This window comes from Acipenser ruthenus, chromosome 4 (genome assembly GCF_902713425.1).
Source record: "Acipenser ruthenus chromosome 4, fAciRut3.2 maternal haplotype, whole genome shotgun sequence".
Classification (NCBI taxonomy): domain Eukaryota; kingdom Metazoa; phylum Chordata; class Actinopteri; order Acipenseriformes; family Acipenseridae; genus Acipenser; species Acipenser ruthenus.
In genome coordinates this window covers 15138369-15282547 of record NC_081192.1, presented here as the reverse complement: position 1 = coordinate 15282547, position 144179 = coordinate 15138369, and the positions used below count along the sequence as shown (strand labels likewise).

At 38.3% G+C, this 144179-nt stretch overlaps 1 protein-coding gene across 5 annotated transcripts; it reads right to left on the bottom strand.

The window, feature by feature from the left end:
* Positions 1 to 38397: 38397 nt before the first annotated feature.
* Positions 38398 to 143639, bottom strand: LOC117400183 (E3 ubiquitin-protein ligase MIB1). 5 transcript variants are annotated; one of them, XM_033999689.3, is made up of 22 exons: positions 143623 to 143639; positions 137176 to 137390; positions 133597 to 133768; positions 129981 to 130110; positions 123996 to 124100; positions 121359 to 121425; positions 118470 to 118674; positions 112101 to 112284; positions 111505 to 111649; positions 110867 to 111000; positions 103810 to 103917; positions 102286 to 102483; positions 100327 to 100478; positions 62312 to 62444; positions 60861 to 60947; positions 58828 to 58989; positions 58121 to 58302; positions 55100 to 55292; positions 54863 to 54941; positions 48809 to 48922; positions 42932 to 43032; positions 38398 to 42185 (listed from the first exon to the last, which is right to left on the bottom strand). In XM_033999689.3, the coding sequence occupies exons 2-22, from the start codon at positions 137375 to 137377 to the stop codon at positions 42045 to 42047; spliced, it is 2994 nt and encodes a 997-aa protein (XP_033855580.1). In that variant the 5' UTR covers positions 137378 to 137390; positions 143623 to 143639; the 3' UTR covers positions 38398 to 42044. The 5 variants fall into 5 exon arrangements, with proteins under 5 accessions (XP_033855580.1, XP_058878043.1, XP_058878042.1 ...); XM_059022060.1 differs by lacking the exon at positions 143623 to 143639 and adding an exon at positions 141243 to 141407; XM_059022059.1 differs by lacking the exon at positions 143623 to 143639 and adding an exon at positions 138344 to 138572.
* Positions 143640 to 144179: the final 540 nt, after the last annotated feature.

The following is a 144179-nucleotide window of genomic DNA, read 5'->3' as shown; positions in this document are numbered from 1 at the left end:
TGAAAAAAGTAACTTATTATTCGTTACTTGTTTCTTCAGAAAAAATAATATAATGTCCTTACTTAATAAAAAAAAAGTAGGGCGTTATATAGTATTATTTGTTTATTTAGCAGACGCCTATATCCAAGGCGACTTACAGAGACTAGGGTGTGTGAACTATGCATCAGCTGCAGAGTCACTTACAACTACGTCTCACCCGAAAGACAGAGCACAAGGAGGTTAAGTGACTTGCTCAGGGTCACACAATGAGTCAGTGGCTGAGGTGGGATTTAAACCGGGGACCACCTGGTTACAAGCCCTTTTCTTTAACCACTGGACCACACAGCCTACTACTTGTTATATTACTCATTATATTTCTTTCTCTTGTCTTGTCCTGCGAAACAGTTGTGGCTTGTTTAACTATGTCTAATTCATGTATTAAATATATCAGGCAGGTTTTTAAAATGTCTGCAGTATAACAAACAAACAACTCTTAATAATCTACTGGATATAGCAAATAGTAAATTGTAATCATTACAATACATGCGACTTTGCGCAAGTCATAAAGAGTGAAAAGAAAACGGCAACACGTTACATAAAGACTTATAAGAGAATAGCGATGACAATGGTATATAAAACACTGTTACATAACTTACTTAACGTAATGTAATAGAGACACACATGTATTTTGTAGATACGTATTAAGGTTGGTTCATACTTCAGACTCTGACATCATTCCTGGTCGGAGTTGAGGGTTATCCACACTCTTGCGACGTGTGTCTTTTTGGAAAGGCTTTTGTCATGAGGCCGCGACCTGAAATCACATAGGTTTGGATAATGTTGAAAAATGTGAACATTTTCTGCATGGTCGGAGTGAAGCTGCACAGCATTTATAGCTGCTGCGCCTGACATATCATATTAATCTCTGACGAAGTATGAACCAACCCTTATGTATCTATGCATCAATTATAGTGTAGTATTTTTTGTAGGCATGCAAAAGCGTACATTCAGTCAAACTAATTAAAATGTTTTGTTTATAATACAGAGATGCCAAGGGTTGACTATCCCAAAGAGTGAGACTTCCAGAAGCAAGGAGTGAGATTTCCAGGCCAAAGAGTGAGACTTTCCAGCTGGTGTGCTCTCGTTAAGGCAGGGCCTCATCTCTGGTCCTTGGTGACACCCAACAGGCCAGGTTTTTAATCTAATCAGCACTTAATAGTTTATTTTTAAATGTACACTGCTTAATATTGCATATGAAACAAATGTAATAATATTTTCACATCCATGTTATTAATATGATACAAATAACTACTACTACGACTACAAATAATAATAATTATTAAAAAAAAAAAAAAAAAAGAAATGGCACATTAAATCTTTTCACCGGGAACTGGCAAAACAGTAAATAAACCAGCCAGATGGCAACCCTAGCAGTATACCGGATTCAAACGTACTATTACTTGCCAATATACAGTTGTTAAAATATAGATTCAGTCAAACTAATTAACTCACCACTGAGCGCATGTGCATAGGCCTTCTTGTAAGACTGTACACCTTTGGAAACATGCTTTTGTCCAGAGTTCTTAGATTTGGTTTTAATGTAAGTTTCCACTTTTGAAAATGTTAATTCTGGCATAAAAGAAAGATCATGGTTGCTGTAACTAACGTTAGCTGCCACAATTGTTTTGATTTTAACCCTATTAGCCTCGTTTTGGATTGGCTCATGAATATTCATGAGACAAAATTAAGAGTGGCGTATGCCTGTTCTTTTCAATGAGGCCCCGGATATTTTGCTGTCTCTTGCAACGCCTGAGTAAAAATATTTAAAATCTTTGTAATATATTTTTTTACTCAATGCGTGAGATAAGCTTAAGAATGCATGAGAGAGTGAGATAACATGCTAATGCATTAGTCTCATGTCTGCTAATAATCCTTGTTGAATCGCATCAAAAGTGGGTTACTGAAGAAGAAAGCCCAGGAAGGAACATGAGAGAAATAATATATATTTCGTGGTCACAAGATAGTAGCACATGTGCAATAGATATGTATTGTTTTCTTCCATGTCCCCTCCCGGGGTCCATAGTTTATGTACATGTCGAGATTTCAGTTATGACTTTATTAAGCTCTGTACTCAAGCCAGTTAATCCATGAAAGCGTGCAGGGTTTATGTGTTCAAGGAAAATAGCAGTTACGTCTTCAAGGACTGCCGTAAGCCGAGTTATTATTGTTTTTGGTTTGACGGCGTGTCGTGATGACTGAAACTACAATACAGAGCAGTTAACATTTACGGTTATAACGGAACTGAACTGTACTTTGGCTTTAAAAAAATACCACCAATGTAGGCGTGCAGAGGAAAGATAACGAGACATTTTATTTTCTGCATAAACTAATATATTACTCCCATCAAAAACCGAATGCGTTATACCTTGTTATTGACAAAAGTAATATAACTCTGCCTGTATTTATATGTTTGAATCTTTCTCCCTCTGTAGGTATGATACTGCACAAGTAAATAATAGTGTATTTGACACGCTCCCTAAGCAATTAAAAACCAAAAAAGAAATGTCCAAAAATGCAAATGAAGAAACAGTATTGTATTCCTTATTGATCGCCTCGCTATAGCAATATAAAGCATGCTGACTCTCAGTTAACAAAGACATGGAACTCCAGGTTTGTGTCTGCGGCTGGAGCAAGGCAACAACGGTCAGGGGTTTGAAGATTCATCAAGGGAGAATGAAATGCTTGAGGGAGAAGGGACAAGGGCCTCGCATTGATCAGTACTTCTTACAAAGTCAGTCAAGTCAGTCGAATGAAATCCAGCGACAGGAAGCAAACCGCAGGATATCAGCACCCCTGTCATAGATGTGAGGAGGACTTGCATGGACACAGTTAGTGATGAACCTAATGATCCTTGTGAACCCGGTCAGACAAACCAGCATAAGAGAGAAAAGAACCTCAACGGGCACAAGCCTGGAGTTAAATGGCCAAGAGCTTGTGAGAAAACTGCATGGGACACAGTAAACACAGATCTCTGCGTTGCATTGGAAAGATTAAGTGGAACAGTTGAAAAGAAGCTGGATAAATTTGGGGACATCATCTACGCATATGGAAGTGAGAGGTTTGGAGTTGAAAAAAGGTACAAACTATTCCTGGAAAGTCTAGACGGCAGCAGGAGATTGAACGCTTAGTTAGAGAAAGGAGACAGCTGAGGAACCAATGGAGAAGAGCAGAACAAAGTCAGAAGGAGGGACTCAATCTCTTACAAAGGGTCATAAAAGATAAGCTTGCAACATTGCGCAGAGCTGAGCGCCTACGGAAACGCTACAAAAAGAAGGAGCGTGCGAGAGCAAACTTTTATAAAGACCCATTCAAATTTGTAAAGAAGTTATTCACCAGTGAGAAGAATGGCACACTAAAAGCATCTAAGGTTGAGCTGGAGAGATATTTGGAGGAAACACATACAGATTCAAAAAGGCAGGAGCCTATGTCAGTCCCGTCAGACATCCCACCTATCAATCCACCAGAATACCAAATGGAGGACTGTGCACCTAAGTGGAAAGAAATAGAGCAAGCTGTGAAAAAAGCAAGGGCTTCATCATCTCCAGGGCCTAATAGAGTTCCGTACAGAGTGTACAAGAGTGCTTCAGGAGTTCTACGAATTCTGTGGAAATTGATGAAAGTGGCATGGGAAAAACAGGTTGTACCAAGAGCATGGCGCCGAGCAGGTGGAGTCTTTATACCTAAAGAAAAAGATTCTACAAGCATCAGTCAGTTTCGTCCCATTTCCCTATTAAACGTAGAAGGCAAGATTTTCTTCAGCATTATTGCTCAGAGATTGTCAGCTTACCTATTAAAGAACTGCTTCATTGACACTTCAATACAAAAAGCGGGCATTCCAGGTTTCCCAGGTTGCTTAGAACACATCAATGTGATCTGGCAACAAATTCAATCAGCTAAAAAGGAGAGGAAGGAGCTCCATGTGACATTCCTGGATTTGGCTCATGCATATGGTTCAGTGCCACATGAACTACTTTGGGCAGCATTTGATTTTTTCAGTGTACCGATGACAATAACAAATTTAGTGAAAGCCTATTTTGGAGATTTGCAATTCAGTTTTTCAACTTCAGAATTCAGCACTACATGGCAATGCCTAGAGGTTGGAATAATGGCAGGATGCACCATTTCTCCACTGGCTTTTACCATGGCAATGGAAGTAATCATTAGGGCATCAAAATGGGTAGTAGGAGGAGAGCGCTTGGCTTCTGGAATGCGACTACCACCAATTCGAGCATACATGGATGACATGACAACCATGACTACAACAGTAGCCTGCACTAATCGATTATTGGGCAAATTAACCAATAACATTGAATGGGCACGAATGCAATTCAAGCCCACTAAATCAAGGAGCATCTCTATAATTAAAGGCAAAGTAGTAGATAAAACATTCTTCATTAATGGTGAGGCAATACCAACAGTGTCTGAGAAGCCAGTGAAGAGTCTTGGGAGATGGTACGACGGGGATCTAAAGGACACAGTTCGTGTGGGAGAAGTTAGACAACAAGCAGTGGAAGGGTTGAAGAGCATAGACAGCTGCGCTCTACCAGGTAAACTAAAACTCTGGTGCTTTCAGTTTGGTCTACTGCCGAGGGTGCTGTGGCCACTGACTGTGTACGAGGTTTCTTTGACAACAGTAGAGAAGCTGGAAGCTTTAATCAGTTCATACATCAGGAAATGGTTGGGAGTTCCACGCTGCCTCAGCAGAGTGGGACTTTATGGTAAAGGAATACTGCAGCTACCAGTCTCTGCTCTAACCGAGGAGTTTAAGTGCGCCAAGGTCAGACTGGAAATGACATTAGTAGAGTCACGCGATAAATGCGTAAGGGAGGCAGCACCTGTGTTGAAAACTGGAAGAAAGTGGGCGGCAAAGAAAGCTGTGGAAGATGCAAAGGCTGCCCTTTGAATTGGTGATATCATGGGGCAAGTTCAGCATGGAAGAGGGGGTCTTGGTTTCAGTTCAACTCCTCCTACATGGCACAAGGCGGCCCCAGCTCAAAGGAGGAAGCTGGTAGTCAACGAGGTGCAAAAGCAGGAGGAGAGGATGAGGTGTATAAAGGCCATTTCCCAGGCCAAACAGGGAGAATGGATGAGATGGGAGAGTGTGGAACAACGCAAGATTGGCTGGCAAGACCTATGGTCAATGGAACAGAGCAGGATCAGTTTCCTCATCAGGTCAACATATGATGTTCTCCCATCACCACAGAACCTAAACCTCTGGGTAGGAGAGGATCCCTCATGTCCTTTGTGTTCATCACCTGCAACATTAAGGCACATTTTGACAGGATGTAAGGTGGCTCTTAGCCAAGGACGGTTTACTTGGCGCCATGACCAGGTGCTGCGATGTTTGGCCTTAGCATTGGAAGACAAGCGTAACATGACCAATAAGTTGCCACCTGTTCCATCAAAACATTACACACAAAAGACAACATTCCTCCGCCCAGGAGAGCAACCACCAAGAAAAGGTGTTAAAACCAATCCTCGCCCAGGACAACTGGAAGCTGCTAGAGACTGGAAAATGCTGGCAGATGTTGGTCAACGGCTTATTTTTCCACCTGAGATTGCCACCACTAACCTTCGACCAGATATTGTCTTGTGGTCTGGATCAGCACGCCTTGTTCACCTGGTAGAGTTAACAGTGCCATGGGAGGATGCTGTAGATGAGGCGTATGAGAGGAAGAAACTGCGGTATGCTCAACTAGCCACTGAAGCGGAACAGCGAGGATGGAGAGTTCGGGTTTACCCAGTGGAAGTGGGTTGTCGAGGATTTGTGGCACACTCTACAACCCGGTTTCTCAGAGACGTCGGATTCAGTGGCCAAGAGTTGCGTTGCACAGTGAAGAACTTATCTGAAGCAGCAGAGAGGAGCAGCAACTGGCTGTGGTTGAGACAGAAAGATTCTGGCTGGGGACAGGTAAGTAAGCTGGGCTGAGTTGAGTGGGGGACGGAGGGGGGTGATGCTGGGACGCCAGAATCACCGTCGAGCCCTCTTGAGGTGTCGTGGGCTAGTCGACGAAACACTGAGGATGGAAGGTGCCCACTTGAAAACCCCAGAGATGTACCCTACTTAGCTCAATCCAGACGGTTGTCATGCTGATGCGCTGGGGAGGCCGCACTTTGGTTGATCCCCGGAGCCAGCATCGCAGCCGTTGTGTGTGCTGATGCGCCAGGGAGGCAAAATAAGCTGATCCCTGGAGCCAGCATTACACTTCAGCCATTAACACCAGACAGAAGGATATCTACAAAATCATATGGAAGGAAACGTAAATGGAGGGAGACACATATGGATCACATTAGTTTACTGTAAAGCTACGTCTTAGTTGGTGCTTATCTTGGCGAGAGCCGAGTTCAAATCAGCATGAAGTTTTAACATCTACTCTCGTGTAATGGAAATCTTAAACACAGAATATTGTATTTATGGTATAGATTTACCTTCCAAAATTTCAGTTGACAGATAGCTAAATTGCTAGGTTAGGTTGAGGGGAATTAACACTGCACTGGCAAATCCTAAGGGTCAAGAACCAGTTACTTATTCACCGGTAACAAACATTCTTGCAAGTGAGTGGGTTCAACCAGTATCACATCCACAGATGTATTGGACCTTGCTGTGTTGTTTTCTTATTTTCCTGGATCACTTGATATAACTTCCAGTACTTTTTCAGAATTATGAACTACTTTGTTTACATCGTTGGCTGCAATCCTGGAGTTAGCATCTTCTTTCTTTATGGTCAGCTAGAACCATGGTGCACAGCGATTAAAACTGGATGTACCGATCATTATTCTCACTCGAGAGTTCCCCACAGCTAACTTTTAACTGCAGCTGTGCAGCAGTCTGTCGGGCATCACATGCAGCATTGTATGCTATGGATATATTCTCCTGTGATACCAATTGCAATACAAACTCTTGCTGGCAACTGATGAATGAGCTCACTGGCCTATCAGTTTTTATTTTAGATTTTTAGACAAATAAAAAGTGATTTTAATTTTTTGGTAACATTTCTTATGGAACGGTGTGGCAGGGCGATTGCCCTGCACAGGTGGGAATTAGTGTTGGTATCATTTGTATGGGGAAATGGGTTTATTGTGTGTCTTTTTGGAGTTGATTTGTGTGATTAAATTATTGTTTACAGACGGGCGCTCGATTGAGACTTGCTGCCTGCTAGGCTTGGTTGAGGGGAAGGGCAGCAAGTGATTGGCTGTGCTGGTCCTCAATCAGCAGGTGGGCGGGTCTTGACCCAGTGTCCGTCAGTTAAAAAACATCCGGTGGAGGTTGCTCGGGCGACTGCAACGCCATGCCAGAGGGGAGCGGTGTATACACGGGAGGAGAGGGACCGTTCTGCAGGAACGACAGCTATGCAACCCTGAGATTGTGAAGGCAATGCCCAGCCAAGGTCATATGAAGCAGCTGGAGTCATATGAATACCGGCTCATCAGTAGGTTAGTTTAGGGGATTGTGATCCCATGTGATGTATAACGAGGGTTACGTAGTGTAGCCAGTTCCTGGAGCAGGACGCATCGTTTATAAGTCTAGCGCTCGCCCTCGGGGCACCTTTTATTTGTAGTTTTTGTACTGTGTTTTATTTTGTCTTTTGTACAGCTTGCTGTATGTGTCCTCTGTGCGTTACCATCGCTGGTAATGTCACATGACTCCTTTATTTACTTTCTGTTTGTATTAATAAATCCTGCGCGCCTGTGCTGGCGTTTCAACTCCACCTCCCATGTCTCCCTGTATTGCTTAAGCAGTGGTTACCCACACACGTGACATGAGCACCCTGTCGCAAACAGTAATTGTTTACAGTAAATTAAATACAAAGACTACTCTGGTTGTGAGCCATGTTCATAACCAGAAGCCTGGTCATTTGAACTGGCTTTCTTGCATTCTGAGTATAGGCTAGCTAGAAACACAGCCCTAAAGTATCTTTCTGTATATTGTGGTAGCAAAAAATAAAACAGAACAGCATTTCATTTCTTTTTTTATGCATTGTTTTTATTAGTAGTATTATTAGGGCTACAATATGATACTTTGACTAGCATATGTGTACACTAGACGTTATCTTTTACATTTTATTTTACCTATGTTTATCCGTTTATTCTCAACCATGGATATTGAAAAACCACAAATATGAAAATGTTTATAACAAACATGATTTATGATTCAGTAATTAAATCATCATTTTTTTTTTTAATTTGTATTGACTTGCAGCTAGGAATCCACAGTTTGCAGTTGAATTGGAAAATTATTCAATTAAAAGACCAAATGATGACATCCTAGAAATGTTGGATAACTGATCTTTACTACAGTGCTCACTTGTATCTCAAGTACACATAACAAAAACATGAAATATTAAGGGCAGTGAATTAGTAATGGGTCCTCAACACTACCGTCAACATGGCCTAACCAAGGAATAACCACATTTGAATATTATAAATATGAATACCATGCACTGTATGCTTCTAAAAGAGGGATTACCAAGACTAATCATTGGGAGTAGCTGGTTCACCTTGCCCAAGAATGGTGTCACAATTCAGGACTTGAGCAGATAGTGATACCATGTCTGTGAAGAACCCAGGGACAGGGATGACATGGTAAGAGAAGAGGGAGCCAGAGGGCAAGGACCTTCTCAGAGAGGACAAGCACTTCAGCTCCAACAACAGGTCTTTAATGTCCTGTGGAAGTCGCAAAAGGGCTATATATTTGCTTTTATATTAATCTATGTCTTGATTTCAAAGGAGTTTTTAAAAGCTTTCTGATTAAAAACAACACTTATCCAAGTCTGTCTGTTGTGGGCATGGATGAGTTCTATTGACGATGCTGGAGAGCTGTTTTTTTACCAAAAACTTTGACAAAGAAGACTTAGAAGTTAAATACTATGTAAACCTTGTTAGTCTAATGTGTCTGTTTCTTTGTTATATAGATCAGTCTACTAATAAAAGTTCATGCATACAATTTCCATACATTAAAGATCTAATAAAGAATCCTGCCTAAGTAACATGTAGTTTGAACACTACTTTACTATGATACATACACACGGTAATTTTACAATTTACAATTTCTGCAACATGTCTAGGAGTTCTATGGCTGCATGTGCTTTAGCGAACCATGTGGTACACAATGCAACACTTTGCTATGTTTTTATCATGATACACTTCAGTAAACTTCTTTTTTATACACTCTATTGAGGCTTACAACCTTGCAATATTTACACAGTCCTCTACAGCACATTGCCTATCTGCCAACAAAGCCAATTTGACTGTAATGTTTCCAAAAACACACACAGCAGTTAAGGCCCATGTCAAAAGAAGGACAAGACTAGTAATGTAATTTAAATATTATTTATTTCTTAGCAGACGCTCTTATCCAGGGCGACTTAAAATTGTTACAAGATATCACATTATTTTTACATACAATTACCCATTTATACAGTAGGGTTTTTACTGGAGCAATCTAGGTAAAGTAACTTGCTCAAGGGTACAGCAGTCGGGTCCCCCACCTGGGATTGAACCCACAACCCTCCGGTCCAGAGCCCTAACCACTACTCCACACTGCTTTTCTATGTAAAATAGAAAAATGAATGTGTAATCAAAATTTTAATGTTAAATTGGTTCCTTCACAGATAATTGCTTTTTGCTTTGCTAAGTGCATTTTTGGAAAGGTACCTTTGCACGCTGGCAGTTTAAATATTAATCTTCATTAGGCACAGAAATAAGCTAATTTGAAGTAACCGCCCCACTAAAAACTGCTCATAAAAGATAATCTTTAACACCACAGCACCTTGCAACAGGAAGGTTTCTCAATCCAGGATTGGATATGCTACTTCTGAACCATATATTGTTCTGGTTTATGTCAGCCAAATGTTGGCACGGAAGAACAGTAACACTTAATATGCTTGTGTTGCTGTTTGTGGAAAAGGAAAGGGAGGGAAATACTTGAGCCTATTACCATTTGGCTGTTGCGAGATACAGTAAGTTAAAGGGTTAACATTGAGTCCAATATAATTAACCAGTTTGTATACAACTTTTTTATTTTATTTTTTATTTAGTGTGCCCATTTAATTTACTCCCAATTTTGTACCCACTTTGGAATGTCCAATAATGTTTCCCCTCACTGCAGCAATTCCCCACACAGCTCAGGAGACCTGAAGATTCAGTCCTCCGATCCCACGACCGAGGCATCTTCCTCTTTTACACCCAGGAACTCGAGAGCGGATGTCAGCGAGCTACAGGCCGCTGGGAGGACAAAGGCCAACCCTGCAGGTGCCCGCTTTTGAGCTCACTGGGCACCTGGCCAGCAGGTTTGCTGTAGTGCGATGAGGTGAAACAGCCACTGCTGGTTCTGCCTCCCCAACCCACAGGAGCTCCAGAGCCAATGTGATACTCCCTTTGGAATCCCCAGTGAAGAAAGGACACTTTGCACAGCCAGGACGCAAACATGGCACACTACAACATTTATACATTAAACAACTGATGCATCTCATCTATTTTTGATCATTTGTTTAACTGTAATCTAATCTGTAATCTCTTTTTTTATAATATTACACATTGGACTGTTATTTTTCATGCCTGTGTGGCATCATCTTAGTGTGAAAAGGCACATGAATGAAATTCACTTGCTTAAATGTTTTTATGGCATGACCAATCTGAAATATTCTCCTCAATTTCGATACATTTATACTTGCTTGAGCAGCAGGGGGATAGTCCTGGAAGATAAATTGGCACATGCAATGTTTACCATGGCTGTCAGTCGCTAATCTTGTCAGAACAGGGAGCACAGTCAGTGACCGCAGTGAGGTGATAACCAAAAAGAAAAAACAGCAATGTACTTTGCACGTTTACAATGGAGTCTTCAAAATGACTTGTTAGCAAATGAAAATTTTTATTTTGCATACATTAAAAAAAAAATAAAGATGCCCTTACTTGAACTTGAATTCAAATATTTCTTTTTTTTTTCAGTTCCGTATTGTTTTTGTATGGCTCAGATCATTATTAGTGTGTACAGCTCCTGTCTCCAAAAGTTAAAGCTGTGTGAGTAGGCCCCAGTGTTTTTAATCACACAGATGGAGGTGATACAGGCTTTCATTTTCTCCAAAGAAAAGTGAAAAAGTAAATTTCAAGCTAGATCCCTGATAGACTTCCCCCAACACAGTGGTTGTTTTAAAAGCCTTAGGTATGCAATGTGAGTGCCAATAAAAGTCTGCTCAGTACCAGTGCAGAAAAAACAGTTTCAGAAAAGAACAGCTAAGGTGAAAATAAGCCCAAAGTTTTCTTTCTGTCCTGCATTTTCTCAGTTGTTCAGTAGGATTTCTTTTTCCAATTCCAGTCCTTCCAAAAGCTTCCTCAGAAACAGTCTGGTAACATTCCAGTCTCTCCTTGACCTCGACCCTAGGCCCTAACGGCTGCACAAGTGTTTCTGGAAATGTGGCTGGCCTTCCTTCAGAAAAGAATGTGTGTTTTAAATACCAAACAGTGGCTTAGAACGTTAGGTTACTTACCGTAACCCTGGTTCCCTGAAAGAGAAGACGACCACCAACCAATACTTTTGGGATATGCCTGCCTTAGGAAGGTATTCGCTGAGCATTTTATATCAGAGCTGCCGATAGGCCCCTCCATGGAGTGACATCCTTGGTCCCGCCTGCCGAGGGAATAAGTAGTCTCTCCGCGGAGCTCACTTCCTCTTTTGCATCGAACCCGCAAATGCAAGTGATGCGACCTCACAAGGTTTGGTGGTCGTCTTCTCTTTCAGGGAACCAGGGTTATGGTAAAACATGATCACATTACCCCCAGTCTTGCCCAGCTGCATTGGCTACCTGTAAAGTTCAGGATTACTTTCAAAATTCTCCTGCTTGCCTACAAGACCCTTCATCACACAGGTCCTGAGTACCTCTTCAACCTGCTGACCCGCAATGTCCCTGCACACAAGCCACAAGGTCCTCTGACTCTGGCTTGTTTCTTATACCCAAGCAAAAGTGCACCACACTCGGAGAGCACTCTTTTAGCTCCATGGCCCCGACTCTCTGGAACTCAACTTGTTCTCTCTTGCTTTCAATGCTCTTTAAGCCTGATATCTGTTATTAGACGCTGTCTAAATTGCTATTTCAGGTTTTTCACTCCATCTTATTCATATGATTCTGTATGACACACGCATCTGCAATGATTAGAATTCACATCCTAGCCTTGTATTTAATGTATTATTGCCTGTATTTAATGTATTTGCATTGTTTATTTTATTGTTTGTACTATGCCCTGTATTTCACTGTATTTAATGTATTATGCATTGTTCCTCACTATCTTGTAAAGCGCTTTGTGATGGTGATCCACTATGAAAGACGCTATATAAAATAAATATTGATTGATTGAGGGAGCATGAGCGGATAGCATATGAGGGATGGCCTCGCTACCACCAACTAGTGTTGGTGGTGTGCGCGTACAACCTCAAGGACCCTTGTGCCTAATGAAGGCTTAGAGAGATCTACCACATTAAGTCGGTAGAACCTGGTGAATGTATGCGGCATAGCCCAGCTAGCTGCATTACAAATGTCAGTCAATGAGGCACCTCGAAAGAGAGCCCATGACGCAGCCACACCTCTGGTAGAGTACGCGGCCACCCTCCTAGTTGGGGGTAGGCCGGCATTATTGTATGCAGTCAATACTGTGTCCACAATCCAGTGGGCCAGTCGCTGCTTCGAGAGGGCTTGACCCAGGGTCCTTTCACCGTAGCAAACGAAGAGCTGGTCAGACTGACGCAGTGCTCTTGTCCTATCCACATAACCTCTCAATGCCCTCACTGGGCAGAGGGAATTCAGTTTGCTATCCTCCTCTAAATCAAAGGGAGGGGGATGGAAGGCCTCTAGTTCCAACGATTGGTTCCAGTGGAAAGCCGTAATCACCTTAGGTAGGAATGCATTGTTCGTGCACAACGATGTTTCCATTATCTCAAACACGCATACAGGAACTTTGCACAGGCAGAGCTCACTGACCCGCTTAGTGGAGGTGATAGAGAGACATTTCAGCTATATGGAATGTATAGGCTCAAACAGGACTTAGTGAGACCCTCCAATACCACGTCCAGACTCCAGGATGTCCTTTCTAGGAGGTCACAGCTGCCAAGCACCCTTTAGAAAACGGGTCGCCAGAATATGGGCGCCTGGGGATACTGAGTCTATGGGGACGTGGCATGCAGATATAGCTGCCAGGTACACTTTCAGCGTAGAGGGGGACCTGCCCGCCTCTAGCAAATCTTGCAGAAACTGTAAAATAATTGCTATGATGGGGAAAAGATGGGTCATGACCTCTGGCCATACACCACTTTGAAAATACCTCCACTTGTAAGCATATAGTGCTCTTGTGGGGGAAGCCCTATCGTTCTGCAGTGTACTAACAGCTGCATCTGAAAGCAGATGCACTGAGCACCGTGCGCACGGAGTGCCGTGCATACTGAGTGCACCGAGCACCGGGTGCACCGAGCACCACATGCACTGAGCACTGTGAGGTAGCAAAGCACTGAGGGGCAGCTAATACAGCGGCGCCTACCCAACCGTATTTAGTCAGCCACCTGGTCAGTGCGCAGCATGCACCAGGGCAAACACACAGGCTGAAGCCGCGGTTGGCGTGTGTGCACCAAGCACCGTGTGCAGCTAATGCAGTGGTGCTTACCCAACCGCGTGTAGTCAGACACCTGGTCAGTGTGCAGCATGCACCAGGGGAGACACACAGGCTGAAACTGCGGCAGGCAAGAGCTCAGTTAGTTGAAAAAGAACAGAGCAGAAGGACCAATGCACCGAGGTGAGTGGGTGGGCTGAGGCAGCCGGCGAGGTCTACTCGACAGTGGGGCAGGCTAAGCACAACCCTGATGGAGTAACACACGGAGCTGCACGAATGACAGCCGGCAGAGTCACTCAACGACGGGGCAGCAAGCCGAGTCCTGGCGGAGGAACGGTGTTCTCCCTGAAGGTGTAGGTTGAAAGAAAATGGAGCCGCTGATTCCACAAGAGCGGCAAGCCAGCTCTCAGCACGAATGCAAGTGAACTGCAGTCGACTCAGAGGAGCTCTTTCAAAACACACTCAGGTTAGTGACACAGATAACTTACCTTACCATCATGAGAGGCAAAAGAGGAAGTGAGCTCCGCACAGAGACTACTTATTCCCTCGGCAGGCGGGACCGAGGACGTCACTCCACGGAGGGGCCTATCAGCAGCTCTGATATAAAATGCTCAGCAAATACCTACCTAAGGCAGGCATATCCCAGAAGTATTGGTTGGTGGTCATCTTCGAATTGAAAGGGAACTGATTTTTTCTAAAAATGGTCTGGGTGGGAGTCTATTAAAAAAAAGTACGAACTGTCTAGACAGAAATAAACTTATATTCTGTAATGAAGGAGGCACTAGTCAAAATGTTTGCCTACTTGACTTTGATATTGGTTGGTAAAGCTGGGGTAAAATTGTGACTTCTTAACCAATCAATATTTCATTTAAATTATTTTAAACTATACAGTACATCACCTTTTCCAAATATTTTCTGTTTACCCCAAGTGTTTTACTGTACATTGAGAAGGGTATCAATGGACATAAACCATGACATGCAAAACACAGAGTACTATGCAGATAAAACCTACACATATTACAACAAATAGGAAATACATGTACAATTCCTGTTTGTCTCTAAACTCTTTAATATCCCATGATCTGATTGGTGGAGAGGTTCTCTATGCAGTACACTAGATTGTTGTTCACTGGACAGAAGGACTGCACATCTCATCTCATGTGGTATTTGAAAGCACCAGGGAAAGACCCTCTGCAAAACCCTAATGCTATGATGCTGGTTGCGTGTTAATAATGTTTCTGGGCGGCAGATCCACAGTATCAGTGTAACACAAAACAAACAAAGGAAAATTATTATTATATATAGAGCGCATGTTATGGAACTATCACAAAGCATGAAGCAAACACAATAAAGTAGAACAGTTCAGATAAAGGCCTTGGTGCATGAACAAGGAGCAAAGTCCCAAAGCTGATAAGCAGCACTGGGTTATGATTTCCAATCTGTTTCTGTGAGGTAGCTGGTTTCATAGATGGAAAAGGCAAGTCTGCCTGACGAGAACTTGCACCACAAAATATACATATTACTAAATGTGAGGCTCACACTTCTATGAAGGATTTCTGGGCTATTTATTTACGTATTTATGTATTTACATAGTGTTAGTCCTTTGAGACTTCTCATTCAATGAAACAATCACACTTGAGAACACATGTTATTGTTAACAACACTTACCAACTTTGTTAAATGAATAAAACATTTGCATTTTATCCAAGGCTTTTAAAGATTGTTTTGATAAATTCGTTTATTTATCTGAAATTATTTTACTGGTTAAAATCCAGCAGCCTTTTGCATTATTCCTGAAGTAAATTTAAACTGCAGGAACCCCATTTTTTGTTAACTGTCCCTTTACTTTCCTATGATATTCATAGTATATTTTGATATAGGAAGCAGTGTGGTCCAGTGGATAAAGTCGAGGGCTTGTAACCAGAAGGTCACTGGTTCAAATCCCACCTCTGCCACTAACTGACTCACAGTGTGACCCTGAGTAAGTCACTTAACCTCCTTGTGCTCCATCCTGTGGATGAGATGTTAAATCAATGTCCTATTGCATGTGGCTCTGCATATAATGTACAGTTCACAGCCTACCTCTGTAAAACGCTTTGTGGTGGTGGTCCACTATAAAAGGCGCTATATAAATATATTATTGTTATTATTATAGTCTGATATAGCTGACTTCAGAGCTGGCTGTTCAGTTGTAACCACCTTTCTTTATATTTTTTGTTCTTTTGATAATAAATGTTACAACAACTAGTACAAATGGATAATCATAAGAAGTATGACTTTTTTTTTTGAGTAAAAGTAATACATAAGTCATTTTTCTGTTACTCATTATTCGGAGAAAATAAAGCGTGTAAAACATGTATTGAATCAGCTCCTGGCTCCAGGCCAGATATGATTGTCAACCTCAAGTCTACAGATAGAGAACCAATTGGGGGGGGGGGGGGGGGGGGGGTTGGGACCGTCATCACAGCACTCTTTGGGCTACACCTCAGTCTTCTACTGTTTTATTATACATAAAATAGTAGACTATTACTAAGAAAATAAATAGTATATCATTCTGTAAGAGGACAGAACTTTTTATCTTAAAGGTAAGACAATATTTCAAGTTGCTTGTGATGTTAAAAAAAAAAAAGTTTTTTTCTTTTTTTCTTGTACCATGATGTCTTCCCTTTCCTTATTAAAATAATCTTTAGCATTAGAAAAATATAACCATTGTTAAGGAGGAGTTTTTCATGGCAGGATTATTTTTCATTTGATGTCATCCAAGTCTGTTTCAAAGCCCTTTTCAAAATGTCCGCTCTAGTGCACTGATAGTGTAAGGATTATTGCCCACATTGTCAAACAGGTAACACAGCAATAACGATCCATGATGTGCTACGGAACAGAAAAGCCAGAGCACCTGTTTTTTTTAATTTTAATTAATTAATTAATTAATTAATTAATTAATTAATTAATTAATTTTTAATCGCGACATGATTTAGAGGACAATTCTCAAACCCAATGCACTAGAGCGGACATTTTGAAAAGAGCTCTGAAACACTTTAAAGTTATAAGTGTAAAAAGCTGTCAGAATGTTAACAATGAAAAGAAAAATTACAGGTACGTTAGCAACACGTGGGGGCAAATAACGCTATATTTTTCAGAACCCCGCTACTTACTCTTTAAATGGGAGGTTGAGAAAATCTTCACCTTATCCAGAGAGATGCAACCTTACAATAATTTTCTTTCTATGTCATTTAGAACTGTATGTCTATTTATGAATTAAGGATTTAAAAGGGTTGGTAACAGTAATTTAATCTGTCGTACAATGATATTATATAAATCATTACATTTTTTGTTGTTGTTTTTTTTAGATTACTTTTAAGGCCTAGTTTTAGAAATGAATTACCGGTAATCCCTACCCACTAGACTAATTATTTTCAAATATTTAGAAGGAAAAACAAGTCTGATCTCTGCCTAGCTATAGTATAAATCCATTCAGTACAGCAACAGCCTACACAACACTTCAAAGCATTGTCACCCCATGGACAATGGGCTTACAACACTAGTCTTGTGTATGCCTTAATGTTTGCATATACTTGGTAGAGTATTCAGAGGTGATCCCTTGGTGAGTCAGGATTTGTTTAATAAGGTTATCTTGACTGAGGCCAGATAAAACATTCATTCAGTCCAGTACATTTCAGAGAGGTGGGAAAGAGGAGATGTTTTACCTGGAGTGGGAATGCCAGTTGATTAACCAGCTACAATAACAAACTGGCTGAAGCAGAGACGGCAACCTGCTCTCAATACATACACACAAGCAGAGATATCATCAGGTTGTTCAAACGGTAATCTGCATTGCTGTGTAGAGCTTGCAGAATGGAACATCATTAATAATATCATCTATTGCTTTATAGGCCCTCCACTGTTACTGTCTACAGAATGCTCCACTGCCTCTCACTCCAGGGTGAGGGTGAAGTTCATCTCCCAGCAGGTAAGGGGGAAACACGTGCTACAACATTTGGGGGAGTCCGTCCGTCCGTCCCCCCCCCCCCCCCCCCCCCCCCCCCAATACCACATATAATTTAGGCAACAGTTTTGTGATTAATGACCAAGTTTTTAAAGTATAGTAATTAAGAACTAGATTGCACATCTGGATGCAGGCGCAAACCCAGGTAGCTAGCAACCATTTTAATCTGTGTATTGGATGCCTCCTTTACTATAATAGAATGGTCCTCATCTGTGTCTCTTGCAATCCATTCTACTGCAGAGCCTTGTTTCAACCATTTCCTTCATTTTTTAATTGACCCAGAGTGATGTACCAACTTAGCCTTTCAATGGTTTATTTGAACCACAGTGCTCAATTAAGTAATTAAAGACATAGTTGGAATTGACTGAAACAGCCTAAATTGAGGGCGACTACTCTAAAATAATTCAACTAGTTGGTTCTGGGATAGCGAATGTTCAATTTTCTATACAAAAATATGATTCTATGGTAAATGTTCTTTCATGGATTTATCAGAAACAAGACCTTTTTCCAGTTTGTTTACAGTCCCTGAAGCTGGAGCAGGCAACTTTGGCTCTTCCATAGCATCCCATTGGAAAACTTTTTTTTACAGCCATTTCCTTAATTATTGTATTGACCCTGCTGAATGAAATAATTAAAGACCAGAAGGTGATTCTCAATGAAATGCAGGAGCCACTGTTGCCCGTCCCTACCTTACAGGTATGTTCCTGGCTGCAGGAACACAACCATCTTCCATCCCTCAGCCTTTGTGGCACAAATAGAGTAGCCTACTATATAATAACAGAATGATTACACTGTGTAACACATTTTTTTTTTTTTTTTGTTCCTGGGTAGTAAGTGTTATTTCCTAATTGCTTATGCCTCAAAAGTATAGAAAATGGCTATTATTCCCCACAAACTCTGGTTTTGTGACCAGGACAGTGATATTTTGAAATTTACCTATTTTCCAGAACATTCCAGATAGATTCAGTGCTGAGTAAACTTGGAGTAACTTCTAGAACTTTCTAGAACTTTCCAGTAATATAAATAGTAGTATAAATACAGGGGCCTTAAGCCCACCAGTTCAGTTTAGTTCCAGCTGCCAAAGTGGATACATATCTGCATTTTTCTGAGATGGCATCAAGGTCATAGGAGACTTCAAAATGGTGGCATTCCTGATGGGTCTCCAAGGCAGTTTTACCAAGTTTCCCTGCTATCTTTGCCTTTGGGACAGCAGGGACACCAAGGCGCACTACCACAGGTGGGACTGGCCACAGCGGACCGAGTTCTCTGTGGGGAGGAACAACGTCAAGTGGGAGCCACTGGTGGACCCCCGGAAGGTGCTGATGCCACCACTGCACATCAAATTGGGCCTTATGAAACAATTTGTCAGAGCTCTAGATAAGGAGTCGGCAGCCTTCAAGTACCTTCAAGACTTCTTCCCTAAGCTGTCTGAGGCAAAGGTCAAAGCCGGTGTCTTCGTCGGACCACAGATAAAGAAGATCCTGGAGTGCAATGAATTCCCCAAGAAGCTCACTAGTAAGGAGAAAGCGGCTTGGAACAGCTTTGTCGCAGTGGTTCGGGGCTTCCTGGGCAATCACAAGGCCGAAAACTATGTGGAGCTGGTTGAGACTCTGGTGAAGAACTACGGCACAATGGGCTGTAGGATGTCCCTCAAAGTCCATATCCTTGATGTTCATCTTGATAAATTCAAGGAGAACATGGGAGCGTACTCGGAGGAGCAAGGCGAGCGCTTCCACCAGGATATACTGGACTTTGAACGCCGCTACCAAGGACAGTATAACGAGAACATGATGGGAGACTACATTTGGGGGCTGATTTGTGAAAGTGATTTACAGTATAATCATAAATCTCGAAAAACTACTCACTTCTAAATCTTTTGTAGTCATTTTTCTATTACTTTAGTATAAATACATGTTAATTTGGATTCATATGTTGTTTTTTTCTGACTTTATGTGAACGAAGAGACACAAATTTGCCCATTTTCTCATTGGAAATAGGTAAATTTCAAAATATCACTGTCCTGGTCACAAAAGCAAAGTTTGTGGGGAATAACAGTCATTGTCTATACTTTTGAGGCATAAGCAATTAGGAAATAACACTTACTACCCAGGAACAAAAATTGTGTTACATAGTGTTAAGTAAGGGAAAAAAGCATTACAACCTTTAGTAGGCTTAATAGGTCATTTATTGCATCATGTTTTCTTCCCCCCTAATATGAATAATAAAAAAAAGATCTACAGGCATGTTATTCGTCTTATTTTAAGTTCTTGAAACCACCTGTGTTGTACAATGTTAAAGAAAACTAGCCTTTACAGCACCAATGAATGGGCTAGTATATGTCTGGGTAGCAGTGTGGAGTAGTGGTTAGGGCTCTGGACTCTTGACCGGAGGGTTGTGGGTTCAATCCCAGGTAGGGGACACTGTTGCTGTACCCTTGAGCAAGGTAGTTTACCTAGATTGCTCCAGTAAAAACCCAACTGTATAAATGGGTAATTGTATGTAAAAATAATATGATATCTTGTAACAATTGTAAGTCGCCCTGGATAAGGGCGTCTGCTAAGAAATTAATAATAATGTCTAAATACATACACATCTGAACGAGATGCTTCAATTAATAAATTATGAAAGTCAGATACATCCTTGTTTTCTTTACTTTTGTCACTGCTGAGCTCCTAACGCAGATGTTTGTGTGTTTCCAGCCTGTTCTTTTATTTCAATAAAAGTTGGTTCTATTTGTGGAAATTGTACGTTTAATCCCCCTTCAAAAAGTAAAATATCCCTACATTACATTTCCCCTCCATTTTGCAGTGCCCTAGATTACAGGAAATCACAGAAACCGCAAACTGGAAAGCCATGCTATTCCTGCAGCTTCATAGAATGCACGCGCAACCTTGGTTTTAGATTTAATCTGCCCACAGGTCTTTATTTAAATCGAACAGTCAAAAGCCTCCCTCTAACCACGTAATTGTTACTTGACCCAAGATGGTAATTAAAAAAAAAAAAAAACTTAAGTTATGACTTAATTTTACAGAACAGGCGTGTGATGTTGTTTTTCTGAAAGCTGAGATGGCTTCCTGTCCCGTCACACATTTGAATAGGCAAGTGAGCAATAAAACCAAAGCAGTTTTTACACACCCTTAAGAGGAAAAGAGCTTTTACTTTTCATCATTCAAACCATTGCCACTCAATTACAGTACAGGAAGTCTGTCAGACATACTCGGCAGGAGAAATGAGTAAACTGAGGTAGGGAGATTTGAAATGTTCAGGAACGGTCATAACAATTTAGTTTAACGGCATTAACACTTGCACAGTGCAGCTCATTTCTAGAATCTACAAACATCTTTAGCATAGAAACATCTGCTGACCCGAGTTGCCCACATGGCCTGTTCAGGACATTACATTTCCCCTTCTCTTCCCTCCTGTTTTTACAGTAATAAAGGTTTATGCATAGTGCTGCTTCCCTGTTTTAACTAAGGACATTGTCTTTACAACCCCACACTGAGGAGGGCCTACTTTTCCCAAACACCTTCGCTGCCAGTACGACTGAGTATCCCAGAACCCTCTCTCAGAGCTGGGTAAACACAACCTAGAAATTCAAACTCAGGTTAACCTGACCCCCGTATGACCTCCCGCCCAGTCTGACCCAAGTCTCTCGGTTGCTCTCACCAGCAGGTTTGTTTGTCTATCAGCCGGGGTGATCCCAATCTAAAAAATGAAGTCAGTCTATTTCTTTCCCTTTTCAACCGAAGAAGACTTAACAGAGCTGGCTGCCTGTCACTGAAGCCTGAGTGCTTTCTTTTCTAGTGATGCTGTCATCAGAAAAGGGTTTATTTTATACTATAAATGCTATTTTATACAGAAAAAAAAGCTTGTTTTCAGTTGAAATGCTTACTTTTTTTTTTTTTTTTTAATATACCGATGTTATTTATTAAACCCTATTCATTCGGTCCACTTTACCGGAAAATCAATTAAGCCACCTAGCAGGTAGTTTTATTTCAGAACAATTGTTGTTCACAGTAGACGTGCTTGAATACTTCAAGCCAATTCTCATTTTGTACAGTATTTTAAAAAAAAAACAACATTATTTATTAATTTTTTGAAAAAAAAGAAAAAAAAGAATGACCTGGACAGGAGTTTGATAAGGTCTGTTGTTTTAGTTTTGAGGTATGTGACACAAGATTTAATTATAAATATAACATAACAAAATTGCCAGATGGATATGTGTTTACAATATACACACATTCTAGTCTGCCTAAAAAAAAAAAAAAACCCTGAAAAGGGTCTGACAGCTAATGTTGATATTTATTAAATCATTGTTTATCATGGGATTAGCCATGCCACTATACTGTATCCAGCTCAATGGAAACCAATGGACACAAAGCCAGTCTATTACTCCTTAGCTGTGGGGGGGGGGGGGGGGGGGGGGGTATTAAAAAATAAAAAACAATCAAGTGAATCAATAATTTCACAAAGCATATGCAAAAAAAAAAAAAAACCCTTTTCCATTTTGGATCTTATTATAGTCCTGAAACTATAATAAGATCCAAAATGGAAAATTACCTATATGGTAACAATATCCTGGGAGACAGTCAGCATGGTTTTAGGAAAGGGAGATCATGTCTAACTAACCTACTTGACTTTTTTGAGGATGCAACATTGAAAATGGATATCTGCAAAGCATACAACATGTTTTTTTTAGATTTCCAGAAAGCTTTTGACAAAGTCCCGCATAAAAGATTCATTCTCAAACTGAACGCAGTAGGGATTCAAGGAAATGCATGCACATGAATTAGGGAGTGGTTAACATGTAGAAAACAGAAAGTACTGATTAGAGGAGAAACCTCAAAATGGAGCAAGGTAACCAGTGGTGTACCACAGGGATCAGTATTAGGTCATCTGCTATTCCTAATCTACATTAATGACAGCAGTGTGGAGTAGTGGTTAGGGCTTTGGACTCTTGACCGGAGGGTTGTGGGTTCAATCCCCAGTGGGGGACACTGCTGTTGTACCCTTGAGCAAGGTACTTTACCTAGTTTGCTCCAGTAAAAACCCAACTGTATAAATGGGTAATTGTATGTAAAAATAATGTGATATCTTGTAACAATTGTAAGTCGCCCTGGATAAGGGCGTCTGCTAAGAAATAATTAATAATAATAATAATAATAATAATAATAATAATAATAATAGATTCTGGTATAGTAAGCAAACTCGTTAAATTTGCAGATGACACAAAAATAGGAGGAATGGCAAACACTGTTCAAGCAGCAAAGGTCATTCAAAATGATCTAGACAGCATTCAGAATTGGGCAGACACTGGCAAATGAAATTTAATAGAGAAAAGTGTAAAGTATTGCATGCAGGCAATCAAAATGTGCATTATAAATATCATATGGGAGATGCTGAAATTGAAGAAGGGAACTATGAAAAAGACCTAGGAGTTTATGTTGACTTAGAAATGTCTTCATCTAGACAATGTGGGAGATAGCTATAAAAAAGGCCAACAAGATGCTCGAATATATTGTGAGAAGTGTTGAATTTAAATCAAGGGAAGTAATGTTAAAACTCTACAATGCATTAGTAAGACCTCACCTAGAATATTGTGTTCAGTTCTGGTCACCTCGTTACAAAAAGGCTATTGCTGCTCTAGAAAGAGTGCAAAGAAGAGCAACCAGAATTATCCCGGGTTTAAAAGGCATGTCGTATGCAGACAGGCTAAAAGAATAGAATCTATTCAATCTTGAACAAAGAAGACTACGCGGCGATCTAATTCAAACATTCAAAATCCTAAAAGGTATAGACAATGTCAACCCAGGGGACTTCTTTGACCTGAAAAAAGAAACAAGGACCAGGGGTCACAAATGGAGATTAGATAAAGGGGCATTCAGAACAGAAAATAGGAGGCACTTTTTTACACAGAGAATTGTGAGGGTCTGGAACCAACTCCCCAGTAATGTTGTTGAAGCTGACACCCTGGGATCCTTCAAGAAGCTGCTTGATGAGATTCTGGGATCAATAAGCTACTAACAACCAAACGAGCAAGATGGACTGAATGGCCTCCTCTCGTTTGTAAACTTTCTTATGTTCTTATGTTCTTAACAATGTCATAGTTATGATATGGCAGCTTGTGCTTAGATACATGATATGATATTTGGCCAAAAGGCTGCCACTGTTATTTGACACTCGTTTGAAAAATATTGTAAGCATGTAATGTGTTTGGCTGTATGCCCCCAGTAGATTAATGAGAATACTAAATACCGGTACCAAAACAAATTCAGCGATATACTCTTTTTAGGTTTGGTGTACTTTTTCATGAAAAAATACGAATAACATTATTAATTTGTCACAGTCAAATGTACTAGTCATGGCTTAATGTATCCCTTGGATGAAAACACTCTTGAAAAGATATAGGTGCTACCATGGCTGTAACTAACTATGAGGACACCAAAGTCCTGTCCTCGGTCGGTTTTTTGCATCATCAATGCTGATGCTCATGTAAAAATTCTGGCAAAGTACAAAAGACTCCTTCATTTTCTCTGTTGATTTGCTGTGTCACATAGATTTGGAGGTTGAATAGTAAATACCAAGCAGTCATAATATAAATACTGCCAGCTATAGCTTGAAACCTTGTAGAATGTCTGCTCTGTAGAATGTCAGCTCTGGTCACGATGCTGAGTGCTATTTCAATAGCCTTATCATTTGGTGACTTTTTAGTGGTGACCAATAATGTACTTTGCAGCACCTTTAGCCCTTTTGTTTATTACTAGGCTGGTTAAGAAAGCATGTCTGACAACAATTTGTGCATAATTTATACAGGTTATCTTGTAATATTTGATGCTTGACCACGTGGTCAACAAATATTATTTAAAATATACCATACATGGTATATAAGTAAACAAATAAATAAATACATTTCCTTCACAGTGCATAATGTCAGAAGAATCAGTCATAAATTGTGTCAGTACATAGTTTTACTAGGGTTAAAAAATAAATGTTGCTTGTGAAAACTGGGTGTACTCACTCAAGCAACAGATTTGATTTGATAGTTTTTTGTTTGGGAAGCCAAGGTACTTCAAATATGGATGACATTATGAAACATTTGTAAAGGCGAGGTGAAAAAAAAAAACTGATGGCTGTTGTCAGCCTAAGAAGAACCTGGCGAGGGGCTGTTTATCACACACCCCCTATTCCTGACAAGCCAAAGGTGTTCGGGGAGCTGGCTGGAACAGCAAACCTGAGATTCCCAAACAATTAGCAGATGCAGCCTTAAATATACTTTATTCTAGATAGAGAGGAGTGACCCCCCCATGACCCCCCATGGTGTTAGTCACTGCCACCTTTTCAAAGAGACAAGAGAGATGGCAGCTCCTGATCATTAACCAGTAATGGTGTGCTTTGCATTAAGGGCCAAATCAAACACTAGGTGAGGCTAAGCAAGATTATAGCCTAGACATTGATCAGCTAACTAAATCCATTTCTCTTGGGTTGTCAAACATTAATCATCATGCATGCTGCATACAGGCATTTCATCACGTATATTCATTTTGGTGTTACTGTCTCTGAGCAGCTGCATTCCATTTGGCATCGACTAAAGGACAAAGGGTAATTTGAATTAAACACAAGCAGACAAGCCATAGTTTACTATAATACCTGTTTAAATTTATTTTCACTGGCAACTACATTGAACCAGCAATTAATTACACTTTTTATACTTGGGAAATGGAAAAATAACTCAAAATAACTAAATCATCATCAGTTTGAATGACCTGCTGTCATACAGGTGCATGCTAAATTATCACCATAATAATTCTGAGCAGAATAACTTAACTCACTAACATGGGTTGTGTTTCACATTCTGTACCAGGGTTTTTCTTTGTTAAGGAAGTGGTGCAAGTGCAGAATGCTGCTAAAAGGTCCAAAGGATTGGGGGGAGCTTTAAATGGGATGATTAAACTGTAATGAAAGCAAATGCAAAGTGCTCACCATCCAGACAAGAACATGATTCCCCAACATGGAATTATGAGAAAGCTAACATTGCAGAGGAGGGGTATAGGTATTCCAGAACTGAACTGTGCCTGAAACCGAGCATGGCAGAGAGTGGAACTGAACAGAGGCATACCAAGCTGTACGGGGGGGGGGGGGGGGATTAAACTGAACAGAACCCTTACTGTCAGACCTTGCTGGGAGCTGTAGGAGTGCCCAGTACCTTGGATGCTATCCCATCTCCAAGCGCTATGATAAATAAGATTGAGAAGACCCAGAGCTTGTTTTACTGGCTTTCGTGGTGCTACTGGAATTACAGGGTAGCTTACTATAAAATAAACGATGCAAATTGAGGGAGTACTTTTTTTTTTTTTTTTTTTTTTTTAAAGACGTTTGTGAAGTCCAAAACTAAACATAATAGACATGTCTCTGCCTCACTGCTCTGTACACCGCTGATTTAACAGCAGTACTAACACAACAGTTTCTAGTGAAACTTAAAAAAAAAAAAAAAAGCTTTTCTTTCCCAGGTTAGTATGCATATTGACCCATTGGAAAAAATAAGCATGCTCAGAATAGGTCACCTGTGCAAACATCTTGAGCTGAAATAGCCAAATTAGAGTGGACAACAGGTGTACATTTCTCAGTTTAGCATGGGTGACCTATTTACTTATATCTTTTTTTTTGTTTGTTTATCTTACCGGTATAGTTCCATGAAGAGTATTATCTCTTTTTCAAGGATGTCAGGGAAGTAATCAGTTCACAGTCATAAATCCCAGTACAAAACCACAACAAATAAGTATGAATATAAGGCAAGAGATTTGTAGTCAGATATTAGGTAACACTTTTGAGAGGCATAAGTTTAGTTGCATGTTAATTAACAGCCAATAGATATGCCATGTATAAAATAGATACATACATAGGAAACATGGTACAATTATGCCCACGGTGACTGAAGACGATATATATATATATATATATATATATATATATATATATATATATATATATATATATAACATGGATTCTGAGACCCCCTACTCTAGAGGTCTACCTTAAAACTTGATTTTGCAAAATAGTCAAATATTAGAAGCATCACATCATCCTCTGGTAGGTTCAACTGAATTTTCCAGGTGGGATTTGGTCAGATGGCACTATTTGGTAGTCGTCCCCCCCCCCCCCCACACCATGGCGGTGGAAAAAATAAATAAAAGAATGAACAGCAGGGCCAACCTGCCCCTCTCACTGCAGCTATTAACCTTGAAGAGACTTCATTATACAGTTGCCACATCATCTGGAGAAAAACACGTCAATGAGTTCCTTTCGACAAAAAAGAAAAAATCAATAATCCAGAGTCCTTCATTAGCGTTCCTTTTATCGAGTCTATGTGAAACAAACAAGTGACCCCTAGAAAAGTTAATGTGTAACTTATTTATCTCATTTTTACAGCTAAAGGGCTGTACCCTAATCAATATACGAAGCACACATATTTTACTGCTTTTTGTTCTGGTCATAGAGCAATAGCAAGGACTGGACATTCTGATTTAACTGAAATAATATTAAAAGCTCAACAAAATTGTTTGGTTTTGTTTTGTCTGCAATGTGTCCTATGTCAGTAAAAATGTTCCCATTGCATTCTTGGGAGGGAGGGGCATACTGACATTCCTCAAGAATGTAATTTTGGACTAGGTTCAGGCATCCTTATACTATATTTAGTGAAATATAAGAATGCATGAATAAGATATGAATACATGATCTTATCTCATTAAATATCATTTTATTGGATTTACTTTATTTGCAAAACATGGCTTCCAACAGGTTCAACTAAATATGTATATAAATACAAGTGCACAATGGACTCTTTCTTAGGTGCAAAGTGAAAACTGAAGGTAAAGGTGATAGTTCAGATACTTCCATATTTAGCCGATCCTGTTAAAAAGTACACCTACTATGTGGATCAACACAGTCTTTTACACTTTACAGTATTTAATCTGAACCTTGCATTATATTTTTACCTGACGGAAACTGACTCCCAAACCCAATAGATTATTCTGCTTTCATATCCTGGCAAATCACACATCTCCTTGGTCCCACCTTTCTGAAAAGCTAAAAATATACACCTCATAGTCTAAGGCCCTGTCCACACTACATAACCGATCTCGAGAACCGTACTCAAAAAAGTTTTAATTAATCCAGATCAAAGCGTCTACACTGAAGTTCATGTTGAGTCAGGCTTATTGCGTACAAACACTATTAAAATAGGTTGGTTACAGTTCCTAGCAGTGCAATGGACTGTGGGACTAATACGACAGTATCCCACCATGCACTGTCTGTTTACAACCTTACAAATATGGAGCCCATGCCCATGGAAGACACTGAAATGTATTTTTGTTTACGACTGTAAGTCGCCCTGGATAAGGGTGTCTGCTAAGAAAGAAATAATAATAATAATAATAATAATAATAATAATAATAATAATAATAATAATAATAAAACATAAAAGAAAGCATTTTGGGATACTGGACAAAACACAAAAAATGTAGTTCAGTATTACAGCGTCTACACTTCGAACAAACCGCACTACCTGATGCGATCTAATTTAGAACTCGAGACTACCCCCTGAAGTGGTCTCAAGTCCAGGTCTTAAACATAGCGTAGTGATGCTAACCGGATTTGGCACTTTTAAGCCAGTTTAAAGACATAGTGTGGATAGACTGTACAAAAGAATTAGATCTATTAAAGTCATAGAATTTGTGTGTCATTATCACATCTCACAGACAAGGAATAACATTATCAGTAACAGAAATATAATAAGCATGTAGACAAGTGGTGTTTTCCTTTAAATCATATGGCAGATATGACGTGTTTTTTTCTTCACATTTTTGTTGCTTAATACGTCACATAGGAAAGATCCATAAGCAGTTCAAAATAGTGGATATCAGTATGTTAATCTGATTATAAACTTGTTCGTGATTTTCTTTAAATGTAAATGCATTTTGGGGATATTTATATAGCCAGAATAGTTCTGACCAGACATCAAATGTTATTTCAATGTGTTTTTGTTTCTTCTTGCTCTGGTTTAATTATGAAGAGGTACGAGCAGAATCTGGACTTTGTAAATCTGTCGGGTTTCAACAGGGTTCATGTGAACAGGTTGGCTTGTGTGGTGACGTCAGGCCAAGATATGCAGGACACTGAATGATGACTGAATGAACCAGTATTATATATATATTTAGAAAACGATTGAGTGCGAACAGCCAATCAGCTTCCAGATCTAGCAGGCTTCTATTTTGCATAGATGCCCACTGGAACGTTGAAGTGCTTAACTGTGAATTCAATTTTAAATCAATCCGCACATAAATACTGTCTTTTTCCCTTAACATTCTAATCTACAACTAATCTGATAACATAAAAAGCTACTTAAACATTGATACTTTCTGACACTGGTCTATAGACAAGAGAAATCATGTCTGTGACAGGACACTGTAATGAAGGCTCAATTTGCAGCTGATGGACAGCAAATCAACAGGAAAGACACGATTGGTCTACAATTCTGTCATCAGCTGGATCCAAACAACACCCTCCCTCAAAAACTGGCAACCCTGCTTCAGTTCGTTCCGCACCAGCCAATCCACTCCGTGCCAGCTTGAATGACAGTCACCTCCAAAATGATTGGCACCCTTGAAAAAGGTGAGCAAAAAAGGCTGTATAAAATAAACAGCACTGGTAATGAGCTATATTTTATGCTCAAATATATGGGAAAACCATATTCTTTTATTCTAATACAATTGCTCAGAGAAAAAGTTTTTTATTAACAAGTAATACATTTTTTTTCTCAAAAAGATAGGTGTCAGAATTATTGGTACCCCGAAATATTCTTATAAATAAAATTTAATCTGCATTAACATTCTACTTCTTTAAGTTCATCTCAGTCTTAAGGAACTGTATTGTGGCCTTCCATGGCTCCTTGTTTCACTGGGTTATAAAAATGAGGTAACATGCATATGAAATCCATTTGTCATCCATCACCATGGGGAAAGGCAAAGAACTCACAAATGAAAAGAGACAAATGGTTGTTGACCTTCATAAATCAGGCATGGGTACAAAACAATAGCTAAAAAACTAAATATACCACTTACCACTATTTGGGCAATAATTAAGAAGTTCAAAACCACTGGAACAGTGGTAAACTTGCCTGGTAGAGGACGCAAGTGTATCTTGCCCCCATGCACAGTGAGGCAGGTGGTTTGGAAGGCAAAGGGAAATCCAAGGGCCACAGTTGGAGAATTACAGAACTTGGTTGCATCTTGGGGTCACCAAGTCTCCAAATCTACAATTAGACACCACCTCCATGCCAATAGGCTATTTGGAAGGGTTGCCAGAATAAAGCCTTTATTGAGAGCAACCAACAAATGTAAGCGCCTGGAGTTTGCTAAATGGCATTGGCACTTCGATTGGAACCGGGTGCTATGGTCAGATGAGACGAAAACAGAGCTCTTTGGCCACGCACACCAGCGGTGGGTTTGGTATCGAAAGAAGGATGCGTGTGCAGAAAAGAACCTCATACCTACTGTAAAATATGGTGGTGGATCTTTGATGTTATAGGGCTGTTTTGCTTCCACTGGTCCTGGGGCCCTTGTTAAGTTCAACGGCATCATGAACTCTACCTAGTACCAGGACATTTTAGCCAAAAACCTGGTTGCCTCTGCTAGGAGGCTGAATCTTGGCCGCAAGTGGATCTTCCAGCAAGATAATGACCCCAAGCACACATCAAAATCCACAAAGAAATGCTTAATTGACCACAAAATCAACATTTTGCAATGGCCAGCTCAGTCTCCGGACTTGAACCCCATTGAAAACCTGTGGTTTCAATTGAAGAGGGCAGTCCATAAGCGCAGACCGAAGGATATCAAGGATCTGGAAAGATTCTGTATGGAGGAATGGTCTAAGATCCCTCCCAATGTGTTCTCCAATCTCATTAAACATGCAAGGGGAGGGTGCACAAAGTACTGAAAACAAGGGTGCCAATAATTGTGACACTTCATTTTTTTTTGGAAATACATTTATAATTTGAGAAATGTGTAATTTTGGTTGATTCCAGTGAATCATTAATACAGTCAAATATATTCCACATGTTGGAAAATTACAATATAGCTCAGTACTGGTATTATTTATTTTATACAGTCTTTTTTGCTCATCTTTATCAAGGGTGTCAATAATTTTGGAGGTGACTATATATATATATATATATATATATATATATATATATATATACATATATATATACACACACATACATACATACAGTGTATATATATATATATATATATATATATATATATATATATATATATATATATATATACATACATACAGTATATATATATATATATATAGTGAAATATTTCACTTGTTTCCAAGGTTCAATTGCCCTTTTCCAGCAGACCCAGACACAAAAATAAACAAAACAAAAACCTAACTTCCCACAGAGTTCTAACTACACTTTTTCTCTCCCGTCTCTCACTACATCGGATCCGATCACAAAACTTTTTACACGTTATTCCACACACAAATGGCTTACACAGTACCTTGTTCTGTTACAGACAACCTCTTGATTTATATATATATATATATATATATATATATATATATATATATATATATATATATATATATAAATATATAATCAGCCCCATTATTATACATTACTTTATTATGTACACAAACCATCTTGCATTACAATATTAAAATATTAAACACATTTACCATCATGCCATTTTTATTATTTACAGAAAAAAAAAATCTACATAATAATACAGAAAAGGTTAAAGAAACAATTAGCATCGCCATCTTGACAGGAAACCTCTATCCCACAATACCTCTGGTTACTACCATGAAGCATGCCACAAACCCGGTTCACTGGTTCAGTGACGGCATTGTGAAAACACACAACCAGATGACCCGAAGACCTGGTCATAGAGCAAAAACTCACCCCTGGCTAACATAATAGTTCATTTGTACTCGTTCCAAATTGCATGACAATTCATATCTCAATTAAAAATACATGGACCATTTTACTGCCAAGCATAGGTTGTGCTCTGAGAGGTTTATAGAATTATTAAATAAGCAATTATGATAACCTGCTGTTTTAAAAGATAAAAGAATGATAAGATTCTGTCAGGACTGGCACTTTCTATAAACTTTTTAATTAAAAAAAAACTGTACCTCCAAGGTAGGTCATTGCCACAAAAAGAAATCAATTGCATTGTGTTGTTTGATTGGAGGCTGAATGCGCTCCTGATACAGAATAACCTTACATGAACTATAAAACAAATGGCGACAGTTTGTATTGAACCTGCTTAGCAAGTGGCATCTTTATCAAACCTCATAAAACATGAATGAGTATACATTGATAAAGACTGCTTGAAGTGTCATAGGCACGATAACATTAGTTCTGTAAATTTGGCCTGCAGCTAGTCTGGTTTTTGAAAAATCAGCTTTGTTGGTCATGAAATGAGAACTAAACCTGCATTGGGGAGTATTTACTGTCTAACTAGAAAGACAAACAATAGACCTATAATTATGCATCATTTATGACAACATGTAAAAAGTTAACTGAATTGAACACGTTTTTTTAGTTATCTAAAGAGGCTCCATTCTCTAGTAATGGGTGCAAATTCATTAATTTCTAGATTTTTATTTGAACTTTTAGAATTTTTCTTTGAAAAGTATGTTTAAAGATAATTTGACAAGCCATTTTTTTTCCACCCCAAAACAATAGTATTGTGTAAGGAGCACAAATATTTGGGACAGTCTTTTAAAGTACACTCACAAACAGGCAATGAAAATCTCATAATGTCACATACAAGCATCCTTCAGGTAACACAGGACAGTTACATGCATCATGTCCACAATTACAACAAGGCTTTCATTGAATTGCATAATTCATATCGAAACTGTATGGCTACACATGTTATGTATTTAACATCAGGGCATCCTCATGCGATGCAAGAGAATGAGAGCATTGTTAACACATCTGACTCTCCTGGTTTTCCATAAACAAGTACCACTATCTGATAGCACTGCTATAAATGGGGAGAAACACCAATATAATTATTTTTTAGAACATTGTTTGTATTATTATATCTTAGACTGTGAATTGGTTGAGGATCCCACATGTAACATTCGATTTATACAAAGTGGACAACTGAAAGGAATGAGGTAACTTTACATGACTGAAAAATAAGTTTGCTGGCAGTATTCCACAAAAACATTTGAAAATTAGTAAAATTTCCCCCCCAAAAAATGAAATTCATTTTTTAAAATCCATGTTAATCTAGTTTTTTTTTTTTGCTTTGTTTTTTTGTTAGCAGGTTGACTTAAATCACCCCATTGGTAGGGGTGACAAAGCCTTGATACATACAGTTGTATATGTCTGGATGGTTATGAATCATAGTAAAAACAGTACAGTAAATCAGTATAGTCTTGTTTAATTGTAAATTGAGTTGTTACTGTGTAAAGTTAAGCCAGTGTGTGATTTGTGTTGAACTAAGTATTTGACAAGTCTCAGCAGGGCGTAGTTGACTTGATCACAGTAATTTGCAAAGCCATTATCAGCTGCTCGTAGCTCTCAACCTCCAGGGCACTATATATGCACTGACACTAACCAAGGGCACCAGCACTCAGCGCCAGCTCACCGAAGGGCCTCATCACTAAAGGACCGGCAGTCTAAACTGTGGTAGTCCAAACAAGGACAGGCCACTGTGGACCGGCTGCAAAATCTTCTATCCAAGCATTGAACTGAAGGCTCCAACTCCAGACCAGGTTTGCTTATATTTATTTTCTTTTTATTAATTAATGCTCTCACTCCTCCTGTACCTGTCTGTTTTTGACTCCCCATACAAATCTACAAATCTAACTCCCCTAACCAGATCCCCCCCCCGAAACCTGGATCTCCCCTGATAACACTCGCCCCTCTGGATGTGGTGGGGGAACAGGACTTCTGCTCTCTCCCTCCTCTCTCCTCTCTCTCTGTTAGCACCTTTGAGTTTCACGCTGTTGAAATCACCTCCCCTTGTCGCCTCCTCCTCCTCATTGTTCTCTACTGCCCTCCTGGACCCCTTAAACACTTTCTTGATGAGCTTAACTTCCGCATCTCCTCCCTCCCCTTTCCCTCCGCCTGTTGTCCTATTAGGTGACTTCAATATCCACCTCTCCAACCCTAACCACTCTGCTGGATTTCTTCCCCTTCTTCACTCCTTCGCCTGGACATCAACTGGACATCGTCTTCACCAGGGACTGCCTTCCCCCTCTCGGTCACTCCCATTGATATCTCAGATCACTACTTTACCTCCTTCTCTCTGTCTCTCCCATCCCTTCCTACTTCGCCGACCCCCTGTCACCTTCCATCGAAATCTCTGTTCTCTCTCCCCCTCTGTCTTCTCCTCTGCTGCTCTCTCACACCTCCCCTCTATCGACTCCCAACTCTCTGTAGAATTGGCTACCTCCACCCGTTTCTCCTCCTTCACCTCCTCGACTCCCTTTGCCCCCTCACTCCTCGACCTGCCTGCCTCTCCCCACCCCAGCCCTGGCTCTCCTCCGTGCTCTGCTCGGTTCGTACTGAACTGGGCTCTGATGAAAAGAAATGGAAGAAAACCAATCTCCCTGCTGCCTTGGATCTCTATCGCTCGCTCCTCTCTTCCTTCTCTTCTACACTCACCTCTGCCAAATGCTATAGTGAAAGGAAAAATGATGACGATGTTGTGTCAGCAATCCTTTTATACCCAAGGGGGCGGGCGCGACTGCGTCACAGGCACTGTGTGCAGCTTTGATATAACTATTTAGGTTTTATGGTCTTTAAGGATAAATACCCATTAGGTAATGGTTATTTTTCATACTTGATAGGGAACTGTGTTCTATCCAATATAATATAATGTTCTTTGGACCTGGAAGGATACTGAACCTACATCCTTACTTCTGTGGAGAAATCCGGCTTTAGAGGCATTAACACTTGAAAAAATACACTTCTTTTATTTAGATAAATGTTCAGAATGTTCTAGTCTCTGGCATACTTCAACGGGTTACTTACAATCTTTTGACTAGAGATCACTAACATGTTATGGTACTTATTTATTTACGTCATATAGTTACGGAATTACATAGCGCTATTTAATATGATTTATTTATTTATTTATTTTTATTGATGTATTGTTCTGGGAGATGAATGTCTTGTTAATGCTATTGAAAAGTCAATAAAATATAATTCTGAAAGAAAAAAACAAAAGTGTCCCTGATAACACCCTCTCATTTACTGTACATCAACAGCCTGGTCAAGAAGGCTATTAAGGTTAACTACAAATGAAAGTACCAGTATATAAAACAAAAGATAAGAGATGGATTAGAATGTAAGTGAAGAATAAATACAATTACTGTTGATGTTCAGTGGCAGAAAGTAGAATTAACATTAGCAAATACACAATATTGTTGCATTGATATAAATACCATATAAAAAAAGTCAGCCTAATCTACATGTTACAAAGTGTACATTAATTTTATGTGCATTAAGCAAGCTTTGCTGTTACAGCAAATAAGAATGTTTCTGATTTTCCCTGTGATAATATGGCAAAGGATTTAAGCTTGTTGAGGAACTGTCATGTCAACTAGCACCGTGTTTGCTCAGTATATTTCCAGCTATGTGGAACATGCTTTTCTTTCATTTTCCACTGGAGCCAAAGGTAAACAGATCACTGAAACTTTGCCCCAATCAATAGTAATAAATCAATCACTATATGGGAGGCACAAAGGCAGGAGAGTTGTGTTGCCGAGACATTACCTAACTATGGGGGTGGTTCAACTCAGGGGCAAACTGCACTGTACTCAAACCTACCCTTGTTCTGTGTGGAGAGGAGTAGCAAAGTGTACTTTGTTGTTTGCCAATATATGCCATAAAGCAGCCAAGCTTTTACATGCATTATACAGTATACAATATACAGTGTATAAAGTATTCAGTACATAATCAAATTTACAATTCCATTTCCTCAATAAGGTTTGTACCTTTGAATTTGTGGTCTTGCGCAGTAACGCAGACAGTAATCTAAACTTTATCATCCAACGGTAGTGGCAAACCGTATGCCTTTATGTAACCACAGGATGTATTTAAAAAAAACAAACATTGCTGCCACCTTGTGGAAAATTAACTTGTAGACCAACTATATACATATATTTTGTATATAATATAGTGTATGTATTTGTTTAGTGCACTTATTCATTTATTTGGTGTACTTATAACTTTTGACACAAACACAGCATGCTATCAATAGTTTCAGATTTAAAACAACATCAGTGAGTATAAACAGTGGCAAAACTTATATTGCTGTCCTAAAATGTATAAATTAGATTTTTCTAGTACCTCAGTTTACTGTATTTTTACTGTATGCAATACAGTTTTAAAGTAGTTCAATAAATTACCCTAGGAGGACCATAGCTCGATTAATAGCGTTAAATAATTGAGGTATTTAGATCGTCACTGTTTGTTTATTTATTTAAAATAGACCCCCCAGTATTTATGCAAAAAGGATACTCTCAGCAAAAACATTAACCAAATTACCACTGTCTTTAAGCAATAATTGTATCTAACTTCTTAGTTTAGGGGTGTTTCACTTGTGTACATGAACTAAATACAATTAATTGTATTGTCAACCTTTATTTATTCAGAACTAATCAGTGTGTCTGTTTATGCAATTGTGCAGAATACCACATATATTTAATCTACCTAAAGTACTACAGCATAACCTGAAAATTAAGTAGATATTAAGCAAGATAGTTTTAGCGTGTTGCTGTTATATTGGAATGTGTCTTTTTAAATCTCAGTAGGTTCGTGTCCTGGTTAAATGATAAATAACATAATTGAATAGACCTGTAAGGGGTATTTCGATTACATTTACAAGAACATTTGCTATCTACCTTCCTATTTGGTGCAGAAATCAGTAGAGCCAAAAACAACCTGGATTGAAAAAAAGCCAGATAAGAGACATTTATTTGCTACTCATTTAAAAAGTGTCTAAACAAAACCTCAGATTTTTTTTGTAATGTGTCATTTTTTCAATTTTAGAATGTATGAATAACACTATGAAAAAAGCAGTGGAATGCATATCACTGCAGCTTCACATTGAAACTACTTTTATTAATTTTACAGTGTGGAGTAGTGGTTAGGGCTCTGGACTCTTGACCAGAGGGTCGTGGGTTCAATCCCAGGTGGGGACACTGCTGTTGTACCCTTGAGGAAGGTACTTTACCTAGATTGCTCCAGTAAAAACCCAGCTGTATAAATGGGTAATTGTATGTAAAAATAATGTGATATCTTGTAACAATTGTAAGTTGCCCTGGATAAGGGTGTCTGCTAAGAAATAAATAATAATACATGACATTCTATGTTTTTGTAAAAAAATTGGTTTCAGTTCATTGCTACCTAATCCCACAAACGCAGATAGTTATCTTACAGCAGATCTGTGTGTTGTGAGTACGCCTGTGTTTCAAAGTCACTTTCGAATGCCCTGGGAGAAAACATTGCTGCAGCTTTCATAGCCCCAGCAGCCTGCCAACAGATTACTTCCCGCACCAATCCCCACCGCCAAGCACAGTGTGACGTCAAAGAGGTTAACTGACAAAATATAGAGCTTTCAGTAGTGCAACGACCCAAGTCGTGTAAAAAAATAAACACACAGCGCCACACTGGGGCTTAATTAGATAGTGTCGTCTCCGGCACCATGGCTGTCGGTCTAGCACCATCATTGATAAACGATAACCTTACACAGTAGGCTGCAGTACATGAGACTGGAGAATCTGGTCTTCTTTCTGAACACACTTTGGATCCCAATGATCGCCAAACCTAGAATTTTTGGCCTTAGCCCATTAGCAATTTGCTTCAATTCTTAATTAAAACTTAATTTGCACCAATGTTGGCACAAAGTAAAATCAGCAAAAAACTATGGCCGGGTAATTAACTTAAACTGTATTTCTGAAGGGTACATCACTCTTTTTAATTAAGAAATAAATACTTGACAATCTATTCTGTCCGGTGTAAAGCCCAATATATTGTGTCATCGGACGTATGCAAAGCAAAAGTGTGTTGATACAAACGTGTGCGTGGAAAAAATATTTAAAAGGGGACCTCAACTGCCCATTCCGCCTTAAGATATTTAAAATGGGATTTCCATTTATTTTTTGTATAATGATCACTATTACCTCATGTAAACATTAATACTGACCACACAATTTGCATAATGTGTCTATTGTGTAAAAGGAGCCTGATCTAGGGGTTTTATAATATATAAACAATTCTGTAAGTATTGTTATTATTATTAATTTAAGCTTACCATCATTTTATGAAGGCCAAATAAGTTAGTCTACTTGACCTTTGGTTACCAGGCTTTAAAAATTACGAACAAAACAAGCAATATATTTTTTGCTGGTTTAGTTATCCAAGTATTGTTGGTGTAAGTCAAATGTACAGTGACAGCACTTTATACTACTTTGTTCGGACTCTCCATGCATTTCCACAGAGGTGCAACATATGCAGCCTTCTCACAAGATAAAATTATTCAGATTTGATGCTTTTCTTAGAACAAGCATCTGTATAAATTAACTAAGGAAAATAGCCCTGCATACAGAAACTCATTAATACCTCTTCCCCCCAGCTTTCCAAAGCCAACAACGAGTATATCAACTCTTACCAGGAGTATTACCAATAATGGTACACATAGAAAAACTCAGTGACACAAGACTGAGGCATAGTGGTGTTTATTTCTAAAGCGTTGGTCTTGAAAGACCAGTTTATTTAAACAAAGCATTTATTTTAAAGCACTTAGCAATACAGAGTGAACTAAACAGCTTTCATGTTACAAAAGCTATTGCAGTTGTCACAAACACTGAAGCAAAAAAAAAAAAAAAAAAAAAAGAAAAAAAAGAAAAGGAAACAGTAATAACAAGTCCTGTAACAATGATTGGAAAAAAAGAGAACAGACTGATTTGTACTGCAACACCTTGTGAAGAAAGATCTTTCGTGATAACAACAACAAAAAACCTACCAAGTTAAAATACATTACTAGCAATTAGACAGTACATTTGTGCATCTAGATTAAATGTTAAAATAATAATACGAGGGCTCCCGAGTGGCGCATCCAGTAAAAGCACTCGCTAGAGTGCAGGATGCGCTCTATAGCCTGGACGTTGCAAGTTCGAGTCCAGGCTATTCCACAGCCGACCGTGGACGGGAGCTCCCAGGGGGCGGCGCTCAATTGGCTGAGCGTCGTCCGGGGGGAGGGAGGGTTAGGTCGGCCAGGGTGTCCTCGGCTCACCGCGCACCAGCGACCCCTGTAGTCTGGCCGGGCGCCTGCAGGCTTGCCTGTAAGCTGCCCAGAGCTGCGCTGTCCTCCGACGCTGTAGCTCTGAGGCGGCTGCACGGTGAGTCTGCAGAGTGTAAAGAAGCGGGCGGCTGACGGCACACGCTTCGGAGGACAGCGTGTGTTCATCTTTGCCCCTCCCGAGCCAGCGCAGGGGTGGTAGTGGTGAGCTGAGCCTAAAAATAATTGGGTATTTCAAATTGAAGAGAAAATAATAAAAACTAATTGGCAACGACTAAATTAAAAAAAAAATAATAATAAATAATAATAATAATAATAATACGTGTCGATAATAAAACTAGGCAGTCAAAGCCAAAGCTTATTTCTGTTCTAAAATAAATAACATTTGCATAGGGCATTGTCAGCCACTGAGACCATGCTTCGGTACAAACACTGCAGACTTGTGCTGAACTCTAATACAAGGCTTATATCTAAAATGCTTGCACCTTGTATCAGTCCTTATTAAGTTTCTTTTTAACACATACACCATTACTTTCCCCCCACATCTCACACATGCACACTTCCCTTCTCATCTGAAATTACATTCATATTTTCAGGACTCCAATTGCTCACGTTTTGACAAAGACCATATCAATTTAAACATTACCTAGTTTGGACAATGCAAGACAACAAAACTGGAAAAAAAAAAAAAAACAACACGCTTGATTTGTTTAAATGTACTTGAATACATTTGTAGAGGTACTGCACATTTCTTCTTCAATACATAAAACACCTAAACATTAAAAATGCTCACAAGAAAACAAAGGAGCATTTAACTGAATACAAGCTGCAGATAGTGGCAGCAGCTAAAGGCCAATTTAGAGTAGGGACAATTCTAAAATAAATTTGGTCTTCCATTGATAAAACCTTTTTTTGATTGTCCACTTCATTGCAGATTACCTGATTTTGTATGAGCAGAGACATTCTTTTAGTGGAAAATTAAACTTTTCAGGTCACGTTTATACGAATAAAGAAGTCAATTGAAACCAGGTTAACAGTTTTTTTTGTTTGTTTTTTTAATATGATTTTCATTGAGCAGTCATCTATTATTATTAGAGGACAGCCCTGACCTCCATTGTCTTCAACACTGCAAGCAATCTCCTCCCGTTATCGACATAGTTTGGGTCTGCAAAATCAAACAGTTAACAGCAGTCTGCCTTATTCAGCAGGCTATCAATATTTCATGCAATACATTTTAAGATGAATATACATGCTAGTGGAGCTAGCTTATACAGTTTAAACACAGATATATTAAGTGTGCTTTTATGCTAATCATTCCTGCAGCAAGAAAAAAAAGGTGTCAAAATGCGCTTAAGAACGGCAGTTTTAAAAATCAAATATGCAATACCATAAATCTACATTTAGTTCAACAATGCACAGCTACTATAATAATTGTATGAAAAAGTCACCATGATTGTGCCCGATTATCTATGTGTAGTGTAGTTTAAACAGTTTTGAAAATCAACGCTAAAGACTACTTCAGATGTTAAAGACTTTAGATGCTATTCTTTTATACAGGTCAAGTCGGATGTCTTGCACCATAGGAAAATGGTGTCAATGCAATATTTTCAAATTGAGTTCTGTTCTGATGATGACGAGCAATTCTGGCACATTCAGCTATTATTTTTGCCTTCAGAAACAAAAAATGACATTACCTACGGTGCACAATTGCTATTTTGTCCTTTGTAGTGTTCACCATTTTGTATTGAGTTGCCTAAGCAACCAGGTTTACAAGTCCACAAAATCAGGTTCTGCTATGCTTATGATGCATTTAGTAAAAATAAAAACAAATTAAAAATAAAAAACACCACACACACACACACACTAATTTGAATGCACTACGTTACCAAGAGAAAATGAAAATATATTTGTTCCATGTACATTTCTGTTCACTGTGCCATTTTCAATACTGAGTGGCAGTATAGGGCTGCCTTGTGTTTGACTACTGTACTCTGAACCTCAAATTGCAATGAAAAACAGTTTTTGAAAAAGCAATTTATTTTCTAAATGATTGATATCATGCACTTGGGGTGACAAGCACAAGTGAAACCAACAGCAAATTGCAAAATAAAAAAATAATAAGTCCAGACTCTGAACCATATATAATTGATACCACACTAACAATCTAGTTTTAAAACAATGCCTGGACTGTGATGCACACAGCTTCATGGGCCAGTGGATATATATGACCACACCCTTATGCTAGATTTCCACAGTAAATGTCTGGTGTAACCACTGTAATGCACGTAGAAAGCAAAATGTTTTCAAAATGCTTATACTAAGCTTACCTAGGATAAAAACAGCGAGAGAAAGTTTAGAATAAGACAACAGGTTTTAAAGTTGTGTAATACCTCTAGGGAAGTGCTGGTTCATTTGAATGACTTTGGTTCTTGATTGCCAACATATCTATATTGAGAACAATCCTGGGTTTAGTGTTAAAACATTTATGCCATTCTTCTATATTAAAAAAAAAAAAAAGAAAAAAAAACACAACAAAAAAAAATAAAATAAAAAATAATAATAATAATAATAATAATAATAATAATAATTAAAAGCAGCATTGCCTCAGCTAGGATTCAATGAACAGCCTATTTAATAGCATCCAAACTGTGCTCTGCTACACTTGCTGCCCTCCCTTGTGTGCAGTTTTCATGACCTCAATCAATTGCTTTAATATTTGAATTCCTTGCTCATTACAATGAACCGGTGCATTGCATATTTCACTAATGGAGTACTGTTTTGCACTGTTTCACAATCGATAGCAGTTGAAAGATATACTTGCTTTAAAAAAGAAAACACAGGAGCCAGCAACAGTAAGAAGAACTATCAGGCTTTGGCCTCCGATTCTTGAATTCTTTCATTTCTAAACCTTTTCCTCTACCATCTACAGTTGGAGAACCGCACTATTTTTTATTTAAAACAAAAGCAATTAAAAAAACAAAAGTCAGTTATTGAAGATATATAATTGCTGAATCGCATCTACTCAGGCAGCTGCAATGGCACTTCCTCTTTCTCCCCTTCTCCCTTGTCTAGTAGAGGAGGATTCTGCGCTCAATACCCTTGCGACAGATGGGGCATTCGCTCATTCGGTCACCGCATAGCTGGCACGTGCCATGGCCACACATGAAGATCATATTCTTCAGTCGATCCAGGCAGACCGGGCACATTGTCTGTAAGAAACATGAAGAAATCCAATGTAAAAATAACATTTTTTGGAAGAATAATGATTAGAAATCTTTTTTTTTTTGATAATGTAACATTTAAAGTACTACAAAGAATCACATTGTAGTCATGGTACAATACAATATTCATTAACTGATTTGAAAACCACCGTCTAAAATACTGGTTCAAAAACCACCTCTTGCCACTGGGTGCACGGTTAGTAAACCACAACACTGCCACCTGAAGCGTAACAAAGAAACAATTAATGATTATTACAATAACTTTAATTTACTCAGGGATGGAAATAAGACTTCTATTGCAAAGCAAGAGGTTTTACTACAAGCTTGATTAGTCAGTGTACAGGTAACAAGCTCAGGTGTGTCTTATTAAACTCATATTAAAACCAGGAATGGCTTAAACTGCTCTGCAATGGCCGTCTTCTTCTTGTTTACTAGTCAAAAAGGTAGGTCAGATATGTACCAACAAACAAAAATACAAATTATTATTAAAAGGAACAAAGTTAAGGCTTTTGCGACCTATTCAGGGCAATATGTTCCAAATAACCAAAATCCCTGGTAGCTCTTGATACATGAGGTGTTGCATTAGGTGTAGCTGCTGTGTTTTTTGTTGTTTGTTTTTTTGTTTAATTTTTTTTAAATTTTTGTCCTATATTTGTCCATGAGAAATTCAACATATAATAAGTCCCTAAAGTTCAAATAAGTAAAACAAATACAAAAAAGACACTTTCTTCTACCTGTTCCTTGATGTCCAGCAGCTGCTGCTGCAGTTTCTGCACGTCTGCATTAACATTTGTGTTGTCCTTGTCTCTCTGAAAAGCAGGGATGTTTGCGCTGGCTAGAATGGAACAAAACCCATTAAAATGTGGCCAACCAGATCGTAACAACTGGGTATGTGGCAATATTTCACATATATTGTTATCAAAGTGCTCTTTTAATGTAGCTTACCAGTTTAAAGGATAATTATGTATGTGAGGTTCTGATTTGCAAGTCTGTTTATTTCTGTTTTCAGGTTAAAAACTCAAATACATCTAGGTTAGAATTTGAATTACAAAATGTGGTTAATTCCTGCTTTATACCTGCACGCACACACACAGAATAGGGAGAAATTAGGTTGTATATTATCATGCTCTTAATAAATAAAGCATAACAAGGACATACCTATATTTTGACCGTCGGTTAGGAAAATCCTCAATCTATTATTGCTCCGTAACAGTAACAAATTGATCTTTTAGATTGATAAAAATCAATTTCATGCGTCAAACCCCAACTTCAGGTGAAAATGCGTCTAACCCCAATTTCAGGCTTCATCAGATTTAACCCTAAAATCAGAACCCCTCAGATCATTTATTCCTCAGTTAGTGTGAATATTTTAATTATCTTACATATTAAACAAAAAAATACTTACACTTTCTATTATATAATACCTTTAGCCCGAGTCCAAAACAGAATGTTTAGATTACTCTGCATGCATGATCCAGCACTGGCTTATTCATTTTTTCCCCCTTATACCCGATTGGAGGAACACACCATTGCAATAAAGCTCCCCCTCCTGGCAAGTAACATTCATCACAAAAGGATAAACTAACAAAGAAAAGTGCACACATCTGAAAAACCCAGTTACAACATTTCAAAACCAAATAAAGTTTTTGTGAAAAAATATTTCGCTAACCAACGAACAAACAGAATAAAAACTATTTACACTGGTATAATATTTGTAGCCTGAAGGAGGTATCTGATGTTTTATGAGACCTGATTGTTGCTTGGTCTAGGGTTTGACTTGTTTTTTTTTATTGTGACGCTGGGTTTTCAAATGAAAGGCCAGTGACAGGCTGGCGTTTGCTCATTTTCTACTGGAAAAGGAAAGAAGATTGGATTGTGTGATCTTGCAACAGTTTCCCTTTTAGGTTTCCCTTTTTAAGAAAATAAAGATGCAGCAACTAAAAATAGGAATACAACAGATAAGGAACGGATTAACAAAATATGTAATTAAAATCAAATATATGTGGAAATTAAAAATAAAACGGATGTATTTGATGGATGGAAACACATATCCCCCTGTAGTCATTTAAGAGCCGTTTAATTCAAGTGCTGCAAACTCATCTTTGCCTGTAAATCTGGGTTTAAAAAAAAAAGATACATGGGAAGCTAACCAAAAGGATCCAAAGAGGCTTAAAATCAAGCAGGCTTATTTCATCATTTATCAATGTAGACAATATATATATATATATATATATATATATATATTTTAGCTCAAAGAGCCAGCTGCCCAACGTTTCGATATGTTGTACATATCTTTCTCAAGGGAGCCTGTGTTTGAATCCAAACATTGGAGGTATTTATAGGTTTTTGACGGCATGACAACTACTTGTTATTGTTTACATTCAAATTCATGATTTATTCTATATATATATTATATACAGACGTGCTCAAATTTGTTGGTACCCCTCCACAAAAAACAAAGAATGCACAATTTTCTCTCAAATAACTTGAAACTGACAAAAGTAATTGGCATCCACCATTGTTTATTACATATTTAATAGAAATCAGACTTTGCTTTTGATTTTTTATTCAACATAATATTGTAAATAAGAAAACAAATGAAAATGGCATGGACAAAAATGATGGGACCGCTAACCTAATATTTTGTTGCACAACCTTTAGAGGCAATCACTGCAATCAAACGTTTTCTGTAGCTCTCAATGAGACTTCTGCACCTGTTAACAGGTAGTTTGGCCCACTCTTCCTGAGCAAACTGCTCCAGCTGTGATGGGTGCCTTCTCCTGACTGCAAGTTTCAGCTCTTTCCATAGATGTTCGATAGGATTCAGATCAGGACTCATAGAAGGCCACTTCAGAATAGTCCAATGTTTTGTTCCTATCCATTTTTGGGTGCTTTTAGCTGTGTGTTTTGGGTCATTATCCTGTTGAAGGACCCATGACCTGCGACTGAGACAGAGCTTTCTGACACTGGGCAGTACGTTTCGCTCCAGAATGCCTTGATAGTCTTGAGATTTCATTGTGCCCTGCATAGATTCAAGGCACCCTGTGCCAGGCGCAGCAAAGCAGCCCCAAAACATAACCGAGCCTCCTCCATGTTTCACTGTAGGTATGGTGTTCTTTTCTTTGAAAGCTTCATTTTTTCGTCTGTGAACATAGAGCTGATGTGACTTGCCAAAAAGCTCCAGTTTTGACTCATCTGTCCAAAGGACATTCTCCCAGAAGGATTGTGGCTTGTCAATATGCATTTTAGCAAATATCAGTCTGGGTTTTTTATGTTTTTCTTTCAAAAGTGGAGTCCTCCTGGGTCTTCTTCCATGGAGCCCACTTTCGCTCAAAAAGCGACGGATGGTGCGATCAGAAACTGACGTACCTTCACCTTGGAGTTCAGCTTGTATCTCTTTGGCAGTTATCCTTGGTTCTTTTTCTACCATTCGCACTATCCTTCTGTTCAATCTGGGGTCGATTTTCCTCTTGCGGCCGCGCCCAGGGAGGTTGGCTACAGTTCCATGGACCTTAAACCTCTTAATAATATTTGCAACTGTTGCACAGGAACATCAAGCTGCTTGGAGATGGTCTTGTAGCCTTTACCTTTACCATGCTTGTCTATTATTTTCTTTCTGATCTCCTCAGACAACTCTCTCCTTTGCTTTCTCTGGTCCATGTTCAGTGTGGTGCAAACAATGATACCAAACAGCACAGTGACTACTTTTCTCCATTTAAATAGGCTGAATGACTGATTACAAGATTGGAGACGTGTGATACTAATTAAAGAAACTAATTAGTTTGAAATATCACTATAATCCAATTATTTATTATCTTTTCTAAGGGGTACCAACAAATGTGTCCAGGCCATTTTAGAATATCTTTGTAGTATAAGCAATAATTCATCTCTTTTCACAGCTTCTTTGCTTTATTCTATGACATGCAAGTATACATGATAAAATAGCTTTTAATTTCATCACTTTTCAGGAGGAATGAAGCATTATTTCAATGAGCTGTAAGGGTACCAACAAATTTGAGCACGTCTGTATATATATATATATATATATATATATATATATATATATATATATAAAAAGGTATAAACCGGGGGCTCCCGGGTGGCGCATCCAGTAAAAGCACTCGCTAGAGTGCAGGATGTGCTCTATAGCCTGGACGTCACCGGTTCGAGTCCAGGCTATTCCACAGTCGACCGTGGACGGGAGCTCCCAGGGGGCGGCGCTCAGTTGGCCGAGCGTCGTCCGGGGGGAGGGAGGGTTAGGTAGGCCAGGGTGTCCTCGGCTCACCGCGCACCAGCAACCCCTGTAGTCTGGACGGGCGCCTGCGGGCTTGCCTGTAAGCTGCCCAGAGCTGCGTTGTCCTCCGACGCTGTAGCTCTGAGGCGGCTGCACGGTGAGTCTGCAGAAGGTAAAGAAGCGGGCGGCTGACGGCACACGCTTCGGAGGACAGCGTGTGTTCATCTTCGCCCCTCCCGAGTCAGCGCAGGGGTGGTAGCGGTGAGCTGAGCCTAAAAATAATTGGGCATTTCAAATTGGGGAGAAAATAATAAAAAAACTAATTGGCAACGACTAAATTTAAAAAAAATAAATAAATAGGTATAAACCACGACGGGCCGTGCGGTTCCCATGATATATACCATGCCTGGGGTGGTGATAAGGCCCGAGTCAAGAGCCTTTAACCACTCCAGAAGTGGTATATAAATCATCGGAACCGCACGGCCCGAAGTGGTTTATACCACTTATAACACGGCTACCTGTCATTTGGGGGATGAAAAATAAGATGAATAATTAAAACACATTTTAAAATTATTAGAAAACCAGAAACTTTTATTGTGTATACATCCGCAGTGTAATAGTCCCAAATTTAATTGAACTCATTGTTCACTTATTAAAAATAAATTGCACATGCTTGTTTATTGTGAATTTCTGCATCGAAAAAGTGTCACCTCACTAGAAACTAGGGGATTGAGCACTAGTTGTGACGATGGGCGGAGTTTCAAATGACACTAAGGAAGTAAGGGGAGCAGCTGCGATGGAGACTGAAGCCAGATCTTGAAGTGAGTTTGTGAACTCATTATATGTGAAGCACACGTATTCTAGGAGGTTTTCATCCTTTTGGATGTTTTTGTTAGTTGTCGGACACCCTTGCGTCCAAGTCGTGCCAGATTAATGTTGACGATCAAACCAGACTTTACGCACCAATCCGACCGCGGTGTCAGGGGACAGTGCCTCAGTTTCTCGCAGACACTTCAAATCCAGACCGGTAATTCGGGGGGAGGTGTCTGGCCTTGTTGTTACCTGTTTTTCTAAGAGTTTTCCTGACTGACAGGAATACACTATTGCTGGTTTTAAACTCGCTGTCAGAGATGTTTAAACATCTACTGTTAAAATATTTATTTAGTCCAGCTCAGCGTTATAAAACTGGAGACTGTACTGGTCCCCAGTTGAACTTCTTGCACTGGCATAAAATTCCCTTAATGTTGTTGAGATTTTTTGGACTTATTTCCATAAAATGAATGTACATATTTTTTTCTTTAAGTACATTAAACAGCCCATGCTGTCTGTTTTTTAAATCTTTGTTTTCTTCCATTTCATTTAGCTGTTCCTCATCTACTGTTATGTGTCTACTCTTGCTGGTGTCCTTATTTTTCTTTTTTTTTTTTCAGATGGACTGCTGTCTTTACTCAAAGTTGGTGTTGTACCAGTTATGTCTGCTATTAGCTGCTGTAGCATAATGTATTACGCTACTATCATGTATTATGCACTTTCCACGTATTTAAAGTATTATGGATTTTCTTGTAAAGCGCTTTGTGATGGTGGTCCACTATGAAAGGCACTATATAAAATAAATTGATTGACTGATGTGGAGTTTCATCCCCAAATACATTAAAGGAAATAGGTGGAATATCACTCATTTTTGCAGTGGTTTTGTAACTAATAACAAGTAAAATGGCAGTTTGTCATGAAATCTATAATGTAGTGGTACGTAGTGATTTATTCAGTGTGAAGCGGCTCATTAGTATGCAAGCTATGCTATACGCTATATATAGGCACGGTCATGTGATGCTGTTTAACCAAATCAGATGATGTTATTTTTCCAAGCCCTGTTATATATGATTTTTTAATCATTTAAACTTTTTGTGTACATTATTTTTTTTATTTTTTAAATATGTTTTCTTCTTTTCAACCTTCATTTTTGTATACTGCAGTTCTACCTTCTCTGAAATACATATATCATTTTCATTTGGTAGAATTAACTTTTTTTGTAAAATTTCTAAATTTGAAGATGAAAACCTGCAGTCAACAAACGTCATCTTTAGAAAACAGCAGATATAAACTTCAGTTGCAAATTTTTACTTTTGTTTTGCATCAGTGGGGCATATAAGCCTAATTTTTAAACCATTATTTAGTGCAGTTATCTGTGTTTTAACACTTATGAATACTGTAATATGGATACATAAATACAAGGGTCTCTCTGCAACAGTTTATCATAACTTAAATATCATGAAAACAATGCAGCGGCAAAGCAAAAATAAAGTTAATGACAAACAAAAAGAAATACACAAAATAAATAAAGTTAAACCGAAAGGGAAAATGAGGAAGATTCACTCACTAAGATCATCAGTGGGATCTTCCATACCTTTCCCACCACAACACGTAATGAAAGGTGTTCTCCGCTCGACCACAGCGCGGCACTGCACACACTTCTTCATCAGGCTGGCGCAGTCTGCAACGACATGGGCAACAGGAACAGAATGTCAACTTTGTTACAAAATGAAACTTTTAACCACATAATGCCCATGCACTTTTGAAATGAGAAAAGCTACTTTAGGTAACTAGATTCAATTTCTTGTTCGTTGTTTCCCCCTGTCCGGCAACACACTGTACTTCACTGGCTTATGAAGCTGGATTCATAATAGAGGGGTGGCGAGTCACTGTATCATATGTGATACAGGAATGGGCATTACAGGGTGAAAATGGACAGAAAACTCATTACAGCTCCCTTGAGGAGAGAAAGCAGATCGCCTCTTGCTTCACAGTCTCCACACACACCAAGCTCCGGAATTCCCTGCTTTAGTGCATTCAATGCACAGCATGCTGCAACAGTGACTTAATGTAATCTGTCTCTATTATGGTGGGCTTCTGCATCCCAGTGAATGTAGTCCCACTTTGGAAGTCTGTGGAATGTGTATCAAGCTGGGTTAGGGTTGTTTTGTCCTATGCATGATGGGAAAAGGTATTACTCTTTGGGAAAAGGTATTACTCTTTGGGAAAAGGTATTACTCTTTGGGGAAAGTGGTTTGCAGTTATTTTTCATGTGTGAATTTAGTGCTAATGTAAAGTTACAGACAATTGTACTGGCTACAGTCCCCCCACCCTTACTGTGCTGTGCCACCTAGCCCCCACTGTACAGTTATTTCACAACAGTATCGTCAGCACTTGTTGCAGTACTGTATCAGGAGAAGTTAACTAAGAGGAAGCAAAAACTAGGGTGCAAGCAGTCATGACTTCGGGATAGAAGGCAAAACACAAATTAATAACTTTCTATGCCTTCTAATATCAGACTTGCAGTTCTTCTGTTAGCACAGGCTGCCAACATCAACAGTTTTGTTGCAATATTTAAACAATGTAGTTATATTTTGCTGCCCAGCAGGGAAACTCTTGCTGTAAGCTTGTGTTCGCTTTTTTTCACTTTAAGTAACACTTAAATCACCCAGCCTTCCCGTGAGGAAGTGTGTATTGCATCCATTAGGACATTCGAGGGGCTGCAATTGCTTAGCTGGTCATTTTTCTATGGCTGATAAAATAGGTGAAAAAAGGAAGGAAAACATGTCTGCCAGTTATCATAAAAGACGAAAGCTAATGTTTGCAATTTAATTAGAGGGCTTGCAGGGAACTGCAAAGTTACTATAATTATACTAATTTGTTCAGCTAAGACATAACCTTCATATTCCCCTCTCTAATGTGCCTGTGTATTTTTATTAAGAGTTTAACAGACTGTAAAATTACATTTTACATTAAATTGTAGGAATGCTTGTGCAAGTAATAAAACATCCCAAAGACTACAGTTCTTGTCAATAAATTATGGCAACACAGAATCATTTCTCACTGATGCAAAACTCCACGAATTATAGAACTTTTATTATACCGTGCAGTGCCAATGGAAAATCATAAACAATGGGAAGCACATTTCACAAGAAATAAACTTATGTACTGCACTTTACTTCCAATGACTGTAAACTTCCTTTTATCTAAGCGAATTTTGCAATATTCATTAAATGGCTAACTTTAACAGCTTTTATTTGCTCAATGTTTTACAGCCTATTTTTTTTTACTGTCTGGTTGAGCTCAAGAATGAAAAAATATTTGACAGAGATATAGATATATATATATATATATATAGATATATATCTATATATATATATATCTATAGATATATATATATATAGATATATATATATATATAGATATCTATAGATATATATATATATCTATAGATATATATATATATATATATATATATATATATATATATAGATATATATAGATATATATATTAATTATATATCTTAATATTACAGTCGCCACCACTTAGAACGGGTGCATTTGTGTTATTGTGATTCTCACACAGTAACGATGGATGGTATAAACTCCCACACAATAACCTGACATTCAAAATGTCCTCCAATCACCAGTACAGTACTCAAAACAAACAAGTGTGTGTGGTTAAAAAGCTTTATTAAGCCAGACTCATTACAGTAATCAAACATATTAAATAAAAGGTAACTTTTTAATGTAAGTGCAAAAAAATAATTTATACAGTACTGGTACATTACCACAAACTGTTTCCAGCAAAGAACTCTGTTAAACATCTGGACGGTGTTTTGTTGGCAGTATGGATGCCAAACTTTTTCAACATTTCCTAACATGTCCCATTCCGGCTTTATGTCCGGGTGTTGCTCCATAGCACACCGCAGTGTTACAATCGCAGCACGCACATCGGTTGGCGTTACCAATGACTGTTCCTCTTGGTCATTCAGGTCATCCAGGTCCTGCTCGGCATTCTCTGCATTCTCCATGATGTCCCTCACTGCACCGACTACCTCGCTTACAGCCGTTTCAAGCAGAGCATCCTGGTCGCTAAGGTGACACAGCTCAGAGAATTATTCCTCTGACATGATCTGGTGTTGCCAGAGTTTCAGTTGTATTTTCGTCAGCACTCCAATACAGTGTTTTTGAAGCATCGTTGCATTGTTTGGTGACTGACAGAGTTTCAAGCATGCTTTAACAAGCGCACAGCATCTAACAGAGACATTTTATTTAAACACTGAACTGCATTCTGTTCTGTATTCGAGTCCAGTTCTTCAAGAACTGTCGCTCTCATTGACCGAACGTAATGCTGCTTCATAAATTATGCTCCGGTCCAAGAGCTGGATTATGCATGTTGTGTTGGCAGGGATGAAGGTAAGACGTATATTCCTTTGCCCAGAGACGTGAGGGTGACCAGAAGAATTATGGTGAACTCCTCTAAAACAACATGGGGTTTTCGATTTGCCAATCACTAGTAGGTCACATTTTTCACTGCTATCCATACTATAGCAAAACAGCAAAACTCAAATTCTTTCCTTTGCTTTTTTTTGGACAAGTGCAGCTTCATTTTTAAAGGCGAGTGTGCCATAACCAACACACCTATAGAACAAAACATTCTTGTCACAATTAAAGATGTTCCGGGTTCATACTCTTCGAGCAGGTTGGGCAACACATTTTGTAACCACTGCTCTGCACCTGCGGTATTTGAATGAAGTTTTTCTGTGTGCTTGGCGGAACCCTATGTTGTTGCGAGACTTCCATCTCTGAAGCCAACCTTCAGATGGATTAAAATCAGGTTTGCCATGTGCTTCAGCCAAGTGCTTGCCTTTTTGGGCTATAAGAGAGCCACTGATGAGCGCATCCCCCCCTCGCGCATTCTGAAACCAGCACAGAAGCGCCTCCTCGACTTCCACGTCCTTTCCATTGCACTTCCTCTTTCTGTCTGGGTTGGAATTTTGATGCCATTCAGTAAAAAGCTGCACACGCCGTTTCTGTAAATCAGCGACGGTAGATTTAAGAAGACCGAGATGCTGCGCTAGACCGCGCTGGCTCATCTTCGGCAGCGCATTCATCTTTAGGAGGTCAATTTTCTTGCTGATGCTCATCGCTTTTCTCTTTCCAGCCATGCTTGCTGTTGCAGTCAGTGCTGTTTTTTTCACACTGTAAATCCAACACTACGTACAGGGATTACATAGGCAAGGCACAGTACAGGGGTAATCGCTCAGTAACGAGGAGCAAACAGCTGACTGATCGATCCGTCAAGCTTTTACTAAAGTAAAGTACTGCCTTTTTACTGAAATCAATGGGAATGGCAAACGACAAACGCCATTTGATATAAACGGCTTCCCGACATAACCCTGTACGGTGTAAGTGACATACAAGGCCAGTGTTTTCCGGCAATGAAAATAGAGTCATTTCGGATTTCCAAAGCTTAAATTTCAGAAATTTCATTTTATTAATACAAAACAGTAGATGTAATGGACATGAAAAATATGTACAACAACAACAACCAACAACCACAACCAACAAGCAACATCACAAACACACTAATATTTTTATGCACCAAACTAACAGTACAGGGGAATCTAGAATAATGCAATTTCTTCAGGTGAAGAAGTCCATTCATTTCAGTAAATTCTCAATAATTAAACAAATAAATAAATAAATAAACCTGTAGTCTAACCCAGAAAGCATGCTCAGTTCAGCTATACATAAGTGCGCTTCAGTATACAGCATCAGTAACATTTTTTAATGCAAATATCTTTATATTAGAAGTATTTGTGTCAGTATCCTCACATGAATATTAATAGACATGCTTAGGACACATTAAAGCTCATTTGGACATACACCTTCATACTTTCCATTGACATACAGTAACATTGTGGGGTTAGCATTTGCCCAAGTTTAGAGAAACTGCATTCAGCATCAACTGAATTACATGGGATTGCCAAAACAACTCGAGCAATCTGGCTAAATTTTGGCAAACGCGTGTCCATACCGTTCCAAAAACTGCAGAGAGACATTTCATTGTTACTGGGGAATTAATTTACAATGTTCAAGTAAACGGCCCACTCACCCTCATGTACAGAACTCAGCAGCAGGATACTCTGTTCATAGTCGCTGAGGTTGTGGGATTGTACAGGAACTTGCTTGGGATCCAAGATTCGCACATCGCAGAAAAATCTGTATGCTGGCTGTTTGTCTGTATTTAGGTATCCCTGCGCAATTGTGGAAAATTTGACGTTTGAGACTGTCCTGTGCATTCCGTTCTTTGTACCAAAGATGCAACGTTGTACACTTCTGTTGGTAACGTCGACCGTGATTCAAACTTAAGTAATGTCTGAACAAGTGGCGTTGCTTCGGCTTGGATAAAAAGTTAAATCTGCCTCAAGCGATTCTCTCTGCAGTAAAACACTTAGCTCCTCTAAGACACATCCTCCACTTCGATTTCCTGAGCAACAAACCCTTTGTAGTACTCCACATGATGGCAGTGATACTCCACGGCTTTGAACCAAGTACTCCATCTTGTTACAACAGGTTCCGGCGGTAATGTTGGGCTTTCAACGCCGTGGTCGATAAGGTAGTCTCTGAAACGAGCACGTCTGAGTGGGGCTTTGCAGAACAGCTTTTTTATTAGAGCACACAGACGGTCCACGTCTGTATACAATCGGCACCAGCACTCGCTTAGTAAAGCTGTAATGTATGCTCAGCAGGTCACGTGAATGCAGTTAGTTAAAATGCCACTTAAACTGTCTTTGAATGACTTTCGCATGTACTTTGCATTATCCGTCACATAAGCCACTACATTTGAAAAGTCAATTTCATGTTGTACAAGAGTCTACCACAGCTTGTGAAACCATACAGTAATTAACACGCTCTAACTCCACTGTTTCTGTGAGCTTGGCAGCAGCTGGGCAATTGTTTGAAACCTGCACCAGCTGTAACAGAATATTCGCCACATACAGGTTCAGCCTGTCTGTGTATTCATCCACAATTACAGCTACGTGTTGACTCTTCAATTCAGCTATCAGTTGTTGCTTGTGCTGTTCAAAGAACCGGGGAAGAGGGGTATGTCTCAGTGTACTTGCTTGAGGGATACAGCCCCCATTTCTTACGTGCTCGTTTAGGAACTCTCTCATTTTGGGATTGTCTGTTTTTTCGAGAGGGACAGGCCTCCACCCAGTCTTTTCTCTGTACTGTTGATTTTCATTTTGTCATGCAAGCACTCCAGTAATTGTGTGCTGTTGCTTTGCTGCTGTCATGCCCCCTCTCTCTGCCCTTCATTTTCTTTGTTCTGTTGCTGCCACATGACGAGGGCCTCTAATGTTGTCAACTATGCGATCCTTTTTAACATTAGTCCAGAACCTTGCTGCAAATTGTACAGAATAACTTCCCTCCATCCACATGGAGCACATCTTTTCCAAATTATTTTACGCGATCTTCATCAAATAGTGATGAAATTGGTATGAAATTATATATATATTTTTTATGGTGACAATACAGAAAATGTCTATCCAACGCCCACAAAGTTAGTAGAAGTTAAGACACAGGGGCAACTAACTCATGTTTCACTTACTCTCACAGGCGCACATGTGGCCACAAGGCTGGAAGAGCACAGCTGCCTTCTTGTCCGAACATACCACACATTCTTCAATCTGTGGGAAGAAAATGCAAAAGGCAGGACACCTTAATAACAGAAGCAATCTAAAAACACACGCATGACCTTATCCTCTGCCCTCATAACTTGACATGAATTCTCAGACTTCATAAAGATAAAGAGCAGACTTTCTGGAGAGCCAAAGACTGAAATTACCTTTGTTCTGGATTGGACTTGGTCCTTGCATATGAGGCATTTCTTGACCCGTGGAGAACACAATGAGCAGGTGGCAATGTGCCCACAGGGCCCGAAGAGGGTGTCCCTCTTCATATCAGAGCATACCATGCACTCCTCAAGTGTTTCACAGTCGTTGCTGATCAGCGAGGGGCTGTGAGAGCCAACCTGTCCACTGGAAAGATAGAGTGCAACACAGGTCAGTAAAGAGCAGGTCATAGAACACACAGTTTAACAGTACACGTTTCAACTGGCTGGTTAACCACTAGGCTGTTGGTTAGATTACAGTTCAATGCTTTAATGATAGAAAGTCAGTGGCGGCTTATGTTTGGGATTGCAATAGTTGTATCTAGAGAACAGAAGGCCTCATTACAAAACCACCATCCACTTTTAACTGTGCTAAGGCTGCAGGGCTTTAAGTTGAGGCCAATTCTTTATTTTCTCATCCCACATCCAGTTGGGATTGACAAGCGTTTATTTTATGTACAGTATTGGAATACATAAAAAAAGTGGATTCCTAGGACATGTCTCAAGAACTGCTTTCTTTCATGCATAAATATTTAATAATGATAAGAGCATATTTGTTACTTCTTTCTAGTAATGTAATAAATAATAATAATAATAATTATAATAATAATATTAATAATAATAATAATAATAATAATAATAATAATAATTTGTCAAACTAAAAAGAAAATATAAATTTGGCAAAACATATTAGTAATAGGTTATTCTATTGTTGCAAGAGATTGTGTGCACCTGGGTTGTTTTGTCTGGGTAGGCACTAGAACTAAGTAGCCACCCAACTTCAAGGATGGTTAGGTGAGGGTTGAGGCTGCTTTGTGAGTAACAGAGACATAAGACTCCTTCAGCACAAGCAGTTGAAATAAACAGACCAACAGATGTACATAGCAAGCGAGGGATTTTTCTTAAGGCATTAAGAACAGCATAAGCCGTGCTGGTTAATTTACGAGAAGTACAAGGTTTTTTTTTAGTTATACCTTTTAATAGGATCAGCTGAACACACACACATATTTCTAAGGCTGAACTGTCTTTATCATGCAACGAAGAGTTCTTTGTGGTCTTGAAAGCTAGTTTATCTGATACATCATTAGGGCTTCTGATTTTTGGTTTTAACCAATAAAAATTGATAAAACACCCCAGATACAAAATTAAAATAAAACACTGGAAATGGTCACTCAATTCACATTGACTTCACCCCTTTTCTATTTAAAAAAAAATACCTAGTACAAAAAAATAAAAAATAAAAAAATAAATAAATAAATAAATAAATAAATAAATAAATAAATAAATAAATCAAACAAACAAACAAACCTAAATTTCCCAGTGCAGCTGGACAATGTCCCTCCTTCCAGACTTGTCTCTATCATTGATTCGTTCTGAATACTTTAAACCCACCCCAAGTACTGAGTGGCAGCAAATTCCTACATTTCTATTGGAGATTCCGCTTGCGAGATTTGCAAAAAAACAGAACTGCAAATTGTAGCAAGATGTAAAAAAAAAAAAAAAAAAAAAGCCTACACACAAAAACCCCAGATGATGTGCTTGTAACCAGAAGGTACAACTTAAGTGTGCAAGTACTGTCGAGTTACTATATATATTTTGACAGAAAAAAAATGCCCAAGCATTTTGGAAAGTAATTTCCAAATAAGTAATTTCCAGTAATTTCACACAGCATATAAAAAGCGAAAGCCCAGATTTACATAAAAAGCTAAAAATAAGCACCAAAAAATGAAATTAATAATCAAGTGATCCGATAAAAAGGTATCTTAATGCATGAGAAAAAATATGAATCTATTGCTATATATCAGTTTTTCTGCAAGACGATGCCCTGAACAACACAACCGATACCCGAGTTGAAGCCTTTCAGTTGCAATAAAATATTAAATATCATTAGAACACAATGGTGGGCAGTGTTCAGCATAATCCAGAAAAAAACAATAGGTCAACATCTTTTCAGGACCTCTTCTGCAAGGAGTACAACTAATTTTAATTTTATGTTGAAATCTTAAATACAGGTACAGTAATCCGTTGTGTTTTTTCAAAACCCTATGTGTTTTGCTACAGTGTAAATTAACCGACACTAATGTAAGTGTACACAGCACTGTGGTAGGGCAGAAGCCGTGCGCATGAAGAGGGTTTTTAGTGTAAATGTATATTGTAAATAGTGTGTATTTATTGTAATTAATTAATGAAGTACCTGACGCTCCTCAGAGAGCCAGGTGCGGATTAAATCAGCAGGCAGGCGTGTTCCAGCGGGGCATCAGGTATAAATAGGTTCCATTTACTCACGTGAGTGAGTGAGTGAGTGAGTGAGGGAGTGAGTGGAGTGAGTGGAGTGAGTGAGTGAGGTGCCAGAACCAGGGTTGGATACTGAAGAGTGAGTAAGCAAGTCGAAACCACTGACAGCCGGGCGAGTAGCTGGAGTTCGTTTATTATTGAACAGAGAAGATTACTTCAGAGATTGTAAATCCCACCAAAGTTTTCGTACACTGTTTTGTATATACGCTACCATTGCTTGTAGTATCACGTGAGCTGTTCAGTGTGTTGATATGCAAACAAATCCTGTTCGTCTGTGGGGCGTATCAACTTCAACCTCCGTCTCGATCTCCTGCCTGTCACTCAGCAGCGAATGCACGCACCCACACGGCAGACATCTACCCTGTCACAAGCATTAATACCCTGTATCTTTCTAAACAAGGGATTTAGAGGAGTTCCCTAATAAAAGCTGAACCTCAAAACAATAATTGTGTGAATATAGTAATTAATACAGCTGTGTATAAAGGTATTTAACACAGGATTCATTTATCCGACATGTTACATACCTGCCCTTACTCTGGTCCCATTACAGTCGGATACACAACAGACTACTGCACTATTATTATTTTATATATTAATGAAATATTAATCTATTGCCCACTGGAAAACAGGTGCACCAAAGACTCCTGCTTTTATGAACTCTAATAGGGATTAACCACCAACCTTGATTTTTCTTTATGACATTTTGCCAATGCCTTACAGAGGCTGGGATCAGGGCAGAGATCCAGTGGAGATTGTCCCTTCTTGTTTCTGATAGTCAGATCTGCTCCATTGGCTGCGAGGAAACAGGCAATCGATGCAGCACTCTTTTTCTCAGCACCTTGAGTTCCCAGGCCCATTATTAACTGGAAAACCAAAGAAAACAAAAATAGTTTCAGATTAACCCAGTTCCTATTTTATGTTAAATATATTCTCTTTTCACTGTATCTGTATATAAATCGATGCAATACAGGGGCCCAACTCCAGAGCCTGGTTAGTATTATTTTGCAATACTTTTTGGTCTGGACTTCAACTTTCTATTGGCTTGATTTTTCACTCAACACTCAAACAATATGAATAGGCTTTGGAGAGCGTGGGCACTTATTAATCTTTGTCCCGTGAAACTAGGTGCTAATATGAATAAGGGGAGACAGCCAAGACTGGGTGCTATATCTAGCATATACGGTATATGCAAATGTGTGACAAACTAAATAATGTGAATATCAAGTTTCATGACAATTGAATGAGCGGTTCTCCAAATACATGTACAAATGTGAAGTGTGACATGACTAAAATCCTTCTTGTGTGAGCATTAGTTAAAATATACAAGTGGGAATAGGACACTCATTAAATAAGAACAAAAAACAAAAAAGAGCATACGCTGCACTTACAGTGTTTTTCGATGGCTCCCAAGGGCTATCCTCCTTGCCGACGTCCTGCATATCCTGGAGCTGGCGGAGCTGGGAGAGGGTGTGGTGTCTGAGAGCCTCGTGGAGAGGAGTGTCTCCATCTTTATCCTGGATATCCAGCTTCGCTTCTGCACGAACCAGCAGCTAGAGGCAATGCAGCATTGGATTAGGAACTGAACTCTAGCTGGACACAGAAAAAAACTCTTACACTTCATCACTTCCAAAGTGCTCCTGTCCTAGCAAGGGAAGTGCATGTTTTATTTACAGAGTGAATTCTAAAGCCACATAAACCGATACATACTATAGGATTCACAGAGAATGCAGCATTGACACTATCATGCACCAATGTGACTGGACTAGCTGACATTTTGAATTACTCTCTGTTGTAGGGTGGCCAGTTATAAAGCAGTGTGGTAATGGCTCCCATCTGGCCCATATTGCTCTAGCATTATAAGACGGAACAAAATAGCACAGTCTCAACTGTGGATCCAACCACAGCGTTAAGCTAAAGCACTGTATCGATTATTGTGACCAAATCAAGGTTTTCTAATTTACTTTGACTAAGAAGTATATTTAGATTTACTCAGCTTTGATTACTGAGTATTTAGGTATGGGTGAATTAGCAACAACTTGAAAAGATCCACTTATCACTAGATGAAAGAAATGCTTAAACAGATATGGAAACTGAGAAACATTGGGGGGGGGGGGGGGGGGGGGGGCTGATACTGCGTAAAGTTGGTGGTGTGAAAAGCAGACTTGGTATTCTTTGCTCTAACCATAGAACCAAAGACACTGTTATTGTCAGTCTGGGATACTGCGCTCGACACCCTTTCAAATAGGAACCCGCAATTAAATTTTCTTCTGACAAGTCCATTCTAGGAGCTCCACAACCACACCTTGCCAATGTAGTGTTTGATGAAGTACCATTTACAAAAAGAAGGTGGCCCTTAGCCAGTTTCATTCGAATTAGACAAACGGTTCGTTTGCTATACGCAAAACTGTACAGTGAGAAGTACTGATGTATGGAAATCTGAACTCCAGGGATATGCATCCTCGGCATGGGTTAACACACAAAAAGATTCAAATTTTGAGCTGCAAAAATGAAATTCTAATTAATCCAAATTTGAAACGGTACTCATTTTCTATGCTCTGCAGTTTAAACAACAGAATTACATGGATGGTAATCTCTCAAATACAAAAAACACAAATGTTCCATTTCAGTGATTATTCCCATTTGGTTACACAGTCAGGATCATTACCGCAGCTGCTAACTGAAAAGACAATCTTAACAACCCTTTTGTATATTAATGACTAAGGTATTCAAATTTATTATTTTATTTCTACTGTTTATAAAATTGTCTTAGAAAAACAAACACACACATGTGAAGTAGACTTCTCCATCTACCTGAATGCTGTTTGCTCTCTTTAACAGTCCACCCCCAAAACAAGAACATCAGGTCTTAATTAAATCAAAGTTTATGGAGCTGACAAAGCTATACCCTGGGGTGGTTTTCCATGGCACATAGCAAAAAAACTCAGCTGTTTGCTCAAGAAAAAGACGCTCTGTGACCTGTGTTTCAGAAAGGATTACACACTACAATTTTACACAAATGTTCACCATATACATGGTCAGGAAAATGAATACTGTAGAAATAAACCTTATTAAATTCACAGTATTTTGAATCACATTCTTAATTAGGTAATTAATTCATTAAATTACATCAAATCTAAACAAACAGTTTCAAAAAAGTCTTACCATCAATATCATCAGATGGCAGAAATGGTCAGGTTTATTTAACCAAAGAGATGTTCAACTAAAATCCACAAGATGGAGGTGTTTCAGTGACTTTTTTTTATGAAGTTAACATTTTCATTGGCGCCGTCTCGGCTTCATCCAAGGCTAATTCGACTGTAGAACCAAGATTTTAAAATGAACTTGTGCCACTTGTGATTTCTTATCACAGAGATAAATAGATATGTGTGATGGTACCTTCAATTAGGAGGGAATTACTTACTCTGACAATCTGGGTATGCTGCCGTTCCACTGCCAGGTGCAAAGCAGTTTGCTGGTTAGCATTCTGAATGTCCAGGCTGGCGCTGCCCTAAACGCAGAACAAAACAATAATCTTCATTTAAACCCAATTACTACTGTTTCTCTACAGCAATGTTTTATAGCTTGGCTCCATTCTCCTTGAGGAATACACCAATGCTTGATAGAAATCTTAGTTTACAAGTTATAGCCCCTCTAACCTTTATTTATGTAAACCCAGGTTAAGCGCTAGATAACTTTTTTTGAAAGGAAGTTCCACGTGACTCAGGGAAACTAGCAACTCAACATTGAATTTACTCTTCATTGTAACAGCACACGTTTCTGAAGAACTGGCCCTTTAATTACTGTAGTAATTAACTTAGTATTAAGCAATTCCCATTGTCACATTTAGCAAATATTAAATAACTCATTGGGATTTTGCATCTTAAGAGAAAACCTTGGAAAACAAAAGTTCCTTATTTTAGTGATGTAGACAGTAACTGTATTAGAATCTCAGCCATTTAGAGAATTTGACTAGAACCCCCATTTAATAAGACAATGGCTGACAATCAATCCACTGTCATGTCTACAGTTTTTAAATGCAGTAGACAGACTCAAACCAGCATGATTAAACATTTATATATAATCACATACCACTTCCACATTGAAATTCATTTAGAGGCTCTCTGGTCTAGTGGTAAGCAAAGAAATAACACAAAACTAAGTAGCCAGGGATTAGATGTTATGCCCAATATAATTTTTATACTTTCTTGTGCAAAACTGCAACCCAACTGTAACTCCCTGCCGATTAGACTATTGGACACTGCATCTCTCAGTGTGTCCAGCTTGAAAATTCTTAAATGAAAACAGTTAATGTATTGAAACAAACTAGAGGAAGAGATTAATTTGCCTTAGCTGACTGTTTATCCAAATCAGTGATAGTAAGTGGATGACTTAGCCAGGAGATAAAATATGTGTTTAGCAAGAAATGTAAAGATACAGGCAGTCCTCGCTCTTACTTGGTTCCTGAAAGTCGTGTTGTAAGTCGAAGCACATTTTGCCATAGGAACAATGTTATAAATTGGCGTTACGTTCCTGACTCTTTGGCCAGATAATATATTTCGGACACTGAGCATGTGCACATGACGCATGGCTGGTGTCTCGCCGTGTCGTAAATGCTGTATCGATGTCGTAAAGTCGAAGCAGGGTAATAATGCAAAAGAGTCTTAAGTGCCGTGCGTCGTAAGTTGAGGAACGCCTGTATTTGAGGGGGGAAAAAAAGAGGCAATTCTGAAATGCAATTACAGTCCATTTATTTACTCTAATGTTTAGTTGGTTTAAGAATGGAAAATAAGAAATAGAGTACTTCAGTGTTACAACTGGGTTCAATAGCTGTGTACAAATGACTGTATTGGGCAAACCTATGAATCTGTATACCTGGTGAACCAGTAACTCTGCTACTTCCACGTGATTGTTGAGAGCAGCCAAATGCAAGGCGGTGTACCCATCATCCTTCTTCTCATCCACTATCCAGGGCCTTGGCAGCTTAGACAGCAGAACCCGCATAGCACTGCAGGAAACAAATCAATTCATAGAAGCAGTGTGAGAACCGACATTTCAATAAAAACTTTCAATCAAGTGCCACATAATTAAAACTGTGCCATCCGCAAAGATAACTTCAGATCATCATGATGCAATTGGCTCCCAAGATACAGCCTTTAATTGCTTAGCAAATCAGGTGTGTCAGTACCATGAACCTATGGTCCACGGACAAACTCCAGGTGGTCCACAAGCAACTCCCAAAATCTGGTTCAGCAGTTGTCACAAAAACCCATTTCTACACAATCACACGTTGTGCAACTACAATAAACAGCTATAACCACACATACATACACATGTATGTATGTATGTATGTATGTATGTATGTATGTATGTATGTATGTATGTATGTATGTATGTATGTATATATATATATATATATAATTAATTAATTATGATTTCCATTACACAAGAGTAGATGTTAAAACTTCATGCTGATTTGAACTCGGCTCTCACCAAGATAAGCACCAACTAAGACGTAGCTTTACAGTAAACTAATGTGATCCATCTGTGTCTCCATCCATTTGCGCTTCCTTCCATATGATGATGTCAACCGTCTCGATTGAGCCAAGTAGGGTACATCTCTGGGGTCTTCAAGTGGGCACCTTCCATCCTCAGTGTTTCGTCGACTAGCCCACGACACCTCAAGAGGGCTCGACGGTGATTCTGGCGTCCCAGCATCACCCCCCTCCGATCACCACTCAACTCAGCCAAGCTTACTTACCCGTACATCAGCGTTTCTTTCATTCTATTGTGCTTGAGATCCCCGGCCAGAATCTTTCCGTCTCAACCACAGCCAGTTGGTGCTCCTCTCTGCTGCTTCAGATAAGTTCTTCACTGTGCAACGCAACTCTTGGCCACTGAATCCGCCATCTCTGAGAAACCGGGTTGTAGAGTGTGCCACAAATCCTCGACAACCCACCTCCACGGGTAAACCCAGACTCTCCATCCTCGCTGTTCCTCGCTCATCCTCGCTGTCCGCTGCATACCGCAGTTTCTTCCTCTCATAGGCCTCATCTACAGTATCCTCCCATGGCACTGTTAACTCTACCAGGTGAACAAGGCGTGTTGATCCAGACCACAAGACAATATCTGGTCGAAGGTTAGTGGTGGCAATCTCAGGTGGAAAGATAAGCCGTTGACCAACATCTATATCTCTCTCTACACACACACACTGCATTTTTCCCCTTGATCTGTTTTATTTTATTACAGGCGTGTTTACAAATTAATATATATTACAGCTCCCTTTGATGCAATACCAAGCATCGCCTTGAAAGCTGCCATTTACTGAACCAGCTTTCTAATCTGTGATGATTCTACTTGCTTGTTTTCACTGCTCAGGGGAAAAAAAAAAAAAAAACGTATCTGGATGTCCCTTTTTGCTCTGCATAACAGTAGCGCACTGCAATGAATATTACCAACTCGGATGGAATTACTAAATTAAAACAAACCACAGTTTTAGAACTTTTCATTTTCAATAATATGTGCTGCAGTGTTGGCAGGGATAAATTTCCCATATTATACATTTTAGAGAGGTTAGCTGCATATAGTAATAGAACTTTAAGTGAAACAAAAAAAGGGGCTATATTTGTAGCTTGACTTGTGAACTGTACCGTAGCGTGAATGACTGATTTCAGCGCCATGTTATTACAGTATATGGGTTTATTCAGCCAGGTTTAATATCTCACAAGCCTGTATGCCAAAAGGAAATTCTCTTAACACTACTTCTGGAAATACTCTGCAATCATTTTAATTTTTCAAATTGCTGCCCGCCCACCTCGTCTTCCGGTGTGTTTTATATGCACATCGACTGAAGCTGGCGACTCGGTGTGCAGTAAGTTGTGTTAGAAATGTTGCGGGGACCAGCACTGGTATTTACATTTACTGGATCAAAGGACGACCAAAGCTCTGGTGCATTATTTGCAGGAGGTTTTGTCAAACAAAACTTAAAACCTGCAAAATTGAGCCATTTGTCTACAAAGCATTCAGAATGTAAAAGAATAGCCTTTTTAACAAAAGAAAATAGGAACTTTGCTTTGAGCAACTTTCAATATGCAAAATGACAACATCCCCATCTGACCTGGCAGTGAAGGCCCAAGCCCAGGAATCTCATTAAGTTAGGTATGTTATATAAATACTTTACTTTATACATGTACTTATACATATAAGCCTACAAATGAGTTTCAAAATGCTGTTGTGAAAAAATGCATGGCAAGTGGTCTGTGGTAAAAATCCAAACACCAAGGTGGTCCCTACATTGAAAAAGGCTGGGAACCATTGATCTAGTGTCACAATATGTAGAATTACGTCTTGTAACAAATGTTCATGCAAAGTTTGTCATTGTCTTTATGTGAAGGGTAATTACTCACAGAACTTTGAAAGAAATCCATTCAACCTCAGAGATACCGTAACCATGAGCAAAATCAGAGGACTGCCGGGTAGCCGTATTAGATAGCAGGTCAAGGACATCCGATACATTCCCTCAGAGTAAATATTCCACATATAACCCCAGAAAGGTAAACAATTAATTGAGCAATCAATATAAGCAACCATTCACAGGAGATGCTACATTATAGAATGAAGTGCCTTCAGTGTGTGCAAACAGATCCAACTTTTTTTTTTTTTTTTTTTTACACCTGTATCGTTCAAGTCCAGGCAGCAATGATTTTAGGATCACTTGCAATGCAATTTTTTTTCAGTAATAAAATTAAAGACCATTAACTCACTAGTTTGAGATAGGGATAGTTTCAGAGGATCCATAGTAGCTGCCAGCAGAGGGTGTTGAGAGACACTGCGACAGACCCCCTGCTGAGCAGCCTACTCCTGGTCTTTCTATTGACCTTTCTCCTGTTTCTGGAAGATAGCCACTTAATATTCACTAGCACAGAAACTGTCAGAAGCCAGCAGAAGCCGTTTTAAATATCAAAATCGCCACTTGCTTTGGCTACATCTGGTCATCAAATAACCCTCTGTAGTTTGGACCTCTGCAGTTTATTTTAGATGAGAATCCCCTTAAAAAGATGGTAAGCATTAAAAATGATCTAGGGTTTGCATTAGTGTCTGTTTGAGTGTAAATCTATATGTACATTTATTAATTTGTTCTCAAAAACTCAGTAAATTAAAAAACAGCTAATATTTTGTAAAAAAAAAATACAATGAAGTTGATTATAGTTAAATTATATTTAAAAATTGGTTGATTTTTTACCTTGTAAAATGCCTTTAATGAAGACACTCAAAACGACTTCCACTAGAAACATTTATTTAATTTATTATGCTTTTCATATTTAATAATCACTATTGCGAGTTTAATAGTTATAGATGGCCATATACATTTTTACTGCACTTTTACGAGCAAGAGCTTCAACATAGAAAAATAATTTATATCTCTGGTCTCATATGTATAACAAATCCATTGTTTGATTTTTGATCTTTGCCTAATACTGCATGCATTTAGAGAGCAAGTAAATTATACTGTGTTACAGGGGAAGTATAAGCTAAACACTGATCAACAGAGGAAAAGTCAATCTTCAGGTATAGACATAAACTGTAGTTTATGGGGCTAACATTGAAGATTGTGATTAAAGTGATCCTATATAAAAACTCAGCTCAGTCACTGATTTGTTGCATGCTATTGTACAAATAATTCATGTCCTTTTTTAACCCTCAGTCCTCAAATAAAAAAACTTGACACTGCAGATAACTATTAATACACCCAACTCAATATATATATATTGAGTTGGGTGTACACCCCCACTCGACCTCTCTGCTCCTCCTGCACTAGAAGACTGGCTCTATCTCCTTTACGCTCCCCTGCCTCCAGAGTCCGCTCCTTCTCCACCCTCGCCCCGCAGTGGTGGAATGACCTTCCTACAGATGTCAGGACTGCCCAGTCCCTGACCACCTTCCGGCAGCTCCTCAAGACTTCCCTCTTCAGACAGCACCTGTAGAACTCCTCTTTTTTTCCTCCTGGACACTTATCACTCTTCCTTAAATGCACTTTACTTGCTCTTATCTGCCCCCTATTTTACTGCATTTAATCCTGTACTTTAGAGTACTGTAATTTGTCAAGTGTTATTTAATCTGTAGTATTTTGTATTTAATTATATCCTGATGTAACTATCACTGACACTTATCTGCTCAGTTATTGAATCGTATTTTGTCATACTTGTACTTGCTAGAACCAAAGTCATTGTATTTATTTTGCTCTTAATTGTATTACTTGTACTGTGATTCTTGAAATGTATTTTTGTTCACGACTGTAAGTCGCCCTGGATAAGGGCGTCTGCTAATAAATAAATAAATAAATAAATAAATAAATAAATAAATATATATATATAATTTCCATATATGGTTTAGATAGAACAATAGGCATTATTAATGCAGCTTACTAATACTGCTGCAATGCAGTTTACCACTTGCCAGAATGGTATATAGAAAAACTGCAATATATTTACCATTTTTCTCCCCCTGTAATCAAATTGGTCCATTATGGAGAGCCACTGCAAGCATTCCCAGGTATTAAATTATTGACTTGTGCGAGGCATCAGCAGAATTAAACCATTTTTTTTGCTGGCTTGCTGCATGGGTATTTCACCCAGCAAACAAAATGAACTACAGTATATAGAAGAGCAGCTTGATTTAATTGGGTCACCACGTATATAACGCGATTCCCCATGGACTCAAAATGCAACCTACAGCACCAACTGGACGTATCCCACAAACACAATGTAATTTGTCATTCAGTCTGGGTTGACAGGTGGAGGACACAAAAAACAGCTGACACACGCTGGACATAACAGACCACAACACTTTTTTTTTGTAGAATCCTCAAGTACGTGCATGTGCTCCCAATTTGAAAACCAGAAAAACAGTGCTGGTTTTTTAAGTAATTTTTAAATTTGTATTATAAATAATATCTTTATTTTAATTTTATATTAAACATTGCATCTATGACTGTGGCTATAAACACAGGTTTAATGCTGCTTTATACAAAATTGGTCAGTGCAGACCCAGGGTTTGGAATGCTCACATTACGAGTTCTCGCGGGAAGGGATTATCTCATGAGATAATAGCCGTCATTTTCCAGTAGACGTTTCCCTGAATAAGTTTAAGCAAAATACAGATATTTGTTGTTCAAATACTGGTTATTGTATTGCCTGATGAATATTGCAATATACCGGTATATCGGTATTATCACGCACCCCTACGTTTCATATCGTAACATATCGTAACATTTTACCCCAATTCGGCTATTCAACCAGCTGCTATTGCTGTTCATAAAATGCAGACATGCCTAATAAATAAATAAATAAATAAATAAATAAATAAATAAATAAAAATAAAAAGTATTATATTGTGATTATTATTTGGCTGAAAACCACTGCTCTAAAGTTTGAATGAAAAAAAAAAGTTGAAAAGAATCAGATGGTGTTTTTTTTTTTTTTTTTGCAATAACATACGACACCTTCAATTTAAACATGATGACCGTGTTCATTTACTGAATGTTTTCTGCCTTGTAGCCTCTGTGAGAGTTTCATTTGAATTACTATTTCACTGTATGTTTTGGGGTAGACTATTGAAACAATTCTATAAGCCTGTATACAATTTTTCAGTTTGTTGATAGGCATCGGATTTGTGACATATTCTGTTAAAATCCAACAGGGAAGTGCAACCTGTATTTTCACCACCCTGTGAGAAAATGGTAACACCCCTACAGCCCATACTCTAAAGTAACACCTTCTCTTCTAAATATATATAATTGTCATTTCTAGTAAAAGGCAAACCTGGATGCTGCTACAGTATTTACACACAGACACTATTAATAACTATTTAGTCCTTCATCAGAGCACAATCCTTTAGTTGAGAGACATCACATGTAACAGAACACATTTCCCCCTCCTCCCTCTAGTTTGTTTAATGAAATTAGCTCACAGCTGATGAGTAAGAGCTCTATTGGCTGATTGATGTGCAGTCAGCATTCGATGGCAGCTGGTCAGCAAGACTATCCACCCAGCTCTCATGTTTAGCGGTTTCTTTTGTTTGTTTAAAAAAAGCTTAACCTTAATCTGATGAAATGAAACCATAAATGGGTGGGGTAAAAAAAAAAAAAAAAAATGTAAAAACCTGCCACAATCACTTTAGGGGTAAACTAAACTCAAAGAGAAAGATATAAATGCTCTGCTCTTCCACCTGCCTGATTGATACAAAGACGCAGAAGGCTGCTTTTTGTGGGAGTGCACCAGCAGCTCTAAGAAGGTTAGGCTGCTGGCTGTTTGACTTGAGAAACAAAACATAATTTAAACTGCAGCAACCACACGCCACTGCGTTGTAGAAGTTAATGATTGCTAAAATAATAGTGCAAGTGGCAGTCATGCCTGGCAAATTGAGGGGGGGCAATCGCTCAAAGCAAGCTGAAGGACAAGTGCCTCAAGGCCAGTGGTAAGGAAATGGGAGCCTTTAATAAACCAAGTGTAGGAGACCCCTTTTTCAGGTTGATGCCAACATAATGCAGCAATTACTGTAACAGATCATCATATTCAAACAGACAGGCGGCATTTTTCATTTTCATAGGACACCAGATATTACATTCCACTTCAATTGACCTTAATTTATTTTGTATTATGGAGAATTTAAATTAATACAATAGCAGATTAGAGAGCAGGACCCAATGGCACATTATTATTTATATCCCATTCCTTCTAGGTGGCCCAATTTCCCTTAAGCCATTTTCAGTCATTGCCAAAATAAAAAATATAAAAAAACTCTTTACAGGATAGGTACAGTACAGGTTTTATTACCAGCTTCATTCACCACAGTGTATAGGTACCAAGGTCAGGTGCATCTTATTAAACTCGTAGTGAAACAAGGACTAGATCAAACTGCTATGAAATGGAAGTGTTCTTTCCATCCCTGCAGTACATACAAATATAACTGTAAAAACTTTACATACCCAATGCTCACAATCATTCTACTGTAAAATAACAGAAGGGAACCAGTAGGTGTAGTTTTATAGACCACTAGCTTTGTGTTTACACACAGAGAAAGTAATTTTCTGCATTAAAGCCTGGCCCTACAGACTTTGCTTCTAGTACTCAGGAAGAGGTAGTGCAAGTTTAACAAAAACATTCATACCACAATGGAAATATGGAAATGGAAATATAAAAACAGAAAACAAAATCAGTAGAGTTGTCTAATAAAGCAGTTCTCCAAGAATACTGCATGTACTTTAACCACGTACTAATTTTCTCTCCAGAAATATGAAAATCATTTCACAAATGATATTGCTTATAATTACACAGTCTTAGCTTGATGATAGAGAGACACAGATTGAGACCTGTCCTTGACTGAATAGAGAGACACCAATTTTAAACTTCCGTGTAGGTCAGGGGTAACAACCTTGGCTCTTCCAGTCTATTCCATTGCTTCTTCTAACCTTTCCTTAATATTGAACTGATCTGCAGCATGGTCAACTGAATAATGCAGGAACTGGTTGTAACAAAGTCTTGAATGGACTGGAAAAGCCAAGGTTGCCTGCTACAGGTCAATTTACACAAGCAGTCCTGCTTGTATGATGCGTAATATGATCAAGTGATTATTTAAATGATGGATTATTTTGATACACTATGAATTGTTACATCCCTCTTCCCCATAGGTACATTCACAGCAACCATTCGTCTCAGGACAGGATATATTAGGTCAGGTTTTATTAAGTAAAACAGTAAATTAAAAACGGCTTAAAAAAAAATCAGAAGAGTCACAGGAAGAAGACATTTAAATTGTAAATCATGTACAGGATTTATTCAGTGTCTTACTGCCAAACTGTTTACAGACTAGATTTGCTTATTAGGAGCGTTATTAAATATCTCATAAAAATTCAAGCAAACATGGTACTTGTGGGATAATACAAATCCCTGTAAGCACTCCCCCTATAAAATCTCATGCTCAATACAGCTTATTTAATGGTAAATTTGAAGCAGTAACAATGCTGTATGTTTGAGTATGAGAGCAGTTTTGAAGCACAACATACAAACATTATGTTTAATTCCTTGTCTGGAACTTAAAAATGTCTTCAACCCTTGCGGTTCTACAACTGCAGTTCAAGGACATACCTGTATAGACAGTCAAGCTTCAATTGTACATGTTACATGACACTATTGCAGAAGATGTCTTTCTGGTTCAGAACACTAACTTTATTACATTTGCATTGTGGGTTACCGGTACAATTCAGGATCCTGCATTCTTTTTTTCTAGTTTGGGTGCAGGGTGGTTTCCCATTAGGCACTCTCAGCGACGCATTCACTGTGCAAAAGTAAAGGATCCTACATCCAACTTGTTTGGCAGGCCAACACTTAAATCTGATTATCAATAATTGACTACCTCTGCGCCGCAAAATTTCACAGGCTGCAGATTTGATACCAGGTGTCAACTCAATATGTTGCTTGTCAATTTAGAATGCTTTATGTTTCACTTTCCTTTTAAAAAATTCACAACAGACAGTGCTGGAATGTAGCACATTCCCAGGGATCCAAAAATCTGTGAGATGGGGGTATTCAGATTTGAAATAAAACTTGATCAGGAAACTTTTAGTGAAACTGATTTAATGGGCAGAGTTTTAAAAAACAAAAAAAACACTGTAGCTGAATTGGAGATGCACATGTACACAAAACAAATTACAAGTTTTTTTTTTATATATACAGTATATATATATATATATATATATATATATATATATATATATATACACACACACACACACACACAGTATATATATTATATATATATATATATATATATATTATACACAGACACAGTGCCGTGAAAAAGTATTGCCCCCTGTCTGATTTTCAGCATTTTTGCATATTTTTGACACGGAATGTTATCAGATCTTCAACCAAAAAATAATATTAGATAAAAGGGACTCTGAGTGAACAAATAACTAAAGTTATGCAACACCCAGTGCCCCCATGTGAAAAAGTAATCACCCCCTTAGACTCAATAACTGGTTACACCACCTTTAGCAGCAATAACTGCAACCAAATGCTCCCTGTAGTTATTGATTAGTCTCTCACAGCGCCGTGGAGGAATTTTGGCCCACTCCTCCATGCAGAACTGCTTCAACTCGGTGACATTTGTGGGTTTTCGAGCATTAACTGCTCGTTTCAGGTCCTGCCACAACATCATCTCCATGGGGTTTAGTTCTGGACTTTGACTAGGCCATTCCAAAACTTAATTTCTTGTTCAACCATTCTGATGTAGACTTGCTTGTGTGTTTCGGATCATTGTCTTGCTGCATATAACTTTTTCACACCTGAAGATTGCATGTTTGATTACCTTGCACACCAAACAAATGAAAGAAGCACCAAACTTTGGTGTCATTTTTTCTCTCAGACTCCCTCTATATACTACTACAACCCACAAAAAAATCTGACCAAATACAATGTGAAAAATGTGCAAAAATGCAGGAAATCAGACTTTTGCTTTTTCACGGCACTGTATGTGTGTAAGAGATATATATAAACACACATACATATAAACATACATACATACACACACTATACTGTATCCACTAATCCACTAATTCTAAGTTGCATGGTGTTTTCATATGAAGTAAATAAATTGCTTTCTTTACCATTCTATAAAATTCTAAAAAATTCTAAAAACAGCTTACTTTCCCATTCTATAAAACTTGTGAGTGATGCAATTCAACTACAAAGTCAGACAAATGTACTATTGTGCTATTAAAATAGGGGGTGGTGGTGTCTGTTTTAAAAATAGAAATGATGAACTAAATCATACATGAACAAAAATAAATATAAAAAATGCTCATTTAAAACATCTGTTCTTTGCAGCCTACTATATCAAATGGAATCAGTTCCAGGTTATAAATCACATTTATCTTCTGCAGAATGTGCTGAAGAGCAGTATTTAAATGTTTTTTTGTTTTTTTAAGGCAACAAATTAAGGTTTCTAGGTTTTGCAGTCCCTCATATCTGTTCCTGCCAGGTATATGTAATAAGCAATTGTGTGTTTATACATTCACTTTTCCATCAGCCTCCATTGTCCTTGAAAGGGTAAAAGACCCACCGGTATGCCTGTGCAATTGTGCAATACTGACATTCCTAAAGCATGACTTCTTTTGTGGACCATCAGAAGAAGAAAATGGCTGACAATCTGCTGCTTCATACATGTTCCATTCAGATGACCTATCATTCCCCTTGATCAGCTGGAGGCTAGAACTCTCTTTAAGTCCATCATTAAAATATTTTATTCTTCTGTCTGTCTGTCTTTCTTCCTCCTTTGCCAAAAACTGCCTTTAGAGTTCCCTGTAGAAAAATCTTTCAACTTTTCTATTAAAAAATTATAATGAAAAGATTCACATTGCAGTACTAGGAAAGGGCAAGAAATATTTAGAAATGCTTCCCTTGAACAGAAGAAAGAAACTGCCTAGACACCCAATAGAAACTCTTTAAATATGTAAGCGTTCAATGCAGATGCTACTATATATTTAATTCCAGAAACCTGGTTCCTTGTGCAATACTTTCAGTCCAGCACTGGAGTGGTTCCACTAGCCGAATACTGAAGCCTGCCACCTGGTAACCCAAGTTGTATTTTAACAGTTTGGGACTGGAAGCCAACTATTTAATCTAGGTAAAGCCCATGGTCATGAGGTAGTCTCCTCACAGGACAATAACCTGGCACAAGATGCAAGTTATTTACTTGCACTACCCAAGATTACATAATAAAACAAAATTCTAAAAAACAAACAGTGTTACTACAGTATACACACACAAACCTCTAAATGTTTACATATCTACAAAAAGAATAATGGCAGCTGCTTATCAGTTGTCATAACAATTAGGGTAGTTTACTATTTCAAAATCTTTTGTTTCTATTGAGGTATACAGTTAACAAATTCCGTTTTTACTTTCAGTGAATGTTTAATATATCAGACACTAAAAAGTTGGTTTCAATCAGTACGATATTTTGTGGTGTTTTTTTATTTGTCCGTTTGTTTTAACTGTTTTTGGCATCCACACTTGTTTTTTGTGGAAATTAAAGTAAAAAAACGTGAATGCTTCAGAGGAATGAAAATATAACAAAAAACTAAGTGTAATGCTGCTAGCAAGTTGTTGCAGGTGTCTGCCACTGGCTGCCTGTACACTTAGTATGGCACAGGTTGTATGTATGAAGCCACTGCCAGTTTTTCAGCAAATCACTCGTCACAACACACCTACTGTGTTATGTCCACTGTGGCCAGGATGTCAGAAGTAATGAGTTAAGCTTTGCTTTATCTTTAGTCACAGTTAGCTACGTTACTATAATAAAACGATGAAGGAAATATGAACTACAATGTAAGAAACTGTAATCCTACAAAACATCCCTCAAACCCTAGTTTTCCTTCTGTGAGATGATCCCTACATTGTGCCACAGCACAATCAATAATGTGTCAAAGTGAAAACACAGTTTAGTTTATGCCTCTCTTATATGCTAGCAACACAATTAAATAGAGTCTGGAAAAGCATTTACAAAAAAAATAAATAAATAAATAAATAAATAAAATCATCCGTTTAATTAAACTGCAAAATAGCATGGAAGTAAATATATTCCACACCATGACCTCTATCTAAGCTAACAATAAGATTTATTTATTTTATTCTACCTACTTACAAGGCTGATTACTATCATATATTAACTGGTATTTAGACCACTGTGTCTCTCTAATTAATTCATAAGCCTAAAAGCACTCCTCCTTGACTGTGCTTTAAAGTTTAAACAATGGTGTGGCAGGGCAAAAGCCCTGCGCGTGTAAATAGTGTGTGTGTGGAAATGCAAGGTTGGTAGGGATGGGGTCCATTCTGTCCCTGACAACAATCACAGGTATGTCCATTTATCAATTAGGTAATTGAAGGCGAATGCCCAGCCTACCTAATATTAGTACTGTTTTGTTTAACCTTTTATTTTGGTCCTCGTGCCTGTTTTGTTTGTTCTTGTGTTTAATAATTGTGTGCACCACCGCTTCACTGCAGCTTCGGTCTCCGAGCCTCTAATTCCTGCTGGTAACATCTTGGGCCGTGATGCTATCCTGTCACAAAGGGCAACACATCAGTTTGTCGACACCAGCCACTATGACAGCACAAGTTGGCACTTTAAAGTAAATAGCAGCTTAACCGTGCTCCTCAAATGACTACTCATTTAAAAGGCAGAGAGAAATAATTACAAAAATACAATAGAGCATGAAACGGTTGTATTAATAGATAAGTGATCCTAGGGGTACAGTAGGTCTGTTTAAAAGTTATAAAAATTGAGTTATTTACATTGCACTACTTGACTAAATTGAAATCTGATAATGACTTACCCTTACTCATTGTAGGCTGTATCATCAAAATAAACAGATACATTTAACAGAAGGGATTTAATTATTTTTATTTTTTTTATTTTTTTTTATTTAGTGGTCACCAATTATTTTTATTGTTTTCTCCCCAATTTAGTAATGTCCAATTACTATTTTTTTTTAGACTCAGCCCACCGCTACCAACCCTATGCTGACTCAAGAGCGGCGAAGACGAGTACACGCTGTCCTCCGAAGCATGTGCCATCAGCCGACCGCTTTTTTACACACTGCAAACTCACCATGCAGCCACCCAGAGCTACAGCGTCGGAGAACAACACAGCCCTGGGCAGCTTACAGGCGCCCGGCCAGACTACAGTGGTCGCTGGTGCGCGGTGAGCCGAGGACACACTGGCCGACCTAGCCCTCCCTTCCCCCGGGCGGCGCTCAGGCAATTGAGCGCCGCCCCCTGGAAGCTCCCGTCTTCGGTCGGCAAAGGAATAGCCTGGACTCAAACTCGCGAGGTCCAGACTATAGGGCACATCCTGCACTCCACGCGGAGCGCCTTTACTGGATGCGCCACTCGGGAGCCCCCACAGAAGGGATTTTTTATACTTACTCTTTTGATGGAGATATGTATACCAATAAAAATATTTACACAAAATTCAGCACATTTTACTACTTAATGATCAGTAAGCAAAATAGCCGTATATACTGCAGCAAGATGCCACTTTACTTGACTTGGGGTCTGTGAAAGCAGGGTTAATAATCTACTAAACACATGAAGCTGGCCAAAACTCAACAACATGCCTCTTCATTTACGCCTAAATAAATCTGCAACCAATAACATTAACAAGGTCATTTTCGCAGTTAAAAAAAGCCGTTTGGAACTTTCCAAAATCATCCTCTAGTGCTGCGCTTATTAAAACAGGCAGTTATTAATGATCTCTGCTGTGCACAATTAAAACTTCTTATCAGTGCTAATAAAGCTAAGGAGTTACAGCCTATTGGAAACATCCTCTTTAATGCTTGTTAGTCACCAAAGCATGAAGTGGGACAAAATACAACAGAAGCAATTGTGATGGCTGTGATTACAAGTTCATTCTGCTGCTGAATACATGAATGCAGATTCCACAGCTTTAACATTACTGGCTAACAGCATTTTTAAGTCCCTTAAGGTGCACCTTTAATTGAATTAAACTTCTGTCTAAGAATAGCAACAAATTACTTTTACTCTAGGCAAAAAGCAGAAACACACATTAAATGTACTGTATATATTCCTGTTTCTAAAGTAATATTCCCTATTGGCTTTTTGTGCGCAACAATTGACATTAATTACGACAACAAGGCTGTGTGGTCCAGTGGTTAAAGACAAGGGCTTCTAACCAGGAGGTCCCTGGTTCAAATCCCACCTCAGCCACTGACTCATTGTGTGACCCTGAGCAAGTCACTTCACCTCCTTGTGCTCCGTCTTTCGGGTGAGACGTAATTGTAAGTGACTCTGCAGCTGATGCATAGTTCACACACCCTAGTCTCTGTAAGTCTCTGTAAAAAAAAAACTTGGCAAACAATAAATAAATTATATATTACTCATTGTAGAAACACCACAATTGGCTGTATCACAAAATGGTTCCATTAGGGACATTTTCTAACAATAAAATTAACTGTCTCATTAAATAACCAACCAAGTTATAAAATCACTATTATTCAGAATGTTGAAACACAGCAGTCTGATCATGCTTACAGCAGTTATGGGAAAAAAAATACACTGCGTCTTCATAGATAACAGGCAACGCAGTCGACAGCTTGGAGTCCTTTCATTACACCCAGCTCACAAAGGTGAACGTGACCTGGACACACTTCAAGATGGAGGACTTTATAAGCCATAAAGACCCAGTTCTTGGAGTTAGTGTAAAAATGATATCCACTTTTCACAACACTGAGGCCAACTAAAATGTGTGTTCACTCCTGGGATTGTTTGCCATCCATTGAACAGTACTTTATGTGGACTCTTTCCATTCTTTCCAAATAGGCACTGTGTACTTTGTAGGTACACTTTTGTACAGTTGACTTTGCTGCAGGTAGGCTGTCCTTGACTGCTCCAGAGAAGGGTATGATAACCCCTTTCTTGGATGGTAAGAAACTGCTTTAGTACGAGTTGTTTCTCTTCTAGATTGAGGGTATAATGTGCCACCATAATTACAGTGGCAATGATACTGTTAGAGGGGGCCTTTCAGTAAAAGCAAGTTTTAGCCAAAGCACTTTAGATTCTAGTTATCACATTCATTATTTACAAGAAATTATTCGGAAGCTAATAATAAATCATGTTTCTAGGATAATATGTGCTACATGTCATCATACTCCATGCTGATTCCAAACTTTTGAACAGTACTGGACATGCACATAATATATTTCTGGACTGCTACAGGGCAGATATGTTTTACAGTGTTTCTATGTAAAGCCATCTTTCTTGATTTTTTAAAATTAATACAAAATTTAAAAAAAACCCTAGTGATGCCGTGGCTTTAACAATATATTATATATATATATATATATATATATATATGAAGGTTTTAACCTGGTAAGCAAGTCAAGGTCATTTCTATTGCGCTTCCCTGGTTACGCAGTGCCTTTTAAACCTGTTTTACTGTGAAAAAAAACACTTAAAAACAGCAAGTCTAAAATAAACTGCACGTGTGAAAATAAATTGGACCTGGACACACCTGAGAAGCGCGAAATAAATTGACCGCAGAGGGTTAAAACTAACTTAGAATTCCTGGTTAGCGAACAAACCTTCTAACACAGCCCTAAACATCAGTGAATTTGAGTTTAATGAAAGCATATAAGAATACCAAACCAAGTAAACCTGTGTGTTGAATAATTATTTTAGATATCCACATGCAGAAATGATGATATACTGCTTGCTATTTAGTATGTGTCATATATCTTTAAACAGGGGCCATCCTAGACATTTTATTGGCCAAATAAGATGTAAAAGTCACATTTTAAGTGGACATATTAGGCTGAAATGCATTTAGCTACCTGGCAAACAGTCAATTGGATTAATAGCCAAGTAGATAATGTAATTGAATAGCTATGAATTTTACTGACACAGCCACAACATTAAATTAATTGATTGCATTTTTAAATCCATTGAGAATCTTTCCTTTTTTTTTTTTTTTTTATTTACACTGACTGAACACTTGGCTTTTATGTGAGTGATCACACCTCCATTTTAATTTTGCATCATCTCCGCATCATTTTGTCAACCTCCCCCGCTCCTCTCATACCTCCCCTCTTCTCCTTCAGCTACACTGGCTCCCTGTTTACTATCGCTGCTTATTCAAATTCCTTACTCTAGTCTATAAATCCCTCCATGGTCTCGTCCCACCCTACCTGCACTTATCTCTAACTATGCTCCCCCTGTCCCTTACGCTCTCAAACTCTGTTGTCCCTTTCGGTCCCACCCTCGCCCTGTGCCCAATCCCGTTTCCGTTCCTTCTCCCTCCTGGCTCCCCTTCATTGGAATAAACTCCCACTCCATATAAAACAGTCTCCTACACTACGCAGTTTTCGCTCCTCCCTTAAAACACATCTTTTCACCCTAGCCTATCCCACTGCGTGCCCCAGCCCCTAACCCCCGGTCAGGACCCTGCTTGTTTGCCCAACCCTGCCCTAGCCTCTGTTCTCACAGTAGCACCACTCTATTTCCTTACCCAATAAACATACCTTTTTCCTTCCACCATATATAAATAAATAAATAAATAAAATTATTTATTTAAACTGGCTTCTTCACAGAAGTGAAACCAAAACCAAGCTTAATGCCAACTGAGCACTACAAATCAGAAAGTGAATGGTTTCAGAATGGCACTATCTTATAAATTGCATGTATAGCCTATTACAGTAATACATTATTCATTTATTTTAATTACAAAAATGTTGGCGGCAAGATTTATTAATGTCTCCAATTTTAAAGTATTTACTAGTTTATTGTTTATTGTAATATCTCTAATCTTACAGTGCAATGTTATGTAATTGCCTTTGGTCGAGTACAATTGCATCACGGTCCTACACTCATGAAGATTCGTTAAAACATTTTGTCTACTTGACCTATGATATTAATACATTTTACAATAGATTCGTATAGTGTAACCAGGTTAATAAAATGCATCATGAATCCTAGTCCATCCCTGCTCCCTCCTACAACAGCAACCAAAACCAACAAATGGATTTTTTTGTGTGCATTTTAAAAATAGCAATTCCACATAGACGCTGGTCCTATAAACTAGATAAATCAACCTTGTCTTTAGTTAAGCATCTTTGCCTTTGGATTTAGGATTTATAGAGAAACTACTGCCATGACCAATTACCTGGCAGGCAATGATCAGCACTGATGCTTAATGCTAAACTGCATTCTCTCTATTTTATATTATTATTTTTATTTAAAATTAATTGAGATTATAGATAAGACGAAGATTACCTGTAATATGGTTTCTTTGTAGGATGATGAACTGCACACAGAGCGAACTCCTGGTCTCCATTTTGCTTGGGTCAGGAGAACAAACAGATCTCTCACCCAGAGATCATTGCAATATATTCATTTTTGGTGCCAAAGTAGGTATCCTTCCCCATAAAACCCCCCTCCAAATAAACACTGTTCTCCAGATTTCGAAAAATAAGACAGTAAAAAAGAAAAGGGGGAAAGGAGGGTGGGATATAGGTGTGTGGAGTTCATCGTCCTATGAAGAAACGTTACAGGTACAAGAAATGTTACAGGTAATCTTCGTCTTCTTATCTCATCTGATGAACTCCACACAGATTGAACTATACCAAAGCATGTACACATGAGTAGGGGTCTACTTAAATTGCAGTAAATTTACATATTTTTTTTCACAGGTATGTTGCGGAATAAAATTAGAATTTCACGGACATTTCGCGGACATGTTTAAACATTAAATAAACCTAAGTAGACAGTATTTCAGAACACTATAAAGCCTAAAAATAGTGGTACTTGCTTCCTTACTAAAACAGAGTGCTGTCATTTGTTAAAGGCGAGTATGCAGCATCCCCCTGCAGTTGACTTGCCCATACATTGAGACTGCACGTCTGCATCCACTGAATTGGTTGGAAGTTCAGGCAAAGCTTTGCCAAGTTATACAGATGTGGAAATCGATTAGAAACAGCCCAAAAACTCGGTTACACAAGGGCGGGCATCTGGAATACTTTAATAAAGTCAATCAATGTATGCAGCACGTTCGTTGTCATGTTATTTGTCCCATCCAATAATTTATTTTATTAGTACCGAGTCAAAACAAAGAAGACATGACTATTCGGGTCTAAAATTCCAACTGTAAGCAGCAAGTTGAAGCGAGGTGGCTGTGCTGGATCGTTTTAGTACTGATTTAACTTGCAGACAGGAATACTTCTTGTCTGGGCTGACTTTTCAGTTTGGTTTCTGAAAGCTGTTTATTTTACTTTCTGTTCAGCAGCCTCTGAAGTAGCCTTTTGTTTAATGTGTGATTCTGAAGCTAAATAGCGATCGATCGTATTTTCTCCAAATACACATTAAGATGGAAAACAATTACCTCAGTCTGCATGTAGTTTATTTGGGAAATATCTTGAAACGATCATCAGCCGAAATATACTTTGCTTTCTTTGTCGTCCATTTCTACTATTTTACCTCCAGCTCCAATGATGAAAACTAGATTTTAGCAACCTAAATCAAAACAATGCAGCACCAACTTTGTCCCGCCCCCTCCTGCACAGTACAGATCACAAAAGCAGTAAAGACGCACTGATAGGCTGATTAAAACTTTGTCATTTGAATAGTAAACAAGAACGTTAACTGCTTTGGAGAATTTATTTTGTAAATGTTACTTGTGGACATTTTTTGTTTGTTTGTTTTTTGCTTAAGTGCAATGCACACGGGACGGCGAAGGAATGGGCTATCTGCAGAAGGAAGATACGTAGTTTGCGTCGCTTGTGTTGTGCAGTAGTTCATTTAAACAAGTTTTCTTTTTTTTCCTCTCCGTACTTGTTTGTATGCATTGGCCCCTAAGAGGTGAATTTCGCGGTGACCCCTCAATTTCACGATTTCCACGAAATCCGCGAAATCGCGATTTAGGTAGGTCCCTACACAGGAGGGTGGAGGGAGCAAAAGTAGGTTGAGAGCAAGACACATGCTACATTGCAGACGTCCTGTATTGGGACAGATTTTAGTTTTGCCCAAGTAGCAAACACTCCCCTCACTGAGTGGGCTTTGATGGATCCTGGGGATTATTTGTTATCAAGATTTTAGCAGAATAATATGCAAGTAGTAATACAGTTTTACATTGTTTGCTTAGAAACTGGTCTGCCCTGGGTTTGGGAGTTAAGAGATAAATATTTGCTCTGATATCACAGGTCCTGTGAATGTAAAAATGCAAAGCTCTCCGGACATCAATCGGATGAAGTCTGGTCTCTTCCTTAAATTTGTGAGGTTGTGAGTGAAAATACAGAAATGTTGCCACTTGTTCTAAATGAAACTCAGTTTCCCCATTTGGTAAAAACTGAGGGTTAGCTCTGCGGACGATCCTATACTTAAAAGATAGGAAATATGGTGCATCGATGACCAGAGCTTGAAGTTCACCTACTCTTAATATTTGATGTTGCAGCGACTAAAAATGCTGTTTTCCATGCAAGAAACTTTTGTTTACATGTGGCCATGGGTTCAAATGGTGGTCCCATGAGCATTATGAGCACAATGCATTTTCTTGGGGGTCTTAGATGGTTAATCTCCCTAATAAATGTAGATATCATAGGATGAGAACCTACCGAGTGGCCTTCCTAGCCAGGTAAAATGCTGGAAATCACAGCAATATGAACCTTGATGGAGGAAAGAGAGAGACCTTTATGAAAAAAAATAGTACGGTTCACTGTGTGAATCGATGAATCGGCATACCCCTACCCTGAACCTGAGCCTCCCTTGATGTGAAGGGACTCTGGAAGGGAGGTTTTTGTGACCTGTGAAGGAAACAGCTGCACAGAGCTGGTTGAAGTCTCCGCGGCTGCAGCAGGCTTTGCAGGCGCGTCTCTCCCTGCTGCCGCGCCCATGCTTTACTGGAGCGCTTCCTTGGGGAGACATGGAGGCGCTTCTTTGTTCCTTCGGGTTGCCTGGTCTTTTTGTAGCCCTCAAGGAGAATGCAGTGCGGCATCTATCAGATCGCTGGGGCAGGAGCGATGTTAGTACACATTAGACAGAAATCCCTACTGCAAGACGGTGATAATGGAGAACTAGACAAAGTACAAACAGAGGGCATGGGGAAGATAAACACACTAATATAGTTTATAAAAAAGAGAAAAAGCCAGCAAAAAGGACAAAATTATAATAGTACCCTTTTTTTAATTTATTTTTTTACTTACAAAACAAAAAAACGCACAAAACGCAAAACAAACGAAATTTGGACATCAATGCTATTTGGAGGGTTTTTTTATGCGGGGAGGATACCTACTTTGGCGCCAGAAAGGACTATATTACAATGATCTCTCGGATAAAGATCTGTTTGTTCTCCCGACCCAAGCAAAGTGGAGACCAGGAATTCACTCCGTGTGGAGTACAGATGAGGCAAGAATCTGGGGAAAGCTTTTAGAGACCGCAGTTGTGACTGATGCAAAAATAAATCTGCTGTTCCTTTATGCTATCCTTCTTGGTGCAAATTCAGAGGATCCTCTCTCACCATAGTGTTGCTAACTAGTATAAAAACACTACAGGGCAGGAATTCAGGGGGAACATCTGCTTAAAAATCACACAGCAGCCGACTGCATCAGTCAGACAAAATACCAAAAAAAAAAAAAAAGGAGCCGAGTCAGACTAGGTTCAGCTTGGGGTGGGGGTGGTGGGGGGAGGGTTTAATTTTTTTCCCTAGGGAGAATGCCAGTGTACTTCATTGATTTCCACAAGTTTGGCTCTTCCATATTGTAAAATACAAAAACAAAATCAAAACAGTAACAGTCCACCAGTTTTATTTGTCAAACAAACTGATAAACCTACTAATACTAGCAGGGTGACCAAACATATTTTTAGGTTTAAACTTAAACTTAAAAAAGGTATCCAAAACGAATTATTTTTTTAAAACAATTAAAACTGTTAAACTGCATTTTAATGCTCACAAATCAGCTCATTGTTTAAACAGAAGCCATTTTGGATTTACTGTAGACTGTGAACTAAGTTTCAATAGTTAAAAAAATAAAAATGCACTTTGTTTTGTTAAAATAGCAAATCGCTGACTTGGTTGTTCAATACGTGCCTCTAAAAGCACCACCTCTCACTGTAAATTCCCTATCGACAGTGGAAGGCACCGAATGAGCAGCTGCTCCAGTACACTAAGTCCGTACTGCAATAAAACGCATAGGAGTCATATAAAAGGATAATGTTTTAATTACAACATATCAAAGTAAGATCATTAAATGCATGAGTGTCCCGATAATCCAAGATGCCCCATCAAGTCACTGGAGAAATATATAATGAAATGTCTGCCTGCTTTCTCTCTTTATCCACAAACCAGATCTAACCAATGTGAGTGATACAAATCTCTCCTATACTTGGAGGCCATTAAAAAAAAAAAATGAAAATCAGTAACATAAAGTAACAATTAGTTTTAAAAATGCTGTTTTGTACACTACATTTTTTGAGAAGCTCATATGCAAACTTTGTTATAATGGAGGTCTACATTTTGTAGAATGTTTATTTTAGAGTGTTTATGTGGAAGGGTACAAAAACATTTATTTTTTAAATAAATAATTGTGCTGTAACACTGACGTATAAAAGTAGTAAGACCCTACACAATGTGCATTACGGGCCCTTGTGTCAGGTCTTATTACTCTACAAACACACATTACTCAAGGGTAATATTCATTGTTTCTCTCCCATCACTACATTTAACAATAGCTGTACATTTTCTGATTGCTTCAAGAGACAGGATAAGAACAGGTGGTAGCTTGTACTTGGCAGCTGCCTGGCCCTGCATTGCTCGGTTTCAGAAGCATGCACTGACTTTACTTGTGTAGCAGATCCCACATTCTGGTTTTCCTCGTTATCAGAAGCCGTAACCCCGGTATTAGTAACACACAAAAAACTAAATTAAAACCAAAGGATGAAACACAAATACATTAGCATGCACACCAGCAGTGCTTTCTTTCCCCCTTGTAGTAGGATGGTATTTTTCAGGTCATTGTGGCCAATATTTAAAACTTTTAACCATATGCTACTGTTATTGTTTACATTAAACACATACAGTACTGGGAAATTGATCAAAAGGGTGTGTGACGTCAGGCCAGGAAGACAGACACAGACAGCTCTGGGGTATTAATGCTCTGCTTGCGTGTTTTAGTTATAAGTAAAGATTTAACAAAACAAACACTTTATAAAAGAAAAAAGGCATGTTGGCTAAAACAAATAGACAAACAAATAATAACTAAAACAAGTATTGTGCTGGTGTTGAACCAGAACGCGTAGCAATTGTTTATTTAGATTTCTTCTTTTACCTCTCTCTACTCTCGTTCTCCACTCCTGAACACAGCTGCAGGTCTTTTATATTGTGGCAGAGGGATCAACTGGCTATCAATTACCTAGTTTACCCCTCAACAACATTCGGCATGGGTTTTATCATATGCATGGTCAACAGCCACTTTATCAATAAGCACTCGCTGTTGACCACGCTTTCTCACGATTTTATCTGGATGGGGCATTTTAACCCCACCCAGACTGTAAACAATAACAAAATGGCATGGTTGTCAACACAAACAATACGTTTTAAATAATAATACAACAAATAATATAATACACACAGGGGCGTGGTGTACCCCGTCACAGAGTGTCATATATATTTACTGAATATTCATTCGTTTCTTACCAAATTCTCAATTTACTCCAGCACACATGAGTTTCATCAACAGGGATCCTATTAAATGCAACTATTTTAAAATTACCTCAAAACGTGACCACTGTTTAACACATAGGCCTACATCCTGTTTTCAATTCCCTAATTTGTATCACTGAACATTTAAGGCGGTCTTAGATGAGAGATTTAGACAATACTCAGTCACAGTCTAGGCTGGCATGACACAGTAATAAATAAATAGTGATGTCAGGCACATACTTTAACTACAACCCTATAGCCCAGGCTTTTGTCAGAACAGCTGTTGAGAGGGTTCTGAATCTGAAATAGAGTAAAGGACTTTGAGGCATGCTGCATGCTTCCCACTGCACTTTCCAACAAACCATCCTTCATGCCTCTACACTTTCATCTCTTTCTCAATCCCCCCAACAAGAAGAACTGCAAGAGCAATAAATCGAATCTCAACCATAAACACAAATGGCTGGCTTTGTCAGAGAAAGAAAAATAAAACAAAAAAACCTCAAGAAAATTGGTTGCATGAAATTATAGGTATCAGCATCTCAAGTGATTTCGGCATGTCTGCCTCATGTGCTGTACCTTGTACTTCCACCTCAAAAGGGTTTGTTTCTTATTCTAGCTGCAGTTTCACGTAGCCCTACGTTTAAAATGTCAAAAACTTTGTAACTTCTTTTTTCTCAAACAGCAAAATCTCTTAAAGTGGTGTCAAATCAGACTATATATCAACACTGGAAAACGTTGACACCAGAATTAAAAAATCCTATGAAACTCTGCAGCACCGATCTCCTGAGTGACAGCATCATTAAATAAGATGAAACCAACTGGAATGCAGACTGATCCACTCTTCACGCACCAGGAATCCTCGGAGTCGTACACTCTGCAATCAGTTCCTTCCTCTTTGGGATTAATATGTTGTATTTGTCAAAAACACTGAAGAGTTAATGCAACTAAATGAAGACCATCACGTTTCGTTCAAATGGGCTAAAAAGCTACCAATATACACTTTTCATTCTTCACCAATTTGAAATAATTTGTTTACAACATAAAGTGTATTTATCACTAGTGACAGTCAGATTAAGCATCCTCAGCATTGCAGGCTGTACCACACAGAATACATGGAAATCAACTCAACTTGAGAGGTCAGCGAGCATGATTATAATCGTACAATATAGTTTCATCTACTTACAGATGAGATTAATAGCTGATGTAATGCAACAAACAAGTTAACTTTTTTTTTTTAAAACTATAAACTGCAGTGTATTGCCAGTGGTTCCTACTGCTCTGAAAAAGGGCAAGGAGTGTGGTCACTTGAAGTTTAATCGGCAAACAAACGTTACATATAATACTCCCTTTGGATGCTGGTTGATAGGATCAGCAGCAGGATAACATACTTTGCCATTCCACTGCTCATCTTAATAGAGATGTACAACAAATGCAATTACTGGAGAAACACCACGTGAATGTGTGAAACACACAACCAAATACAAAGTACTTAATCAGATATCATCTCAGTGGAAATCTCGAGGCATTACATCATGTTGAGCTCAAAACAGATGAACACTGGCTCTGGGGAATTTGCCACTGGAAGTCAAACAGAGTTTATTTGGTGTAGGTACCATAGATACCCAAAGACTTACCCTTTTCATTCATATTTTCACTATGTCGTTGCTAGGGTAGGACACATTTTTCAATAACCCCCTAAATTCATGGATTCTGTATAATATCATAGGATGTAAATGGGGTTGGCAAGCATTGACATGTTATCCCACACTGTGGCAACCTATTGCTGACCTTTATATTACATTCCCCTGCAGGGATAAAAATGCAACAAAACCTCCCCAGTAATTTAGTTGAAGACATTCTGAAAGCAAAGACTGCAGGCTTTATTTCTTTGCAACTGGCATATTGGTGGGGTGCAATCTTCATTAACTTTAGTGCCCATGACAGAGCCCTCAGTATTTTAAATGATCTCCCAATGCCCAAAGATATTATAAATAAAGGTCAAAGCAGTGTGTAATGTACAAAGCATTTGGTCAGAAGCACACACAGAAGCTCATCTGAAATGCGGTTAGCTACAATAAATGGAGAACTGTGCTTTTTCTTCTGAAATAAAACCTTGTGTAAATGTACACATACAATCTAATTTACTACAAATATAGTTTACAGAGATGGAAAGACCCATTCCAAGTTTTGTTGGGATTAGCCCCAGTGTAATCAACAAGCTCAGGTGTGTCTTATTAAACATAGTAAAACCAGGAATGGATCAAACTTGTATGCAATGGGAGTCTTATTTCCATCCCTGGTTTGTTACATACACATGTAATGGAGAAGGATTTGACAGTGTTGTTTCAAAATAATTTTCACTAGATCTATTCGGTGTCCATATTTTCACATGTTTTGGTTGAAAAATGCTTTATAGAGATTTGAATAGAACAATGCAAAGTTGCAATTTTTACTGGGGCACACCAGGGGGCATTCATATACCATGGCAGCGATAACAGGCGTTTTAGTTGCTAAATGCAAGGGTCTACGTTTTTAAAACTCACGTAAAGGATACATTTAACAGGTTGGTATTGGTAATATTAAGTGTGGAAAAATACTGAGTGGTATTTTCTGAAATTGTTTTAAGCTAGTCCCTCAAAGTCATCTGGCATTTTTATTAACCTTGGTTTGGCCTTGATCTGTACTTCGGGACTGCGAGGAAAGAGGTCAGTGAGTGAAGCCTTTGGAAACCCTCTACACAGCATAGCCCTCCCCTCTACAAAAGAGTCAGTTTATACACCACCAGTTTACCCATGGTTTGTTCTAATAGATTAATTCAAATTGTTTTATAAAGAAAAGCATGCAAGAAGGGTTTAGGACAATGGCATTACAACTGATTGATTATTAATGATGGACTATTCCTCCACCACACAGTCTAATAGCAATAATAGGAAACCACTACTTTTTAGTAAGCTTTTCAACACTGCACTCTAGATTACATTCACAGACTCTCTGTGCAAGATACTGACTGTTTTTCATTTTCTGAAATATACATTTGAGTATTGAGGGGTAAAATGTCTGTATAGCTCCCTTATCAGTTTGGAATCTGACAGACACAAAATTGTGAAATATTGATGACAGAGATTTAGTGAAAGATTAACATATTTAAAAGTCCAGCACATGCACAATGTACTGTCAAACTTGACAATCCTCAATTAACAAAACTCTTACTTTACTGAATAAGGAGCACCAGTTACTTAGAATTGATGGCAGAAGGAAAAGTGACTTGATCCCTATGTATATATCCAGTTGGTGCTCCTATCTCACAAAACTGAATTGACATCATTAGGACAAATGTAAATCAATATAGAAAATCTGTTTAATCAATAACCTGGTACGCTGCCTATCAACGTAACTGTACCAGGAAAGCATACTGTCAATTAAATTGCGAAGCGCTGATGAAGACAGATGTGATTACTGTTTCACAGACTCCCAAAGTCCCCGAATTACATTTTTAGCAAAGCTGCAATATTTACTTTGAAACTAGACTTCATAATTAAATATACATTTCAATTTTCATGTTTCAGAAGGCCAGTGAATGTTACAATATGCCATCTGAAGTTTAATGAAAGCTTGAGAGAAAAAATGGGAAATTCAATACGCCAAACAATTCCTGCACACTATAAAAATACAATGCATACTATCCGTAGGCTGCGGACAAAAAAAAAAAAACATGGTAGAAAAAGAAATATCACAAACATTCATTCACCAAGAAAACAGTGGGGAAGGAAATAATAAAAAAAACTGTACGCTCTTACAACTGGATATACATTTGTAACGGGTCGACTGCTTGCCTGAGGGAGGTTGAAGGGGGGCTTAAGCAGATTTATTATTATTCATGGCACTTTTCAGGGATCAAGAAATCAGGTTACACAGTCTTCTATAGCAGTACAAGGATATGTATTGCTTCATATTCCCTACAGACTGCTCCACTACTGGCAGCTTTTTCCAAGTATAGTGTCAGCTGCAATGGGCTGCACCATATGCAGCGCAAGCTCAGTGTTAAGAAGGAAAAGAGAAAAAAAAAAAAAACAGGGAAATATATAAGTGGAAACATGAGAGACCACTTTATTTGGCTGTGCTAAAAATAGCTCAGCGAATGGCAAGAGCCGTGCCGGGGCTTACTGCAGGACGTGCAATCAATAGGCAGAGAGCGGGATGGAGGCTCCCCCCTGGTCTTGGATCGACAATTGACAGCTGGGAGACTATTTTTTGCTATGGTTGACTAAATATGGTCAGGGAGGAGAGAGACACTGGAGAGGCTGCTGTGCCTGTGAGGGCATGTTTCAAATGCTTAGCTGCCTATAAAGCTCTAACAGTTTTGCTTGTGCCCTCTGAGTGTGAAATGCCAGCCAGCCTCTCTCTCTCTCTCTCTTATTCTCTCTTTCTGCAGCACATGTGGGATCCCCCCTGTTGACCTCCTCCCCCCACCAGGAGACATGACCCCTGCAGACTGGGAAGGAACTCCCTCCTCCAGATGGTTGATACTGCCAAAAGAGGGTTTTATTCTTGTTTTATTTTTTCTGCTTTTTCTTTTTTACAAAACCAAAAAAAAGAACCAAAACCAACAAACTAACTAAATAAAAAGGCACAAGATGTTGCAGTGATTCCAAAAAAAGGAGAAAAACAAACAGAAGATGTATTTCTTCCTTTTGTGGCTCAACTTTTCATTCTGAGCTATGCAATGGAACTTTCTCTATCAAACTGTTATAATGGCAAAAAAACAAACAAAAAAAAAACCATAAAACACTATCTACAGCTCGTGCTAAGCAACCTAAACAAACAGCACAGCACACATTCCTGCTACTGTGCAAAACTGCTTCCAGGGCATCCATATGAAGGTGCTCACATAGCGCACAACAGCAGGTGCAGGTAAAAGGAGGACAAAAAAAAAAAACCCATTCATTCATTAACACTGACAATTGGAAAAAGAAAGCATCATGTACATAGTTTTATTTTTTTCTTGCAGCATGCTCTAGTATGAAACGTGCATTTCTTTTTCTTTTTTTCGTCCTCCTAAAAGGTAAGGCATAACTGCTTCCCCCCCCCCCAGCAACCCACCCCCCTCCCCCCTCCCCCCTCCCCTGCTCAGAGAAGCTGATTCAGCGAGTAGAGAGTGCACTCTGGATGTGATGGCTGCTGCAGATGTATCGCTCTGTAAGTCATTAGCTCCGTTCTATCTGCAAAGGCTACATGATACTAACTGGACAGGTAATATACTCGCTAATGCTTAGAAGTGCCTGCGATTGTCTTGACTTCTTTTGGGAAGCCGTCTTGATGAACTGCATGACTTGCTTGTACGTAAATGTGTCAGAGGAATTTACACCCTTTTGTAATAGAGGATACCTTTTTCAAGAAAGTTGGTAGCGCTTAAAAAAAAAAAAAAATTTGTTGCAACCCTAAAGGCTGACCCGGAATGTACTGCTGCAATGAATTCTTTAGCTCGTTAGCTGTTGCTGTTAACTTGCTGTCTAATGGTAGGCTCATTAACTTCTTGAATCATGGAATCTGTTTATTGCCTCTGTTAGAATTATGAGCAAGTATGCTCCATGTACTGTATGGCTGCTTCCATGTTGAAATATGATTGTTTAGCCATTTGGCTACACCATTATGCCTGGCTCTATTTTTTGTTAAAGTTGCGTTCTTATTGAAAGTTCAGTGATAAAGGCTAAATCACTTTTTAATTCCAGCTAGGCTCCTGTTGAGATAAGATCTTGACGCTGATGTTAAGAATTCTGACAGAACTGTGAGGTAGAAAAAAAAAAAATGTGCTTGCTTTTTTGTTGTTTTGGGGGTGGGAGGGGAGTACTGTTTAGCTGAATGGTTGTTTCTAGATTCAAGTCAGTCATAACCAAAAATGCTCATGATAGTAACCCAGTATTTCCTCCAAAGTCTGCATGCTGTAATCGTAATGCTGCATTGCTGTTTCTCCTGGTGCTGCTGTGTAATTCTCCAGCTATCCTCTGATTTGTTCTTGATCAGCTGCACTAGCTTTTTATCATGAGCTGCAGGAATTTTGCTCTCACTGCTCTCCCCCTTTCTATCGGCAGACTGTGAAATTTCCTAAACGGGATGTCATACTTCTGACTAAAGCACCCCCCCTTCCCGGAAACATTTTCCACTGTTTTATTTCTCTTTTTCACACCCGTTGCAAAACAATGACCAATGAACTATCAACCTTTTTCTTCCATCGCTTTTTTATTTTACCTTCGAAGAACCCGGACTCTCAAATCATGTTATCTTTGCAGCTGCTTACAATAGAACTTTTTTACTGCTCTGTTTCCTCAACGACTGCAAGTTGCTTCAAAGCCTCTGGGGCAGTATTTACTTGTGAAATGTGAGGAGAGGGTAAAAATTAATTAGCAACCTGCTGAACAATTCACATTTCTATGCAAATAGATATTGATCTGTTGAGCCTGGAATAGACCGGTGACCTCGGAATAAACAGAAGCAGGTGAGTGGCTGAAAAAAAAAAGGTAGAACCCCATTCCAGAAGTGCTGAACGAGCATTAGCTCTTGCATGTGACCTCTGGCCTGCCCATAACCGAAATCCTGCTCACAATAGCATCCTGATCCAGTAGGATCACCCCCTTTTCAAACATCAGCACCGTTTTAACAGATCGTCGGGAGGTGGTTAAAACCACGGCCCGTGCACCGGGAGGCAGATGCAGAGGAAGGAGAGGGGGAGGGATAAAAAAAAAAAAAAAAAGGGATGTGTGTTGACAAAGCCATTTGAAGAACTCCCCAATTCCCAGAACACTGCAATCAAGTTTATAATGGACAATACTAAGGGAGAGGGCAAGCAAGCAAGCAAGCAAGCTACCGTTCAGGCAGTTCTAAAGAAAAGAAAGAAAAAAAAAACCTGCAAGGACGTTCTAACCCTGCTCAACAAATCCTTGGATCTTTTTTTTTCAGCTCTCTGGAGGACAGATGGTGTCATCGGCAGACTGTACGGTATGGATTTGTAAAAGATTTCATGCATATGAGAGGCAAGGAATGTTTAGTTCAGGTGGGTGGAAAAACCCCTTGAGAACATGCTTTTATTTATTTTCCTCAGGTAACATTGAAAGTCACCTTATATTAATATAATCAATATATTACTGTACTCGTGGTTTAATGCCAGGTCATGCTGCGTAGACTTACAAAGCAAATTATTATGATTATTGTTATTATTTTATTTTGTACTATAACCATCACATAAAGCTTAAGTGTAATCGATGGGAGAGTGTGAAGTATTTTCACAGACACAGATGCCAGCATTCTGCCTGCCCAGAGCACATACTTCTTTATGTACCCATATGAATATACATAAGTTATGGAATGTAAAGAAGTATGTATTTTTGGTTGGGCACCGAGCGACAAAAGAATTATGGACCTCTGAACTGCAATTTATCTTTGCCTTTGAACTTTAGGAGGCAGTTAGATAGGCATGTGATGGGTTAGAGCAAGATCATTCATTTAATTGCAGTGCTGCGACAAACAGTAAGTAACTGTCATGATTCTGTTTTCTTCTGCTTTATTTTAATAAGTTATTCAGTTCTGGAGGTACTTTGAGGCCCTGCAGAGGTGTACAAGTTTTGATGAACTGACTGCACCAGTAAAAACTCTAATGGGTGCTGCCAGTTCTATTCTGAATATGCTGACAGACTTGAGTTAAAAACGAGTCCTACTCTTTCTTCTAAAGCAGAAGTTACTCTTCCCCAAGTGTGTCAGTGATACTGCGCAAAGCTATGGAAATATATAAAAGACTTTAAAATTAAATATTTATATATTTCACACACTGTACTTTGTAGAACACCAATTTGTGGAAAACCATAAAATTGACCAAATGTAATTGAACAGCTCTTTTTTGCATAAATAGAAGCATGACAAGTAATCCGTCAAATCAAAGTCGAATAATATTTTGGACTTAAAAACAATTAATTTTCAACCAAATCCTAAGAATGTTATTTCAGGATTCTACACCACCTCCCCCTCCCCTTTGTTTTTTGCTACGCCTGCTCCTCTCCCCTCAACCCCATTGTTAATGTTTGCTATGCTTGCCAAATGCTTTGCTGAAGTGGAGTGCACAGTCAGATTAGTGCATGGAAAAGTGACAATGCAGAGATTTCTGGATTGTGTCTGCCAGTCAGCTGATTTCTATTGTCGACAGCTTCATAAAATAAAAGGACGCAATGATGGATTGCTGCACCCATCTACTGCTTTTTTACTCCAGCACTTTGTATAAAAAAGAGCAATTAACTAAACTGAACAATGAAGGTAAATCCCAAAACTGCCACTGTATATGACCTTGCGCAAATGACTCCTCTCCCCCCCCCCCCTTGCCTCAGTCAGTCCACGCCCCAGCTGTCAAACTTGGTAGCACTAGGGGCCCCACTGACATGATGCCTCTCACTTTGGCTACCCTTGACACCAATTTTCAAATAGGTTACAGTCCTGTAACTGAATTGCACCTTCTCCTGTCTGTCTTTGTAGAAAAAAAGACTTTAAAATCACAAAAGTATACATTCTTTTCAAAATGAAACATGTCAATTAAGTTACCACATCATAAAGACAATAGAAAAAAAAAAAAAAAAAAAAAGCAGCTTGAAATAGTTCACACAGTGGATCTGCTTTGTACAGCTTGACCACACATTGTTAACCTGCATGGTTTTATTCAGCTTGTTCTGAGCTATAGGCAAGTCAGCTAAAATAAAAATAAGCTTAGTCAATGCATGCCGTGCTGCACAGCCTTTGAGCATGGAAAGCGATAATACTGAAGGATATTTGAAAAGTCGAGAAAAAAAAAAAAAAGGAATTCATACCATTACACACTTAAGCTGACAGGGCTGAATATGCTTTGGAAAGGAATGACAGTGCACATTTTTATAGCTAAAGGAGCTATCATTGGACAGGGACAACTGGCCATCACTACATGATTGCTTTACATTAAACTATCACTGATAACAGGCATGGCCTCTCAGGCTCTCAAATGTCATATCCATCACTGACATCAGCTGCTCCTCTATTTTTTGTCCCTTTTTTTACATTACTCACAACACATTGAAGCCTGGGCATGTGCTGACACCGATGTAACTCAGACATTTCCAAGCGGCTGACTGACACAGAGAACAGATGCTGACATTATCAAATGCTGTACTGCTTTTTTTCCATTGCCTTTTCTTGCCCCGATATGGCCAATGTATGAAACAGGGGAGCTATCCAAAAGCACACTTGAGCAGCTGGAAGTGTACTAGACCACCAGCACAGGGGGGTGGGGGATGGAATGGGGGCATATAAATAGAGTTGGTTTTATAGCCGCTTCGTTGGTAAAGTCCAAATTGAGCTGCACCTGCTTCTGCTGCCTTTGCCCTGGTCCAGGCAGTGTAAAGAACAGCCTTCCGTATACTGTACCTCATCAGAAAACAGGTGAACAGTTAGCTTGTTCTTGGTTAAACTACAAATAGCAATTAGACAAATAGTGCTTGACCTTGGCTGTTAACCCCACCGCCCCCACCCCCTCCCCGTTTAACATACGAGAGGCAAATGAAAGAAAGCATTTCCTAAATTATCATTTATTCCCATGATTTTTTCTTAAAACGGGTAGATCATGCTTTCAAGGCCTCTCAGTTTGAAACTTGTACTAAAAAGCTGCCTTTTGCACAAACTTTTAAATAGGCTACGAATGCATTTTAATTAATCTTCTAGGCAGTAGGCTTTCAGAAGATAGGGGGACCTAATTCCTGTTTTAATAACCAATGCTGCCATAATTAAGGACTAATTTGGCTATAGGTCAAAATAATGAACTAATTAATCCAAGCACTCTTACAGAATGAACCTCCCCACCCAAGGCATCAATCACACAAAACCTGTAGTCAGGAAATTGTTACTAATAAGCAATGTGACTGTGACCTAGAATAAGCACACAAGTGTGTGTGGAACTATCCATCAGGATCAAGAAATTGCTACATTACCAGAAGACATTCTGCTGAAGTGTGATTTGCACATTACTGTTTACATGACTCTTTCTACCAAAAACTTCGAAAGACAATGAAAAAAGGAGCCTACTTCTGTAGATCTGTTTCTGAAGCACCAAAATGCACTTTAAGAAGTTGGTATTGTTGAAATGATACTTTTCCAGTGTTCTCTCGGCATCACTACGTGCCATACCCACGACAGACAAAGAACACTTGCCACTTATAGTATCAACATGTGCTTTTTTGCTTCCTTTATAACACCGGGGTTCAAATCTACCTTCCAATGCTTTGCTAAAGCTGGTAAAATGGAACCAAATCACCTCTTCAATGGATTTGGTCCCCTTCAACCAGCTGTAGCTATGCATTGATCACTACAGGACAGTTTTCTTCCAAAAGGTGGGGGCATTTATCTTAAGTTATTGCTAAAATTTGCCTTTGGTTCTCCCTACAGGTACAAAACACAGCTCAGTCTCTGTAACTGTGCGTTTTTAGCTGACCTTCCCCTTATTACTACTGTCAATTTCCTTCTGCAATCTGTTTTGTCTCTGTGAAGACGTATGTTTTTTTTTCAGCTTGCAGATAGCTTTGCATCAATACACCATTGATTGGTGTTGGTTAATAATGCATTGTTCTATGTTCAGTATTATATGACTGCACTAAAAATAAAAATACTTGAATGAAACCTATTGTAATATTTAACATACTTTATATTTGATTTTTATGTCCTGATATTTAAGGACAGTTACAAATGAAGGCAAGCTTTTTTGGTTTTGTTACATCGTACACAAGGGACATTTAAAAACAAGGTTTTGAATAACTGGGAACTAAAATCATAAAATTATTTTGTCAGGAGGTAATAATTGGCATGTTTTTTTATTTCTTTTTTAAATACATGAGGTATCAGGGAAACAGTTAGCATGTGGAATTGAAGTATGTCCTCAAAGTAAATAATAGAATAGGATAGATCTAAAAAAGGTGTTTACTGCACACGCAAGCAGCGACAATATTCACTCCACATGGATTCACATGTTCAACTTTCTTTCAATGCCACAACAAACGGATGGAAACCAGATGTAGTTTTACACGGTACTTGGTACACAAATCACTGCTTGCTTCCATTAACCTGCACATAAGATGATCGCTGACAGCAATGCGTTACATTTCTTAACTGGTGCCCCAGAACATTAAATGGCTGGCCAAAGGGGAAGGTGTAACAAACAAAGTAGAGGAAACTTAGCAGTGACATCAGTGCCTGTGCTGTGCGCCATCAAATAAAAAGCCAATGTGTGAACTATAGTACAATGTTCATGCACAAACCATGTTCATAAGAACAGAGATCTATATCATTTGTATATGGTGCACTTGTCCTTTAAATAATAAATCACTTTTTTTTCTGAAAGATAGCAGACTGCAGCTCCTTTTCATGTCAAAAAATAAACAAACATCAAGCATGTTTAAGTGCAACAGGGAAAATGAAACAAAGCCATTTCCAGAGGATAAGTCTGGATGGCAGTCATCTATTGCTTCATGCCACATTCCACTGTAGAAAGATGTTTAAAACAAACAGAACCATTCCAAATATTTACCCATGCCTGCAGCAATTCCACTGATCTTGTTTTGTTAAGTTAATTGCTACGCAAATGTAAAGCAAGTAGAATAAACCAAGGCACCAAATACATTTTTTATTTTTATTCATAAATCAGAATTACAATATATAATAGCCATAGAGTAACCCATTAATATAATTGAAATTTGAATTATTGTAATAGAAATAATGTGGGAGGGTTTCCTCCAGTAAGCTGTATTTAATTAACATACAGGTTATTAAACTTGCCAATGTAAAAAAGCAGGAAAAGCTGCTACTTTAGTGCAGCTTGCTTAGAGTGATAACGAGTTACGGACAATTAGCCATAATGTTCACAGTCCACTTTCCTTGCTTTACCTATTGCTCTTAGCAAAAACTACTGCAACATCTCCCAAGTCAAACTGCTGGTAACTCTGAACCAGGAACAAAAATCGTACACACCCACTAAAGTACATTTAAAAAAAAAAAAGTCAAACTTTGCTGAAAACATGCTAGACCTCAGTAATAATGCCAACACATTCTGGGTTTTCATTTGATTTTGTATTCTCCGCTGGAAAACAGATCACCTGTCACACAGAAGCTCAGCTTCTTAATTACTGGCCTGTGAGACTTTCCATCCTTCCCACTGCCAAAAAAACAACATTTTAATCAATTTCTTACGAATGACCATAAAACACATTCAATCTGCACCACCATACTAAAGACACATGTAATACTGTATTGCAACGTCTTTACAACATCAGCTTAGAATGCCCAAAACTTAACATTTAGCATTAATTAAAAATAAAGAAATAAAATAATTCTAAAACGAAATCAGCAAATATCATTGGAGTACTTTTAGTGAGGTGAAATGAAATTAATGGTTAGAGAAATTCACGAGCCAGCTGTGAACGGGATGGAGATAGAGATATATAGATTATATTATATAGATATACACACACACACACACACACACACACACACACAACATGTCGACCTGTTCCTATCCAGTTTTAAATAACTTTAGCATAACAGAGGCAGAAGTGTTAAAAGGACTAGGAGCTCTTAAAATAAACAAATCCCCTGGGCCAGATGAGATCATCCCAATAGTACTCAAAGAAATGACTGCAACAGTCTCTTGACACAGGGGTTGTACCATCAGACTGGAGAATTGCAAACATAATACCGATCCACAAAAAGGGAGACGAAACCGAACCAGGTAACTACAGACCTGATTGATTTTTTTGAGGATGCAACATAGACAATGGATAATTGCAAAGCATATGACATGGTTTATTTAGATTTCCAGAAAGCTTTTGACAAAGTCCCGCATAAAAGATTAATTCTCAAACTGAACACAATAGGGATTCAAGGAAATGCGTGCACTTGGATTATGGAGTGGTTATTATGTAGAAAACAGGAAGTACTGATTAGAGGAGAAACCTCAAAATGGAGCGAGGTAACCAGTGGTGTACCACAGGGGTCAGTATTAGGTCCTCTGCTATTCCTAACCTACATTAATGACTTAGACTCTGGTATAGTAAACAAACTTGTTAAAATCTGCAGAAGATACAAAAATAGGAGGAGTGGCAAACACCATTGCAGCAGCAAAGGTCATTCAAAATGATCTAGACAGCATTCAGAACTGGGCAGACACATGGTAAATGACATTTAATAGAGAAGAATGTAAGGTACTGCACGCAGGCAATAAAAATGTGCATCATAAATACCACATGGGAGATACTGAAATTGAAGTAGGAATCTATGAAAAAGACCTAGGACTTTATGTTGACTCAGAAATGTCTTCATCTAGATAATGTGGGGAAGCTAGAAAAAAGGCCAACAAAATGCTTGGATATATAGTGAAAAGTGTTGAATTTAAATCAAGGGAAGTAATGTTAAAACTTTACAATGCATTAGTAAGACCTCATCTAGAATACTGTGTTCAGTTCTGGTCATCTCGCAACAAAAAGGATACTACTGCTCTTGAAAGAGTGCAAAGAAGAGCGACCAGAATTATTCCGGGTTTAAAAGGCATGTCATATGCAGACAGGCTTAAAGAATTGAATCTATTCAGTCTTGAACAAAGAAGACTATGTGGCAATCTGATTCGAGCATTCAAAATTCTAAAAGGTACTGACAATGTCGACCCAAGGGACTTTTTCGACCTGAACAAAGAAACAAGGAATTGTGAATTGTGAGGATCTGGAACCAACTCCCCAGTAATGTTGTTGAGGCTGACACCCTGGGATCCTTCAAGAAGCTGCTTGATGAGATTCTGGGATCAATAAGCTAGTAACAACCAAAACGAGCAAGATGGGCTGAATGTTTACAAACGAGAGGAGGACATTCTTGTGTTCTTATATAATACATTGCTGCACAAGGCAAATCTACACATCAACTGGGAAAATAGTTTTTTTATGAGAAAGCTAAATATTGATCCCTGTGCTTTTACAGTTTGTATTATAGGAATTTAGCCCAGCTCTGGAAGTGTTGCCTGGAGCTGCTAATATTACTTGGAAGCCAGACCAGCTGTACCCTTCTGAGAAATGTAAACTACAATACCAATTTGCTATGTGTGACTTTAAAAAGTAACACGCCACATAACAGATCCGCACACCGAGGAAAGAAAGCTTACCAACACTAAATTCAATGAAAAACAACAGGCTGTATTTATTAATGGCAGACTATAACACAATGTGCATACTGTGCAAAAAGTGACATCATATTCCTCTATTTAAAAATGCATGTCTGCTGTCTACTGCACAGCAAGGGTGCTAACATTACACAGCCAGAATAAAAAGTAAATTCTAATAGCTAAACACATCACTGGACCACATGCTTGCCTACATATAAAACAACTAATTAATCCACACACAATTAGTCACTGCACAGGCTCCTCGTGTATGTATCATATGGAGAAAATCATTTGTTTACATAGTTTTCGCTATCAATAGCATTTTTGTTTTCGAAGGCTGCTTGACAGTAAAATGCAAGTTATAACCTCCTGCCATGAAAATACTGTGGGAATAAAACAAAAAAAGTGCACTTTGGATCATCAATGTAAAAAACGCAGCTATTTCAAGATTATTTTAAGTCTGAACACAAACAACCTGAATAGAGTCTGTAGTCCCTCTACGTGTTTGTATTGTTAGTATAATGTAAACAGTCTGTAGAAAGTCAAATTACAGAATTATTTTATTTTTTACAAACTGAACACAGTATATTTTATTTATACCACGGATGGCGCCAACCCAGTGCAATCTGAATATTGCAGGTTTAATACAATTCATCAACAAACTACTTGTGCAAGGTTGTCCGGGGTATATATAAGACACCTAAAAAACTCTGTCAATGGAATTAAATAAAAGGACATTATGTTGGCTAAACTTTGCCAGTGCTAACAGAGCTCCCCTTCTTTAGCATGCATTGGATAGATCAGTGTGCTTATGTCCTTAGATGTCAGGACAAGGAGGCACCACACAATTAGATGCATGAAATGCTGGTAAATAATTTCCATACAATGATATTTTAATGAGATTTTATATATATATATATATCTCTTTAGAACATGGCAAAAAACAAGCTGAAGAGAGACAAATTACAATAATGAATGTCATGTCCAAAGGCTGATTTTTTGTTTCATGAACATGAAATTTGGATTAAACCAAAGCGCAGGAAAGAGATGTGAAAATTGCCGCACATTTACCCCAGATGACCCAAACTGAAGAAATCTCAACACCCGTAATAATAATAATGTCTAATAAAACTTTTTTGTATTAAAGTCCTAAGTGGACATCTAGTTCAAGGACACTGGCCACCATTTCTCAATAAGAGTACCAAAAAAGTTCTAAAAGGTATAATAAATCATTACTCACCTGTACTCATCCAAATAAAAGGACACATGTGCGACTTTCTGCCGTGCAACTCAGTTTGGAATTAAACTGTGCTGTACGAGCACTGCCCCCCTCCCCTTCTTTTCCCTTTCCCAGGATGATACTGTGTGGGGTTTGTTTCCATGAAGCACCCGAGCAGAAAGAGAAGACAATGGAAAGGTTCAGGCTTCCTACCTGGGGTTCCCTCGTAGCGCAGCATGATGAAGCGCATTGAATCCATTGTTGTTTGTGATGGTGACGTCAGCCCCGGCCTCCAAAAGCACAGACAGCATATCATCCCGCTTCTTACTGATCGCGTCATGAAGAGGGGTGTCTCCTTCAGAGTCCTGCACATCATTAATACATGCTTCGAGTTTAGTGCCAAGCATTGGATTTACAAATAATGTTCAGTCAGATGTGTAACGCACCAATGCACGGTCTACATTGTGAAGTGTTCTACATTTTTCACAATCTCTGTGTACAGGGGTATGTTCAAAATGTACATTTAGTAGGTTTTGAAAAAGGATCATTAACGTATGCGAACTGGTTGTTTTAAATCATCCTATATTCTGTACAAACTTGAATTTACTTATTTATTACCAAGTCAAATTTATGTGGTAACCACATAACCGGCAACAGTATATAAAAAGAAAATACATGTTTAATACATCTACAACTACCAAAAATCACAACTGTGTGTCAAATACATCCATCAGTAATGTGCCTTGATCTGCACATTTAAATAAATCAATAAACCTACTATATGCAGGGTGTAGAATTATTGGGGGTTGCAAAAACAACTCGACAGCAAAAAATATGAGCATGCTCTCTCTATATAAAAAGTGCTGTTGCCCAACTGTAAACATGTTTTTCAATCAGTAATGTCAGCTTGATTCATACACTCGTACCTGTGCAACTACCCAGAAGGATCAAGTTGTTTCAGTAAGTGGATAATGATTGCAAGAGAAGTGATGAAATATGAAGCAAGAGAGACGTACTGGATGTTAAAGACAAGGGTATATAGGAGGATACTAAATGTAGTTGCATCAGCTATTAAAAAAAAATAATTAAAAAGCATGGGTACACGCTCCAAAAAAAAATTGCCAATTTATACGTGTAGTTTTCTTTTTCAACAAAATGTACTTAAGAGCGTAGTGTGCAGTGATATTTAAATCAGAAGACTATACTGATAAAATATAAAATGCACAGCAATTATTCTTCATGATTATCCCAAGCAATCTGTGTTAATAAGTAAAGTGGTTAGTGCAAAGGAAATCAAAGGCTGCCTGCCCTTTTCGTTACAGTTGACAGGCCGAAGCGACTTTGACCGAGCACTGGGGAGAGGAAAGGGTTAAAATAATAACAACAACAACAACGCTTTATATAAAACTGTGCGAGGCCACACATCTATTTTTTCAGGATTATAAAACAGAGTGGAACAGTTGGTCTTGCTTCAAAATAGAATTGAGGCAAGTTATAATGGTGGAAGGGGGGGGGGGTTGTCCACAGCAGGGAAAATTAGGAAGGAGGTGCCCTTTTAAAGCAAATCTTTGCAGCAAGCAACAGAGGGTGTGGAGGAGAAGAAAAAAAGTTGAAGCAGGATGACCAGCAATACAATATATTTTGGCCTTGCCTAAGCAGTAATGTACAGTGCCTTCCCAACCAGAGCAGCTTGGGTGGTATGAATGAAAACATATTCTAAATGAATTTTTCAGTTCAAATACTTATTCACCGCTATTAATCTGTGAAGGGGGTTCCAGATTTTATTAATGCAGTGCTATTTAATCTCCATTTGACGGCACATCATTTTTATTTCAAATGGGACATTTAAAAATGCAGAAGAAATGCGAAAGCAGCATGTATATAAGAAACCTTAAGCACTTATTAAAAAAGAGACGGGGGGGGTGGGGGGGCAGACATTAATATTTCACTGGAAATATCAAGAATACGCCATGTATAAAAACATGCATATTAAAGAGCATAAAGCATCTCTACAGAATCTACTGAACTTATGAGGGAGGTTTGCTAAATGCTACAGAAGATTTATAAACCTCTATAAATCCAGTGATGGTATGAAAGCATCATTATAATCTACAATTAAAAAAAAAAAAAAAAAAGGCTTAGGCAGTAATTTTTTATTTTTATTTTTTTTACCTGAAGACTGGGATGGCAGCCAAAGTCCAGCAAAGTCTTAACAACTTGCAGATGACCTTTATTTACTGCAATGTGTAAAGGAGTCTGTCTGCGCTTGTTTCGAGCATTCAGATCCGCACCTCCTCTGTGCAAAACCTCAATAACCGACCCTTCATCTCCAAAAGCTGCGTGGTGCACAGCCCTGTCTCCATCTTTGTCCTAAAATACACACATACCACTGTTTTAACTGTTGCCTTCTCTCTGCCTGCCAGAATATGTATGCAGCCTCTGTTTCTATATGCAGGAACAAAGGCACAGTATCCCCTTGAAAATACAAGACCTGAGTTCTTCAGCTAACTAAATAAAATACAGGGCACTGCTGAATGCAAAGGCTGCTGTAGTGTTGTCACCACATTTATAGAGTACAAGCACACTCCAAAATTACCAATAGATCTGGTTTTATAAAATAGCACACTGCTAATCATCCTAGGCGGTGCTTGACATATTTTATCTTTAATATAAACATAAATTATGGGTTCTATATGCACACATGTGTAATGAGCAATGTCTTCAACTTCAGCCAGTATTCAACCAAAAACATGCCAAATAAATAACTTATTTTTTTGTATTTGCTTTAGCCTGATCTTCTAAAGTTGAAGCTGATAAATTTCTACTAAATAGGAAATACATGTTCATAAACTGCACACCTGAAAATGTAAAAGTGACACACTTTAATAATTAAAAGTCACTCAAAATGTGGATTACACTGTGAGTTTAGAAGGTCACATTGGGAGATTTTAGTTAAGAAATTCCAATTACTATGTGTTCAAATCGAAGCCCTAGAGTTTAAGGCAACCTTTTTTTAAATATATACATAGATTTTATTATCGCAAAAGGCAACAGAAACACTACCAAATTTGAGTACAGTGAGCTAGCAATGGCAATACATTTATTGAAAATCTGAATAGGTTACCAACACTAAAACACATTTAAAAGTAGATACTGTGGCTTTATATTAAGCCAAATGTAATACATATAGTTTATTCTTCTACATAACAAGCTCTATGAAGCTAATAACAATATGATCTTTGTAACATACAGTTAAACCTTGAGATAACTTTGTTGGTCCATGGATAGTGATTCTCATTCTCCCAGCAGTGTTCTTTTTAATAAAGATGAATATAAAGCTTCAAAGCATAGCTGATATGATGCATATTAACAGGCTGTTTCTTTTCTGATGCCTTTCACGAAGAATATACCATGCATATAAAAACACTTCGTTCATGTTGGTTTTGTTTCTTTATAGTAAAACTGCATAGTTTTAAATCTGAACATAATCACTTTTAATTTAAATATTTAACTGTAACCCTTAATTTCCTTATGATGTAACATAAAACAAACAAAAAAAAACAGTAAATTAAGATAAGAATCTCCTGTTTCACAGCACATACAGTATATTCCAAACCCTAAAGGATAATGGTGAGCTAAGCTATGCTGAAGAGGGAATGAAACGTCCCAGTTAGCTTTTAAAACAGCTGAACATACCTCTGCTTCTAAGTCAACGCTGTGTTTGAGCAGTAATTTTAGCACGTCCACATGTCCATTTTGACTGGCTGCCTGCATAGCTGTGTGCCCAGCACACTGTCCGTTCACCTAGAACACATCATCAGTAACAAACAGGTTAGACATGAACTACATTTAAAGGAAGTGAAACATGAATATAAATGCCTCTCTAGGGAATTAATGGGGCATCACTTTGCCAGCATTTCTTGGTCTAGCCACCACCTGCTGCATGCAATTATTCTTCTGAAAAAGCACAGGGCACTAAGCCAGCTCAGAGTAATTGGCACAAGGAAAACAGGTCCAAATAAAAAATAAATAAAAAAAAGGGAGAACAAAAGGCAAGAAATCAACATTTCCTGCTAACGAGTCTTCAGGGAAAAATACCATGCTTGGAAAACAAAAAAGTTAGCAGTTTAATACTTATTGGAAGTTGACCAAGACAGAATAATAGATATAATAAATAATATAAACCATACTTTTTCCCCCCCATTGAACTTAAGTACCAAACATTCTTATTTTATTTCTGTGTACGTTTTAAAACTCTATACACTAAACAAGGATCAGCATGCCCATGCAACTCTATCCCTCATCAACAAGATACCAAATCAGTTCCAACCACCAGTTTTGCGAGACACCTGTCCATTATGAACTGGGACCAGCAGAACTGGCTTCACATACTATATAGGGCCTACTCAGAGCAACCAGAGAAATCACCTTCCCAGCATTGCCTGGAAATGAAACCAGCAGCCTAACGATGAAAGGCCCTGTGTCTTCAATTTAATTAGATACTTTAAGAGTGCTCTGATTTTTCAAATATCACTTCAGTTCGAAAAAAGTGGTGGTGCTTTAGCAGTAGGGCTGTGTTCAGGTTCAAAGGTTCGTTCGCTAACCAGGAATTCAAAGATAGTTCTGAACCTTCAAAGGTTCATCAGGCGGCATTCACGCACTGTCAGATGTTTTGTTTTTTTCTCTGTCAACAGAAACTGTTTGACAATGTGTGAATACTATCACACATTACATGTAACTGCAAAATTTGATCTTTTGATACGCATAATGCCTATTACAGTCAACCCTCTTTATACCGCCTGGTAAGGGCCATGGGGAAAAACGCGCAATAAGCGAGGGTGGCGTTGTAGTGAGGGTCAACAACAAAAACACACACACACAAAACTTTGCAATAAATTAAAAAAAAAAAATTAATAGTTATACAATTACAGTATCTCCAGGCCATTTTAATAAAACAATAATCTTTTAAAACTACAGTACTAGTTATTAACACAACAGTAGGTCTACTAGTGACGTTTTATCATCTTTACCCATCTGTATGAAACATACGTGATTACTTTTGAGGAACAGTTTATACTTAAATAAATAAATAAATAAATAAATAAATAAATAAAATACAAAATAAACACTCATTTAGTGTCAAATCACCCAAACAATAATTCCATAAAAACAAAGCGTATGTCTCTTTTTTTTAACTGTACTGGTCATTTGAACTTTAGTGTTTGTGGCACGACTTTAAGCTTGCTGAATACTCACAAAGCAATTTTAAATCTGCTGTTTACAAAACAGATGCTTTAGTTTGTCAGCCATCATTTGTGCAAAACGTGCACGTAAACAAACAAACAAACAAACAAACAAACCTCTTACCGTACTTTTTTTTTTTTTTTTTTTAAACATTTACTATGGTTTATAAAAAGTCACTTATTTTAGACCGAGTCAAGCCTTTTTCAGGTTAAACAAATCGACCCATTCCACCAAGGTAAGCCATTTGTTTTTATCCATTACAATATCTCCAATTGTCCTTCAATTAACAGTATGCCTCACTTAGGCGAGATCATTTGTGATGTCTTGCTTTCTTATTTTCAGATGCATACATGCAAATTTTTCTCTTTTGCTCTGGTGTTAAATGTAGGGCCGACTCAACATTTTGTTCTTTCTGTTTTGCTTTGGGAGCGGGAGTGTTAATGACATTGGTATGAACATTCAGTTCACAACGAATTAGGAAAGCAAGTCAAAGGTTAACTGCGTAACTTTGTTGTTTTAAACGGCCATGATTATTTCGCTGGTGCTACAATGAGGGAAACTACAATGCTTATATTTACGTTTGCTTGGCATGGGAAGTTGGCGGATGGCGGACAGCAGGGTGACGATATAACAGGTAAAAACAGCACTGTTTTTATATTGGTGACATTTGTTCAGAGAGATTAGCTGGCGGTATGTGAGGATGGCGTTATAAAGGGGGGCAGTATAACACGGGACAACTGTACTTAAACAAAAACGTTGTTGTATTAAAATCCACTACTATGTTATACATAGTACCTCTTTATAAATGACATTGACGCCGTGCATTGGAGCAAGGTATAATACCAAAGCACTGGGGGAGTACCTATAGTGGCAATATCGCTTCAATAAAATATGTAATGAATACCTAGTGTACAAGACATATGAGAAGTGCTATGGTAGAATAAGTACAAAACATAAAATATACATCAACACTGATCATTTTTATTTCGAAAACCAAGCACCGAGTATTTTTAAACTACATGAGTGCTTTATTCCATTTATATGGATTACCTGTATGATAATAGGATTTTCAATCAAATATAAACTAGTAGCTATGGCGACATCAGCAGTAAATTATGCAAATGAGTACCCTTCGTTACAGCCCTATTTAGCAGTCCATTTTTAAAGCACGTTTAAAAGAACAGGATACAAATTCTAAATATTAAAGCATTGTCTACAGTATGCATTTTACATACATGTGTTTCCCCTTAGTTTCTATATCCCTTAAAGCTTAAACAGAAGTTATTGATTTTTTAAAGCAGCTGGGATAGAGATATTCATTTTCAAAACTACATTTAGTTTATTTAAAAAAAAAAAAGTGAGATAGGGCTTACATTTAATTGTACAGAACATGTTGTTCAATGTGTTTAGGGAGCATAATTCATGTTTTAACCCTGGCCATTTCTTTATTGGTGGCTGATAAATGAAGCATGTATTATTCATACAGGAAATTTGTTAAATTATTTTAGGTGGAGAACCTTATGTTGTCGTCCATCTTATTTTCTGAAAAATAAAGTTACACGTCCGCACGTGTTCCTACAACTGTTTAAATAACGTACCTGTAATTTTTCTTTTCATTGTTAAACATCCTGACAACTTTTTACACTTCTAACTTTAAAGTCTGTTTCAAAGCACTTTTCAAATATGTCCGCTCTAGTGCACTGATAGTGTAAGGATTATTGCCCACACTGTACAACAGATAGCACAGCAACAACGATCCATGATGTGGTTCAGAACAGAAAAGCCAGAGCACTTAAGGTTTTTTTGGTTTTTTTTGTTTGTTTTTTTTAAATCGCTCTTCCTGCAGTGATTTAGAGGACAGATCTAAAACCCCAGTGCACTAGAGGAGATATTTTGAAAAGAGCTCTGAAACAGACTAAAGTTATAAGTGTAAAAAGTTGTCAGGATGTTAAAAGAAAAATTACAGGTACATTATTTAAACAGTTGTAGCAACACGTGGGGACGTGTAACGCTATATTTTTCGGAACCCTGCTACTTACTCTTTAAAGCCCCTAGATTTACGCATCTGTATTTAGGTCAGCAGTATGGGAGAGTACATTTCAGTATATCATCAACTTCCTGGTATTTTATTTTCAGAGTTAGGTGATCTAATTTAAATGCTATATTCCCACTGTGTGTCTGGGTTAGTGATGCAAGGTCAATGTAGTGTGGGCTGCAATACTAAAGGCGGCCTCTTGTCGATACACCTCCACCGTCCCACATTAACCACATTTGCACTTTGTCCTCGCTACAGTGGCGTGCGGGGAACAAGGGGTCAGTGATGATGGATGGTGATGTAAATGGCCCACAAGAACTGCTGGGACCCACTGGAGCCCTTTCAGTGACGGCTGTGAACAATATATTTGATGAGCACATACTGTACTTTATTTCCTTGTGATCTGGCCCAGATACAAAAAAAAACAGTGCAGGCCGCATAGTTACTTTATTTAAACAGCCATAAACACCAGTGAGGTTTTATTGTTTTCTGGAACTGGGGTCTTAAAGTCACTTTGAGTGCTACTATACAATAACAGGGAAAACACAAACCCCTCAGGCAACAGTTTGAAGCAAGTCAGAACATGCTTGGTGGTATTTGTCATTATTAATAACCTATTTGTTTCCACAAGTGAAGGTCTGCATATAAATAGCAAGCTTAAATGTAGCGTCAGCTTTTCTCCCTAAGTAGCGGGGTTCTGAAAAATATAGTGCTATGCATCCTCACGTGTTGCTACAACTGTTTAAATAACGTACATGTATTTAAGCTTGCTATTTATATGCAGACCTTCACTTGTGGAAACAAATAGGTTATTAATAATGACAAATACCACCAAGCATGTTCTGACTTGCTTCAAACTGTTGCCTGAGGGGTTTGTGTTTTCCCTGTTATTGTATAGTAGCACTCAAAGTGACTTTAAGACCCCAGTTCCAGAAAACAATAAAACCTCACTGGTGTTTATGGCTGTTTAAATAAAGTAACTATGCGGCCTGCACTGTTTTTTTTTGTATCTGGGCCAGATCACAAGGAAATAAAATACAGTATGTGCTCATCAAATATATTGTTCACAGCCGTCACTGAAAGGGCTCCAGTGGGTCCCAGCAGTTCTTGTGGGCCACTTACATCACCATCCATCATCACTGACCCCTTGTTCCCCGCACGCCACTGTAGCGAGGACAAAGTGCAAATGTGGTTAATGTGGGACGGTGGAGGTGTATCGACAAGAGGCCTTCTTTAGTATTGCAGCCCACACTATATTGACCTTACATCACCAACCCAGACACACAGCGGGAATATAGCATTTAAATTAGATCACCTAACTCCACAAATAAAATAGCAGCAAGTAGATGATATACTAAAATGTACTCTCCCATACTGCTGACCTAAATACAGATGCGTAAATCTAGGGGCTTTAAAGAGTAAGTAGCGGGGTTCCGAAAAATCTAGCGTTACACGTCTCCACGTGTTGCTACAACTGTTTAAATAGCGTACCTGTAGTTTTCTTTTCATTGACATCCTGACAACTTTTTACACTTATAACTTTAAAGTCTGTTTCAGAGCTCTTTTCAAAATATCTGCTCTACTTCACTGGGGTTGTAGATCTGTCCTCTAAATCACTGCAGGAAGTTTTTTTTTGTTTTGTTTTTGTTTGTTTTTAAAAACAAAACATCTCTTCCTGTAGGTAGTGCAGTACAAATACAAAGAGAGACATTTACTATGATACAAATAATAAATAATACAAATGCTTTTAAAAAGACCAAATTCCCATTGGGCTTTTTTTCTTTTTTTTAGTATTACATGGAGGACAGGTACCATAAGATCGTTATATTTATAAAAAACAACCTTACAAAATATGTACGGATGAATCTACCGGTTAAATCAACTAATGCCATAAATTAAGTCATCAAAAATTTCAAATCAAAGTGACAACCCCATTTCAATAATTTAAACTTTGTAGTTAAGTCTTTACGATGTTAAAACATTATTTGCTTATTTAGGGTTTTTTTGCTTAGAAAATACTAACCCGGGCTGTCAATATACATCATAATGTAATATAAATAGTGTGTGTATGTAGATATGGTTTAAACGCGGACACCTGCATAGCACTTCAACGTTCATAAAAATGTACCAAAAGCACATCCCTACTTACCAGTATAAAAAAAAAAAAACTTCCAGTAAACCCTCTAAGCCTTCATAGGACAGCTTTGTATGAAGATTTCACAAAGTAGCTGGTAGCTAGTAAACTTATTTTACGGGTTTAACAAAATAATAGGATTAGTACAGTTTTTCATGAATTAGCGCAGCTAGTCTAAATGGTAAAAAGATAATGGTTCTCTTTTCTTTTATACCCTTTGGTCACGGTGTGCACAATTAAACCATATTTTCAGTAGTTTTAAATCTGACTTTACTGAATACAGACAAACTGTAAAATGTTGCACTTCGATACTTAACAATTTGATTTCAAATATTAGTATGTGGCCCAAGGGGATATAGAAATACACTGGATTTAAACAAGACTGCTACCTAAAAGTGGTTTGTGGAACTGCCCTCCAGCACTCTAAGAGAGATCCCCCTGCATCGGTAAATTAAGATCTTTGAAGGCTGTCTCTGGGAATTGGTGATTGATTCCTGGTTCACTAAAAGTTATGTATTAATAGGGACATAATTTAAAAACTTCAATAAACCATGCAGTACACACTACACAAATAAAAGCATCAGAGATTCTGAACCTGTAAACACAGATGATAAATGACCCCATCACTTTAGATGAATATTATCAAACAATGACTTTCTAACAATATAAATATAAAATTATATTCCCACAAAAGCACAGTATGTCTTTCTTAAGCTCTCACTTTCAGTCCCATAAAACACTTACCATTTATAACCTTCGTGGTCTTGATCTGTGTGCTCCAGGGTCTGCTGGACGTGAAGATTAGCTAGACCACCGGATAAGCAATTGATAGCACTTTGTATCATCTGATACTGGGCTTCACGAAACTTTACACATGTTTGAATAATAGAGAAGTTCTGGCATTTTTTCCATAAACTTTAGCACTAACCAAAACTTGTCATTTAAATTTTAAATAGTGCTTCTTTTAAATGGTGAGCCAAAGGCTTTCATCCATTCAGCTAGTGGTCTCAACTTCAGTATTCCATATCACAAAACCACCACAGTTGACAATAGGCACCCTGGCAACATAGACACTGATAGGGTGGTCGCTCCAGGGCATGCCTGAGGCACACTCTGGTGTTAATGCTGGGAAGATTACATTGCCAGTGCCTGCTCTACCCCTTTTTTGGACACACACACACACACACACACATTAATTTATATCTATCTATCTATCTATCACACATTAACAAAGTACAAATAAATCATTTAAATTTACAACAAACCAATGTTCTATGCTACACAGTTAATCTACTCAATTATCACTGGGCTAGTGCAACAGAAAAGAGGAAATAACTTACATCAACGTCAGGGCGCTTCAGCAAGTCTTCAACTTTGGCGAGATCCCCGTTGGCAGCTGCTTTAACGAGTTCTTCATTAATATCTCCAGATTCTTGTGTTTCAAAGAGCTTCTTTAAAAGCTGAGACAGACGTTCTATGGCAAAAGATTGAAATGCTGCAATAAATCACCTTGAAAATTTCATTTGCAAACCACTCTGATTTATAAGACTGCTTAATTGTATTACCTAGGAGCATCCCCCCCCCCCCCCCCCCCCCCTTTGTACCCATTGTTAGTATATATTTGAACAAAAATATGCTTGTTTCTATTAGAAGTAATTCTGTCAGCGAGGTTTTTAACCAAACGGCTAAAGAATTTCAGGGTTTTGGCCAACAGCCTAAAAATTGGTGTCATTTCCCATCATCAAAACACTGTGTTAAAAGCAGCACTACAATATACTGGATCTGATAGTTGGCATAATAGTAGTTATTTATGAAGTGATGAAAGGAAAAGAGCGGGCACTACACATTTCATCCATACATCACCAAGTGTATGGATGTTCTTGTGATCCATCCTTGGGGACTTTTTAAAACAATAAGGCATAATACACCTGCATCACCCCAAATAGTACATAAATAAAACAAACACACACACACACACCTCCAGATGCATTGGTCACAGCAGAGCCTGCTGGGACTACCTTGGTAACAGCCGCAGGATTATAAGTCCAGGATGTCCCGCAAACCTCCACCTTCAGGTCGCTGTCAGAATAGATCTGTTGGACTCTACCAACCTTCCCCAAAGTCTGCAATAAACAAACAGCAAACTTGGCAGGATACATTTTGAGCTTTTTAGATACTGATTTGAACTAAAGATGCCACACACAAATCCAGGCTTTCTTGTAATCCCTTTAAAAAATAAAAAGCTGATACTTTTCAAACAAATGCAATGACAGGCATCAGTAATTGGATTTTAAGCCATTCACCTAACCCTTGTTGGACTGCAGTCCAGGTTACTCACTATGGAAATGTATTAGAATCTGGTAGTAGCTGGGAGCCATCTGAAATGAGTTCTGATGGGTCTCAGCCCACTTTCTCAGTACATCACAAATGGCAGGAAGGGCGTGGGGATTACATTACAATTTCATTCCACTTTAGGACTGTAATTTAGATTTAATTAAAAACTGAATGAAGTCAAAGTGAATAAGCCTGCAATTTGAGCTGTCTCTCTATTTAGGGGTCAGATGTTGCACTTACTGGCAGCATAGCTTCTGCCCACTCGCCATGTCCTCTCTGGAGAAGCTTGATTCGCTCAATGTCATAGCAGATCTGAACCAGGTCTCCCACAAGAAACTGGGAGGTGCCCCCTTCTGCGCCTGCAGCTGCATCTCCACTCCGAACCATATTTGCCTTCGTCAGCACAGCAGGGTTGAACGTCCACCTGAAACAAACGCACAAAAGAATGCAGGTCAACAAGCAGGCATTTCCCATTCCTGAACCCAATAAATAAAGGACTGAACAAATATAATGCTCCCTTTGTTCTGTTTTTTTGTGAATCATTAAGGATACAGTTGCAGACAAGTATTGGCACCCTACACTTAATACAAGATAATTGAAGAAAACATGTTAAATACAATCATTTAGTGAATAGTAGCCACCAATTAATATGACAAAAACAAAATACACAATTTCTGGTAGTTTAACAGACAATCTTTATAAAAAAATAAAAAAAATAAAAAAAGCAATTTCAAATATTTATTCATGACAAAAGTATTGGCAGCCCTGCTTTAATATTGTGCGTGTCCTCCTTCTGCTTTTGTTAAGGCCTTCAGACGTTTATGATAATTCTTAACCAGTATGTTACATCTTGTCGGTGCTGGCACAGATGCTGGAAATAATTACCTCTTTTTCTGGCTATTGACTTTATATTGCAGCTTAGTTACCGTGTAATGGTTTTCAATCAATTAATATATTATATATTGAGCTAATTATATATATATATATATATATATAAGATCTATACATTTTTTACATGCTTATGTAAAAGGTGCCAATACTTTTGTCATGAACAAATATTTTAATTGCTTAAGTGCTTTTGTTTTTTTATATAAAGATTGTTTGTTAAACCACCTTAAACATTTGTGACATCGCCCTTTGATTAGTTCTACAAATCTAAAAGTGGCTTTGAAGAGAAGAGGAGCGCAGGGCGGATATTGTTGATTAACGAATCCACTGTATATTCTACAAATCCACAGAAAACTTAATTCGTCAAAGAAACCAGTCAGAACAATTAAACAGAAAAGCGAATACCATTTTATTACACAACAATCATTTCAACAATTAGTTCATTATAGTATTGCACATTTCAAATGTAACACTTAGAAAAGGGTTTGTGAATTCAGTTTAGCATTTCACATTATTATTATTATTATTATTATTATTATTATTATTATTATTATTATTAAGCAGACACCTTTATCCAAGGTGACTTAGAGACTAGGATGTGTGAACTATGCATCAGCTGCAGAGTCACTTTCAACAACATCTCACCCGAAAGATGGAGCACAAGGAGGTTAAGTGACTTGCTCAGGGTCACACAGCAACCCAGGATTTGAACCAGGGACCTCCTGGTTACAAGCCCAGTTCTTTAACCCTTTGCGGTCCTACGTCAGACCTGGTTCGACATTACGATTTTCCCTTTCCGTCTCAAAAAGATGTAAAACACAGGCCTCCTCTTGTTTTTTCTCTGGAAAAAGCCGAGAAAACCATTCAATGGCCGAGTGAGACCGATAGGAGCCGAAAAAAAAAGGGGGGGGGGGGGGGGGGGGGGGGGCGGGCAGATCTGAGTAGTGAGCAGTGTGGAGTAGTGGTTAGGGCTCTGGACTCTGGACCGGAGGGTTGTGGGTTCAATCCCCAGTGGGGGACACTGCTGTTGTACCCTTGAGCAAGGTACTTTACCTAGATTGCTCCAGTAAAAACCAAACTGTATAAATGGGTAATTGTATGTAAAATAATGTGATATCTGTATAATGTGAAATAATGTATAATGTGATATCTTGTAACAATTGTAAGTCGCCCTGGATAAGGGCGTCTGCTAAGAAATAAATAATAATAAATAATAATCTGAGCAATACACATAGCCCCGGCACCACAGAGATAACACGGACATAAACAAACAAGATAGCTGCTTCCGCATCCAGCGCTCAAAGAATGTCGTGGACATTTGCAGAGCTTTTTGAGATGTTATAGTAATAAAATAATGACTTGGCTCACATTATTGAGGAGTTTGATGATAAAATGAGTGATCAAGAGATGATTTATCGGTATGCACAACTATGAAGAGGTATGTGAAATACAGCGAACAAGGGGTGGGGCGGGGCTGGAGATGCAGTACCGAGTGTCCTGTTGATATGCAGTGCCTTTCAAACCTGTTGTACTGTGAAAAAAAATACTTTTACACAGCACATCTAAAATAAGCTGCAAGTGTGAAAATAAATTGGACCTAACGCGCTTGAGACGCACTGAATAAATGGACCGCAAAGGGTTAAAACACTGGACCACAAAGCCTCCATCTAGCTTTTGCATTTCTTTTATTTAACCATTGTTCAAACAAGCTTACAGCCCACTTACATTTACACTTCTCTGTTGTAATGTAATCTGTTTTAGGTTCAGCAAAATGATCAATAAACTTTACCTTCCGCTCCTGGTTCACATATCCTTTGTTTTTTGCATTTTTATTTCTCAAATGCCACTTCCATGTTCTACATCTACAACATAGTGCTCGCTACTATCTTCACTTACAAACAGACACTTGTCTGTGCAAGTGGGATTTCAAACTCTAACTCCGAGGAACTCATGACAACATTCGAGAAATATTTTAACTGTTTGAACTAAGGGTCACAAAAGAGCAAAAAACTAATCCAATTACAAAAATTAAATCAATTGAATCTCATTAAATAAAAGAAGAAATGTTTTAAGTTGCATAAACAACTAAGTGTTGAATCAGTAACGGCACTCAAAACATTTAAATGTAATTTAAACAATATTCAGGTACTTTTCAGGAGGAATACATGGTTCCAGACCTCCTACCCATACCTAAAGGCGGACACACCAGACGTGATGCGACAAGTGAAACTGTGCAGCGATGTGACAAAATAAATAGAACCTATACCTAGAAGTATCTTTCACACCACAGGGGACACAACAGGCGACACAAAATAAATAGAATTGAAACTTATTTTTTACGATTTGTCATGTGACAACTTGGGAATTGACCGATCAGAGAACAGCTTCAATGCCCGTGGTCCACCAGGGTGAAGCAGTATCCAAAATGACAGAGGAAACAATAATACTTGCCGTGGAAAAATACCCAGAGCTTTATGACAAAGATCATCACAATTATAAAAGATACAGCCTGGGAGGTGACATGAGAGAAAAAAATTAGATACAGTGGTTTGCAGAAGTATTCACCCCCCTGCATAGTTCATATTGTGTTGGCACCTGAGCGTACTCCACGACGCTTTCAAATTAGACTTTACATGTAGAATCTACACAAACTAGTCCACACTGATAGTTAAAAAATGCATATAGAATATAAATAAGTAAGATTTACAGAGAAACAGATTAAATCTCAGTTGCATAAGTATTCAACCCTTTTGCTATTGCTGCCCTAAATCAGCTCAGGTGCAAATTATTAGTTTGAAAGGTCACAAAATTAGTGAAACTGTTTTAGCCTGTGTGTACTCAAAGTGGTCGAAACAAGTCAGGGATAAAGTGGTAGAAAGGCACAGAGCAGGAGAAGGGTACAAGAAAATTGCAAAGGTGCTGATTATCCCTCTCAGCACAGTGAAGTCCATCACTAAGAAGTGGAAGATGCATCATACCACCCAGACACTACCCAGATCAGGTCGCCCTCCGAAACTGAGCAGCTGGACAAACAGGAATCTGGTTTGGGATGTCACTCTGAAGCCAACAATGACCTTGAGAGATTTGCAATGTTGTGTGTCTGAGATGGGAGTCAGTGTTCACACATCAACAATAAGCCAGTCCCTACACAAAGCTGGCCTGTATGGATGGGTGGCAAGAAAGAAGCCATTACTCAAAAAGCCTCATCTTAAAGCACGTATGGAGTTTGCAAAAAAAAGCATATAGATGATACTGCAGACATGTGGAAAAAGGTTTTGTGATCAGACGAGACAAAAATTTAACTTTTTGGTCCAAATTCCAAGCATTACGTCTGGCGCAAGCCCAGCACTGCACATCACCCAGTCAACACCATCCCAACTGTCAAGCATGGTGGTGGCAGCATCATGTTATGTGGATGCTTCTCTTCAGTAGGGACTGGGAAGCTTGTCAGGATAGAGGGGAGAATGGATGGTGCAAAGTACAGGCGAATCCTTGAAGAAAACCTGTTTGAGTCAGCCAAGACTCTGAAACTGGGAGGAAATTCACATTTCAGCAGGACAATGACCGAAGCACAAAGCCAAAGCCACACTGGAGTGGTTGAACAAGAGGAGAAGTAATGTTCTTGAGTGGCCCAGTCAAAGTCCTGACTTGAATCCAATCGAAAATTTATGTCGAGACTTGAAGATTGCAGTCCATCGACGATCCCCAACAAACTCATCACAACTAGATCAATTTTCCCGTGAAGAATGGGCAAAGATTTCACCATCCTACTGTGTAAAGCTTGTAGAGACCTATCCAAAAAGACTCATAGCAGTAATTGCTGCAAAAGGTGCTTCTACCAAGTACTGACTTAAGGGGCTGAATACTTATGCAACCAGTAAATTTCATTTTGTACATTTTTTTTACAAGTTTTGCTGACATTTAACCTCCTCCTCATATAACAGTGTTCAGTTTAACCACTACAGCCTTGAATAAAAAAAAATGTTTGAAAAACTGTGCATAATTGATTTGTAATTCAACAAAATGTGACATTATTGGTAGGGGGTGAACACTTCTGCAAACCACTGTATATCTTGTGTGCACGACATCCGTATCTCGTGGCCCCCTCATCGCATCCTATGGTTTCTCATACCATTTCTATGCTGATGATGCTCAGATTTTCCTCTCTTTCCCCACCTCTGACTCCACCATCTCCTCCCGTATCTCTACCTGTCTGTCTGCTATTTCCTCCTGGATGCACTCGCATCACCTCAAACTCAACCTCTCTAAATCTGACCTCCTTTTCTTTCCCTCCTCCTCTCCCTCCTCTGATCTCTCCATCTCTGTTCCTCTGGAATCTACCACACTCTCTCCCTCTTCCTCAGCTAAGAACCTTGGAGTCACCCTGGACCCCTGCCTCTCTTATTCCCAGCACATCTCCACTCTGGCACGCACTTGCCGATTCTTCCTGAGCAACATCCGAAGAATCCGACCCTTCCTCACCAACTATGCTACCCAGCTCCTGGTCCAGGCCCTGGTACTCTCCCACCTAGACTACTGCAACTCCCTCCTGGCTGGCCTCCCTGCGTCCGCCACCCGTCCGCTCCAGCTCATCCAGAACTCTGCTGCCCGCCTGGTGTTCTCTCTGCCTCGCTTCGCCCACGCTACTCCACTACTCCGCTCGCTCCACTGGCTCCCGATCACCGCTCGCATCCAGTTCAAGACTCTTGTACTAGCCTACAGATGCCTTGACCAGTCTGCACCCAGCTACCTCCAGACCCTCATCTCTCCCTACACCCCCACTCGACCTCTCCGCTCCGCCTGCACTAGAAGACTAGCTCTACCACCGCTACGCTCCCCTGCCTCCAAAGCCCGCTCCTTCTCCACCCTTGCTCCGCAGTGGTGGAATGACCTTCCTACAGATGTCAGGACTGCCCAGTCCCTGACCACATTCCGGCGCCTCCTTAAGACTCACCTCTTCAAAGAGCACCTGTAGAACTCCTCTGTTTGTATCCTGGGACACTATCACCCTTCATGTAAATGTGCTTTATTTTGCTCTTATCTGCCCCCTATTTTACTGCATTTAATCCTGTACTTCAGAATACTGTAATCTGCCAAGTTTTTAACCTGTAGTACTTTGTATTTAATCACATCCTGATGTAACTATCACTATTTAATCATATCCTGATGTAAGTATCACTATTACCTGCTGTATTATTGAATTGTGGTTTGTCAAACTTGTACTTTACTTGATCAAAAGTTATTGTATTTCTTGCTCTTATTGTATTACTTGTATTGTAACGCTTGAAATGTTTTTGCTTACGATTGTAAGTCGCCCTGGATAAGGGCGTCTGCTAAGAAATAAATAATAATAATAATAATAATAATAATATATTTCTCCTCTTGTCCCCTCCCGGGCTCTGTACATTTCGAAGGCACTGGATAAGCCTGGTATGTATGATGTATTGCCATATATGTTGAAATACCGTCAGAGAAGGCACTCATAATTACTATATAATGTTGACAAATATGTACCAGTCTTGATCATAGTTTTGCCAATAGCAATTTTTTATAGTTTTAATGATCTGGCAGTTTTCCAATTTGTTGCATCGCCTGTGTGTCACTTCTGGTGTGTATTGTCACCCAATGAAAAATCGTATTGCGTCTGGTGTGTGGTGACCTTAACTCTTCAATCCCACTTTGAACATACATGGGTACATGCTTGACTTTCACTCCACCCACCTGTTTCCACTGGGGTACTGTACCACAATGTCGTGATCTTCATCAATGCCACAGACTGTGCCTGTGGTGGTCAAGGTCTCAAACATGCCATCAGTCCACCCGCCATGTCCATGCTGCAGGGACTGCACAATTTCTAAATCTAGGTCAATGTTCACCAGGTCGCCAATCTGCAGGCCCCCAGGGTTCCGGTTCCCATTCTGTTCACCTGAGCAAGAGAACAAAATAGAACTGTGAGAATGTCAAAGCTGAAATGGGCAAGCAGTGATTGGGTGGGTACTAGGGGGGGTTAAATCAATATCACAATCCCATTTTAGCAGATGATGTGTGTAAAGCCAATTGTGGGACTAACACTCAAATCAGTGCATTTCCAGATCTGGCACTCTCTCCCCCCCCTCCCCCCACCACCATTGTACTTCAATCAATATTCTGTCCTGAACCAGTGGTAACAATATAAAACTGCAAGCATACGTAACACTGACACCTAGTGGCAAAATTAAAACAAATAAACTAAAATGAAATGCACTCAATTTGTTTGAACCTTTCTTCTATAAAAAAAAAATATGATCAAGGTAAGGGAACTGTCTGAAAACTAGGGTCAAACTTTCACAGTGGTAGTTTAGAATAAGATAAAGTAAATACACTTGTGTGACTTTCAAGGCTTAGGTCAAAGCTGAGTAAATCTGAATCATTTTGAACATGCTCAAATGATGCTTTAAATGGCACAAACAAAACTTCTATTCCAGTGAAACAATTTGACAAAGCGTTCTTTCAAGGACTCAGAGCCATGTTTAAAGGTTTCCCTACATGACTATAGTTTTTTTTTATATATATATATCTGAATATCCAAACAAACACTGCTTGAAATGTACTTGGTGGCAAAAAGATGTAATGCAAAGGAAATCAGTGTATACAGTGCCTTGCGAAAGTATTCGGCCCCCTTGAACTTTGCGACCTTTTGCCACATTTCAGGCTTCAAACATAAAGATATGAAACTGTAATTTTTTGTGAAGAAACAACAACAAGTGGGACACAATCATGAAGTGGAACGAAATTTATAGGATATTTCAAACTTTTTTAACAAATAAAAAACTGAAAAATTGGGCGTGCAAAATTATTCAGCCCCCTTAAGTTAATACTTTGTAGCGCCACCTTTTGCTGCGATTACAGCTGTAAGTCGCTTGGGGTATGTCTCTATCAGTTTTGCACATCGAGAGACTGAAATTTTTGCCCATTCCTCCTTGCAAAACAGCTCGAGCTCAGTGAGGTTGGATGGAGAGCATTTGTGAACAGCAGTTTTCAGTTCTTTCCACAGATTCTCGATTGGATTCAGGTCTGGACTTTGACTTGGCCATTCTAACACCTGGATATGTTTATTTGTGAACCATTCCATTGTAGATTTTGCTTTATGTTTTGGATCATTGTCTTGTTGGAAGACAAATCTCCGTCCCAGTCTCAGGTCTTTTGCAGACTCCATCAGGTTTTCTTCCAGAATGGTCCTGTATTTGGCTCCATCCATCTTCCCATCAATTTTAACCATCTTCCCTGTCCCTGCTGAAGAAAAGCAGGCCCAAACCATGATGCTGCCACCACCATGTTTGACAGTGGGGATGGTGTGTTCAGGCTGATGAGCTGTGTTGCTTTTACGCCAAACATAACGTTTTGCATTGTTGCCAAAAAGTTCGATTTTGGTTTCATCTGACCAGAGCACCTTCTTCCACATGTTTGGTGTGTCTCCCAGGTGGCTTGTGGCAAACTGTAAACGACACTTTTTATGGATATCTTTAAGAAATGGCTTTCTTCTTGCCACTCTTCCATAAAGGCCAGATTTGTGCAGTATACGACTGATTGTTGTCCTATGGACAGAGTCTCCCACCTCAGCTGTAGATCTCTGCAGTTCATCCAGAGTGATCATGGGCCTCTTGGCTGCATCTCTGATCAGTCTTCTCCTTGTATGAGCTGAAAGTTTAGAGGGACGGCCAGGTCTTGGTAGATTTGCAGTGGTCTGATACTCCTTCCATTTCAATATTATCGCTTGCACAGTGCTCCTTGGGATGTTTAAAGCTTGGGAAATCTTTTTGTATCCAAATCCGGCTTTAAACTTCTCCACAACAGTATCTCGGACCTGCCTGGTGTGTTCCTTGTTCTTCATGATGCTCTCTGCGCTTTAAACGGACCTCTGAGACTATCACAGTGCAGGTGCATTTATACGGAGACTTGATTACACACAGGTGGATTCTATTTATCATCATTAGTCATTTAGGTCAACATTGGATCATTCAGAGATCCTCACTGAACTTCTGGAGAGAGTTTGCTGCACTGAAAGTAAAGGGGCTGAATAATTTTGCACGCCCAATTTTTCAGTTTTTTATTTGTTAAAAAAGTTTGAAATATCCAATAAATTTCGTTCCACTTCATGATTGTGTCCCACTTGTTGATTCCTCACAAAAAATTACAGTTTCATATCTTTATGTTTGAAGCCTGAAATGTGGCAAAAGGTCGCAAAGTTCAAGGGGGCCGAATACTTTCGCAAGGCACTGTAAGTGCCGTCTGAAATAAATAACACATTACTGTACAGAAGACAGTACTGTTTATTTCCTTTCTTTACGGGGTATTGGGTTCGTTGTACTCCCGAGAGATCAAGATACATATTTGAGTTTTTACTGGCTAATTATTGACACACACTGCTCCCAATTTATGAATATGAAACCTCAAAATTGAGACATACAAAACAGGAATTGGTTTGTTTTCCATCAGCACTGGGCAGACTAAATGTTTACATTTATTTCTTAATTGGAAGGCTCTGGATTCTTGTAATTATTTCCCCAAAAACCAAAATACATCAATTGAAGTACTTCTGTGTTACACTAAATGCACTAATACAGTACTCACCTAGCACAGGGCAATGATCTCTGTAAAATGACCCCCCTTTTGCATCTTGAACACATTTCAAGTCAGACTGGAAAAAGAGAAGAGACAGGTGAATGGTGTTATGCATGGGCTATAAATGTCCGTTTTGGCCAATGGTTGGTTTTTAAAAAAAAAAATTTAAAAAGATTGTGATGAAAAAAATAAATATTTACATCAACTGATTAACATTTTTGGTCATCAATCTAAATAATTATTTGTGTGTGCTTGATAGTCTACTAATGACAAGTACACTGAGGAGAGAAAAACGGATTTCCAAAAACAAAGCTATTTAGCGTCTGCATCTATAAACAAATCTCGAAATCTCAGCTAAAAGATATTTGCTGTCTCCCATAAAACCAACAGTAATCCATATCCCCTAACCAGGTTTCATGCACAATGTTAATGAAAACACCTGCAGGCAAACATCACCTAGAAATGTCATTAAACTGTTTATTGCACTTAAAACATTTCTGCGACAGCACCTTTTGATATTTTGATCAATTAATTTACAGTATAATTTCTGGGTTCCTACCACGTCTTTGGTGAATAAAGCACTCTCGATAACAAATGATAGGTTTAAACAGGACGGCACCTGTATGTGTATTTGTTCCGCAGTGTCCTTTTTCCAGTGGGAAGACGGCTTAAAGCATAAAAAGAAATCCTAGCTCCTGTTTTGGAGTGCTAACTAAACTGAACAGGATCCCTCAGTCAAACTGCAAATCCGACTTACTGACTTTGTAAAGATATTATTCACAAATCACAACTTTTAAATATACTTTGTATTAACGTAAACCATATTCAGATCCTTACCTTCACACAGACAGCTATTGGCTTTGAAGTCTGTCCTTTTATACCTGCCTGGCTTGTTAAATGGCATTCTAGGAGATGTAGCTTTTCATTCCTCATTTAAACAGCAAGAACTACATTTATTTTTCCACTGACATTTTTCACTGTCTACCTTAAATTCCAAAGTAAAGACTGCATACTATTCGGGGGTCCTATGTAAATAGCCCTACGATTTTACCCATATTCTACCACAAAATTAATTTCAAATTTTGACTTCACATATCTTCTGGACAGGTTCAGGAACAACAGCAATTTTATCATCACTTAAAACATCTTGGACGTTAGATTTAAACTCAGCTTTTGCATTTCTTTCCTGGCTTTAATCATTGTAACCATTTAACAAGCTTACAGTCCACTTCTATTTTGCTTGAGTACTTCTTGAAAACCGATTGCTGGCAATGATATTTAGGTCTTCATCGGTTTTAGGTTTAGCAAAATGATCAATAATTTTAATCTCCGTTCCCAGTTCACACTCCTTTGTTTTTTACATTTGTATTTTTCTGATGCCACTTCCACGTTCTACATCTAAAACATAGTCCTCGCTATTATCTTCACTTAAACTTTTGTCTGTGTAAGTGGGATTTCAAACTCAAACTCCAAGGAACTCAGGACATTCCCACAGTGAGAGACACATTTTAACTGTTTGAACAAAGCGTAACAAAAGAGCAAAAACCAAATATAATTACCAAATTGACAATCAATTGAATCTTATTATCCAACAAGTATGAATTAGGAAGAAATGTTTTAAGAGGCATAAACAACTCAAAGTGTTGAATCGGTAAGAAAATAATCCACAGTTTCTCATGCCTAACAGCACTCAAAACAATGAATTATTTTTATTATTATTATTTATTTCTTATTTCTTTTACTGATTCAACACTCATCGTTGATTATCCCTTACTGAAATCAGTTAAATGCACTGAGGTTTAGATATAGATGGAGCACTTAAAGCAAATCTCCCAATTTATTTTTTTATAGCACTCTCCGGTGCAATCATTTACCGAGATTAAATCATGATCCACATTCATCTGTAATGGATAAACTGTTTTGCTTAGCACTATTGGAAAGTACTATGTAAGCCCTCTTCAATCAACCCTGTAGAACAAGTGCAATTAATTAGAATAAATTACACCTCTCAGCAAATTGGAAAATTCATAAAAGGGGCCAGTTTTGGGTAACTACACCTATTTTGCACGGTCTACGTTAGCAATTGCTGTACTATAACCGTCAAAAATGTAGCTAATCCTGTAACAAAATAAAAAGAAGCAGCAAGAAGGCCATATAGTAATCTGAATTCTTAAGGTAGGCGCATTACAATTACTTCTCTTTAAACGAAGAAAAAAAATGAAAACAGCATGTTAAAAGGGAAAAAGCACATAGCCATTGTCTACATTTATTTAAATCCTGTAAATGTGGCCAATCTGTTACTTAAAGTAAAGACTTTTAATGGCTCAAGTTCAAAAGAAGTTGGCTTCCATTCATCCAATAGGCTTTGCATCTCCCCTGCTTGCCCACACTCCCCTCTTCTCACCAACCTCTGACTGAACAGATTTCCTTTCTTATGCATATGCATCGGTCCACCTCCAGCTGCACTTACAATAGCCTTCGCACATGTCTGCAGTGAGATGCATGGACATCACAAAGGAAAGGCTAAGAATAGAGGAATTTACTCTATGGGCAAACAATGGCTGGGGTTCCCGATCCTGTGCCCTGCCCCTTCCCTCCCCCTCCAAAGGAAGCCCTGTGTCTTTTTTGTTCTGCTATTCTCCTTACCATGCCCTCGAACCCCACTCTATAAAGGTTCTTGGCCCCATTGTCCCACAGAACATATGCTGCACTGTGAGGGCTGGCTGCACTCCAGTCTTGAATCTCTGTCACCTATGGAAGAATGGGAAGAGAAAGACAGATTGTGTTTTAAAAAAAATAAACAACATCACTTCCTAATGCACAAATACAGTGTGACTCACACTCTCATTTAGTGTTATATTAGCACTAAAATCACATGAAACCCTTACTTCAGCCTTCAGAGTAACCCCGTCTTGTTAATTTTTTGTTTTGTTTTTGGAAGGAACTCAGAGGAGAGCATGTTTATGATAAGTATACACATCCCGTTTATTTGTAATAGCCATCATGTTTTTACAAAATTCACATTATATGTAAAGGATCTGACTGAAATTACACTGCGATTACTTTTTATTTTACTTTATAAGAATACAAAAACATGCAGAATTAAAACAAATTCTATATCGTTGCCTATACTTAGTGTTCCGCGTTTCTGGTTTATTCAGAATTTTACCAAAAAATTACAGGATTTTTTTTTTTTTTTTTTTTTTTTTTTTTAACTGGACGTTGGTTTATACTGATTTATACCCGATTTTTGTCTATTCAATATTATCCCGGTACTATGTTGTTTTAGACCAAATAACTTTCAACTGTGGTTCTCTGTCACTTCAAACACGCTATCACCTGATTATGTTGGCCAATCAAAGTCTGATTATTGTGGCAAGTAAATACTGGCTTGATCAAAAACTAAATTGAAATACTTACACGAAAATATTGTATTTTTAGTGGATGAGGAATGGGGAGAAAATGTAAATCTGTTTATGAATATTCAAACGAAAACAAATGTTTCGAAGTGTACAAAAAGCAAAAATAGCAGAAGTGGGTCAGATGAGACAGAGGATGCATAGTGCTGCAAATACTGCTGCATTGAGGTACGTGTTCACACTGACAATAAAAGAACATATTGAAAAATAAACGACACATTAAACATTAAATTAAAACAAGAAAGTGAACTGAGAAACAAGCAAGCCATTTATCCTGCTGTACTGCCTGTAGTAAAACACTGCCCAACGCCGACAATCTTAAATCGTAAATATTTGACAGAAAAATGGTGATGCTTTAGTTGTCAATTTTCTTTTTTTATGATTTCAAGGCAAATAAACCTGGCTTGTTTTGTGCTGATGTCATGTTCATACCTTCAGTACTATTTCCGTCAGCACAGAGATTGCCCAAACGTTCGCAAAGTACCAGCTAACTTGGGAAATGTGGCGAATTTTACCGATGTTGCAATTAAAAACTATTTTGTACCAATTATCCCTATTTTAATATATGTAAAATAAACTTATAAATTAAATAAATTTCCAGAAAAAAAATTGAAAAGGTAAAAACCAAAAACACGGAACACTACCTATACTAAGCAGATGTATGCAGCTCCTCCAATGTTGTTGAAGCTGACACCCTGGGATCCTTCAAGAAGCTGCTTGATGAGATTCTGGGATCAATAAACTACTAACAAACAAACGAGCAAGATGGGCTGAATGGCCTCCTCTCGTTTGTAAACTTTCTTATGTTCTTATGTTCTTATATTTATCTATATAAATGCTGAATATAGTAATGCCAATAAGACCCTTAGAATACTAGAAGTACTACAAAAGAGGATTTAATTTTTTTTGTATTATTTGTTTTAAATTAAATGTCTTACATCCCAACAGTTATACTTTGTACAGTATACTTAGCTTGTACATCACTAAGGCCACAAGTTAGAATAATCATGGATCCTAGGCAGCCTAGTTCACACTTCTAAAATTCAAAGGCATCCATGTACCAATAGTGTGCAGTAATAGCTATTATTTACAAGTGCACTCAGCATGAAAAAGGTTTAACACTAGAACCGCCACGGCAGTCATTTTCACGGTTTTCACTTTTAACATTTTAATTACTCTGCGTGTGTGAAAGATACACGGTTGTCCACTTTTGACTTTTCCTAAATACATGTATTAAATACCCCGACAGCGTTTGAAAGTCAGAATCGCAAAAACGAAAGTTCTAAGCACTTCTACCTAGAACCGCCAAAAGCCGTCATTTTGATGGCTTACTACAATACATGCTTTTACTGTTAATATAACCTACAATACGCTATTGTTAAAAGCCATTTTGTTATCTCTATGTATAAAAGCCAGTTTGTTATCTCCAACGCCACTGAGTTTACAGCAGTATGTATTTGAATAGAATATTGTTCTTGAAGTCTAGATGTGTTATCCAAATATTTTTTTCCGACAAAAGCACGGTGTCGCGGGACACAATACATGTCAAAGAAACCTGTCAAATTTGGGATCAAGTTTTGGCTGGCAATGGACTCTACCACTACCTGTGTAAAGATGAAATTCGCCCAGCTGGTCAGAGACTGGGTGACAATGTGGTACTTAGGCTGATGTAGCCGTGCTTAGGAAAAGGGATGAATGTTACCAATGACAATTTTTTTATTTCACTGTAATTAGCAAAACAGTTGAAGGAAAAAAAAAAAACTGCCTGGTTGGAACAGTAAACAAAGCGAGAAGAGAGTTTCCACCATCTGTGCAAAACTTAGTACTCAGGTGACAGCAATCACTGGTGTCCAGTATTTTAAGTACTGGACATGGCAGCCATCAATTCCTTCGTTTTGTACAAAGAATGCACCAGGGAAAATATCAGTAGGAGAAATTTCATCTTGATGTGAGCCACGGAGCTTTGGCAGAAACATTTTGATCAGAAAACGCAACAGAAAGCAATGCCAGGTAACAATGCAATAAAAATAAAACTTGCGATATCTGTGCCCAGTGTGAAAGAGCACTATGTGGTAAATGCACACGACAAGTTGATAAGCGTTACAGCAGTGTGGATTGTGCTAATATGGGGGCTACTTTGAAGTATGTTTCCCTGAATGCGCAATCCTGTTACACAATGTGAATTGAGTTATTTTGTTATTTTTGTAAATAACTACTTTGTTTTTACAATTTTGTATGTATTTTCTTTTGAGATGTTTATTTTATTAGTTTTTCATTTTTTGAAGCAGTGCTATGCAGTAATGTGGAAAAAAAGCTGTTTATGTTAGTTTTGTAAATAATGACTTCATTTTTACAATGTTGTATGTACATATACCAGTTTACAACTGTTTACACCATTTTCTTTTCAAATATTTATTTTATTATAGCTTTTCATTTTTTGAAGTCATGCATTATATGTGCCAATTCTGAAAATAAAGCCTTTTATGTTTACTTTCATTTAAATATGGTGTTTCTGCTATGCAAATGTTAGATATGATGTTCATGAATACATCTTTTGAGATGTATCTGAAAGTTTGTCTTTCATTTTCATATCGAAGTTCTAAATGTAAACATCAAAATGACTGCTGCCGGCAGTTCTAGGTAGTAGCATTAACCCGGCAGTTCTAGTGTTAAAGCAAACAGCTATTTGTAATAGAATGGACATCGAAGTGCACGGCAGATAATTCCAATTATATGATATGCAAGAAATTGCTGGTAGTTTTGTAAATGTCAGTTAGGTCGTTATTTACTTCATAACTTCTTGTGTTATGCTTTGAACACAAGCAAATAAGTATAAATATAAACTATAACTGCTCAATCTACCAGTGAAAGTGTTACTAAACCGACACAAAAGGACTCCCTCATGTGACACAGCAGCTAACCTCAGAATCATTAACATCAATATTTATTTTATATAGTACCTTTCATAGTGGCCCACCATCACAAAGTGTTTTACAAGATAGTGAGGATAACTTTTTTTTTTTTTTTACTTGAAAAAGAGGACACATCAGACAATAAAAACTGTTCACAATTACAGCTTCTAAGCAATTAAAATCAGAGCCTTTTACAACAAATAACAAAATGAAATCGATTTTTTTAAAGTATTTTTCAAGTTCTTTTTTTACATCCCAAAATAAAATGGGGACGATGGCATTTTTTCCCACCCTGCCTTACAGCTATTCTTTTTCTAGTGGGAGTTCATGCTTTTCCAGTTACAGGCTTACACAAACATATGCCCTAGCTTGCCTTTTGTCAAGTTAATTGTTGCCAATATTTTCCAGCAACTTCTACCTGGTGAGGAGTTCAAACATTAAAACAATTTGGTTCTTTGATAGAAAAACTCCCTAAAATATCACATTCAACTAACTGCTTCAACAGTAGCCATGAAAAAGTGAATCTGAATACACAGAAGTTTAAAAAAAAAATGCTAAAAGTATTAAGCTTTCCATTGACACTGTGATTACTTCTCCATAGGTAACAAACGTTCATAGAATTAACTAATGGTTCTACATATAGAGACTTCTGTTAAATTGTTTTCATTTCTCCTTCACTTACCAGGGATACGGTTCCCAAGACACTCCACCACCACTGCAATTATAACATTTCTAACACCACACAACAAAGAGAACCTACCCCCCCTAAAAAGGCAGCTGCTGTTATTCACAAGCTGTAACTATGGATTCACTTCCAAGTTGATTAATGTCATTACAAGTGGCAACCCCCTCCCCACTTCAAATAAATCGTAAAATCTTTATGTTCTTGTATTGGTAATTAATTTTCTATACCGTAAATATTAGAATTAAAACACAAGCATTTTATTACTGGATGACGCAAACGTTTCTTTACATTAATTTCCCTTAATTTTGCTACAATGATGGTACTGGTACTATTTTAATTTAATCTATAAACACCCAACCATAATATAAAATAAAGTTCAGTATTACTTTAATTTCATTTGCTGCACAAGCATGTAACCACTTTTGTTTCTATATAACCTGTCTGGCAGTAGTTTATTTTTATTTTGAAAACCAATGGACATTAAGATAAGTGGAGCTATGCAAACATACAAGGTAAAAACCAGACTTAAATCTGAGGATTTTTTTGTTTCAGGACAACTCCATTTGAACTATCAAAACAAGCAAGACTTGAAACCTAGACAAAGGAGCAGCTTCCTTTCAAGACAAGGTTTGCAGAGCGTCAGATCTTTCAAGGATGTAAAAAAATACTTCCTGGCTTTCAAAATAATCTTTGCCAGGAAGTTATGTACGCGTCACAAACAAGAGAAGTGATGGAGGGATATTGCAAAAAAAATGCCTAACGTCTCTCAGGAAAAAATGACAAAACGGTCGCTGTTTTAGGCAGACACAACACCCACTTGGGACTGAACAACCTCCAACCCCTTAATTTCACTTTTAGCAAATTAAAACCTGAAGCTTCAGAGGCAAAAGTCAACTGTGCAACCATGCTGTCCTCAGCTAATCACAAAATGTCTTTTCAGTTCCCATTTTTCCTGACCACTGAATCTCTTATGAGAAACAGTGAAGTTGTAGCTGTATATAATTAAAAGCCCCTGGTAGAGGCCTGCGGTAACCTAATTATGGCAAAGATAGAGAGATAGAGAGATATAGGGCGGCAGTGTGGAGTAGTGGCTAGGGCTCTGGAATCTTGACCGGAGGGTTGTGGGTTCAATCCCCAATGGGGGACACTGCTGCTGTACCCTTGAGCAAGGTACTTTACCTAAAATTGCTCCAGTAAAAACCCAACTGTATAAATGGGTAATTGCATGTAAAAAATAATGTGTAAAAAAATAATGTGATATCTTGTAACAATTGTAAGTCGCCCTGGATAAGGGCGTCTGCTAAGAAATAAATAATAATAATAATAATAATAATAATAATAATAATAATAATAATAATAATAATAATATAGATATATATATATATAGATAGAGAGAGAGAGAGATATAAAGGAAAATTCAGTTAAAAAGGTTGTACATGCTGGTGCCTCTCAAACCAGCAGGATGTGTATTTTATTTTATCCAGATGTTAAGTTTATGGAAGGCACTGGTACATGTATTAACTGCAAATTGGAACCGATTGTCTCCAAGAAAGTGGGAGGTGTATGACAATCTTCCAAGTGTACAAACAGAAACAGAACACCAACTTTGCTGTACCTTGCCCCGGCGCCCGTTGCCTCCGTCTTGGTCCTCCCACTGCCAGTCCACTCCTCGCACCACCCGGCAGCCAGTGAAGATACCCCTGGCAGTGATTTTTTTAGATTTGCGGCGAGACTCAAGCAGAACCCTTTTTAAAAATCAATGAAAAAAAAAAACAAAAAAACAGACATCTTCAATTACCGGTTGACTAAAGATGGAGGCTCTGCATTTAACGGACATTCACAGTCACCCAAAACAAACAGGAACGAAATAAAGTTGAATAAACTGCTGATGCAAATGTTTCAGGATTTAATTATGCCCATCAGTCAATACAAGTCCATCTGTATATAAAAATAACTTTAATTTTAACAGTGAAGGCACCAAATGCGTTAGCCCCCATTTTATAGTGATTGTTTTAATCATCAATGACAAATGACCTTAAGTGAGATAAGTAATAATATACAGCATCAGACTGTTGACTTTACCGCCTGGTATCAGACTGGTGCGTCAAACAGTTAAAAGTCCTGAGTAAGTTTCCAGATGGTTATGTCATGCTTTCTCATTAATTTCTATTTCCAGATGAGTGAGACTACCTAATCAATCGCTACAGCTACCCCATGGCTTTGCACCTTGGTTCTAGAAGGCATTCAGAGCATGTTCAAATCAAAATCATGTTATAAAACTTTGCGTGCCCTTTCCAATGTTGTACAACCACGTGAAATGTTTCCATTAAAAGGCTCTTTACAAATCATGTGGTCATCGTTAGCCAATCAGAGTGCTCCATTTCCTGACTGCGAGGAGGACAGTCCTGCAAATTTAAATTGAAATACTGAAGATTTTGGTATGCAAACTTTCACGATAGATGAAATCTCACTATCTTTAATAAAACAGGCAGTGTCCCGTTAGTTTAAGGTAATAAGGTTGTAATCATTAACGCGGGAGTTAATTAAAATAAAACAATCAGTATGTTTACAAGACAATGTGTTTTCTGAATACTAATGTTTTCAGAAAACTGAATCAGAAAACTGATTTTCTTAAAACGTCACTTTTCTGTGTTTACATGATTAACAATAGAAAATTCAACTTTATACACGGATTGAAGTTTTCGGAAAACGCAGGATATTTTCGCATGCAAAGTGCTGTAGTAGCCCAAGTACGATTTGAAGACCGGACATTTCTGCGACAGAACAGAGACCAATCCAATATAGTGCTTTATCAAAGTGTCAGGTCTTAAATTCAAAGATTACTATCCAATACCTCTATTCAGATTCCCCACAATGTGCAATCAGCCTTTCCAAGAGCTCATCCTGTTCTATATTACCAGTTTCTTTTGCAGACATTATTTTAAATTATCACATTTTAAAGCTGGAAAACATTCACTGCTTCAGTATGGGCTATTAACAGATACATACGGACTTTAACAAATGTATTACTTTATCCCTAACTAGACAAATGGACGCATGCAGACTGACTACAGATTATTATTATTATTTTCTCTGTTTTCTAAAACCACGTGCAGGAATGAAGGTCAGAGTTTGCACATGTGCAGTACGCTATCGGAATAGGTTTTCCGAAAAGTGTGTTTACATGACATACATTTAGTTAGTTTTCAGAATTTAATCGGAAATTTCTAGGTGCTGTTTTCCGAAAACTGACTTTCGGAATATTCCGATACATTTTCCGAAAACTGTGTTTACTTGACTTGATATCAGAATTAGTTTTCCGAAAACTTATTTTTCTGAAAAATATCGGAATTCTTATGCTCATGTAAACGCACTGAATGACACTCATGAAAAGCTTAATGCCATATTACAAAGTAATAAAGTACTGTATAATGCTTTAGGTTACATGTCTGGTGTCTATTAGAAGAAAACAAATTAACCAAGCATGTAAGTGACATTAAATACCCTGCTAGTGCTGTAAATTCAAAATGCGTTGCAAGTAAGGAATTAAATGTTCAAACATGTAGAATATTAGCTTGCAGAACTTTGTGTGTTTAAATGTTCTTGTTTAAATGTTTTTAATTACTGCAAGTGAATGCATATGTATAATAGAGCAGAATTACACTAATTTAAAATAAATTGCATTACTTTAATGAACACTACTGTAATTAAAAGCAGTACCTAGTACTACTGTATAATGAGTCCCACAGCAAAACAGGATTATTGGTTGTATCAATACGTTTAATGTTATAATAATTATTTTGCCATGTTACTGATGAACTCCTAATATATTACTTAGTTCCTTTGAAGTAGTATTAAAAGGAGGAGTTTGACTATTTGTAACATGAAAAAATATGTCACCATTAACTGCATCCACTGTATGCACCTGTAAACATGTAAGTGTGACATTCAGACAGATGCCTTTATATACCCTTAGATGATACTTTCTTTAATGTATCATTACATTTTTGTATTCCCTGCTAAGCTTTTGTGTGCATTTTAGTTCATCTTCTTGAGCTAAACCAAATTCAGATGGCTTTCTTTAAGTTAAACCACTTAACATCAATGCCTCTTATTTCCATATCACTTACCCTACTCACTCTTTCAGTACTGCAGCAGGATACAGAGCTGCCTGTGAAACTGGTGCTGACTGTCATTGTCTGATCTACTGTAGGTGTCAAAGTAAAGAGGTATGTACTGTATTGGAAACAACCCAAAATCCCCTTCCCAACTTTGGCCACTCAAAATCAATTGTTCTTAATAGCAAGGAAAGTATACTACAGAGACCTGCCAAAACCAGCTTTAGTAAAAAACTTAAACAAGAAAAGTATTCAGAGACTAGAAGATCAAGTTAACACTCGTCTCGGAGGTAGGATATTTGATCCAGAACCAAGGCTGAGAAGTGTGTTATTCCCTCAGGGTATGTTATTTGATTCCCCTGTATTTTAGAAACATCCTGACTCTCTAACTACAGAGCAGAGGCAGAGATAACAAGAATGGGTGCTTGAGGTGTGTACTGGATCTGTCCCATTAGCCCAAAAAAAGTTTAAACTATTTTTAATTTCAACGTTCTTCTTGGTGGTTCAACATCAGTTTTCATTCTTTGCTGATTTGCACGAATATTTAATAACTTTGCACTTGCTCTTGGTACAAAGAGTTATCCAATACAAGTTAAAGTTATGTTATGTTTATAGTATGCATGTTTCATTCATAAAGGGCCCTTTCACATAAAAAGTGTTAACATGTGCGACAGGATGGCAAAGCCTTATTGAGGACTCAGAGACAGTAACTGCGGGTTTAAGCGCTGGGGCGAGCACTTATAAACAAAAGTAAACAAACTGTTTGATACAGGTTTGTCTATCCCAAAAAATATATATTTTACTTATTGATTTACTTATTTTTTTAAAAACACTTGTTTCACATCATCTTCAGTTTGCCAAGAATTATGCTGTTTATGTTTTTTCAAAAGTAACACTTGAACTGTAGGAGGAAAGCAACACAGTCAATCCTGCTCAATATTAACTCTTCAACTTTTGCAGCTGAAGTGTTTGACCATGAATTCAAATGCTTTCTCAAAGAATAAAGTGATTGGTAAAAGAAATATTGGTCCCTGATGCATTTTGAATGCATATACTTCAACAGCTTAGGAACAAAAGAATACATTGCATGCTTAACAAGAAAGGGTTGCTGACCTCTCACTTCCCGGTGTGGTGATTCTGTAGAACCTGTGCCTCAGATGATGTTTTTCTCCATGGTAACAAGCTGTGCACAGATCATAGTTTGTACATTCTGCACACTTCCAACGGATACCAATAATCGGCTGCTGACGGCAAGTATCACACATGGTCCCATCATGCTTGATTCCTGTAATGGAGAGAAAGTAAAAATGCCACCGTTAAAATGCAATGCTTTCTTTCTTAGACTACGTATCTACATTAAAAAGACATTCAAAGTGCACTGCAGCAAGAACAAGTTTACTTTCCAGAACAAGCCTGTTAAGGGATAAAATATGACAACTGTATTAGAATGCTGCGTTAAGCTTTGCACATCACACATACTTCACAAGGAATCTTTGAATCCACAGTATTCAAAGCAAGAGTATTACTGTCAGGCGCCATCAGGGACCTTTATTGTGAATGTGGTGTGCATCACATATCCAGTTAGCTCTTACTAAGAGCCAACTTTAAAACAGAAAAGATGGTTCCTTTCCTGACAATCATCAAATAGAAACTTAGTATGGGTGTGAAATATGAATGATCTTACTGTATGCACTGTGACATTTTTTAGTCATGACATACTGGTCACACACCATTGACAAATTTGTGTTAGCGTATAGTTTATGTACAATATTCTATTTTTGGAGAGAGTCGGGATGCTTTATATTGCTATAGCAAGACGATTAATAAGGAATACAATATTATTGTTTCTTTATAAATGTATTGTATGTGCATGCAGGCCTTTCGTCAAGTATATTCTGTCTGCAGCGTTTCAATCAAACATTTTGTTTCTGTGTTTATTTGCTTCAGAGCCATATTGTTTGTGGTCATTAAAGCAAATTGTTGTTAAAATGTAAGGTTGTAGTTAATTCATGGCTCCACTGGTGACTAACACAAAAATGCTGCCTCTCAAAGCATGTGTCAATGTAAGTGCAAAGAGGTTCTGCATTTACACCAGCAGAATACGGTGAAATAAATAATTATTTTAATGAAATGCTGTAATGCAGCAAAAGTTCAATAATTAAACAGAAAAGGAAGTGAAAAGGTACAGTATCAAGCTAAAAAAAAAAAGTTATATTTCGCCAGTCAAATCGTAAAGTGCCTAAATAAAGTTTTGAGTCAACACAAACAGATTTTTTAAGTCTGTTGCAACTTCTACAGCAGCCGCAACTACCCCAGATATAATATTCAGTACATTGTTTACCATCTGGAGTTTAGTGAATTTAATTGTGCAGCAGATACCAGTTAGATGATAAGATATCTCTTCAGCAAAAGAAGCAGGCACAGTAATTTGACATTACCGTAATGTAAACAGAAATGTAGCCTGAGTTTTGTACTAAAAGCAGGGTCAGCTGTAGCATGCAAAACTAAGTTTATTTCTCAAATTGACCATTTTAAGAAAGGTGAAAGCAGAATGCATAGAAATAATTGGGACTGTAATTAAATGTACTGCAGCTTACTTGATTGCTGTCTCTAAATTTAGCTCTCAGATTGTGCTAATTTCTCTCTCAGATTGTGCTAATGAAAATATATGACAACTAACAAGAGAGTACAGACATTAAGTTACTGTTTTAGTATCAATTTAGCGTCTCAGCAAGTTGTTGTATTTTAAGCAGCTGAATATGGTAGCAACCAAATTGCTCCTGAAGTGGCACCAAGCAATTTGTTTTGGCCTGTGAGCCATTGGCTCATAAGGCAAAAAGTTTGTCTAGAGCCGTGTAATGCATATATATCTCAAGTTACCATTAAAGTATGTACAGTATTTATTGAAAGTACTCATGAGTTCAAGGTAATGTTGCATTTTACTCACCCAAAATACATTTTACTAACAAAGTGTCTACATTGGAGAGTAAATTACTCAATGACCCAAAACCTTATCTGGAGTGCTGACTGCAATGAAGATCTCAAAGTGTTGTAAAAGGCAGCATTGACCTCACTACAAACAAGATGCCACATGACCAGGCTACCTCATGGCTGTTTGCATTATAAAGATCATTAGGTAGCCTTAATATTTACAAAGCTACGCAATACCATGAGTACAGAATATCAGGCTTGGAATCAATCTCATTTGCCCTAGAGTTATTAAACCGTTGTAAAATAAATTAACAAAGTGGTTGTTTTGTGCAGTTGCTAATTAGGAAGCTTCCAGGTGTAGTGACAGTGTTCCAATTATATTTCTTTTGATAGGTATAAAAAGGAATACAATTTGGAAGCTGGTCTTTTCATTAGTTCTGTATATTTTGCAGGTATGTTTGTTTATCTCCCTTAAATACATTATGTATGTTGTAATACTAAATAGTATTTCTTCAGCACTGTAATGTAAGAACATAAGGAAGTTTACAGACGAGAGGAGGCCATTCGGCCCATCTTGATTGTTTGGTTGTTAGTAGCTTATTGATCCCAGAATCTCATCAAGCAGCTTCTTGAAGGATCCCAGGGTGTCAGCTTCAACAACATTTAATCAAGTGGTCCATGGTGTGTAATTTGTAGAACACTGGTCTGTAAAGTGTTTAATAGAGCCCCTTTCACACTGGCACGCTCTACTCGGATCAGAACCTACACGGGTCAGGACCCGGTGTCATGCGGGTCGACTACACGATTTCAAACTGCTTTTGATAAAGCAGGGTTGACCTGGGTGACAGACGCAAGTAAACAATATGTGTATCAATGCCCCAGAAGCAGCTTGTTACTGACGCTTCCATCCAAGCTTCTCTAGATTGAACAGTCAGCCCAAATGTTGATTAGAGCAAATGTTTCTTCATCTCTGCTGCAAATCTGGCTTGTGGTGTGTCTCAAATCAACAAAAATATGGCTAAACAGAATAAACAGAAACGTTCCTTGCAGAAGTAAAACTTTCACACAGGTGTGGCTGTTTGTTATTTCGTCGGCTTACGAACGACCGTCATGCATTTTGTCTCACTCAGCCCGGGTCTAAGCATATCGACCCACATCCAGCGGTGGGTTGCGGGGGCCCGGGTCAGACCCAGGTACGTGGTTTCACACTACGCGGGATTGTGACTCTGGTAACCAGAACCCGGGTAGGCGTGCCAGTGTGAAAAAAGCAGCATCACAGAAAAAGCACTTTGGTAGAACAATAACAATGTGGACAAATGTTACATGAGGTTTGGCAAACCTACTTCCATTTTTAATTGTTGAAGACCAACAGCTGCATCCTCAAAAACAAGACGACAATATGGGAATTTAAAATGAAGTTAACTTGGAAGAAGCCATTTTAATACTTTGTACCATTTTTTCTAAAGCGTGGTAAAAAAAATTTAGTACATCTTCGTGAAATTGCTGATGCTACAGTGATTAGTACAGGTTTACTGTGAGGTACATACATAAATTGTGCCCAGTCTACAAGGTATAGCATTTGGTGGGGGTGTTTCTTTACAATGAAAACTAATAAACTAATAATTTGAGTTGAGGATTACCTTGAGATACATTTTAAAATCCGTTATTATAAAAATGGCAACATGCACATATATTATGCAGCATAGTAACTTTTATTTATTTGTTCATTAAAATAATAATAATTTTTAAAAAAAGTTTTACCTGTGGGCGCACTGTCGTATATTCGGACGTCATATGCCCCCGAGCAGCGATAGTTGGCAGCAGTCCCGTTATCCCAGACGACCACCACTTCTTCTGGGCTCTCGAAGCTGCGGACGGTGCCAATATGGCCCTCTCCGCCATCCTGTTTGCCCCATTTCCAATCTGGACCCCGGACCACCCTGGCACCCACGCCTTCCATCATGATTCGGTTATTCCTGCCGGTTGTCATTTAAAATCACTATGACACGATAAACCACAACAGTTATATATATTTTTAGGCTTTCTGCATTGAGTTCCAAAAGCAGAAGACTGTAGTTCTTACAAACTATAAAGTTAGTTTGTTAAGTATAACCAAACACATTCCTTTATGTCTGAATGCACCTATACCACACACATACAAAACAGCATAGTTTACATGGTCATCGCTGCTGTGTCTGGGGTTTAGCTGCGCCAGAAATTATTTGGAAATATGTTGTGCAAATGATTAAGGGACGGTGTTTTTCAAAAGGTAAAAAAAGCACTCGTTTCAGTTTGCCATTTGGCGACTGTTTTCGTTGTGGGCTTAGATCAGTCTGTACTGATCTCGATGATAACTGTCGGCGTCCAGTTGCGAAACAAATCAATGTTTGAGGTCTCGTTTTCTTCCTAGACGTTCTCACTGGCTAGGCAAGTCTTCAAAACGTGCAACAAAGTACAACAACCAACCTACTTTATACAAATTAAGAGCGCTTCTGTTGTATAACCAGTTAGGCCTTTTCTTTAATACTTAGTACCACTCATTTCCACGACAAAAAAAAGTAAAGTTCGAAGTATCAATTTCAATACAGAAGGTCACGAAACGTGTTCAAAACGTCCAACTAAAATATGTTCAACACATTTGTTCAACTTTTTGTGATGACTTTTCAATCCACTTTTCTGTTTTCCTTCCCAAACAAGCTCTCTTTAAAAACGGGGTGATGATATGCGAATAGAGGTTTCTGCATGCGTCCCCTTAAATGCTGTGTTGTAATAGTAAGCAGTTCCACATCTGGAAGGCTTATCTTGTATTCCTTCTTAAATAGGAGAAATAACAAAACAATCCCTTTTTTTATTCGTATGCTGGTTGTTGTTGTCAGCGCGATCTCAGGGATATAATTTCTCTTTCGTGCTTCCCTCGGAATCCCAATACCTGAACTGTAATGTTCCTCGAATGAGTTATCCGTTCTTTTCCAAGCTAGAGATCCTTTTACATTTTTGCTCCGGGATCCGAATGCATGTAAGCCCGTCTCCTTAGGATGGATTTTCAAGCTGGTTCCGTTGAAACCGAACAACTTAACACAGACTCGTCGCCATTATTGTCAATCACAGCCCAAGCGAAGGGGACGCGACGTTGCCGTGCGCGACGCATGACGTAAAAGGGGGCGGGGTATCTGAGCCAGACAGGCTGAAACAATCTATGGCAGAAAACGAGAGTAAAAGTTATTGGTGGTCAACATCCAGTCCATAGAATTAAAAATGGAGGAAAAATAACATGATAACTTTACAGGGCCGATCTTTAAGGGAAATCCCAGGTGTTTAAGCGCCATTCAAATGGTTTTATACATTTTTCCACTGGCTCGGTTTCTACTGCATTACAAGTTTGCCCAAAATGTGTTGTTGTTTAACAACACGTTTTACATTATTTAATCTTTACAGGGCTGACTGACCCTTATTGTATATCACGTGGTTCCTTTTGTAGCTATGACATCTTTATATGGCTGGACCCTTTATGCTAACTTGGCTGTTTTTCTTTGCTTAAATGTTTTTGGACAGGCTAGTTACCTCCTCCACTTTCCCGTTTTCCTTGTTCTGTAAATCTATGCTGGTGGTTTAAAATGAACACAAATAAATGCTCACAATTTGAAGTAAACCAATAAATAAATTGGAAACACTTCTGAGAAGTCCAGCAACACTTGGCAACCGGAACATGCACATTTCTGGGTCCTACAAATGGCCACACATTTGAAACAGTGGGCAATATGTTAAAAGCGTTTCCTCGTCTCTTTTATTAACTTCTATTTTTTTAATGAGAAAAGAAATATGTCAATGTTACAAAATGAAACATGTTGGTGACCATGTACACTGCCTGACAAACTCATTTTTAAGCTTGCAGCATAAAAATGTACAGGTCAACCAGTCATATACCCATCATCCACCAGGGGGAGCCCACCACAGTGTAATCATGCATTGAAATAATAAAAAAAAATGTTTAAAATTGCATAAACAGTAATTAAGAAATAAAGTGCATTCCCTCTTTCTGACCCTACATGCATACGCTGCATTGACCCTACATGCATACACTGCATTCGGATGTAAAGGTACTGCTGTGTATCTAGATGTTCTTTAACCAAGGAAATGTAAGTTTCAATGAGATTGCAATTATTTTATTATTATTTATTTCTTAGCAGACGCCCTTGTCCAGGGCGACTCACAATTGTTACAAGATATCACATTATTTTTACATACAATTACATTATTTTTACATACAATTACATTATTTTTTCACATTATTTTTACATACAATTACCAATTTATGCAGCTGGGTTTTTACTGGAGCAATCTAAGTAAAGTACCTTGCTCAAGGGTACAGCAGCAGTGTCCCCACTTGGGATTGAACCCACGACCCTCTGGTCCAGAGTCCAGAGCCCTAACCACTACTCCACACTGCTGCCAGCCATTAATTTTAAATTAAGACTGCACGCTGTTCACAGTAGACGTCATAGTACAAGGTACAACCTGACATTTCTACATATGAAACGTGGTACCATATTGACAAGCATGTAAGTGCATTACAATTTCTTAATTTAATTTCATTTTTTTCATATTTCAGAGGTCTTGGTAATCTATAACTAACATTTGCGTAAGTAATGCTTTAAGATAGTTCATCCTTCCAAGGAAGTCCTGGTAATAACTAAACAGCTGTTTTCAGGATTTGTGTGTATATATATATATATATATATATATATATATATATATATATATATATATAGGAAGAGAACAGGTTTAGGTGAATTTGCTCGATAAAATGATTAAATATTTATTTTGTCTGGCAATGTGTTAGCATAAAGCCCCTGCATAAACTCACTGGACCAACGTCTACCAGAGAAAAATACTAAAACCACTGCTGCCCTCTACTGTCTACGTCTAGCCACAAAGAAGTTAATAGAATTGATGGGAAACACAATGGCCCCGATATTAGAAGCAACGCGCAATTTCTGCGTTTGATATTTTCAAACACAGAAAAAAGCAGTTGGGCGAAATTGGAATATCGCACTTTTTGTTCAATTCAGAATGTCCTTGTGCCTTGCAAAACCGCCTGCGCATTCATTACCAATATAACATAAATGCACAAAAGAGAGCTAAGCGAGAATGCACAGAATTGGAATACAATACGACAGCCGTTAACATTACCCCGCCAAGCAGCTATTATAGGTGTACAGTGTGTCCTTATTTCTCTCCGCATGAATGTAACCTGCACATCAATGCAGAATCAAACCTCAACACACATCGGTAGCAATGGCACCCCTAACAGCAGCATGTACATACAGAAAGAAGCTACTAAATGGAGAAATTAAACAATAGCTTACAGAATGCATTCATATATCTAACTTAAATAAACTGAAATATTCATATATTGTAACGACTTGCTAGGATAAGTGTCAACAAGGAGTCGTTTTTTTTTTTAGTTGCTCAGAATTACGCTGCATACAAACACGCCAGGTCTCTTTTCACTGTAACCTGTTGTCCAGGCCGTCCACACTATACATAAACATATTTACAAAAGTGTGGACTGTAAAACAAATCCACAATGCCGAAAACACGTCCATTTAGAAGCCCCGATGACGGAAACATGTGGATCCAATCTGCACGTGTATTCCTTACTTATACGCTGAAAGTCCCCCCTCCCCAGTTGACCCCCACTCACCATGCCCCCTGCTCTTACCACACCTGTATGGCACAGGCAATGGCATGGAATGCAGATCGAGCATGTGAAAGTGTGCCTCTGATATTAATGAGAAATAAATAACCCTATAAAAAAGATACTGTACCTTGTAGAATTACCGGGTTCAGGGCTTGAAAAGGAAATGGTGCCTTTGGTGAATGCAACTAAAGGGTTATTTTACGGTTGAGCCCCGTGGGCACTGCGATGTAAACAGCCCCACCCAGTACTTCGCCAAAACTAATGTTTCTGAGGGTAGGCATTTAGCTACGCGCATTGTATGGAACCATTATGCGCATTGCCAATGCAGAGCCCTATGCGCTTCTCGCAAACTTTGCCATCTTCATTCAAATTAGGCCTTTAGAGCAATTCAAATAATTCTGCGCTTAAGCATATCAAATGTTTCCACGTGCATACATTTGAATCTAATGTTTATCATTATCACAGGCATTAGCATGGCTAATAAGCTAAATAGTTAAAGGGCCATCACAGATTATACGGAATTCAAACAGATTTACCCACCAGGAAGCTGGGAAGAGAGATGAGCTATCGATGCCTCTGTATTTGTATTCTTCATTTTGACAAGTGTCTCAAATATATGAGTGCATTTTACCTATTTAATCTCATTTTTACTTTCTTGTTTTCTATTACGTTCCCTTCTGTTTTCTTTTTGTTTTTATTTCTCAGTAGCCTATTAGCCGTGATCTCCTGGAAACGGTACAGTGGCGACCTGCAAGTGTTGTCCATCCATAATTAAATACTCAACTGCACCTACTACTTGCTCGTATCCTACTTTGCTTTTACAACTACATTTACGATATTGCAATTGCTCTTATTTAAATTGATTTACGCATAAGGAAATATAAACTGTTGATTTGTTGATCTGTAGGGGTTTTATACTACTGTATAAGTGTGTATTATTATCGTTGTTGTTGTTGATTCAATTATACAGGTATTTGTTTAGTATCTTCCGTCTCGGTCTATACATACCGTACTGTAGCTTGCTGCAGATGTGGACGGAACCTTGTATAACCGCTGGGTGTTTTCCATTGTTGTACCTTGGAAAGGTCCTGCGTTTAGTGCTGGAGTGGTGTGCGCGGAGTTAAAGCTTGCTTTATAAAAGCGTCATTTTGTGCCTCGCAAAACTGTTTTGTGCTTGGCGCATACTTTTGAAAATGGCAGGATCACGCAAATTGTCTACCACTCCCCATATTGCACTTTGAATATATTATATTTGTGTACAGTGCACAACGGATTGTGCCACGCAAAAATAAGTTTCGAATATGGCACATCATTCGCGCATAACGACCATTTGAAAGGTGCATAACCCTCTGCGCGGTGCGCATACCTTTCAAATATAGGGGCCAATATGCCTTATTTGAGACTTTGGATCTATTCACAAAGCTAATGCAATTAAAAAGACTGTTTAAAATAATGAATAATCTTTTACTGAATGTATCTGGATCCTTTAAATGTAAGGAAAATCATATTTTATTCATGTAAAAAGTCTTAAAATAACTCACGAGTTAAATAATTGCTGGCGTTTCATATTCTACACTTGTCAGCTTTTCATTGTAATATTTGTGTTAATATTACCAGCAATTTCCTGTAAAATGTAATAGTGTATCATCCATAAATATTAAACATACAATATGTGGTGACAACTTAATGGTGCCGTCCAATTTTGATCTTGCTTTACTTTATTGACCATAGTACCAAGGAGGCAGTGTGGTCCAGTGGTTAAAGTCCAGAGTTTGTAATAGAAGGTCCTCGGTTCAAATCCCACCTCAGCCACTGACTCATTGTGTGACCCTGAGCAAATCACTTAACCTCCTTGTGCTCCATCCTGCGGATGAAATGTTAAATCAATGTCCTATTGTAAGTGACTCTGCATATAATGCACAGTTCACAGCCTACCTCTGTAAAATGCTTTGTGATGGTGGCCCACTATGAAAAAGTGCTATATAAAAATAAATATATTATTATTATTAAAAAGAAAATAATGTTCTGGAAGAAAAAGATCCATGTTATGTTGAATTTTGTGGAAAGTTGAGAATATAAAATTCCCTTATAAAGCAGGGTCCTGGATGAGAGAAGGATTTAGGCAGATTTCTGGTAATTGTGTTAATTCCAAACGGGCTATCAGTTATCAGTTGTGTGACTAATTATTGCTTACTCCCTGCTTAGTACTTTCTTTGTATTCCTGTTGTCACCAAAGTGCGTAGGCTGGAACTCTCCTGGTTTAATACCACAGTTCACTTTGCACAATTCAATTAGTCTATGATGAAAAAGCACACCATATCTGGGAGATCAGTTTTCCAGACCAAATCAGATCAAGTTGGTTGGCTGGATGTGAATTACAGATAAGCAGTTATAAAGCAGGCTTTCAGAACAGTGTAAAAATGAGAGCCCATAAAACGTATTGTGGCTCACTAGTACTTTGTTAAACTTACAGAACAGCAAGCAAAGAACACAACTGGTATAGCTACCTGTTCTGGAGATTCAGAGTGTCGCACTCTTCAGTTCTTCCTCTGGTGTAACATCAGACTAGCTCTGCTCCATTTATATCCCAGGTTATCTTTCTTCTTTGAACAGTTCTCTGCAAATACAAAAGACCACAAAATGACAGCAATGATGTTATCATTGAAACTTACATTATCTGGCTTGAGGTTTCCAACCAAAAAATAATATTAAACATAGCTTCCTCTTTCCAAAAATTAGAATTAGCAGAGATCAGAAAGTTATGCTATCAGCATGCACACTACACATGACTATTGGGTTGGTGTGATTCTGCATAGACTTTTATTTTGCATTGACTTTACCACATCCTGATACAACCTAATAAACACAGTAAACAAACAAAATTATGTTAGCATAGCAACACAGAAAATGACAATACATGACCATCTGTATTTTATATCATAACTATATGGGGTCTAATTTAAGGCAGTTTGTTAGGGGTCACAGGGAGAAACTTTGGCTTACAGTGACATCACAACCCCATGCAAGTTGTCCATAAAAGCTACCAGTGTTTTGGGAGCTCTAA

Coding starts and splice junctions, on each gene's coding strand:
- LOC117400183 (XM_033999688.3), bottom strand. CDS start 137,404: ATGACAACCGGCAGGAATAACCGAATCATGATGGAAGGCGTGGGTGCC. Junction 111,001..111,504: donor TGTGACCAATGCATCTGGAG/GTGTGTGTGTGT, acceptor CTTTTGCCATAG/AACGTCTGTCTCAGCTTTTA. Junction 55,293..58,120: donor TGTCATAAAGAAAAATCAAG/GTTGGTGGTTAA, acceptor CTATCTTTCCAG/TGGACAGGTTGGCTCTCACA.